The sequence below is a fragment of the Nyctibius grandis genome, chromosome Z (genome assembly GCF_013368605.1).
Source record: "Nyctibius grandis isolate bNycGra1 chromosome Z, bNycGra1.pri, whole genome shotgun sequence".
In the NCBI taxonomy this organism is placed as follows: Eukaryota; Metazoa; Chordata; class Aves; order Nyctibiiformes; family Nyctibiidae; genus Nyctibius; species Nyctibius grandis.
In genome coordinates this window covers 71,566,556-71,707,436 of record NC_090695.1, presented here as the reverse complement: position 1 = coordinate 71,707,436, position 140,881 = coordinate 71,566,556, and the positions used below count along the sequence as shown (strand labels likewise).

Here is a 140,881-nt window from a genome sequence, read left to right as displayed (position 1 = left end):
CTGTGCTTTTTTAGACTAGAGTCTAAAACAATTCCCTTTTATAACAGCGACAATGCAAAGCGACCGGGGAAGGCAGAAGAGAGATAAAAGGCCTTTAATAAGCAGCGTTCCCCTGCCCACGGTGTCCTTTTGTAAGCTTCAGGGCTTGGTTTCAAGCTGGCAACTCATTGGGCTGGGCAGCCAGCTCCACGGGGATCCCTTGATCCCTATGGGAACTCTGTCCCCTCCCAGAGCTGGCTGCCTGTCTGCTCCCCACTTCTAGTGGGACAGTGGTTAAAACTCTCCCAACAGATGGTAGATTACCATAAGATGGGTCAGCCCCACCTCTCAGGTGTTCTCCAAAGGGCACTAACACACCGTGTCATCACATCACAGCACAGCACTCACATATGGCGTCCGTTAGGTAAAGCCTGAGGGGTCACTACAGGTTTCATTTCACAGTCCTTGCCCCCAGAGAGAAGGGAGTGGGGTTTCAGTCTAGGACGTCTACACAACCACAGATGTCCTCCCTTTCACACCTGGTGCTGACACATTGAAAGACTGGAGACTGCGAAGACTTGGATACAAATATCTCCCTGTCTCTCGGGACTTTGTTCTCGTTTTGCTATCCCTTTGCTTTATGCTGCAAAGGAAGAGACATATGCAGTCTCAACAAAGTCTGGTCATCAGAGGAAGAAAAAGGCAGGCCTTTGTCTTTCAAAGGAAGGCCACAAAATTGTCCTCTGAGTCGGGATCCTTCCTTGACATGTGGTGCATGCATTTCCCCAACACATCTGTCAGACACCAATCTACACCTAGGCCATGCTGTGGGAAAGCAGCTCATCTCCCAGTTACAGTCACTGAGCCCGTGTCTCCTCAGACTTGCAAGATTTACAAAGGCATTCAGTCTGTTCTGGGCACCAGGCAGCCCCTGTGGCTGCAGCCACTTCCCTCCCTGGTGAGATTCCACCTAGCTGGTTTCAATGGCACATCTTCATGAGGACTTAACTGACACATCCTGCAACAGAACACCATTCTCCAAGTAGTGACAAATATTCAACTAATTCCTCTCCAGGTTGAATGCAAAGGCCTGCTGAAAGGAGGATATGATATCTATGGCAAAGAGCTCTTTCCCTACAAAACCGCTGCTGCTCCCACCTCTACCTCACCCCCAGGCTCTCAGAGAGGAAGAATGGTGCAGAAGACAAAAAGTGGTATTTATTCAAGGAGAGATGAGAGAGCTTCATGTCCATGAATCAGCAGGAGAGGAGCACAACAGCAAGCAAGCGGGCATAGCTAAATGGAACAAGGTTGAGCCTGCATTCGAGCACATCCCAAGGCAGGCAGCCGCTCCAGTAGCACACGCAGAATAAACTCAAACAAGCATCGGAGGGGCAAGAGCGGCTCCCTGAGCAGGCTGTTCATCCTCCCCGAAAAGTGCAGCCCTCCCTGTACTGGCTACCATCTCCGCTTTGGCTAAATGTGATGTCCTGGCTCTTGGGCTTTTCCTCCACACTGTGGCATACTTGGGATGTGGCTGCTCCCTGCGAATCAAAAGTAATCACAGATCAGCTGTCCATCATGAGAGGGCAATAGTGTCCCAGGCACAGGTCTCCAGACCAGGCTGCCTTCAGCGCCCTGGCAGGCAGGGGCACAAGCCAAAAGCCCAGTACGCTGTCTACTGTGGGTCACCACCACAGGAGGAGGTGGCTGCCACAAATACCACCACCACGAGCACAAGTCGAAAGCTGCCACTTTTCACCAGACGGCACCAGTTTGGAAGTGTATCATGAAAAAAAGTAACTGGTATCGCAGCCCCCAGACTCGGGGAACCCCTTTCTGTGGGTGGCTGAGGCTGCTCTCCCCCTCCAGCATGGGCCAGGAACAGGTATTCAGAGAACAGCTGTACGAGGCATAGCATGCACAGGTCCTTTCCCTGACCCACCACCAAAGGTCAACCCTCAAGGGACTTCCTGAACTAGAGGACCTGCATCTGAACAAACACAGCTGGTAAACCAACTCCTCTCCATAATTCCATCCTGTTTTGAACTCCTTAATTCTTCAGGGCTTGTCAGTATCCAGGGCAGTCAGCTCCACCTCTGAACTGCAGAATCGTGCAGATTTGCTGCTAACCGTCTGCTCCCTGGCCTCCAGGATCCCCATCACCACACAAGAAGAATTGCTCCTTACACTTCTTCCCCACCCTCTTCACAGTTTTATATATATTGCTCATTTGTCTTTTTTCCCAGACTAACTGAGACCTAGCCTACAAAGTCTTTCCTCACATGAAAGCAACTTCACATTTTCATTGACATACTTTAATTATCCTTTTCTGCATCTTCTAGTTCTACCATGCCTTTGACTTCTGCAAGCAGTATTTCAGATCAGAGTGGAGTATCTGAGCGGGGTATCTGAGCAGATGTTAAGAATGGAAGAATTGCTAGTAAAGACTAGCCAAGCTGAGAAGAGGTGAGAAGACCGAAGAATTAATAGTAAGCAGTGCAAGCACCTTCAGCTCGTTTTGCCAACACTTCGAGAGCTGGGTCACACCCCACATCCCACAGTCACCAACTGCCTGCTTACAGATGCGCAGCTCTGTGATAAAGACAAGTTCTTCAGCCTCAACAGATCACGGTCGAGGTGGCAGAAGTGACTCAGTCAAGAAAAACAGGGTAGTGGTTAATTTTAGAAGGGGCATCTCTGAAGAGCACCAGGGGTGAAGGAGCTGAATAAACAAAGTCTAGAAGGGCCAGGAACCGTGCTAGGTTCTTCAAGCATAGCCAGTTCACTTTCATCCTTAGCAAATGCATATTGGAGAAGTGGCATTGCAATAACACCATCAATTAACTTTTAATTAAAGGCTGAACTTTTGCCTTTCATCTATTCTGCCCTGATTCCAGAGAGCTCATAATCTCATATTGAAGTTAATCCACATTAGTGCATGCCTAATTTTTGTGAAGCAATAAACATCAGACAGCCAGCTTTTCCTTCTCATCAGATCCCTAATTCTTCAAAACCCATAAACATGGGATTTCTTTCTGAAAGGGAACTTCTTCCAGCATCAATGCTTGAAGCTTAAGAGCTTCATTGCATGATAATCGTGTCTCCATTCTTTCACAAAGGAGAAGGTAGAGCAAAAAGGACCATATTCTCCTTTGGTCACAGCTGAAGCCATGCTGCTAAAGCACCTTTCAGTTTTCACTCCCTGTACTACTAACTGCTTTTTTATTCACAATTTCTCCTAGGAGACAAACATCCGAAAAGCACAGTTCCTGATGATTATACAAGACAGGCAAATGAGATATGAAATGAAGGAAGGTGTTAAAAAACTTCAAGCAGCAATGTAAGACATATAAGTACACACAACCCGGGAATCACCTGCCAGGGCATCTGGGGCCCCCTTCCATCATTTTGCAGTTTGGGCAACAGCATTAACTGAATATCCTCTATGCGATCTAGCTCCCTAGAAAGCCCGGCTCTCCTCCAGCCTCTCAACGCGCTCACAAAAGCCAGCTTGCCTCGGCAGAGCTCACCTGGTGGATGGGAATGACAAGGAAGGCCCCACCACCCGCACACTCGGTCACCACTGCAATGAAGTGGGGGTTCACAGCGCAGAAGTGGTTGTCGTGGACGTTGCGGGTGATGGGCACACAGTCATAGCACTTCTCCTTGCTGGCGGCTTTGCCGTACACGTGGCGGAACTTGGAGCTGCGGTACTGTGGGTGCCACGACATCTGCAAGGGGAGAAACACAATGCTCCATGACATAAGGACTGGCCGTCCCAGCAAGGCTTGCAGACCCCACTCCCCTCTCCCCAGCACAGGCTCAACCTCCCCATTTGGGCTCCTCGCACCAACCCTCAGTCAGCATTTTTCTCTGCTGGTCTTCACCCCTTTGGCATGACCTGTCTCTGCACCCGTTGCACATCTCTGACGGAGAGAGGAGGCTGCAGGAGAGAAAAGACAGCTCTCTCCATCACCAGCCAGGTGGGCTGTGCATGCACCAGCAGACCCTATCACTGGGGCAGGGCCACATGGCATCAAGTTTAAGAGGAGACGAATCCCAGTAGCACAGAGCTCAGGAAGCATGAAAGATACAACATCTTGGGTGAGGAAAGCCTGAAAGATGGCGAGTGAACGAGCCAGTCTGGATGCATGCTTCGTTTAGGACCAAAAACAAGCCTAATTTTGCTCACGTGAAGGAAAAAAATAGGTTTGACAGATCACAGGCATAGTTACAGTCACCTGTTGTTTTTTTTTCCCACTGGCAATGGCATTCTGCATGTCTGGTTTATAAATTCACCACAGCCCTCTGACAGACAGCATTTTAAATGGTGTTTAAATTAGATACATACAGCATGCTAAACACAAGAATCCCTTCCCACGGAGAGCAGTGAAGCTTAATAGAACTGATGCAACTGATTTCAAATAAGAAACTACCAGTGTTGGGCAGAAAAGGCAGCTCAGACTACTAACTCCTGCACTTTCCACAAAACCTAGACAGTAAAAGGCACATTGCAGGGATGGTGAGAAGATCCTACTGCCCAAAGGAAGGAAAAGAAATGCAGATCAGGCAAGAAGGTTATGGGTGAAAGACAGCCCTACACAATCAGCTGGGAGTATGGGCAAAGACTGGGAGAGGGCTCGGTTTTGCCCTGTATCGATCTGTTTAACATGCATTTGGTGAATGGTATTATCAGTGATGCTGGATCAACGATACTTTAGTTTGAGAGGGGAACCCAAACAAGCAGCTTTTGAGTTACAGCAAGACTTAGACAGCTCACTGACACGGGTAAGCATTTGAAGGGAAGCAGGCACTCAATGGCAGGAAGCCAAGTGCATCAACACCTGACAAGAAGGGGTCTAAGCAATTCTAAACCAAAATGTCCTTGTTGCTGGCATGGTACTGCATCCTCCTGGGATAACTATTAAATGCTAAGAGTCTGTATTGCTTGATCCTGGGCACTCGAACTGGAGCTTTACAAGCACTCATCAACACAAAGATCCACGTCACACTGGAAGATTCGGGCTGTGAACAGTGCTAGGACACAAGTCCTGTCCTATTCCCTGCCGCCTCCCAATCTATTGGCAAGGCTGAGAGCCAACCACACCTTGGACAAATACACACGCCTGTAAAAAATCAGTCCTGGCAGATCACTGGTTGCTTCCACAGTCGTTTTTGTTGCTCACTTTTACCTTGGCATGTTTTACCTATGTTAACCCTGCATTTGTCCACATTCTTAGCTGATTAAATTTATTGTGCAGAAAACATTAGGTGCAAAGGATCTCTGATACACTGAGGGCTACCTATCCCAAACAAAACCAGAGAAACGCAAGTTATTTGAAAAAGCAAGCAGTGATCCTGGGAAGCTAATCTTGGAAGAAGGGATGTTCACAGGCAGAAAGAAAGCTGAAGTTATACGCAACTGGCTAGCTCCCCAAAGAGCCCCAGATGTGCAGCGTTCTCACACAACTTCATGCTCATTACAGCTTTAGTGGTTAAGCTTACTCACACCAGGGGGGGGCGGAAATCACTGTATTGTCTGGATGCAGCAGTTCCTTCTTATAGCAGGAACATTATCTTTCCAAAAGGAAATTAATTGCCTGGCTCCAAGGAACTTCTAGCTAAACTGCTCTTGAGGTGGGAGAGAATGTGTGGTCTGGAGGTTCAAGGCTCCTTGTGATATCATTCCTATGGAAAGCAGGAACACTCAGCAAGATAGTGACATCCCATGCAGACCACGTGTTAAATGTTAACGGAGAATAAGGAATAAAGAAAACAAAAGGAATTAAATGCCCAGGTTTGGATGGTGCTTAGGAAAGACAGCTGTCTCCTATTTCGATTTGTAGAATTAAAGTTCAGCTGCCACAGAAACGGACTTCAAAGCACGTACAATTCAGACAGCAGGGCAAGATATGACTGGGAATATTATAAAATTGGCAAAGACAATCCCAGCAGAACAGCGTCCCTCTTGACACAACTGCAGCCGCAGCAGAAAGCTCAGCATTAAAAGAAAATTTCTTGGATAAAATATGGTGAAAAACAGCCTGAACAGGTGCACTATCAGCAGACTGTGCCTGGTACAGTGGGAGACGCTGATCCCAAATAAAGCAGACACATGGACATTAGGAAAAACTTGTTTGGAAGGAGTGTGGAGGAGTGTTCTGCACCAGGGGTTGTCAAGTGGTGATAGGTCTCCATCCTTGGAAATCCTTTCATGACTTGATTAGGCAAAGCCATATCTTCCTTGATTTAATATTCATAATAGTCCTGCTCTGAACAGGTGGCTGAACTAGAGAAAACTAAGGGCACGGTGCCGCCAAACCACACTGAAACCTTACAATTTACAACTGAAGAAGCTCACATCTTCGCTAAGTAAAACAGGCCCCTGTGTGTACAGCCTGTCTGCTACAAGCCATGCATTAGACAAGGTGTGTTCCTCAGCAAGACACCATCTTCCAGCTGGTTGTTGTTGACTCTTTATGTTGTTTGCTCTTTATGTGAGTGAGCAGCTAGAATGTATTGAGTTCTGTCCAGGGGCGGATCAGGAGCGAGTTGAGAGTTTGTGGGTGCGAATTAAGGGGCAGGCTGGCAGGGGTGATACTGTTGTGGGTGTCTATTACAGGCCACCGGATCAGGATGAGGACGGTGATGAGGCCTTCTACAGGCAGCTGAGAGCAGTCTCTCAGTTACAGGGACTGGTTGTCATGGGGGATTTCAACTACCTGATGGGATCCCTGATGGGATGCACCCGCGGGTGCTGAGGGAGCTGGAGGAAGTCATTGCTAGGCCACTCTCCATCATCTTTGCTAAGTCGTGGGCAACGGGAGAGGTGCCTGAGGACTGGAGGAAAGCGAATGTCACTCCAGTCTTCAAAAAGGGCAAGAAGGAGGATCCGGGTAACTATAGACCGGTCAGCCTCACCTCCATCCCCGGAAAGGTGATGGAACAACTTGTTCTTGGTGCTGTCTCTAGGCACATCAAGGATAGGGGGATCATTAGGGGCACTCAGCATGGCTTCACCAAGGGGAAGTCATGCTTAACCAACTTGATAGCCTTTTATGAGGACGTAACCCGGTGGATAGATGATGGTAAAGCTGTGGATGTGGTCTATCTCGATTTCAGTAAAGCGTTTGACACGGTCTCCCACAGCATCCTCGCAGATAAACTGAGGAAGTGTGGTCTGGATGATCGGGTAGTGAGGTGGATTGTGAACTGGCTGAAGGAAAGAAGCCAGAGAGTGGTGGTCAATGGGACAGAGTCCAGTCGGAGGCCTGTGTCTAGTGGAGTCCCTCAAGGGTCGGTACTGGGACCAGTACTATTCAATATATTCATTAATGACTTGGATGAGGGATTAGAGTGCACTGTCAGCAAGTTCGCTGATGACACCAAACTGGGAGGAGTGGCTGACACACCGGAAGGCTGCGCAGCCATTCAGAGAGACCTGGACAGGCTGGAGAGTTGGGCGGGGAGAAACTTAATGAAATATAACAAGGGCAAGTGTAGAGTCCTGCATCTGGGCAAGAACAACCCCATGTATGAGTACAAGTTGGGGGCAGACCTGTTGGAGAGCAGCGTAGGGGAAAGGGACCTGGGGGTCCTAGGGGACAACAGGATGACCATGAGCCAGCAGTGTGCCCTTGTGGCCAAGAAGGCCAATGGCATCCTGGGCTGTATTAGAAGCGGTGTGGTTAGCAGGTCAAGAGAGGTTCTCCTCCCCCTCTACTCTGCCCTGGTGAGGCCGCATCTGGAATATTGTGTCCAGTTCTGGGCCCCTCAGTTCAAGAAGGACAGGGAACTGCTAGAGAGAGTCCAGCGCAGAGCCACGAAGATGATTAAGGGAGTGGAACATCTCCCTTATGAGGAGAGGCTGAGGGAGCTGGGTCTCTTTAGCTTGGAGAAGAGGAGACTGAGGGGTGACCTCATTAATGCTTATAAATATGTAAAGGGCAAGTGTCATGAGGATGGAGCCAGGCTCTTCTCAGTGACATCCCTTGACAGGACAAGGGGCAATGGGTGCAAGTTGGAACACAGGAGGTTCCACACAAATATGAGGAAAAACTTCTTTACGGTGAGGGTGACCGAACACTGGAACAGGCTGCCCAGAGAGGTTGTGGAGTCTCCTTCTCTGGAGACATTCAAAACCCGCCTGGACGCTTTCCTGTGTGATATGGTCTAGGCAATCCTGCTCCGGCAGGGGGATTGGACTAGATGATCTTTCAAGGTCCCTTCCAATCCCTAACATTCTGTGATTCTGTTAATAAGAATAGCACAGCCAGGGCTCTGACAGATCTCAGCTATTAGACAGTGCAAGCCATGGCACCTACAAGAAGATCCTTGCAGAGTAAAGAGGTCACCATTCCAAGGAGTTCTCCATCAGACCTCTCAACACATCAAATGCTGTGCTATGTACAAATGCAGGCCCAATACCGAATGCATAGGTGGGTGTATAGGTACTAAAAGGACTACAGAAACACTTATCCCCCAAGCAGGTCCCCAGTGCAGTCTGCCTTCACGCAGCTTGCCCAGATCTGCCCTTCCACTGCCATCAGGAGAATGTAAGAACCAGTCACAGGCCACTTGTAGCCCTTTTCCATCAGCAGTCCTTGCCCAGCCTCTTTCTCAGCTCCTGTGGTTGCATGGCAGGACAGGAGGGGCCTCAGTGTACAGCTACAAGTATCTATCTATCTATCTATCTATCTATCTATCTATCTATCTATCATCTCCCTTGTTTTTTTCATAAAGCAGCAGGTTTCCCAGTCACTACTTCTCCTCTTCCTCCCTCTACCTTCCTGGAAGGAAGGTGCTGGTTTATTCACTCCTCATCTGACACTTCAACCATCTTGACCACCCTCCACTCTTCATTCTTGCGCTAGATCCAATGCCACATTTGTTCCTGGGAGAGACAATCTGACTGAGTGCCATGTCCACTCTCCAGGGCTGAAGGTGGAGCAGGGGTACTGGCCAGACGGAAGAGAGGCATCTCCGCTCCTTCCTCTCAACAAGGAGAGCAGAAAGCACCACAACAAAGGCAGAGCTGAGTGAAAAATGCTCATGGCCAGGCAAGGGGAGGAAGCATGGTTTTCAGAGCACCTTCCATCCAGGGCTCAGAGAACCTGTTCTGGTGCAGCTGGCAAAAAGCTGGGCTTGCCTCCTTACACTGGTGTCAGAGAAGTCAGCTCTGCAAATGCTGCATGGGAGATGAGGGTCTCCTCAGCTTACAAGCGCAAGATGATGCCAGTTCCTGATATACCTCCTGCTCCCAGACCAGAAGGAGCTGCGGTGTGGCCCAAAGTGCCATGACAGGTCTGCAGTGCAAAAGTGCCAGATGCCACTTCCAAACACAGCTGCAGCGAGACACGTGGAGAGCCAAGCAGCAGCCCAGATAGATAGACAAGGTGGGAAGAGCTGGGCTGGGTACACCACTTCTCTACAGAGCTGTACTTGAGCAGCTCCAGAGTGCCTGTTTCAGAAGAACAACATAATGTTACCTGCCTCACTGCTGTACCAGGCAGAGATAACTGGTCTTTCCTCTTTTATTCTCCACCCCTGCAAGATTGACAGGACAAGGGGCAATGGGTGCAAGCTGGAACACAGGAGGTTCCACATAAATATGAGGAAAAACTTCTTTACAGTGAGGGTAACTGAACACTGGAACAGGCTGCCTAGAGAGGTTGTGGAGTCTCCTTCTCTGGAGACATTCAAAATCCACCTGGACGCGTTCCTGTGTGATATGATCTAGGTAATCCTGCTCCAGCAGGGGGATTGGACTAGATGATCTTTCAAGGTCCCTTCCAATCCCTAACATTCTGTGATTCTGTGATTCTGTGATTGTCAGCTACTCAAAACAGCTTCCTTGCAGAATGGAAACAGTTTTTTGGCAGTGAGCAGCAGCATTTCCCACCATTCACTCTTGGAGGTAAGCCCCCCTTGAATCCTCTCCTGTCTTGGGTGAGCCCTGCAGCAAAGCAGCGCCTACCTTCTCCAAAAGGGCCTTTGAGCTCCCAGATGAGTCCCACGGTTCACTTCAGCTAATTTCACATCAAAAACTAGTCCACCCAAGTCATTCCACGCTGACACATTTCCATACTCATCTCACCCTTTCCATGTCCCACCCTTGCCTACCACCCCGACATCAGGAGGCAGGTCCTCCCACTGCAGGGGGCACGGGGGAGTGAGGGGCTGCAGCATCGTCCAAGCTGACTCCATGGGCCACAGGGAGCTAGCTGCAAAATCCTCACTAGAGCAGGAGGCAGAGGCACCTCCACGGGATCCCCTTCTCCCCCATCCTTCAATGGCAAGCAGGAGACCCTGGTGTACGAGTCACTCTTCTCGGTTCTTCCAAAGCTGCTGAGGATCTGGCTGCACTTGCCACCTACCTTCCCCCATTCAAGGCCCCACTACACTGCAGGACCTTCTCACCAACCTCTTCCTGGCCCTGGTCACACAGGCTCCCAATTTCAGACGAAAAGGGAGCTGGATGAGGAGATCTGACAGTAGCAGAGCTACATCTGCTCCCCCTCTGCTCACAGCACCAGGCAGAGCCCTGGGCATCCACTACCTCCCCCGGTCCATCCTGGGGTGGTGGGATCTGCCAGGGGGCTATGCTCAGTGTTCTCTATAGGGTCCTTCTTTCCTATTTTTAAACATTCACTTCCCTCTTCTCTGTTTTCAGGTTTTGCCAGTCACAATTATTTGGTTTCCTTCCAGGTTTCCTCTCCTTCACCACCATCCCTAGTGCAGACAAATAGACAGGGACACCAGGCAAAAGAAGGTGATGTTACCATAAAAGCCAGTGTAAAGGAACTTTCTAAGGCTCATTTTGGAGATTTAGAAAGCACAGAATCACAGAATCACAGAATCAATCAGGTTGGAAGAGACCTCAGGGATCATCGAGTCCAACCATTGCCCTGACACCACCACGTCAAATAGACCATGGCACTAAGTGCCATGTCCAGTCTTTTCTTAAACACATCCAGAGATGGTGACTCCACCACCTCCCTGGGCAGCCCCTTCCAATGTCTAATAACCCTTTCTGAAAAGAAATGCTTCCTAATGTCCAACCTGAAGCTCCCCTGGCGAAGCTTGAGGCTATGTCCTCTTGTCCTATCACTAGTTGCCCGGGAGAAGAGGCCAACTCCCACTTCACTACAACCTCCCTTCAGGTAGTTGTAGACTGCAATAAGGTCACCTCGGAGCCTCCTCTTCTCCAGGCTAAACAACCCCAGCTCCCTCAGCCGTTCCTCGTAGGTCAGACCCTCCAGACCCTTCACCAGCTTGGTTGCCCTCCTCTGGACTCGCTCCAACACCTCAACGTCTTTCTTGAAGTGCAGGGCCCACAACTGGACACAGTATTCAAGGTGCGGCCTCACCAGTGCCGAGTACAGAGGGACGATCACTTCCCTAGACCGGCTGGCTACACTATTCCTAATAGAGGCCAGGATGCCATTGGCCTTCGTGGCCACCTGGGCACACTGCTGGCTCATGTTTAGCCGGCTGTCGATCAGCACCCTCAGGTCTCTTTCCACCGGGCCGCTTTCTAACCACTCTTCCCCCAGCCTGTAGAGCTGCACGGGGTTGTTGTGGCCAAAGTGTAAGACCCGGCACTTGTTCTTGTTGAACTTCATGCCATTGGTCTCGGCCCATCTATCTAAGCAGGCATTCTTTATTATGGTGCCAGGAACAAGTGCAATCACTCCACCCAACGTGTTCACACAAGAACAAAGAAACGGGTTCTTTTATCTAATATGATCATACATATTCATTACACTTCTTGGAAAGAGGTGGTCACTTCTGGGAACTGATCTTAATACTTGCATACTTACTACACACGCGCAAAGTTAACAAGCAGTGGTCTTAGAGTGGTCTTAGAAGGGTCTCTAGTGTTCTTTGGTGATCTTTACACTATGTCCTTTAGTTGAACTCTAGGAAAGAGCCTGCACAGTTATTGCTGGTTGCACATCTTGCCACAGTGTCTTCTTAGTTCCTTACCAGGAGATGCAGCCCCTTCTTATCTTCTTGTTCCAGTCTGTTTGTTAGAGAATGCTGATTTGGCAACAGTCCCAAGGCTGGTTTCGTGAACTTCACAAGCAATTTATCTTAGAAGGATACAAGGCTGGCTCTACACGATATCAGTGACCACTGTCCAAAGATGCAGGGTTGGGCTTTGGAAAATTAAAGCCCACCTGGAGTTGAGTCTGACAAGGGATGTGAAGGGAACAAGAAAGGTTCCTACAGGTATCACAGCAGTAAAAGGACAATTAGGGAAAACATGGGCCTACTGAGGAATAGGGTAGGAGCCCTTGTGACAAAGGACACAGAAAAGGCTGAGGCATTGAATACCTTTTTCACCTCAGCCTTTACTGCTAAGATGGTCCTTAAGGTATCCAGGTCCCTGAGACCTGTGGGAAGTCCAAGGCAAGGAAGACTTGGATGTAGTTTATCTTGTCATTAGCAAGGCTTTTGACACGGTCTCCCATAACAGCCTCATAGACAAACGGATACAGACTAGATAAGCAGACAGAGAGGTAAACTGTAAACAGGCTGAACTCCTGGGCTAAAGGCTTGTGATCAGCAGCACGAAGTCCAGCTGGAGGCCAGTCTCCAGTGGTGTGCCCCAGGAAGTAGACACTGGGGTCAATGCAGCTTAACATTTTCATTAATGATCTGGATGATGGGGCAGAGTGTAGCTTCAGGAAGTCTGCAGATAACACAAAACAGAGAGGTGTGGCTGATACACCAGAAGGTTGTGCTACCATCCAGAGAAACCTCAACAGGCTGGAGAAATGGGCCCACAGGAACCTCATGAAGTCCAAAAAGGGAAAGAGCGAAGTCATGTACCTAGGAGGAATAACTCCATGCACCACTGTATGCTGGGTGCCAACTGTCTGGAAAGCAGCTTTGCAGAAAACAACCTGTGGGTATAGGTGGACAACAAGCTGACCATGAGCCTCCAGCAACGTGCCCTTGCAGCAAAGAAAGCCAATGGCCTCCTGGGCTGCATTAGGAAGAGTGTTGCCAGCAGACTGAGGGAGGTGATCCTTCCCCTCTACTTGGCAGTGGTGAGACGCACCTGGAGTGCTGGGTCTAGTTCTGGGCTCCCCAGTACAACAGAGATATGGATATACTGGTCCAGCCAAGGTGCATGAAGACGATGAATGGAATGGGAGTATCTCTCATGTGAAAAGAGGTTGAGGGAGTTGGGACTGTTCACCTCAAGAAGAGCAGGCTCAGGAGGATCTTATCAATATGTACAAATACCTCGGTGGGGGGGAGTAAAGAAGACAGAGCCAGACTCTCCTCAGTGGTGCCCAGCAACAGGACAAGAAGAAATGGGCACAAACTGAAACACAGAAAATTCCATTTAAACACAAGGAAATGCTTTTTTTTTCTGTGAGGATAGTCAAACACTGGCACAGGTTGCTCAAATAGGTTGTGGAGTCTCCATCCTTGGAGATACCAGACATGGTCCTGGGCAACCTGCTCTAGTTGACTTTGCTTTAAGCAGGAGGGTTGGACTAGATGACCTCAAGGTATCACTTCCAACCTCATCTATTCTGTGATTTCAGGGCCTCTGGATCTTGGCCATGTGTATCTTGTACTGCCCTAAAAATGCCACTGGAAACATATCAAGATGCACACTCATATGATGTGGACTTCCAACCCAATAAACCTGAAGTTTGTCTTGGAAGCTCAGCTCTCCCATCTGTTCCTCTGACAAGGGGTAATGACAACACATTTCTTCCCCATTCCATGAAAACTGCTGTTTGGAGGGGCAACCATTTTCAAAACTGTGCAAATAGCAACTGGTATAAGGGATGGGGGGAGAAAGTGAGGGAAAATACACCAACATTTTGTCAAAAAGACAGGACTTCTTTTCATTGCAAAAACTTGTCCTATCACCTCCAAAAAAAAGGCATATTCTCGCATTTTATAGAGCCCTAAAATCAAATGTTTTGCATAGTTCCTTAACAATATGCTTTCCCTGGATGTTTTTTAGCACTGATGGGGTTAGCTTTCTCCGTACACTGGAGGGCTGGCCCCAGTGTACAGAGGCTCTCTCCTTGCACAGCCATGTCTGAGCAGGGTAAGCCAGCACGGGCAGAGCCCAAAGTCCTGAAAATCCTGGGTGAGCAGCACCAGGTTAAGGGCTGAAGCCACAGCTCAGGGATCCCCAACTCACCTCACCTGCTTGTGAGGCAGCAAGAAGCCAGGGTGCCTACAGCAGGGGCATGAAGACCATCCCTGCACACTGGGCAGTGCCCATGGACAGCATATCCCCATCTTGAGAGGTAGCTGGAGATGAGGTCTCTGTCCTCTCATCTGGCCAAGGAGGTAGAAGATCCCCCTTCACTTGCTGATCAGGGCTCTGGTGGCACTATCTCAGCACAGAGACTGATGCTGAACTGACAAAAGCATGAAAGGGACTGATGAAGGGACCATCAGCTCTCTGCCAGCATTGCAGAGAGCCCTTTGTGTCCTGGAGAAAGGACGAAGGCAGCATAGCCTTTGCAGTCCAAGAATCAGCCTCCTCCCTTCTCTCCCCATCATCCTGACCTAATTCCCAGTATCACCAGCCTCTCTGTGGAGGGTGGGGGAACTGGAATGGAGAGAGACACTGCAGATTGTACTAATGTTCGTATGTTTCTAACCATAGAGCTGATGCAAAGAATGTGTTTAGCACTATCCTCCCCTCACCCAGCTCTCAGAGACCGAGTCCTGGTACCTTGTTGTGGTTGTCACTCCCACTTCTTCCAACAAAGAATGTTCAGGAGATGTTTTTCTGAAGCTGCCAAGAGGTCCTGGAGTCAGATACAGAGATCCCTGCAAGCACTTCTCAGATCTCTCCTTACCAACTTGCAGCAGACAATCAACACAAGCTTTTTCAGGCTGGACAATGTTTGCTAGACAGCTTCTGCCCCGCGAGATGTGCAACCCTAGCACTGGGAGCACTATCTCATGGAAGAATATGCAGTGCTCTGTATGAAATAGAGTAAAATGCATCCATTTGCTTCATAGTTCCTCACTGTTGGCATAAACAGAGGAAGCAGCTCCTCTGCCTCTCTAAGCAGGATAATGCAACTGCAAGAGATACAGCAAAGACATACAGATATTTTTAAATGACTCCGTGAAGCCTGTCACAACAGGCATTTCTGGGTGTTTGGCTCTGAGCTGAAAGAAGGACGCAACATGCACTACCCTGAGAGACAGATCTGATTGTGTGGATAGCCTCAACTACAGAGCAGAGGAACCTTTGTGCAAGGTGGTCTCAAAATGTAAGAAGATCCTCATCTCTAGTCCAAGGTCCGGAATACAGGAGGAAGAGGCTGAGAAAGCCCTGCTAGACCTGCTGTTTACAAACAGAGAAGGTCTGGTGGGAAATGTGGTGGTTGGAGGCTGTCTTGGGCACAGCAACCACAAAATGATGGAGTTTTCAATTCTTGGGGAAAGAAGGACGGGGGTCAACAAAACCTCTACCTTGGACTTCCAGAGGGCGGACTTCGGCCTATTTAGGACACTGGTTCAGAGAGTCTCATGGGAAATAGTTCTTGATAACAAAGGGGTCCAGGAAAACTGGACATACTTTAAGAAAGAAATCTTAAAGGCGCAGGAGCAGGCCATCCCCATGAGCAAACAGACGAGCCGTGGGGGAAGAATTCCCGCTTGGTTGAACAGGGGGCTTTTGCAGGAACTTAAGGGAAAAAAGAAGGTTTATGATCTTTGGAAAAAGGGGCAGGCAACTCAGGAAGAGTACAAGGATGTTGTTAGGTCATGGAGAAGGAAAATTAGAACAGCAAAAGCTCGACTGGAACTCAGTCTGACCACTGCAGTAAAAGATAATAAAAAGTGTTTTTGTAAATACATAAACGACAAAAGGAGATCAAGGGAATATCTCCATTCCTTATTGGATGCGGGGGGGAACATTGTGACCAGGGATGAGAAAAAGGCTGAGGTCAGATAGGATCTGGGCAGGTCAGATAGATGGGCCAAGACCAATGGTATGAAGTTCAACAAGTACCAGGTCATACACTTTGGCCACAACAACCCCATACAGCGCTACAGGCTGGGGGAAAAGTGGTTGGAAAGCGGCCCCGTGGAAAAGGACCTGGGGGTATTGCTGGGCAGCTGGCTGAACATAAGCCAGCAGTGTGGCCAGGGGGCCAAGAAGGCCAACAGCATCCTGGCATGTATGAGGAATAGTGTGGGCAGCAGGACTAGAGAAGTGATTGTCCCCCTGTACTCGGCACTGGTGAGGCCGCACCTCAAGTACTGTGTCCAGTTCTGGGCCCCTCACTACAAGAAAGACATTGAGGTGCTGGAGCAAGTCCAGAGGAGGGCAACAAAGCTGGTGAAGGGTCTGGAGGGTATGTCCTATGAGGAGCAGCTGAGGGAATTGGGATTGTTTAACCTGGAGAAAAGAAGGCTCAGGGGAGACCTTATTGCCTTCTACAACTACCCGAAAGGAGGTTGTTGTGAGGTGGGGGTTGGCCTCTTCTCCCAGGCAACTAGCAACAGGACTAGAGGACATAGCCTCAAGCTGCACCAAGGGAGGTTCAGGTTAGACTTTAGGAAAAATTTCTTCACATAAAGGGTTATTAGGCATTGGAATGGGCTACCCAGGGGGGTGGTGGAGTCACCATCCCTGGAGGTGTTTAAGAAAAGACTGGATGTGGCACATAGTGCCATGGTCTAGTTGACACAGTGGTGTTAGGTCAAAGGTTGGACTCAATGATTCCAGAGGTCTCTTCCAACCTAGTTGATTCTGTGATTCTGTGATTCTGTGATTCTGTAAAGTGAGCTCATGGCTGCAACTTCTCCCACCTGCGAAGAACAGGGGTTTTGCTAGGATCCACGCTCTCTGATTGTGAAAACTTTGTCTGGTCCACCCCTTTGCAAGCAGTAGGGATTCGGACAGCTGACCCAGCGTAATGGAGCTCTGAGGGTAAGCAGAGAAACCTCCGGAGATGTCTTCAATGTGCAGCACAAAGTGCAGGCTTCGCTGAAAAATGGGCCTGCAACTAGACCTACTGTTTCTGTTGCATGCGCTGCTTAAGTCACAGGCACAGCAAGCACAGTCAGCAACAGCTTATGCAAGGAAGACCAGAAGGGAATAAACGTATAATTGATCTGTAAGTCTGCTGCTTGCAAGACAGGAGCAGAAGCTCCTGTTTTTTTAAGACAAAGTCATATTGTCCTTGGCTCAGCAGCTGGGTCTGATATTATAAGATAAAACAGCAAAGATGCAGCAATTCTCAGCCCAGTGCTCAGAACGGGTGGGATTCCTCTTCCCGGCACCTGAAAAGGTGCCCAGAAAACCACTGGGGTACTTTGATACTCTCAAGCACAGCCTACTCAGCACTTTCATGCTTACCAGACACGAATGTGGAAATGCTTACGTTACCTCTAAAGAACAGGCAGTTAAAGATGGAGAATCCAGGTTCACCACTTGTCTTCAGAAACATGATGCAGCAGCACCAAAGGGACTTTGCTCTGCTTTAGCTCTGACTCTTTTAGGAGAAGTTAGCTTTTCATGACCCATCCATGAAACCCAACTGCAACGGTCCTAGCTCCATGCCAAAGGTGTGAGGTCCTAAAAGGGTTGTGAAGTCTAGGGATGTCTGCAGCACTCAGAAGCTGTCTTGGGAGAGCTATGCTGTGGCATATTTACTACTCTCCAGGAAATGTCAGACAGAACAAACAGGCATATGCATGTCCAGCTGACTGAACATGTGCTTCACCATAGGCCAGTATGTTCCCTCTTGCCCTATTGCATCCCACTTACCCTAGGATTATAAATTTGCCTGCACTGTGTATGAGATTTGTGAATTCTGGATTAATTTCTCTTGCTCCTGGACAAAATAACCACATGGAAAAAGTGAAATATGTTTGAGGAAACCCAGACACCTGGTAGCCTAATCCAGACCCAAAGGACAGCGCCTTCTCCTCCAGTGCACAGTATTTTATGAAAGGGTCACAGCAGCCAGGTCAGCCCTAAGAGTCTAGAAACTCAAGACATTGGCAGCACTTTATTCTGACTTTAACCATCTTTGATATCCTTGGCATTTATAGTCCCAGGAACTGGAGGGCGTATAGACCAGGAAGTTATTTTCCTTATACCCTAAGGAAGGCTTGAAAGAAGATTGATGGGCACCTTATCTCCTGGAAATACCAGCCCTCGGGTGTGACTCCACACGCTGTTATGAGCTGACCTCTCCAGCAGACACTCCTGACCTATTTGCATTCTGGCACTTTCAGTCCCATCCATGAGCCACTTTCTCTTGCTCAAAGAGCAGAAAATTAACACGGGAAGCGAGAAAGAAAAAAAAAAAAGAAAAAGAAAAAAAACAGAGTAAGGCACTTGAGCAGAATCAGATCATAAAAAGTATCTGATGTGGGTCAAACAGAGCACAAATGGATGGGGGTCACATCACAGCTGGCAGCAGAGGGAGTTGGAGTGTCTTTGGCAGCGATGAGATCCCCTCAGCTCATCTAGGGAACCAGAGCCAGGCAGTGTGATGGTGTCACTCCAGGAAAGGAGTCTATGAAGCAGACCTTGCCTCATTTCCCTGTGAGTAGGTGTGCTCATCTCCATCAATGGCTGAATGCACATCATGGGCTGTGCTGCACCCAGCTGGAGCATCAAGGTCAGATGGGAGATGCATTTGTAAGCTGACCAAGAAGTCTGGGGTCAGGAAACCGCACTTAGCATGCCCAGTTCCTATATTGCACACTCTTCAGTGCATGCCAGCCTTCTGCTCTTTCCCAGTCCCCAGGGACCAGCAAATTCCAAAGCACGCACTATCTGCCACCCAGCATCTCCTACCATGTCATGCACACAAAATGTAACAGCAGATCCCCGCTGTGGGAGTGCAGAGGTGACACCAGAAGACGTGGGACCCAGGACCTCTATGCATCCCACTGCTGGCTGTCACGAAGGGCACCCATTTTCTAATTCCCAGGTGCACAGAGCAGAACTATCAGCTACCAGGCCCCCGCATCCGCCAAATGGACGCCAAGGGCTAAGCATGCGTGATGCTTTCTGGAGCCAAGAGTGTCCACCGCCGTCCATCCTGATTCAGCAACTGGCTCAGTGTCGGTGACAATTTTCCACAGACTTTACGCGAGGGGAAAGGCTGAGCAATACGGTCATTTACGAACCTGGATGTTCTCTGTGTACTTTCTTTCCTTCCAGGCATGTTCCCTGCTCTGAAAATACAAGCAAGGAATAAGGTAGACTGGCTCTGTGATGAAATACTTAACTGTGGCATGAGCTGTCTGTATTTCTAGAACAGAAATGACACACAAGTGTGCAGAGACGACGACACTGCCCTGAGTGCTCCTGCCCCACTCCACATGCCTGCACTGGGATTTCAGTTCAGCTTGTGTTTTGGCAACACAAACACCAGATGAAAGGCTTCAGCTCTGGGCACTGCTTTTAGGAAAGGTGACAGACAGAGAAGAATTCAGTGGAGAGTGGTATGGACCAGCAATCATCAAAGGTGTGTGACCTGCTAAGAAATCCTAAAAGCATCAGGGTGGAGATGACGGAGGGAAGTCGTGACAGTAGGCTTCAAACACAGAAAAGTTGCTACGAAGAAGATATAAATCATCTGCTTTCAAAGTCTAGGGGAGACAGTCAAAACCCATGTGTTTTAACTGCATCAGAGAAGTCTCCAATTAGGCAGCAGCAAAACTTTCTAACAGTCACAGGGCTGGGAGAGGGAAAGGCCTGAATCTCCATCAGTGGCTTTTCCCAGGCAGACTCAATAAAAGCCTAGCAATGACGACAGATTTGGACCCTTGGATAGCTGACCCTGATTTAGACAGAAGACAGACTCACAGAGCTGGAACAGAGAAATCACATAATACTGTGATTTCATGTGCAGTAAGCCTGCTGCGTCCGGAGTGTGGCAGGGCTACACCCGCTCATACTGGCTGCACTAACCCCCTCAGCAGGGCACCCAGTATCTCCATTTGAAGGAATTTTCAGTTGCAATTGCAATTCTTAACATCCAGAGCAAAACAGCTCAATCAGATATAGCTACTGCAGAACAATCTGTGTCATTATGGTACCAAGAGCTGTGCTGCAAGCCAAGCTGTGCAGCAACGGCCATCATTCCTGCCATTAACAGGTCTGAGTAGCTCCTTTGCAATGTGTCACTCTTCAGGGTCACTATTAAGAGTGGTATAATGGTAGATGAAAGCCAGAAGTTTAATTTGAGTTCATTTGTTTGATGCAGCATTTGAGCTGAAACCTTCTCTGCTGCCCTCATGAAAACAAGCAGGCCCTATTTCCCTGAGATACCTCAACAACTGTATGGGACTGCAAAAAGGATGCGTAGACAGAAGACACCATCCCATCCAGATGCAGAGCTGAAGATGGTGGTGAGCAAAAGGGGTGGGACCTTCAGAAGCAGAGATCATACGACATCATGGAAAAGGAAGGAATCCAAGGCACAAAAGCATTCAAAGCAGCACAAAATGGCATCTGGAGAACTCCCAAGAGTTAAACAAGTCCAGTGGGCACAAGAAACTTCTCCCCTGGCTAGGCGACCCGGAGCTCCTTCAGGGAAGGTGTCTGAGGTCTCTGGTTACAGAAAGTTTTTCAAGCTAACCAGTCTGGAAACTATTTCCCTGTTTGCAGAGAGCTGGCTCTCCATGCCCAGAGCTGCCCCTGGGCCATCCCAGTGCCCATCTCCTGTGGGACCAGGCTCCAGACATGAACTAAGCCCCTCTCTCCACCTTTGTGCACAGTGCATCCAGGGGCCTGGCAGCACCCAGCATGCATTCACCCAACATGCATCCATCAAGACACAAATCCTTGGCCCGTTCTGTCCTCACACCAACACATATTAACATTTCACTGACTCAAGGCTGGAGAGGGAGGAGGCTCGCTGCTGACTCCAGTGATACAAATGGGCATCCTACCCCACCAGCTACAAGATCACCTTTATTCAAAGTCTTTTTTACAAGTTTCGTCCAAACTAAGCTCGTGCAAGCACAAGATCACCGCCTGTAGAGCATCATGTTAGATGAGGCGTCTCTCACAAGACTGTATTACAATCCTGGTATGGAAGCAGGGCACATAAAGGCTGCGTGGACTGCAGAAGCAGCACTCAATTCAGCCAATGCAGAATTTCCAGGCCTTTTGTAAGCTCTAACAGAAAGCTCTCCAGCTCTGCCTGCCTTCAGGTAAGCAAGGGGAGAACAGACTGCCTGTCTCTGCCCCTGGTCTCAGGACTGTTGAAGCAATCAAAGGACAACCAGAGCTCTTTTGGAGACCAGAATCTCGGACAGCATCACCTGAAGGGCCAGACTTGCATTCCCTCTCCATCCAAACATAGACTGAGATGCTCACATTCCTCAGAACACCCTATGTCTGGGCTGAGAGCCTTCCAGTTCATCATGCACAATGTGGATGGTACATGCCCCTCGCCAAACAATTGTTCTCCGTTTTTTTGTGCTGCTCACCTCTGAGCAGGGTAGAAATTCATGACGATGAATTATAATGGTTATGTTTGCTTCATGCTCCCCCAGTTTCGCACAAGAAACCTCCCTTCTCCTTGACACCTGGCATTGGGAAACATGGACTGAAATCCAGCCACACCTCTGTAGACCTTGCCCCAGTGCACTCCTGGGGGAAGCACATAACATGACAATCTTCCAGAACACTTTTAAGTACTGTTTTCTATTGTTCATAGGCAGGTTTCCAAACTCTGCCTATACCTCACGCGCCACTCTGAAAAGCACTTCAGATGTTCAGGTGATCCAGCCTGGCAAGTTGGACTCTCTTCCTCCCCTGTCCTTATTGGACAGGAAATCAAGGGAATTTACAGTTCTGAAGGACTTTTCTGAGGTCCTAATCTCTTGGAAGTCAGTGATAATTTGAAAAGCAGAAGGACCAACAGAAAAAAATAAATTTACTCCTCATTCCTTCTCTTGCATGCAATGTCAAAAAGAGACAAAAAGGGGAGAAAGAAAGGAATGCAAATGCTAATAAGGGGGATTTTGAAAGTTACAATGAACATTTCAGTTTGAAATGCCATGAAAACTTTTCATTTCCCTTTTCATTTTCTCTTTTGGAATGCTAAACTTGTATTGTGTAGGTAATGCCTTTTCCCTTTCAATCTCATCATTTTTAGGTGATGTTTCCATGGCCAAAAAAAACATTGGGCAGCCTTCCTAATCTCTTGAGAACACTGTTTGCAAGTATCCAAGGAGAGTGTCACAAGAGATTCAAACTTTCAACTCCATGCAAATAAGCAGACTAAAACTGGCACAAGGGTACACAACTAGAAGGCTCCAGAGAAGACACACATCCTCTTAGTCCTGTATCAGCAGTCCATGAAATAAAATCTTTACATGCATTCAGCCCCAATAAAATTAAACAAAAGCAAGAATCACTGGCCTTCCTAAAGTCTGCCTAGGTCCCTAATTTTCTCTGGCCCCTTGTCTCCTACTGTCTTCAACTCAGTTTCATTCATCTTACCCTTCTCCTCTGCTGCTAAATCCTCTCTCCTCCCCTCCCTGTCCTTTTCTTCCACACAGCTGATCCTCTCAAAATTCACCTCTCGCCATCCAATAATGAATAACGTAACTTGCTGCCAAAAGACAAGAAGAGTCACTCTGGGAGACTCGAAAAGCCCTTTCAGCCATCTTGTCTCTGCCAATTGCAATTAGATAACGCTTAGGGACAGGTGACAAGGGCAAAACGTACATGAAGTCAGCTTCAACACTGCCCTACGCTGAACACCAAGCTGCACAGGGAAATAGGAGAGACATTCCCATTCCCAGTACCCCAGGACTTGTATAAAGGAAACAGTTAAATACGTTATTTGAAATAAGGCAATTAATATATCATGAAATATTGCTGGTTTTCTGCCTGAGAGACAGCTACATGCACTGCAAATTTCATGACACGACTCCATACGGAGCAGACTGTACAAGCGAGCTCCACAAAAAGTACTTCCCCTCTCCTCACTCTGCTGTCCCCACAACTGATTTATGTTGAAGCAGGAAGACATCTGCTGCCTGCTCCCATACCAAGCTTGTGCAATCTTCACATAGGCACAAGGTCTTGGTTTCAGTGTCTCCACAGAGACTGTTGGCCCCTCTTCTGATCAGAGAGAGGATTGATTCTTGCTGCATCTTCCTTCTTGCTGCATCTCAGCAGAGGAACAGCTGCGGAGCAGGCTGCTCCAAAACTTCCTGCTCTTACCTAGCCAGCATCAGGCCACAGCTGGGGAGCAGTGCAGTACATACACCAGGTCAACAAGGTCAATATTTCTCACACCTCCTGCAGAAGACATCTGTCACCTGGATGCAGTACACGAGCAAGACTCACATGCAAGCACTTTCACTGGGAAACGGCTGCTCTTAGCAGGTGACTAACCAACCAAGCCAACTAAGTCCCAGGTCCACCCAGCTAGACTAGGACAGTTTCGGCAAAGACAAATATATCACATCATTATATTTACTCTGAACAACGCTACTAATGTTTCTCCTACAGGACAAAGATCTCTCTCCCCCGAGACCCGGTACTGCAGGCCACGTACTCCAACACACCCTGCCCCTGCAGTTAAACAAGGGCATTCAAAGTGGCAGGCATTGAAAAACAAGAGTGTGCAGAGGAGCTTTGCACTTCCAGATGGCTTTAAAACTTTCCACCTCAACATCACTCCACGTGCATTTCTCAACCTTTCTTCTTGCCTTATGCAGAGAAAATGGTGTTGGCTGCAACCCTGATAGGAGCACAGTGACCACAAGACAAGCAGGCAGCGAGAAAGGTGTCTGCTTGTTGTGCTGCTCCGCAGGTGCCACCTTCTAGTTACAAGCAATCAGTGCTGGGTTTCAATTTCCCATCCCATGTGCCCTTGTTTTCCACTAGCTTTCATGGCAAAGAAAAGGGCTTCATTAGAAACAGCAGAGTGGGCAAACGTGTCCCTCTTGCTAAACCAAGCATTGTACTAAGATAGAGTTTTCTGGAAGTCGCATGCACTCATCCCGGGAGGGTTTTTAAAGACAGGACAGACTCTCTCATGCTAACACGGACCAGACTCAGGCATGAGCAGTCAGCCCGTTGGAGCACAGTCTGGTCCAGACATCATTTGTTCTACCCCACACAAATATTATTCCCAGGTGATTTCACCAAAGCAGTCAGCTCTTCACACCTTACCCTGTTCCCACCCTCCTTTTTCCCCTTTCATCAGAAGCAGCAGGAAGGGACAGTTTTTCACAGATGTTAGTGAACAATCCTCTGGCTCCAGAGCAAGGCCACGCCCAGTGACACATCAGTATGGCTGCATCTTTCTCCAGGAATACAGAGACACTGTCCAAAGATGCAGGGCTGGGCTTAGGAAAGCTAAAGCCCACCTGGAGTTGAATCTGGCAAGGCATGTGAAGGGTAACAAGAAAGGTTTCTACTGGTACATCATCAGCAAAAGGACGACTAGGGAAAATGTGGGTCTGCTCAGGAATAGGAATGAGGACTTGGTGAGAAAGGACACCGGGAAGGCTGAGGCATTGAATGCCTTCTTCACCTCAGTCTTTACTGCTAAGACCAGCCTTCAGGTATCCTGGTCTCCTGAGACCTGTGGAAAGTCCAAGGCAAGGAAGGCTTACCCTTGGTGGAGGAGGATCAGGTCAGGGAACATTTAAACAGACTGGACATGCACAAGGGCCTGGTGGGGTGCACCCACAGGAGCTGAGGAAGCTGGCCCATGTTGTTGCAATGTCATTCTTGGTTTTCTCTGACAGGTCATGGCCATCGGGGGATGTCCCTGAGGACTGGAAGAAAGCAAATGTCACCCTTATCTTCAAAAAGGGCAAGACAGAGGATCTGGGGAACCACAGGCGCTTCAGCCTGAGCTTGATCAGGTAGTCAAACGTAAGAAGAAACTTTTTTACTGTGAGGGTGGTCAAACACTGGCACAGGTTGCTGAGAGAGGCTGTGGAGTCTCCATCCTTAGAGATACTCAAAACCCAACCAGACAATGCCCTGAGCAACCTGCTGTAGGTGAACCTACTTTGAGCTACCAGTTGGACTAGATGCTCTCCAGAGGTGCCTCCACCCTCAGCCATGCTATGATCCTGTGAGATCTGCACAGTGATCTCTAGGGAGAGTATCCCGAACAGATATGGTGAAGGCAGACCAGAACTTTCTGTGTGCATTCAGCGTGAGGGACATGAGAGTAGTTCCCGTTACACAACACTGCCTGCCAGGGACTCATCAGACAGGCCATGCTCAGGGGAAGGAAAATGAGCAGCAACTCAACCAGCTGACCTCAAGCAACAAAAATAACTGGACTAGAGTGTGCACTCTCTCATTTAAATGCAACCATATGAAGAAGGCAAGAAAGCAATGTTAGAAGGTTTTCAGGGGAGGCTGGGGAAAGGAAAATGACATCAAAGAAGTAAAAAATGGAACAAAGCTATCAGATATACAGATAAAAGTGAGATGGAGAGTCAGCATAGCTTTTTTAAACCCTTGCCAGGCCTCACAAGCCAAACTGCATTAACAAAAGCCAAAACCTCTGTGACACAGTGTACTCAGTTTCCAATACTAGCACAGTTCTTCATCACAGTGATAAGGCAGCATGAGGTTAGCAAGAACATCCTCAAACGGATAAGTGGTTTGTGAAAAATGGGAAATACCTACTTTTTGAGTGCTGCAGGCTTAAGTTCAATATAGACTCTCACCACCCTATTTATACACTTACATGTCTCCCATGAGGGATAAATCTGTGGAACAGAGGCAGATCATCACAGGTCTTGGGAGTCCATCTTTTTTCCTATTCTTGTCATTCGTTTCTCTACATCCTTCCATAAGAATCTTTTTCTAAAATTCTTCAGTAATGGACAGACCATCATCTTCCTCTGAAACTTATTCCAGCACTCAGCTGCCTTTACAATTACAAAGCTTTTCCCTGCTTTCAAAATTAAATCTCCTTGTGTGCAATCAATGTCCTTTGTGTCTTACCCTGTTTAGCCAGATCACAGGAAAAAGACTATTCCCTTCTTCCTGCAGCAAGCTTTCTTCCGCAGATGACACATAGCTTTCCAGTCTTCTCCAGTTTTTACCTCATTCTTCTTCTGTCAGCCACGTTATCTCAACAGCTGATGAATTTATCCTCCTCGCTTCTGCTCTCTTTGGCTGATCTGTATTTTTCCGGAGCAGTTCCACCTAAAACTGGCATACAACTATTTTACTAACATTGATGAACAGATGCTTCCTTTATAATTTACCAGACACTCTTCTGTTCATATTTATAATTTTCTTGCTACAGCCTGTCACCAGGTCGTGCCCAGCCTGGAATAAGCTGCAGCCCCTGGACACTTTTCTGCAGAATTGCACTGGGTCCAACGGGACTGCATCATGTGAAGACCTGAACCTCTCACTAATAAAGTGCATCCTGATTTTCCCGTGCCATTTCTTCAGCTCATCAAGGCAATTTCAAACCAGAGCCCTGTCCTTCTGCAGCCTTTCTGCTCCTCCTGGTTTCCTATTTATTATTTATTCCTTTGTCCTAATTACTAACAAAAATACCAAACAGCATCAGATGGCTGCAAAACTCTTCACAATAAATCCTCGCATTTTGATAATTAACTGTCACATAAGCTCTCCTGTATAGTTCCCTCATCAGATTTACATGTACCTTACCTTACCACAGACAGGTGTATCTAGTGCATATTCCCTTATCTTAGTTGTGTGGGACAGCAATGAACATTTTCCTAAAGTCAAGATAAATGTCATCTCCTGCTTCTCCACATCAACCGGGCTCACCACCCTTTGCAAGAGGAAATCAGAGTGTGTTGACATGATTGATTGGTTTTGCCATGCTCATTCTGCCTCTTTTGTCTCATTATTTCTCCCATGTTTTTTCTGCTTTTTCTTTTTGTTCTGATATTCTCTCTCCTTATGGGGAAGCTCAAGCTTCCCTCTGTCTAGAGCTCAGGAATCTCCTCCACCGTCTGCAGGGTCCTCAAGGACAACCTGCTAATTGCTCTGAGTTAATTTTGGACAGTTCTTCATGTGTCCTGCAGCCCGCACTGACTGGGGTCCCCACACATTTGCCATGACCACTGCCTAACCTCAACTGCTCCACTGTAGCACAAACTACCACTCATCCCTTCTTGCTGTTGCAGAGGAATTTAGTCAGGTTTGGGAAGGGCTCTGCATTTGTCCCTCCAAGAAGCCAATATGGTTGGAAGCTGTGAGCCCTGCCAGCCAGGACTGTGCTGCTGGGGTGATCACAGGCATGCCAAGCCTCCTAGGTGGCAACTCCTGGCTAAGCAACCAGTATCCCAGTATCCACTGGGGTCCACAGACTGGACTGCATATGGGACAGAAAACTGCTTGTTGTTCATAATGGCCTATCGGCGTTCAAGTTCTTCAGGATTTCCAAGCTTTTGTTCTCATGGGGCTTTGGAAACAGGTTTTTCCACGAGACTGAGCTCCAAGTCCAGCACACCAAGTACTGGGTTTTGCACAACACACCAACAAATACCCCTGTGCAGACATGCTTATCTACAGGCAAGATGGGGATGGAGAGCATCTTCACCTTTTCCCCTGTAAGAAGTACCACTTTTGTATTATTTTCTGCATGCCAAGGTGGACCAGCAACACTGGTGTGATTGTATTAATATAATTACAGGCTTTAGCTTCTACCGAAAAAGTATTCCCACATAAACAGGCCTGGAAAGCCCAGTGGTAGTAACAGGATAAGTAAAGGTGTCTGTGCTTTCCAGTACATGGAAAGCAACAGCTCTAGAAATCCAGAGAGCAATCACAGCTAACACTTTACAGCTCAGCAGATAACACTATCAATCCCATTTTATTTTCTTCTTCCTTTTATTCCAGCCATAGCTCTTCAATTTCAAAACAGAAATTGTCTTTTCCTGCACAGGAAAGGGGCAGGGGATAGCTCCCAGAGAACACTTTCTTTGGAAAATTTATGCATTCCTGCCAATTTGATTCTTTTGCAAGTAATCTGTCATCCACCTCTTAGGTCCAGCATGCCTGACTGGCCCTTTGCCAGTCGTTTCCCTGCACCCAGCAGCGCAGCCAGAGCACGGGCATATGCACACAGCAGCTACGCCATATGGCCCTGCTGCTCTGCACTAAGCATTTCACTTGCCCCGGTGCGTGCATTTGCCGCAGCCATGTTACAGGCTGGCATGCTAGATCTGATCCTCATCCAGGCAACATTTTTCACTAATTCAAGGCTCTCAGGTTTACCTTTTTGAGTTTGCACTTTTTTTTTAAAAATCCACCCACATGCTTCCATACTCCAAGTTTCAAAACGTAAGACAAGTACGTCCTCAAAAAGGCAACCCTGAAGGCAAACAGAGGAATGTCAGTGTTATCTACAATTTGTAAGAAAGACACACACATATGAAACAGTCTCCTGCCTTTTACAGATGTTTTATCACAGTTTGTATTGAGCTACTGCTTCAAGACAAAATCGGAGCCCTCAGAACTTCGTCATTAGCCATCAGCCTCCTAGGTCGGGTGCCAAATAAGCACCGACCGTTTCGTCTCTGGTCCAGCTTCTCTCAAACCTGCCACACCAAATGGTTTGTGAGTCTCAGAGCTTAAGCTGGGCTTCCCTCCAAGCCATGGACGCTCTCCTAGGCACATCTGCAAAGAGTGGGTCACACACCCTTGGACGCGCCTCACTGTCCAAATTCCACTTCTGCTGTGCAATAACACTATCTAGGAGAAATTATCAGTAATCAATTCTTTTGGATCCAAAGTCAACCGGACAACATGATTATGCAGCAACCCAGAGCTTTAAATACCATCTGTACGTGTCATCTCAAACAATACTACAGGCTCAGAGGCTATAAATTTATTGTTACCAGAGTAATAAATGGTACAGGTATGGTGGTTTTCACCTCTTGGATCACAGTTTGGTTCCACCTAACACAGAGCAAACAGAGGCAGCTGCCTCTTCCACAACTGTAGACTGAGAAGCAAAATCCTGCCTACAAGTATGCCTCCTTGGAGGTGAGGTTTGTCAGTGCAGAGTCCCCGGATGGCCAACCTGACCACTGGACCATGGCCTTGACCATGTCACTTAACAGCCAGCTGCTAAAAGACAGCAAAGGGACCTACAGATAGAGACATGTTCCCACGATGGCTTTTTGTGAATTTGGTCCACAGACTAGTGCAACTACAGACACTGGCCACAACTGGGAAACAAACTCTGCCTTGCTGAGCCCAGCAAGGTCTTCTCCCCACCAGATGTGGTGCAAGCAGGAAAAGCATTTCCCACCTTTGACTCCAGGGTTTGCAGGATAATTTAAATCTGTTTCTGCAAGAAGCGCACACTGCCAGCTGCCAGCAGCTCAGAAGGGGATCTCTGGAGGCTCAGGTAGTCCAGGCACAAGCACGCATGCTGCAGTGTGCCTCTTCCCACAAAAAGAGGGTCCCGCATCCCAGAGCATGGCACCCTGAACCCTGCGTGAAGTCCTCCCACCGTGGCCAGCACGCAGAAACGCAGGAACTCTCTCCCACATCCCTGCTGCTGGTGGTGAATGTCCCAGCACCTTCGTTCAACAGCGGGAATCTTCATGGGCAAGACTACTGAGCATGCATTAATGGAGAACCCAGCGTGGGGCACTGTTACTGCAGACGCTCGCCTTCCAAACCTCGTGTTGGCACACATGCACACCGCACCTCGGACACTTCAGCCCCGTCAGGGAAGCTGTTTAAGTTGGTGCCACAGGAAAACTGAGTTACCAGTGAAGTCTCACAAACAGGACCAGTCTAGCAAGCAGTTTTGTATGAATAATACATTCCAAAAAAAATTTAAAAAAAAAAAAAGAAAAAGCTGGGAATAGTTTGTAAACAAGAAGGGAGGTGGAAAGCCACATTAGCTAAGTGATCTCGCATTCCTCAATTTGCTTTATCAATTTCAGTATTCAGAAAAAAAAGCTTAAGAGCAGTCCAGGCTCTCCAGTGAATCAACAAAACCACACAAAGGACTGTACCACTTCTCGAAGCCTCCAGGCTGTGCATTAGCTTTTAGCAAAGGTATCTATGAATAATGCAGGAGTCTTCCAGAGCATCTGTACTCCAATCAATCCACAGTAGCAAATAAAAACCTTTCAGCACACCTTTCTATCAGGCAGCAGGACCTTTTTACAGCTGCTCAGAGGCGTATCCTTGGAAAAACAACCCTATCTGCTACCAGACCTTGAAGCCTTTTAAATCGGCCAGCTGGGAACCAGCCTTCTAAATCAGCCATCCTGAGATGGGCCTTGACTTTATCAATTGCCTCTCTCTTTTGTTCCTAAAGGATCCACACCCACCGTTACGGGGCTCAGATTAAGGGAACTCAGATGAACATTTCAGTCCACTTTTGGAAACAGACACGTCCCACCCCCCAAAAGCAGCAGCTCACAGCCTGCAGCCTGCCCAGGCGCCCTCTGCTTCCCAGGAGGGACAAGGTAGCCCCACCAGCCACACAGCACGCACACTGCATCCCTCTCCTGCACTGTAAAGCAGCCTCATAATCAAAGTACCTTTCCCCAATATGGGGGTACGGGCAAAGAGCCTTCACTAAACCAAGCCTCAGTCATATGCTCAAACCTCTGTATTTTCAGAGGCAAGCCAGGTAATGGAAAGCAGTGCTTTGTCCATGTCCATCGCTAGTGCCAGTTTGAATATCAGTCCTCTGCAGAAGCACGAAGGTCCCTTCTCCTTGGCAGCCCGCTGGGAGCTGTGGGAACTGATTCTGTCACCTCATTTCAGCAGCACAACCTGCAGGCTCCTGGCTACCTGAGGGAAGATGTGCCGCTGGTGCAGATGGATTAGGATCTGCAGAGGTGGTGTGGGACAAAGTGACAACAGCAAGCAAGATCTCAAAGGAGACAATATTCTATAGATGTATTATCTTTCCTCAGAAAATCCAGCTCTAAATAACATTCCAAAATATTTGCAGTTCCCCAGCATGGCAAAGATACTTAAATATTGTGCCTGGGAAAGCTGGTTGTGAAAAAACACCTCTGCCTGTAGTATAAACTTTGCACAAATACAGAGGACATGAAGCAGGGGGTGAAGGAGTCACTCAGATGGAAATGAGTTGATTTCCCCATCCACAAAACAGCAAGGCCCAAACCTTTCTCTGAGTGGGCACAGCAGCCCCTCTTGTCCCTTGTTTTCGGTGCATGCTGGCCAGGGAGGACGTGAGCTCACATACATGTCCCTGGGAAGAAGCATGTCAGACCTTCCCCCATGCTAGCAGTAGGTCAAAGCTGATGCAGAGGGTACAAGGTGGACACAGCCCCAGGAGAGGCGAGACAGTGGCTTCTCTGCTGACACAGGCATCATCTGCTTGGACCACAAGCAGAAGGGGGTTCCAGTACTTTTGCCTCCCTCAAATATCCGCTTGGGCTGTGGAAGGCAAACATTGCATAGAGAACTGGCCTGTACTGACCAGCAAGACTCCAGCAGCCCACTGCAGCCCTGCACCCCACAAACATCGTCACCAACTGGTACCACATTGTCTCAGAGCATCTTTCTAGTGAGGGACCCCAAATCATCTCACCAAGGGCCAAGGACATACCACAGACCCAAACTTGGCAAAATGCACATTGTGCAAATTTTGTTCACGTTCAAAGATACACCAAGTGTTGTGAACCCCAAAATAATTTTAAGCATATATGTCCAGGGGCAGGCTAGGGCTGCCAGGAGTGAAACAAGACCACTCTCCACAAGGCAAGGCTGAAACAGCAAAAATCCAGTGGCCATCCTGGATGAGCTTTCTGACCACAATTGTATTCAGTCAAAGTTGAAACCACAATGCACTCCCCGAGGCAGGCAGTAATGCCCAATGGAGTCCATCATAAAAACTCCCCAATGGTGACACCTGCTCATGGTATTGGCACATCCCCACCACCTGGTATTACTCCATGGCTGTGCTCTTCTGTCACGCTGGCACAGCATGGAGATGGACAAGGGAGCAAACGTGCCTCACAAAAATAGCTCACGCAGGTTATTTTTAACTGGGTCATCCCAGCACAGCCAGAGGCAACGGCCAGGAGCAGGGAAGAAAGCAAAGAGAAAAACTGGCAGAGACCACAGCCTCAGGCAGCTCCCAAGAGGCTCAGACTCTCCTGTCACCTGACCTGACGAAGAGCCCAAGACTGTCTTTTGGGTAGGGTCCCCCAGAACATTGTAAAGTGAAGCCACGTCATGAAGTACTGGCTGAACTGCCACCCATTCTTTATTTTATTGCTGGGGTCAATTCCAAGCCTGATGCTGAATGTGTACTTGAGCCTCCCCTGGGACAAGTGGGAGAATCACACAATCACAGAATGTTAGGGATTGGAAGGGACCTCGAAAGATCATCTAGTCCAATCCTCCTGCCGGAGCAGGATTACCTAGATCATATCACACAGGAACGCATCCAGGCGGGTTTTGAATGTCTCCAGAGAAGGAGACTCCACAACCTTCCTGGGCAGCCTGTTCCAGTGTTCAGTTACCCTCACCGTAAAGAAGTTTTTCCTCATATTTATGTGGAACCTCCTGTGTTCCAGCTTGCACCCATTGCCCCTTGTCCTGTCAAGGGATGTCACTGAGAAGAGCCTGGCTCCATCCTCATGACACTTGCCCTTTACATATTTATAAACATTAATGAGGTCACCCCTCAGTCTCCTCTTCTCCAAGCTAAAGAGACCCAGCTCCCTCAGCCTCTCCTCATAAGGGAGATGTTCCACCCCCTTAACCATCTTTGTGGCTCTGCGCCAGACTCTCTCTAGCAGTTCCCTGTCCTTCTTGAACTGAGGGGCCCAGAACTGGACACAATATTCCAGATGCGGCCTCACCAGGGCAGAGTAGAGGGGGAGGAGAACCTCTCGTGACCTGCTAACCACACCACTTCTAATACACCCCAGGATGCCACTGGCCTTCTTGGCCACAAGGGCACACTGCTGGCTCATGGTCATCCTGCTGTCCACTAGGACCCCCAGGTCCCTTTCCCCTACACTGCTCTCCAACAGGTCTATCCCCAACTTGTACTCATACATGGGGTTGTTCTTGCCCAGATGCAGGACTCTACACTTGCTCTTGTTATATTTCATTAAATTTTTCCCCGCCCAACTCTCCAGCCTGTCCAGGTCTCTCTGAATGGCTGCGCAGCCTTCCGGTGTGTCAGCCACTCCTCCCAGTTTTGTGTCATCAGCGAACTTGCTGACAGTGCACTCTATTCCCTCATCCAAGTCATTAATGAATATATTGAATAGAACTGGTCCCAGTACCGACCCTTGAGGGACTCCGCTAGACACAGGCCTCCAACTGGACTCTGTCCCATTGACCACCACTCTCTGGCTTCTTTCCTTCAGCCAGTTCACAATCCACCTCACTACCCGATCATCCAGACCACACTTCCTCAGTTTAGCTGTGAGGATGCTGTGGGAGACCGTGTCAAATGCTTTACTGAAATCGAGATAGACCACATCCACAGCTTTACCATCATCTATCCACCGGGTTATGTCCTCATAAAAGGCTATCAAGTTGGTTAAGCATGACTTCCCCTTGGTGAAGCCATGCTGAGTGCCCCTAATGATCCCCCTATCCTTGATATGCCTAGATACAGCACCAAGGACAAGTTGTTCCATCACTTTTCCGGGGATGGAGGTGAGGCTGACCGGTCTATAGTTACCCGGGTCCTCCTTCTTGCCCTTTTTGAAGACTGGAGTGACATTCGCTTTCCTCCAGTCCTCAGGCACCTCTCCCGTTGCCCACAACTTAGCAAAGATGATGGAGAGTGGCCTAGCAATGACTTCCTCCAGCTCCCTCAGCACCCGCGGGTGCATCCCATCAGGGCCCATGCATTTATGGACGTCCAGGTTGCTTAATTGGTCCCTGACCCAGCCCTCATCTACCAAGACAGATTCCTCCTCTATCCTGACTTCTTCTGGGGCCTCAGGGGTCCGGGGCTCCTCAGGACAGCCTCCAGCAGTATAGACAGAGGCAAAGAAGGCATTCAGTAACTCCGCCTTCTTTTTATCCTCTGTCTCCACGGCACCCACCTCATTCATCAGTGAAGCAAAAAGAAATGAGAAGCAAAAAGAAATTACAACACTAAAGCATACAGAATCACAGGAAAAAAATAGGCACTTCTGGAAAAGGAAAAAGGAAAAAAGAATGCACTTCTGGAGGTCCCGAGTCCTATCCTCAGCCCCCAGCAAAGCTCACTACAAAGGCAGGTCATGTTGCTTGGACTGTCCTTCTGGGTTTGGTAGACCAACAAGGATGGAGATCCCACAGCCTCCCTGGGAAATCCATCTGCCTACAGTCTTGTGGAGAAGCCCAGGCTGCAGTTGGCCTGCAGGGCTTGCAGAGTTACCCAGATGACTCTGGTCAAACTTGCTGCCCACCAGGACCCTCATGGCCTTCACTAAAGAGCTGCTCTCTTGCCAGTTGGACCTAGCCTGCACCACTGCAGGGAGCTGGTGCAAATCAGGGGCAGAAGTTGACATTTATCTTTACTGAAGTTCATGAGGGGCTGTTTTTCTCCTCATGAGAGGCACAAAGCAGGCTGGGAGCCTCCAGGTTGCTTAGGAAGCCCAGGGGCTGGGTGCCCATGGAGAATCTGTTGCCAGACCTCGGACTCCCCTGCAGTGGCCAGACAAGCGTCACTCTTCCCCTGAGCAACTGAAGTGATTCACCCTGGAGCAAGGGAGCCCGAGGCACCTGTGGCACCATCACTGTCACTCTGCTGCCAAGGGCACCTGGAGCTCCACTTCCTGAAGGTTCACACCTCTCACTCAGGCACAGGGAGTGAAACACCACCTCGCTGCACATGAATTCCCCCAGGCCACAGGAGGAGTTGCTTCATGAATATTTTTAAGCCAATGACAGTCAGAAATCAAGCTGAAGAGCATGGCCCACCCTCCAACGAGTGTGAAGAAACTTGTGCTCGGTCATTGCAAAGTCAGTTTGTGCATCCCAAGAAAGACAGGGGAATTCTTCAGGGATTATCCCATACTTGGTGGCAACACCATTTTCTGGCAGTTCAACCTCCCCCTTCACCTCACGTCCCGTGTCTGCTCCATGTGGTGCTCCTACTCTGCAAGCTCTGACAGAAAGAAAGACGATGCACTGAGGACACAAATGGCTTCAGTCAACATGGCCTTTAAGAAATACAGTAGTGGGTCAGGTGAGTGTGAAAGGCTGGCAAAACCCAAAATGACCCCAAAACTCAACTCAGTTTCATAGTCATATCAGAGGTCCCAGGAAGAGCAGGAGGCAGTATGACTGAAGCAGAGGATGGGGCCACCCCAGCCTCTTTGTAGAGTGAGCCCCTCCTTTCCCTGGTTCACCTCCAGCTTTCCAAGATAGCCTGTGTACTCCGGCAGAAAGATAAAGCTGACTCGCCTGCATTCTCCAGAGACAATACCCTCTTTCACTCTGCCAGTTACCTGGGCAGCAAAGAAAATATTATTGCTTATCAACTTCCTTGTGAGTACTAATGTGCTTCTGGATTCAATGAGAGGGCAAATTCCACCTTACAGAGCTTTTCTACCCTGGCAAGATCCTGTTCTGTTACGAAAGAAAAGCAAATATAACAATCCCAGTTCAAAGAACAATAAAAACTGGAAGCCTCCTCCACCCCCTGACCCTGTAAAAACTCATTATAAAAAGGAAGTGGTGAAATGCACAAACTTTAAGAGACGTTGCCACATTTCTTGTCAGAAAGGCAGCCTTGAAAAAGTAATCATCTGACCCTCTGCCAGCTCAGCAGTTTCTCCTGAAAGCAGAACACCATGCTTTCGCTCTCCTATTTCACAGAAAGAAGCTTCCTGCTATTGAAGCCAAGCCAGCTTCTGAGTTTCAGGAACCAAAGTTCAGCTCCCCATCAAAAAGATGCAGCTGGGTCTCAGCAGCCTGCCACGTTGTTTGGGAAGACAGGGACGCTTGGTCCCACTGCTCTTTATCGTGAGGTTTAAGCATGCCTGCAGACATCTGGCAGATGGGATATCTCTGCTAAAGGCTACCATACAGAAGGCTTTCCTTGCAGCGAAACTGAGCATCACTGGTTTTGGGAGTCTGGGAATCCCAAGACCTTACTTAGTTGCCCACAGGAGTCCAAGTGGGGTCCACTGTGCTAGACAGAGTTCTTCCCAAACCTCTTATGTCTAGCTGAGGAGTTGTGGCTGCCACCAGGACACAGATACATTAGGAAATCTGAAGTGGCCAGCAGGATGGCAAGGCAGTGGAAATACATCAAGTGCAGATGTTTCTCCTGAGTTCTGTGACGGTTTGTAGGCTACGCGCTTCACTTGAACATCTGAAGATAGCATCTAACATGATCTAATGTAACCACATTGCCTCATGCCTGAAGGTTTGTGCACTAACCAGCCCACAGGCTAGAATGCTTGCAGGACGTGATGATATTCTGGCAAGCAAGACCAAGCCTGGCCTTAGGATCTCATCTCCAATGCTACCTGGGAAAACTGGGAGTCTGATCATGCAGGTGAAAATGGAAACTGCTACAGAGCTGGGGCACTAACCAGGCTCTGACTGTCTGGACAGGAAAGCACAAGCACAGATGCAAGGGCACAGTCTAGGGGACCTTGCCTCTGGTGGTCCCCAGTCCAGCCTCACAGTGAACCTCCCCATAGCTCTAAATCAGGGCAGATGTGGAGCCTTCAAAACCCCCAAGGCTGAAGGGCTCCACCTGCCTGGTGCCAGGGCTGCACAGCCCTCCTGGGGATGCAGCTTGCTCTAACGTCTGATCTACTTCCCTCCAGCTGCAGCTTGCGTCCTTTTCTCCTTGTTACACTATCTGTCACTGCCAAGAAGAAACTGGCTCTATCACTGCCCTTCCAGGAGCTGTATCCTACTGTTAGTAAATCGGTTTGGTCGCAAAAGACACAGGCACCTACTACCATGGACTAGAGAAGAACCAGCTGTGGGTTTCCCAGCCGTGAGCCAGGAGCAAAGGGAAACAGTCCCCATCCTTCTGGGAGCAACGACAGCAGGACTTTGTTCTTTAAAAAGTGGTAGGCAGCACCAGAGGTCTTCTCTGAGGCCCATAGCTGCAGAGTTCTTCCACGTCCCTTGCAGCACCATCTGCATGCAAAAAACATTTTGGGGCCCCACAGAAAAGAGAAGTGTGGGGAGCTCTCCCACATCCATGCAGCACCTGTGGAATTGCTTTATGATTCCAGTTGAGGCTTTTCCCTTTGACTGGCTGATTAAATCAGAACTGACATCTCTCTGTTCTCCAAAAAACTCCTAACACACTTTTGAGCTCTCCCCAGCAGGTCCCATTTATCTGATGCATGCCAAGCCAGCAAGAGAATGTGGCAAAGGCAGGTGTTACTGACACAAGAGCCAATGCTTTCTTCTGCCGCATCACAAGTTTTAAAATTGATTCACCATTTAGAGCAGAGATAGCAGGTTCAGTTTTGCTCTTTTTGGTTCTTAGTCTGGCTTTGATTGATGCTGACTAAGTGGAAGGACTACCCATGCTTTCCGTGCCAGGGAAATGAGATTCTGTGCCCATTCATTCACCCGCTGGGCTTGGCAAATGCACAGTCTCTGGGAAAACAGTGGCATCACTCTGAACCAAATCCATCAGTGCAAGTGCAGAAGTAGTGTTTGGTTCAGACTGGGAGCACGCTTTTGAAGCAAATCTCCTTACTGCTGCTATTTACTGCACTCCAGTTCACATTGCAAAGCCATCTTGGAGCATGCAGACAGGATTCCCTCCAGATGAAACTAAAATCATTCCAGGATCAGAACCCAGTGAACTCCATCTGCTAATGTGACCAGCTGGGTCAAACGAAAACATCCAAAATGCCTGTGGATGTGAAGTCCTGGTACCACCTCTTTCACTCCACAGGTCTACTCCTGTTGCACTGCAGATGTATAGTTAACAGAGAGGTGAGGTCAGTCACTGCACAGACACTCTTCCATAGACATCCTTCTCTGTTTGACCTTCAGTCTTGCCTGTCTTCAGATAGACTATTTTCTTTACCTCCTCTCCTCCAAGTATTGCTCTCTTATACCGGTTTTAGGTGTTCCTCCCTCTCTGATCATTTCGTTCAGCATCACTGCTCTCTTCTGTGATCAGCCCCCCTGTTCACACCTCCCATCTATCAGTGATGAAGATCAGCCTCTCCTCCCATATAGTAGTTTATATTTCCGACATACTTCATTCCTGCCAGACTCTTTGCACTTCTCATCCAGTACAAGTTTTGATTGTCTTCCAGCTCTGTCCCTCTACACTACCTCTCTCTCCAACCTTCCAGCTGGGGAGCACCCCTGGCAGAACCTCCACATCCCAGCTGAGCTCCTCACTACAGGGTCACTCTTTCTCCCTCTACCACTGCTACTTGCCATGCCAGCCTATTTCTCCAGCACAGCTGATATCCACACTGACAACCTGATCTTTTCTCTGACTTTGAGTCAGCTCTGGGCATCTGTGCCTCAGGGACTTTTTGAGCCAAAGGCTTACCTTTCTGTTTAGCCAGCCCTAATGGATTTTCCACCTGCAGATTCATCTGATGTTTTTTCTTGAACCACATCCCCAACATCCCGTGTCAATGAGTTCCACTGTTTATCTGTATCCTATAGTTCCTGGGCAGTGATAAACAGAGGAACAATCACTCCCTATCTGAACTCTCCATCCCATCATCCTACTGTATGTCAAAGGCCATATGTCATATCCCTTTTCATGCATATCTTTTCCAAGCTAAACAGTTGTCCCCCTCTGCGTTCTTTTCTGCACCACCAGGTCCTCAATGAGCTGCAGAAAGCTAGCATTGCATGAGGTATTCAAGACACAGATGCACTGTAGATGTATCCAGACAGTATTTATCTTTCTACAGTGCCAGTAGAAAGGAAAAAAAAAAAAGAAAAAGAAAGAAAAGAAAAAAAAAAAAGTAAAGGTAGCACAGCCCTTGAAGCCTGGCTGCAAATTAAAGCAGAATTTGAACTCCTGACATAATGCAGGCCAGGCAGCCTGGGACACAATTTCCATGCCTTAGGCAGCAAAACCAAAGACTGTCTGTGTGAAGAAGAGTGAGAAGAAAAGCAGTGGGCAGGACACACTGGGCCACACTGCACCTGACTGAATATGCAGTTTTCTCTGGATATCTTATATGCGTTCATGAAATTACATCTGCATCTAGGGCTTTTCAGTACCAGGTAGTGTCTTCAGGCTCCAGGAAAATTCTGCAGACTGCTCAGAGCCAGAGGAGAGTCAGTGCTGTGCTCTCAGCTCTTGCTCAGCCCGAGATGACAGCAAGTGGGAACAGTCCCACAGAGAGGTCCCTGAGCAGGCTTGAGGGCTGCAGGTGAGGGCTACTGTGGTCCCACAACACCAGGGAAATCTGGGCACAGGAAGGACAGCAGACAATGACACTGGTATATATGGAAGTAAAGAAAGGCAAGGGTTTTTAGAAAGAGCTCAAAATAAAGATCTGAATTTCCTGTGGAGGACTTGCCTCTCTGCAGAAGTTCAAGACACTTGCAGATTTCCAGACTTACAGACTAAGACACCACGCAATCATCTGCCTGTACTGCCAGTGGCCAGTGTCACTAGTGGCAGCAGAACCCCACAACAGTGAAAGGTCTGTGAAACCCTCTAGTGCCACATATGGTATCATCTGTACCATTAATCTTCCAAACCCCCACAACTGAGACTGACTGCAAGACAGGCAGGAACAAGAGTATAAACACTGTTATATTCTTTTTAGATGTAAGACACAAGCTGTCATGAAGCCACAGAAAAGTTCATGTTGCAAGTGATGCTGTCAGGGAAGGAAGAATAGGGAAGACACTGGAAAACTCTTCTGAAACACACAAAACCATACACAAGATAATGACTGGTTTCACTGGTTTCTCAAAATTGAAAGAAAGAGATGGTAGAGACATTGTCACTTCAGTTCCCTCTTTGCACATCAAACAGATCTACTCACAATGAAGCTTAAGAGGTCCTGTTCCGCTAACAGCCTACAAAGGCTGGGCACCAAAACCAAGCTCTCAACAGTAAGTGACTCCCCAAGGTAACAGCAAGAGAAGCTTTATTGAAATGTTTTTTGAAACCTCAAGGATGTCCACAATATACTCAAGGACATCCTTTGATATTTTGTCTCTGTCCAGTGGATGGACTAATAAGGCAGATATGTGTGCTGCAGCAGAAAGTTAGGGATTCTCATCACTCATCCAAGTTCAACACTCAGCATGAGCATTGGGAAAGAAGCATGGAGACAGGGACCAAGGTAGACTTTAGGCAGTGAAGTCCATCTTCACTTACAGTCAATGACCAAAGTGGCTCAGAGGACTCCTGCCTTCAAATTGTCATCCCTCCAGTGACCATAAAACAAAACTCAGGAGAGAAAGTTAGCTGTTGTGTCAGGGAACAAGAATACCACCTTGGGGCCCTAAAGGCAAAGCCCAGCAGAACATGCTGAGAGCTTGGAGAGAGGAGTGTACGCTCTCTACCATGGTGAGACAGGATGCTTTGGGTGTGACAAGCTGGGGAAAGAAATCTCTGCAGGATGCCAGGTAGCTGCTGTTCGGCTAATGGCAGGCTGAGAGATGTCACCTACTTCCAGAAAATACTGCTGTCTGCACTGAGTGACATTATTTAGAAGATCATCCTGTTCAATGCATCATCCCGGGAAGTTCTTCCCACAATTCCTCCTCTTTGCTGCTAAAAACACAACTGCCTTATTATTATTTCACTAAAAAATAACTACTTCTTCCAGCTGCTGGCTCTCATTCTGGTTTGTCAGCCAGACTGAAGAATCCATTATCTATAAAGATACAAGAAGCTTCTGATTTTTTTCAACTCCACAGGAACCAAGAGTTCACCAAAACACCACCTGGATGCCAAGAAAGACAAAAGTGTCAACTTTCCCCTTGAGCTTTTACTGATGAAATCTCAGTGAGGGGGTTGGGTTTTTCTGCTCCAGGACTTGGTTTGCCTGGCAGGGTGCATCACACCCATAGCTATTGCACGGGGCTTAATGTATAGCGGGGGGCATGAGTCTCAAATTGATGCAAGGGGCCATAAAGTCAAGCCCTTCAACCCTTATGAAGCCTTTAAATGAGTGTCATGATTTTTAAAACTGTGAGACACTGAACTCCTATTGATTTCTAAGGATGCTGTCGGATGCCAGGCTATCATTAGCAAAATCAATCTTTTCAATTAAGACTTCAGGCATCAGTTACTGACATGAAAACCTTTGCAAATTCAAAGAGAAACGTGAGCCACAGCCACGACCACAGGCAGGAGGGGTCAGAAGAGAGACTCTGATCCTCCTGACTGTAAGGAAAAGAGCCTCTATACGTAGGAGGAGCTGAATATTATAAGAGCAGGAACTTGCAGCAATGCTATTCTGATTTTGTTTTTGTTCCTCTGTGTGTGTATTTTGGTATTCAAATTAAATTAGAGAAAATGGCAGAGATAAATAATGTGAACTAATTACATTTAAGTAGATGTTAGCAAGACAATCTTTGACTTCTTCTATTTGTCTGTTGCAATTAAAGAGCTGTCTGGGTTCTCTGTGCCTATTACCCTGAAATCTTGTTGCCAGCACAGGCTCCATTTAGGGGCCAGATAGAATGGAAGAAACCAGAGGAATATTGGTCCTTCCTGGCATCATTCACATTACCATTGTTCCAAATAACATCAATGTGAGGTTCCTTAGAAAGGTGCACTGCAGCTGTGCCAGCAGTTCTGGCAAAATGGTAGCTACACTTTTCTGAGGCAGTATGTTTTATATTTTTCAAGATTTGTGTATTCTTGGTGAGGGCAAACACTGTGAAACACTGGTTTAAATAACTGGTTTTAAATAACCTCACACGTAACCATGTGGAAGGTGGCTGAGAGCTGAACGGCAGTGGCAGAGCCAAACTTTCCACAGCCTGGAAAGTAAAACTCCACAGATACCAGATGGGAGAAGAGCTACTGTGCTACAGAGGGCAGTGAAAAGCCTATCGCTGGATTCAGCACAGATCGCCAGTGTGACAAGGACACTGGGTGGCATCAGCACCACTCCAAGGGTCCTTTTGGCAGATAGGCAACTGTGCTTCAAGGAAATGCTCCCTGGCTAAACGAGGACAGGCACCTTTGGGAGAGATCCACTGCTCCCAGTCCCGCACTTGCACATGCTCCTGTTCACCTGCTGCACCTGTCCATACCCCAACCCAGCGAGAGGGCAACGTCTGAGAAGAAGGTACTTGTCTACCGAGCGCTGCCCACGTACCTTGACTGTGGTTCCCAGAAAACCTGGGATGGGATCCAGGGCTTTCCGACTCTCCCAAGGAGGATTTCAGCCCTCTGCATAGGCACCCTGCAAGGACAGTTTAAATCATGGTATCTGTAAAGCAAGGATTGCTTAATTTCTGCTCTCAGGAGTAGGCCCAGTACTTGCCTTGGCTCCTGCCTGCACCTTTTTTCTGGCTGTCCCAGCTCTACTCTACATATAAGCTGGAGCCACGAGGCTCATACTCGCTTTACTAGCATAACCCTGACCTGGAGAGCCTTGCCCAGCCACCGTTTCCTGGGAGGAGCTCTCCCCCAGCGTTGCCTCCTCTCCTGTTTAAGCAGAGCTCCCAGAGCCGCAGGAGGAAGAACAAGACAGTGTTTGGCCTCTCCTGCTTTCCTGGAAGCTATCTAATCAGTTCCCATGGACTTTGTCTCAATCTCTGTGATAAAAATATCGCAAATGCTGGGAGTTACTGCTGTTTTGTCTTCCTTATCACTTTCCTCAGTGACTTTGTCCCACAGAGAGAGAGAGGCAGTGCAGAGTCATCGGTGCAGAAGACCTCTCTGCAGGTGGGAATGTCCGTATTTCCTGGGACAGAGATAAAGAGCACAGCGACTCACCAGACTGGAAAGAAACTCTTGCATAAACCAGACCCCAGAAGGATGCTTGGAAGAGAGAGGGAGAGAGAGGCCAAACTTTGGGCACTGCTCTGGAAAATGTGAAACTGTGTGAAATAGAGCAGGGAACAGGTCAACAGGGCAAGAGAGAACAGGGCTTGGAGCTGCACACTATCATTGGTCCTACCATGGGCAGCGGCATGTCTCCAAGCTTTAGAAAGGGCTTTGCTTGGCTGAGGGTCAGAAAGCCCTATTTGTGAATTTCAAAGTGCTTTGGAAATTGTAAGCATCAGCATTACCCTAAGAGAGCCCTGCAGGGTGTATTTTCAAAATGGAGAATTGCTGGCAAGCCTGTAATACCGCAGAGGGGAAATCCCTGGAAATACTAGGCCAGTCTGGCTTCTACTTCCAAGCCAGTATAACCCTGTGAGTGTCGAACCCCCTGAGCTCATACAGCCTCCTGGATGATCTAAAGGTCTTTCCTGTTTCTCCTGCAGAGGCAGAAGGCGTGTCAGCGTAATTGCTATGTGCTGCATGCTGCTTGCCTCAATCAGCTCTCTGCAGCCAGAGCAGCTTAAGGGAAGCCAGGTAATGACTACATGTGAAACACCGTGTTATTGCTCCAGTGTCTCCTTGCCACTGGAGCAGGAGGCCAAACCGTTTGCAGCCCTCTTGTGTATCAAGAGGCAGCCAGCTCCAGCCGTTTCAAAGAGCAGTCGCTGTCCAGCCTCACCAGGGACCGGTCCGCAGGTCCCCTTGGGTCTGAGCAGGAGGTTTAGCAGCAAGGTCCTCAGCAGCAGCCCAGACATCAGCCACTGGCCAACTGTAATACTGGCTACTATTTTATTGCCAAAAAAAGGCTTCTGCTGTTTATAACTGGCCGATGGGAATACTCAGATAAGGTGGTGGAGTTTTTTTCATTGAAGCAAACACTCCAAGCAAACTTTCTTGGAGAAGGTTTATGAGTGGAGGACAGAGTCTGGCCATTAAGGATCTGAGGTTCACCACTGCTGAGGTTCCCTTGGACCAGCCGAGCGCGGCTGTTGGGGAACTGATGTGGGACAGTCTTCTTCCACCCTGTTTCCTCATAGAAGGTGTCTGTCATACCCTGTCACAATCTACTCTCCAACAGTTTCCCCACCAAAATCCCTGCTATGCAAATCAGGGCCCACCAGGGTGGGATGAAGACTTCATGCTGGGCAGCCGCTGTGGTACAAGGAATACAAAAACATCAGAGGCAGCAAACTGACCACAACATATGAGGAGCCTACAAGGCCATGTGCAAAATGTACCTCAGCTTGCCCCTGAGGCAGCTGTCTCTCACTCCAAAACATCACCTTCGCTTCTGAGGATTTGCCAAAGCCTTCAGTTCTCTCCTTAAGTCTCTGTAACACTGAAGCACTGAGATTACAGGGTTTGATTTGTTGCTATGGCCTAATGGATGGAATGAATTTGAAATACCTGTCATTGATGGAGCTATAGCTTGTCTGCAATAACACTAATTCACCAAACAATGTGCCCGGGCACCTGCAGCTCACAGCACAGGGACCTGCTCTGTACTCGAGCGTACACCCCCAAAACACAGTCCACACAGCACTCGGGCATCTGGCAGTCCAGACAGCCCACAGGCAAGGGAGAACTGCCTTTGCACAGGCACCACAAACCGGTTCCAGAGACCAGCAGCCTGCCCAGTGCCAACCCACCCAGAAAGAGACTCACAGAAACCTGCCACGAAGTCAGACAACTCAAAATCCACTCATTATCCAGCTACTAACAAATGTAGCAGACAAAGAAACACTCAAAATATTATCATTACTGGCATTTTCTGAGCAAGTAATCTGCTCAGAGGGGACAAACCAACATACTTGAGAGACAGGCAGAAATTACCCCAGGGAGGGGAAGAGAGTGAGAAACCCACCACATCTGGAGATACCCTGGGTTTGATTTGTTGCTATGGCCTAATGGATAGAGTGAATTTGAAATACCTCTCATTGATGGATATATAGCTTGTCTGCAATAACGCTAATTTACCAAACAACATAAGCACAGATGAAAACACCTCCTTTTTGCCTTGTCTCTGAGAAGCAGCCAGATCCCCCTATCCCACCTCCCAAAGCTTTGCTCTGGAGTTTCCTGAAATGCTCACACCAAAACATGAACTCCTTGCGCGTCTCCATCAGTCACTCCCTATCTCTGATCAGGCCAGGAGAGATCTGAGCTCTCCAAAGAGGGCACAGCCAGTGGGAGAACAAAGGGAACAGCAGGGCTACACAGGCTGCTCCTTTGTTAACCCACCGGGGAGCCTGTGATGGGAAGCTTAAAAGGCAACCAACACCCAACCCCCCCCCCGCAAGTGTTCTCCGAATCTTCTGCAGAAATCACTTCCCTTGAGCACCCAAGAGGCCAGAAGAGGTTAAGCCTGTCCAGAAAAATTCCCGTTACCGGGACTGCAGCAAACACGGTGCCTTCTTAGGAGGTGTAAGTGAACAGGGGGATCAGGAACAGCCAGGATGCTGCAGGGCTGCTTTTCCACACTCTAGAGCAAGACAAGGAGCGCACCACTCCCTGCAGGGTGAACAATGGATGTTCAGCAAGACACTGCACATAGCTGGCCTCCCCAGGCCACCGGGGACTTGTTTCCAAAGTGCTGTCATCATTACATATCATCATCGCAAGAGCCTGCCTTTGCCCCTGACAGAGCTGCAGCGTCAAAGCCAGACCCACGGGAAGAAGCCGTCCTCCAAAGCTGTGCTGTCTGAAAGTAAAACCCCTTCGAGGGCTTGCCCTGAAGGGGGAACTGGCACCCGGAGACCCCGCTGCCAGGGAGCATGGCCCAGATGTCGTTTATGTGGCTGTCATCGTGCTCTGCACAAGATGTGAGCTGCCCTGGTGTCAAGCACCCAAAATCCCCAGGATCCCGGCAGAAAGGGGCCAAATTCAACCACTCACAGACACGCACAGAGCCATAGATGAGCCTTCTCTCTGTGTCATAAGCAAAGTTATACAGATACAAACCGTGCCACCCGTTGCACCAGCAGGCAGGGTCGGCAGGGAGGGTGCCGGGCAGGCGGCATGATGCTGACTCCCACCCGCCTCGAGTGGGCACGAAGCCCTGTTGCTCCATGCACCAGCCGCGCACCCCGGAGCGGAGCCCGGCCCGCTGCAGACCTCCCGGGCCGGCGGGCTCCCCCCGAGGGCCGGCTCTCTCTGTGTCACGCTCCGCACAGAACCCCCCCTGCAGTTACCTGCAGGAGCAGCCCGAGGGCAGGGCGCTGCCGGGGACCGAGAATCCTGCTCGAGGAGGGAGCGGCCAGCACCGGCCGCCCCGACTGCGGCCGCCGCGGAAGCCCCGCTCCCGCTCCCGCCGCACACGCCGGGGGATGCCCGAGGCCCGCGGCACCGGGCGGCTGCCGCATCCCCGGGCCGTCGGTGTCCCCGCGGCTGCGGGTAGCGGCGGCTCCGCACAAAGCGGGGTGGGGCCGGCGGCGGCTGCGGCACCCCCGGGGCACGGCCAGAGCAGGCGCTCCCCGCTCCGCTCCCCGGCACCGCCGGGCTCCGCAGGCCCCAGGCTGTAGCAGGTGCCCCGGCCGGCCCTACCCACGCGTGTCACGACCCCACCACCACCCCCCCCCCGGCCTCATACCTTGGCGCTGGCGGCGGGGGTCCAGCAGCGTGCAGGCAGTGCTCACGGTAGCCGCGCCGCGCCGTTTCGAGCCGTGTCAGCCCAGCCCGGCCCGCCCGCCCGCGGGCCCCGCCCCTGCCCGCCCCCCACGCCGCGCCCCGCAGCCGGGAAGTGCCGGCGGGGCTCGGGGGCTGCCCGCCGCCCCCTGATGCGGCAGCCGGGGCCCGCAGAGCTCCGGAGCGCCTTCCCGGGGAGGTCTGGTCCGGTGCGGTCCGGTCCGGTGCGGTCCGGCGGCGTGGCTGTGCACAAACCCTGGGCGCGATCTGCCGTGGGAAGCGTGGGGTTTGCTCTTGCTCCTGTCGTGGGGAGAGCCGCTCCATAACCACAACAAAGTGCTCAAGCACCTCTCCTTTCCCTGAGCTCGGGAGCCACCCCGCCTCGGCCGACGTGCACAGTTCCCCGTCACCATCACCACTGCAGGTAGGTCCCCCCAGGTCTGTGACTGGAGGTAGGTACCTGGTGAGGGCTGGGTACGCTTTTCTAGGAGATCATCCTGACTGCATCAGGACTTTGCCATCATCTGCACAGAGGGTACCCGCAGGCCTTGACTGAGCTCACAGAGCTGCTGAGGACATGGCAGCATGTTCCCTTATCCTCCGTGTGACCACCAGCTACTGGGCACTGCACCCTGAACACTCCACACAACCCTGCAACACATATTAGTGTGCCAGACTTTGGAGGTAGCTGGTACCTTGGCAGCACTACAAGCCCACCTGGTACTCTGGATGAGGAACTTAGCAAGTAGACAGCAATGCCCAAGATCAAAGGGCAGAGGAGATTTCCTTGGCCAGGTCACCCACTCAGCTAACACCACCCTGGTCCGGTCTGAACAGAGCCTGAGACAGTTAGCTCATCTTCATGCTCCAGTCCCACCAGTCTGTGGGTAGCAGTGGCAGCTCTGGGCTGAGCCAGTGGGTGTGACAAGACTGTGAAACTGGGTGTCCTCCACCAGTGAGATGCTGCAGTTCAGGTGTCTCAGCTTTGATTCTGTGGCAGTGAGACGGGAGTCTGTCAGTCCCTCAGGGCAGCTGAAGTCGTTTTGGGGAAAGAAAAGCAGGCCCTTGACAAGAGCAGTCCCACTGAATCCTTTGAGGGAGTTGAGCAGAATTTCAGAAGTAACCAGCGACCCCAAGAGTGATCTCCATGCCTTGCTGCCAGGTGCCAGGCTGGGACAACGCAGGAGACTGAGGCAGTCGAGCAGATACACGGCTGTTGTCCATGGATGAAGCACAGGAAGCAATCCAGCCATGGACATGAATCGTGGCTGCTTGTGCAGCACCTGTTCTGGACCTACCCTTCAAACAGGAATTGAGATGACTTCTGGAACCCCTCAGGACTTTTCGCAGCATGTGCTCACACCTGCATCATGGAGAAGTACAAGGCAGGTCAGGTGCTGATGCACGGATGATCTCCAGTGCTTTCTTTCACACATGCTGTGTTTCAGCCCTGATTGAGCTGTAGAAGATTGCATGCAGCACTGACGGGGGGACAAAGATGTCTTTGTTTGAGGTTATTGGTGGGAAACATTTCTACTGCCTGCAGCCCTGTCCACTGCAGGCATCTAGCTATGCTAGTCGTCCGTGAGTGCCATTCCTCAGAGCTGTTTTAGGTGCTGAGAAAGTGAATGGTTTTGCTGCCCATTTCCCTTTGCAGTCTAAGACTGGGTGGCTGGGTCTGGTGTCTGTCCTGGGGTGTCCTTGGTGATTGGGGTGAACTCTACTCTCTGTCGTCTTTCCTGGGACTTTTCAACTGGTCATCCAACAGCAAGGGCCTGGCTGAGCAACTGCTGCTGACAGCCTGTGTCCACAGAGGTGGCTTGTGGCAGAGAATACCCCCACACAACACTTGTCCTGCTGTGTAAAGGGCCTCCAGCAGCCCCAAAGAAAACCCTGTTGTTAGTGCTTTCTCTTGGGATCCAACAGCAGAAGTTGGAGCAATGTGCCCTGTAACTCTCTGCCATCCCCCTGCCAGAAATCGGGCCAGAGGCAGGCTAGTGTCACCTCTTCCCAGCCTGTGCAAATTAATGAAAAGCAGAAAGCTACCACCACAGGCAGCAGAGTTCATTATGGAGGGGAGCCTGACAGCAGCACAATCAAACACTGCCACTGGCCCACTGCTAGCCAGAAACCGCGTGCAGCACTGCAACCTGCATCAAGCCACTGGGGAGAGCAGAGCCAGCACTTGTTGTGGCTGCTCTGCGTTGCAGGAGCTACATCAGCCTGGCTGCATTTGTGGTACCTGCGCAGCTACGGATAAAGCACCTCTCACCTAGCTGGGGGCGGCTCCCAGGGAACAGAGTCCTGCCTTGCAGGGAGCAGTTGCAGAAGTGGATGAGATGAGACAGAAGGAAAACAGCTTCCTGCTTGGAGATATGCCTTGCAACCCTCGGAAGGGCACAACCAGTTTGCAGATGCACCATCTTCAAGTAGATTTAGTTCAAGGCTATGTTATACCGGCACACAGAACAGTACATCTGCACTGAAGAGGTGGTGCTGCAGCCAGCACTGTACTCTGCTTCATCCCACTCCGCTGAGGACAAGGGGCCTGGCATGTTTGGATGGAGCAACATGGAGGAAGCCACTAATTAGTCACACCCAATTAGCATCACATTTAACAAGAACTTCCCCAGTTCCCACCTCTCCTGCTGTAAATATTTCTAGCCCTGCGAAGTTCAAGGTCACTGACTGTGCCACACATATGGGGGCGGGTAGTACAGAGGCGTAAGGTGAAAGCTGGGCCCATGCAACACCCACCAGCTTCGGGGACTGATTTAAAATGCCATTGTGACGGCAGGGTCAAAAATGGAAGTCTTTTCAGAGTCTGTGGCATCGGTATTCCCCCTCAATGTGCAGGAGCTTTTATCACACTGAAAAATGTTAAATTATCAGAAGATGAAGCAGAAGAAATCAGTTGGTTTTAGCTCCCTTTTGGAACTTTTCCTCCCTGCAAAATGCTGCCATAAACAATACTTCAGTACTAACAGAATAACTTCATAAAAGAAAAAATAAAGGTATAATTTTCAGCAGGGGGCTGTGATGTTGGGCTGAGTACTATTTTTTCCCAAGGGACCTTGAAATTTAATTTTACTTACCTTGGATGTTGCCTCAAGTCTCAAAGCTTCCTACCAGCTTGACACCAGAACATGCCAAAGAGGTTCTGTATTATGAAAATTAAGCTTAAAACCAGAGCAGATACTGATCCACCCGCTGGAATCTCAAAGCCAGACTTCGCACTTGGAAGGAAGCCATCAGTTAATAACCAGAAGAAACAGGGACTTTGTCTCACTGGTAGCGGACCACGCGCCTAAAGCAAACATCTGGCTGCAGCAGGAGAGGAGACCCCTTACCCCAAACGTGCTTGCCACCTCTAGTGATATCGCCTCTTCCACTGACTAACCTGCTGTGACGTTTTCCTCTCTAGAGAGCTCCTGAGGCTGAGCAGAAAGTGCTCAGGGGTATTCTCATGATTTAGGGTCTCAGCGCAGCTCTCAGCCTCTCACTGGACTCCAGGAAAGGGGTTAAATTACCTCAGAAGGCATTAAATTACATCAGCTACACCGCTGTGGCCCTGGTGTGGCAAAGTGGTTTGTCTTCTTGCACCTGGCATGTCCCTAGGCCAGACAGAGCTGATGTTCTGTAGAGGAGCTCTTAGCACTGAGAAACGGCTGGAGAAGTCCCAGCTTTGGCTCAGGCCACCAAAGTGAGCTCTTAAATGGGAAGAGAGCCAGCCCCAGGTCTCCTGTCTGTGATGGTGGCAGGAGGTTGCCCAGCCTGCGAGCTGGAAGAGAACCTCAGCTCTGTGGCGTAGCTCCTGCTACAGAGTGTTGTTTCTTCCCGCTCATGGGCAATGTCTTGTCCTGTAGCTCTCTCCTTCACCCTGAGTGAGCAGCTCGAGCTTGGGATTAAACATTAACCCAACACAGAAACAACTGCCCCGGGAATGCCTCTTTCCGGGGCAGCGTACCAGGCTACAGGAGCTGATCGAGTGTCTTTGCTGTGCACTAGCACTTTGGCATGCAGGGGCTTAGCTGCAGCATATGGAGGTAATGGTGGTTCAGACCAAAGATCCTTCCAGCCCAGTACCCCCCAGGGCCCAAAAGGGGTAACGGGAAGCCTCCAGGCCTCTACCTATTTGCAGCTCAAGGACTTACCAAGCCAGCAGTGGCTTTCTGTGTGTTTGGCCACCCTTCACCAATTTGTCCTCTCAAAACCATATAAACTCTTGGCGGCCTCAAAGTCCTGCAATAAGGTGATCTGCAGATTAATTGCACATTCGCGGGGCACGGAGGGATCGAAACCACCCTTTGTAGGGCTGAAGCTGGTATCCCAAGGTTTAGATTAATGCAGAGACAGAAGGCTTAATTTAACAAGTAATGTTATGCATGTAGCAAAGCCCAGCAAAGGCTGACTCTGGGGTGGAAAGACACCTGTTTTATCCACAGGCGCCAGCACAGGCAGAGGGAGCCTGTGGGCTGCGCAACCACAACAAACTGTCTTCCAACCCCGACCATTTGCCGTGGCAGCACAAATGATCCGTGTGCACTTCATGCAGGGATGACCACTGTTCAAAACACCCCAGCACTGAGTGACACTGCAGGTCTTGCAGAGGCCCGAGGGACTTGCGTAGGGCTAAGCTAACCTCTGGGCCCAGCTGGCATCTTCTGACACGAGTTCAGTGCTTGTCAGCAGCCCTAAGGTTTGTGGAGCAGAAAGGAAGTGGGGCCCATGAGGACATGCTAGCTTGACTCCAAGCTGCAGGTCTGTGCTGGCCTTGCAGATATTCCTGCATCCACCACGTTTTAGTGAAGAACGGCCACAAGTGACTGGTTGGCAGTATGACCAGAGGAAATGGCCGTCAGCAAATACACATGTGGAGCAAAACCAAGAGCTCGTGAAGACACAACAGAAGAGAAACTTCTAGCAACCTTGAGATGTCCTTCCCTTCTGATTGCAATTAGAAATTGTTTTCAGAATTTCCCATCACGGACAACAGCTTGGTCCTTATGTCTTCCTCAGAGAAGTTTATTTTTTAACAGGTCATTATATACCACATAGACCAATGTTTATTTATATACTGTAGACATATGTCAGGCTATGGTTTGGTCTAATAATGCATGTTTCAAATGCCTTTTTTAAAAAAACATAAGGGCAGGATGGAAGAAAAGATTTTTAAGCTGTTGCAAAAGGCTCTAGGAAAAATATAATTTTAAGTATACTTCTAGTTTCCATGGTCTTGATTTCAAAGATAATGCCTTTCAAAAGTCTGTTAACAGTAGCAAAAATCCGTATTTGTGGGCACTCATGCACATAACAGTATGAGTAAATTAGATTAGCAATATCATCTGTAAAGAAAAACCCTTCTGCCTTGAGCTTCTCTAGCTCGGTGGCATCATTTTAAAACCAGCGCGTTTTTTTGAGATACTGTGGCAAGACTCCAGTAACATTTTCTTCTCGTCCCATACTTCCAGTGTGTGTGCAGCTGTCAGTGAGATGCACCTCACTGTCATGGGATCCACCTCACACCTCACTCTTGGCCATCTATCCACTCTTCCCAAATCTCATTTCCACTTTGATTACTTCCATACTGTGTGGTTGGCCTCCACAGCTCTCTCCCAACTCAGACTTTTTTAATTCTTTGAAACTGGCTGATTTGTCCAGTTGTGCCTAAGGCAGAGCTGAGGCAGACCACGTGTCCCAGGTGAATAGAGGCTGGTGCTGTTTCCAGTGGAGTCTGTGATCTTGGCTACAGCACACCTGGCTGAGAACAGTACAGGCTACAAATGCTTCTTTTCCCTTCCTTTGCAAGCACTGCCAACTATATACCACAAGAGGTTGCAAAGGAGGCATCATCCACTGAGTGGGCTTGGGTTCAAGGTCAATCTAAAAACGTAGAGCAGAGCCACCCCTTACAGCAGGGTCTGCTGCATGCCATCAGTGCCAGCACTGTGGGCACACCTGGAATGAAGCACCACTCAGCAAGAAAGCAGGGCAGCAGGATCTGGCACCATGTTAGGGAAAAGAAGTTGTATTTATCTGAAACACTTGACTTATCCTGGGTCTGTGGAGGACCAAGCAGCACAGGCAGGGCATCCAGCCCAGGGGATGGGCGAGCCTGGGAGGCAGGGGAGAAAGAAAGCTATCAGACCTCATTCACAGAGACAGGCAGGGCATCTCCGTGTGCTAGGCCCATGGAGGCCAGCTCCTTGGTTCAGAGGAAATTAATTTTTTTTCTAAAGAATATCAAGCCATCTTGTGTGACTTAGTCCAAGTGGTTTGCAGGTTCACCCCCAGAGTGCCATATTCCACGGGTCAAACACCTTCAATATTGGAAACTCTTACAGAAAAGTCCTTCTCCTTCCCATTATGAATGGGAGTCAGAGACAGAGATATCAAACTAGAAGCCCAGCACAGGAAGACCGTAACTGTGAGGCAGAGAGAGATGGCCACACAGTCATCCTGGCCAATTGTGAGATGATCAGAAGACACAGGGGTCCCCAGTAGTCAAAGTCTCCATAACATTAGGCCCTGCCTGCATTCACGCTGTGATTGGTTTCACACTGAGACAAGAGCTCCTCTATGGAGCAAACTCAGCTCTGGAAGGCACAGTGTTGCTAGGGTCAGGCCAACCCATAGGTAGCTCTGCTCAAAGATAGCCAAAGAGGAGAGGTAGCTCCCAGCATTTCCCAGCCAGGCAGGGAGACACACCTTGTGCTCCCATGGACTTCCACAGGAACCAAAATAAACTGGAGAGGCAACTCTGCTTTCCCACAACCCATTTCACTTGTCTCAGCCTGAGTCCCATGGTAAGATGACCTCCATCTCCCAGGACTTCCTAAGGCCCAACACCATCTGGAGACAGTGTCATGACTCAGAAACTGCAATGTTAAACACACACTCTCCTGGCAGGCTAGCCACTGAAGGCACCATGCCTTCAAAGAATAGGTTTCCTTCCAGACCAATTCAGAAGCTTTAGGTACCAATGAGGGACTGCTCTCGGTTCATTATTTCCAGTGATTTTACTTGTACATAATGACCTCTTTCAAGCTTCCATCAGAAAAGGCAGAAAAGCCCTGCTTGGCCAGGCCTTTTGTACCATGTCAACTTCTGTCATGGTACCACAACTGTTTTTTCCTATGGACCTCCAGCTGTAATCCTGAACTGCCCAGGACAGGGTGGGCTGAATGGGGAGAAGTACAGAAGAGGATAAAACTCCTTTGACAACCCATTAGTCTGGCTTGGTCCCCAAATGGTCCTATACCTACAGCCTTGCTTCCTGGGGCAGATGAACTCCTGCTGTGACCACCTTTCCCACTCTGCTCCATCTCTTACAGACAGTTGCTACTGAAGACCTTCTACAAGGCAGGAGGGAAGTGATGAGGAGCTCTTGTTTTTGTTAAATCTCTTCTTCCTCTTCACTAACAACCTCCTTCAGGTCCTGAGGCCCCTGCTCTGCTCTCTCTTTTACATAGGCCGCCTTGATCTGTTCCAGCTCGCACAGCTCTGCCTCCAGCTCTTCCCTGTGCATTGACCGCCGGTTCCTCAGCAGTTTCATGGGGAAGGGGTTTAAGTCATTGAAGGCAATGTTCATCAGCTTCCTACGATGGAAAAGACAGGTCTGGTGAACTAGTTTACTGGCTGGTAACAGATGGTAACAGATAGCCAAGTACATCCTGGGGTAAGCAAAGAGTAGGGCCTCAGATTTCAGTTCTCTGAGCTCAAAAGTCACCAAGCAGCAGAGTCTTAAAGGAATCACAGGCAATTCTTCCTCACACAAACACCAACCCAAGCAACGCTTTAAAGAGCCTTACACCACACTACCTTTTAAGGTACCAGTGTGCAGCCTCCAGTCAGGAGACGGTGGATCAGATGCCAATTCTGATGGCCCCTGGGGGAGGAATATTCCGATGCTGAGCTCTTCTGATCACAGAAGTCTTCCTCTCAGGCACATGTTGCCATTAAAGATTGGGAATGGTGCTGTGTTCCCAAATACCCCAACTACAGCTGAGAGAAACCCAGCAAGTGGCAGCACAAGCTCCAGCTGCTCCAAAAAAAAGGCTGGCCCAGACTTTGTGGCCTGCTCTGCTGTAGCATATGCCTTTGTCCGAGCCAAAAAGACTTTAAGTAACATCATGAAGGGAAAGTCAAAAAGAGACAAACTGATCCATGTCCCACGGACCTGCCAAAGCGCATGCATCTCTCTTTAACAGACTGGTCACAACTCTTTTTAGGCTGACCTAACAGGCAAGCAAGTACAAATGCAGGACGGAAGGTTGTCTACAACAAACAGTCCTACCTGCCATCCACGATCATTCTCGTGAAAAAGCGTAGGTACTGGTAGATCTCCACACTGTCATGAATTCTTAGGATTTCCTCCTCGTTGTATTTAAAAATCGCAAGAGCATAGCGGAAAATGACCTGGAGGATGGAAAGGCATTTGAGTTGACAAAGTCTTAGGCATTTGAGGGACCAGGCCCTCTTGGTGTAAAATAGGGGGTGGGGCACACAGCACAGAATCACAGAATCACAGAATCACAGAATGTTAGGGATTGGAAGGGACCTCGAAAGATCATCTAGTCCAATCCCTCTGCCGGAGCAGGATTATCTAGATCATGTCACGCAGGAACGCGTCCAGGCGGGTTTTGAATGTCTCCAGAGAAGGAGACTCCACAACCTCTCTGGGCAGCCTGTTCCAGTGTTCGGTCACCCTCACCGTAAAGAAGTTTTTCCTCATATTTATGTGGAACCTCCTGTGTTCCAGCTTGCACCCATTGCCCCTTGTCCTGTCAAGGGATGTCACTGAGAAGAGCCTGGCTCCATCCTCATGACACTTGCCCTTTACATTATAAACATTAATGAGGTCACCCCTCAGTCTCCTCTTCTCCAAGCTAAAGAGACTCAGCTCCCTCGGCCTCTCCTCATAAGGGAGATGTTCCACCCCCTTAATCATCTTCGTGGCTCTGCGCTGGACTCTCTCTAGCAGTTCCCTGTCCTTCTTGAACTGAGAGGCCCAGAAATGGACACAATATTCCAGATGCGGCCTCACCAGGGCAGAGTAGAGGGGGAGGAGAACCTCTCTTGACCTGCTAACCACACCCCTTCTAATACAGCCCAGGATGCCATTGGCCTTCTTGGCCACAAGGGCACATTGCTGGCTCATGGTCATCCTGTTGTCCACTAGGACCCCCAGGTCCCTTTCCCCTACGCTGCTCTCCAACAGGTCTGTCCCCAACTTGTACTCATACATGGGGTTGTTCTTGCCCAGATGCAGGACTCTACACTTGCTCTTGTTATATTTCATTAAGTTTCTCCCCACCCAACTCTCCAGCCTGTCTAGGTCCCTCTGAATGGCTGCGCAGCCTTCCGGTGTCTCAGCCACTCCTCCCAGTTTGGTGTCATCAGCGAACTTGCTGACAGCGCACTCTAATCCCTCATCCAAGTCATTAATGAATATATTGAATAGAACTGGTCCCAGTACCAGCCCTTGAGGGACTCCGCTAGACACTGCAGTAGAGGCTGGACACTGAGCTTCTCCTGCTCTCAACAGGCTGCATTAGGGCAGGCCTAAAGAAGCATACAGCTAATCCCAGGAGAATGACCCTCTGTAAGCTAATTTACAACCCCAGAGCATACCAGGTCCTCCAAAAGGACCCCACAGGGATTTCGCAAGGGTTCTCCAGTTCTCGTTATGCACAGGGGCAATGCAAGACTCATGTTTTCAGATACTAACTCTCTGCCCATCTTCTGCTCCCTGTATCTGTCATACCCTCAGCTATGTCTGGGTCACAGATCAGAAGATGCCATGGCCTGTCAGAGAGCTGTTTCATACAGCACTACCTGCTAAAAAGTGCCTGGGATGCTGTGCACAGTATCAGGGACTAGGTCTGCCTACCAGCAGCAAGTACACAGACAACACAGAGGCTGGGAGGCATCGAGGTACCCCACCAAACAGGCAGGATATGAAAAGAGCCTCAACCCCACATCTCTTTGACACATGTGCACATCCATCGCCCTGCTATCATGTCACAGAGGTGGTGCAGATGGGAGGAAGGCCTAGACTGAGAGTTGCACCTTAGTTCCCTCATACAAGAAGGCATCCCACACTCGCAGGAGGATGTCGCTGACCAGGCTGTCCACAAAGGCCACCAGAAACCAATTGAAGGTGATGAGTGAGACATCAATCCAATACTGCTCAAAATGAGCCATGAGGCGAGGTAGCTTCTCTGACAAGAAGTCTTTGAAGACTCTCTGATCTACCTAAAGGTGACAAAAAAGAAAACAATTAAGTCCTAGACAAGAGCAGTCCTGGTGTTGGAGGATAGGAGCAGTGCAACAGGACAGTGGCCCACGCATGCCACGGTAATCACTGGTGCTGCCTTCTAGCCTAACCATACCCTAGGAAGAGCAGAGCATCCTTTGTCTCCCGACCTTTCAAAATTACTGAGCAGTATACTTGTACGCTGTACCCAGTGCAAGGTGTGGAGCTGAAACAGGGACAAGACACAAACAGAGATACATACAGTCTTCTCACTCAAAGTATCATATTTCTTCCCAACCTCAAGGTCAAGCAGGAAAATGCTGCTACATCTTCCCACGTTGGTCTTAGTGGGATTTTCTGTGATGTCATGAGCATCCAGTTGAATGACAGGGATTAAAACCTGTCCAAGTCTGAATGACTGCACATGGCCCAACAGAATAAACACCTAGAATCCCTCTGACTTCGCAAGCAGGACCTGATCTTCTCACTTAGCTTCTCTTTGTGGTCCGAATACAGTCTGTGCTCTGCTTCTGGTTGCATCAGCTGAGACACAGAAATGCAGTTGGTGAGATCCTTGACCCAGGTTTATAAAGGCTTCATCTCAGGGAAGCCGTGGTTTTATGAAGGGAAGTACAAAGGAGCAAGATCATGGTTAGGTCTTCTCCTATGCCATATCATACTACAGCCCCAGCTTAGCTGTGGCACAGTGGTACAAACCAGATGTGATATGCTTGGTCTTTAAAAACTGCAAGAGCTAAACGTTAAGTTTTCCAGCCAATTCAGAGCTTTCACTTTATCAAGCCAACGCACAAAGCAGCATCACCCTAGACCTTCCTCTTTATGTGGGTCTTGGCTAGACTTTCAGAGACCAACCATAAGGTCAGGAAGTCTTTCTAAAAAAGGATGCCTCAGCTGACAGTCTTTTCTCACCAAATGTAGGGGAGCCTCTGTGCCTTCAGTCTGCCATGTTTTCCCCGTCAATCACTATTTGTCAAGTGTGGGAATATAATGGAAGATTGGCGAGGAGGACTGTAAACATGCTCAAGTGACTTGCACCTGGGGTGTCAAAAAACACATATATCATACTAGTAACTATTGTTTAGTCTTGTGTGCTGGACAAGTAGAACATCTGCATTCAGATAACATAGGCCTGTGATAAGACTCAGAGGCACCTAATTGTTCATGCCTGAGATTCCTGCCCTGCTGTGAGAAAGATCAAAGCACAGTGGAAAACTGCCGTCTGCAAGAAACCCCTAATATACAGGCGAAAGCAGCAGGCCCGGAATCTCTCGCTGTCTCTAGCAGGAACTGAGCTCCGCGGTGCCTGCGTCACCACTTGTGTGCCCCTGCCCCAGGTGCTGCTTCGGAGATCCCCCGGTTTGCGAGGTAATGGGAATAAATTTGCTCTTTGTATTTTATCCGTGGTCTTGTGGCTGTTCCTGCGTCCTGCCTGTGTCGGCTCACACATCTAGTATTGAGTGCTGCCTATTAAATCTCACAGCTAACACTACCTGCTCCAGATAGACATTTTGCTATCTGCACAGTGATTTGGCTGCTTCCCTACTCTGTGGGTTGGCCTTTCCACCAGCAAACCACTGTCCCAGTAAACATTAGTCACAGCCAATTCAGTGGCACAATCAGTCACCTTCAGCTACTGATGCTTGTAGCCTCCTCTATTGTGGCCCCATGGATACAACCCTCTTCTCTCTGAAAGGACCACACACAATAAAGACACCAAGGTCACGGCCAGGCTCACTAAACAGGGCACTGCTGGGTGTGGGTGATATGGGCACACAATTACAATTCCATTGAACTATATGGGATTTATCTTGGCTCTGTGCCTGCCTGGGAGGACATACTATATCTGATACAAGACAACACATCCTGAAAACCTTGAAATCCAGCGACTTTGAACCAGCAGGGTATGTAACTCACAGAACAACATTTTACATCAAATGGCCAGAAGGCTTTCTGATCTGCAGGGAACCCCAAAGCCAGAACTAACACTGTATTTGATCATGAACTGAGGCAAGTACAGTGAATATAAAAATCTCAGTATTTTCTTCCATCTGCACATGGCACTCCAAAAATAGGGTGCAGTTTCCAAAGAAAGATCTGAAGGGCTGCAGAATGGTGCCTTCTTCATACTTAAGTTGTACACATGTCAGAGTTTGCTGCTTTACCTCTACTAGGCCCTCCTTAAAATAAGTAACTGTGCAATTAATGAGCACCTTTCTTCTGACTAACCTGACCTTCAAGTGATTACTCAGGAGTGGTGTGCAGTTTTCTACGGCTGGGGATCAATTTTGCTCCTATATGTGTAATGACTTTGTACTCTCAAGTCTACCACACCTCTGCAATGGAAGGGATTGCAAGGTGGTATCACTGTCCTGTGAGAAATCAAACACACTGCAAGTTGACTGCTTGCTTTTAAACCTTTACTGTAAATCACTGTACCAGAGTCCAAGCAGATGTGAGGGTGCCCAGCTTACCTGTGATGTTAGCAGTGTGTCACTGTAGTAGTCTGCTGGCATTAGGTTCTCCACAATATGGACTAGGCACCAGAAAGCACTTTCCTCATCTTCCAGGACCAGGAGGGCAACAGCTGCCAATCTGTGATGGACAAGACATGGTGAGGCAATGCAACACTGCAGGAGGAGACACAGGCCAGCACAGGAACTGGAGAATCCAAGATTCCTCTTGGCATGTCTCTAGCTCCATGAGCATCAGAAACACCAAACGTGGTAGGACAGTTCGTCAGAGAGGCAAGTAAACTGTTCTGTGGGTTTCTGAAGGAACCATGGGGCTGTGATTTTCTTTCCTGTCTGCCTCTGGCAGCAAACAGGAAGCATCAAATACAGAACTGGTGTGACAAAGCCAGACTCCCCAGCTAACGGGATGTTCTGTAGATCTGCTGATGTTACCAGTGTGCTGATTTTGTCTACATTCCTCTACAGCCCTTACCCTCTTTAGCTCTGACTTACCCCTTTCAGCCAGACTGGAAAGATGGTATCTAACATCAAGGGCTCTGTAGAGTGGAAAATGTCTTTCTGAAGACCATCCAAAGAACAACAGGAATAGGCTACACAGGCTTTCCTGATGTGAAAAGGTCCAACCAGAAATTCCCTTCTTGCAGCTAGTGTCCGGTTCCTTTTTTGCTTGGTGGCACACTTCTAAGAAGTCTGGTTTTATCTTTCTTAGAGCCTTCTTTGGGAAGTGATAGAAGCTTTTAGATTCCCTGAATCTTCTCTTCTCCAGACAGAAAAACCCCAGTTTCCTCAGTCTCTTCTCATGACATTTGCTGCAGCTCCCTCATCTCTAACACTTCCCAACATTTCCTCCAACTCTTCTCAGCAAAAAGGGGAATCACCAGGCTGTTCTGCTGAGCACATTAAGACTTAGAAATTCAGGCTCAGCATCACGCTGTTATTCTGGGACTGCCTCACTCTACCTTCTATAGTTGCTCCTTCCTATTCTGTAACTATGGAGATGCCGAACTAGTGCATCCTGCTGCTTGCTTGATCTCAGCAACAGGACATCAAATACAGAATTGTGCAGGAAAATAACTAGAGCCAGGACAGAACTCTAGAGAGGCAGGAGCCTGGGGTTACCTAGAGTATGTGTCTACACCTTCTCAGTTCTATCCCATGAAGAAGCAGCATACATGGCTCCTCACCTGTTTAGTCCCTGGCAGTATCCAATGGCAGGATTGTGCCAGGAGAATGCCAGCAACACCCTCCGGAGCTTGGGGATGAGCTGAGAGGTGGGAGAGGAAAAATGTTTGTTGTTGGTCAGTGTGCGGGGCAGGTCAAGCTCAATCTGCCGGCAGGCAGGGTGTTCGGTGCTCTTGCTCTGCCGTAACAGGCGCTGGTAGTGGTCAGGCAGATGGCTGCAGTGCCGGCTGACAATCCACCTCCAGACCCGTTGCCGATGCTCCACTGGAATGCCACTTCGGATCAGGCTCTTCAGCTCTGCAGAAGGGCTCAGCTCCCCAACGCTGTTCCACCTGTCACGGAGGGGCTTCTCCACTACTTCCTGGCTCCGCAGGTTGTTGGACTTTATCTCCAGCGCTTGGATTTTGGCCAGAAGTTTCCAGTCCTCAACTTCATAGTCAGGTACAGTCATAAACCCATACTCATCATACTCACTGGAGGGACACAAGGCAGAGGTTTGTTCAAAGGACAGTGCTGGTGCCTGCACCAAGGGCCACTCACTGCTTGGGGCCATGCCAACTACAGCCTGCTGCTAGGTTCCTGTCACCCGTGCTGGAGCACAGGTAATCCCCCTTCCCTTCTCTGGCAGCTGCATATGGGAGCCTGCCATGCCCTCTGCCCCACAGCCCTGAAGACAAATGAGAGCCTGCAGCAATGGCATACACACATGAATTCAAGTATAACTTTGCTCTGAGCTACAGCCCAACCTCATCAGATCTCTCTCACCTCGCCTGCTCCCCTGCCCCTAAGGGAGTATCTAGCTCAACCTGCATACCTTCTCCCTGCCATGTCCTAGTGCAGAGACAGTTCTGTAGCAAGGGACTGCAAACGCTTTGGGGCATCAGACCAAAGAAGAGAGATTCACAATTCCTTCTGATGCCTCCCTGTACACAATGCAAATCTCCTACTGATCGGAAAACACCAGGAGCGCTGACAGTACAGCTCACTGAGTTTGTACATCATCAGTCCACAGGCTGGGGTAGTTGTAAGATATTGTATTTTTGACAGAGAGAACAAGCCTGGCCTTGGGGTCTCCTCTCCAAAGCTACCTGGAGAACCTGCAAGTCTGACCAACCAGATGAAATGGAAACTGCTACAGAACTGGGGCACTAACTGGGCAGGAAAGCATAAAGACAAATGCAATGACCCCAGCAGTACTGGTGGCAAGGCTCTCTGGAGGCCTCCAGCCTAGCCCCCCTTCACTGCAGGATTACCCTCAGCACTAGAACAGGGCACAGGGGTTTTGTATGGCTGGGACTAGAAAATCCCAAAGGATGGAGATCCCCCACCTCCTAGCTGGCCTCCTCTCCTACAGGAGTTTATCCTCATGTCCAGTGTTTACCTCCCAGGCACACCATGGCTGTTGTCACTGCCATACTGTCCGCCACATGGGGATATTCACACCCCACATGGGGTGTGAATATCCCCATGCTCTTGCCCCTTACCTTACAGGGTTCAGGTTAAAACCGTCTTCTGCTTCTTCCTTCACATCCCACTGTAGTGCTTCCTGGATGAGGTTCCTCACCAACTCAGCATGGGAGCTGGGCAGGCCAGGCACAGCTTCCTGCAGCTTCCGCAAGACTGTCAGGTACTTGCTCTCCATCTGGCAGTTTTGTGCTTGCAGGCAGGCACACTGATGGGGAAACAAGAGGGAATGAGCTGGCTCATTAATGGTTCTTCCCACATTGCCAGTTTTCTCTAGTGGCCTGGTCTGCACATAAAGTGAAGACTCTTGAACAGCAAAGCCCCAGAAAATACATCCAGCAGTGGAACTGCAACCATAAATGAATCACCGTGGTCTATGAACAAGCACAAGCTGCAGTAGCTAGCATGCAACAGAAGTTGCTTGTTGAGTGAGAGACCTACTACAGTATCACCTGCTTTAGCTACTGCACTGCATGAGTAGATGGCCATACTGCAGCCAGCTGGGCTCAGGACACAACCAAAGAGGCACCACTGCAGCTGAGTTCTCTACTGGCTTTTTCCCTGCCCCTCAGACAAGTTCTCTACCCCACATTGAGCTGTATCCTGACAAAACACACCGTTCCTGGGATTGAACTATGATCATACCATTTTCAGGATACACAGCAGCACCACAGACAAGGTGACCACATGCCCCTCAGCAATCCCAGTCCCATGGCACTGGAGCACAACATTTCTCAAGCATAGGAAGCCCAACTGAGTTCAAACTGCAGGACAGTCCCTGACCACACTCCTGGGTGCACAAAGCAGAAAAAATGAACGATAACTGTTATCCCCATTCCACAAGTGGGGAACTGAGGCCACACAGGTGACAAGACTCACCCAATATCTCACAGGAAGCTTAATGAAGACTCCTGCTCAGTGGGAAGCAGCAGTTGAAAACAAACAAAACAGAAACCACAGAGAGAACTAGGCTGCATACAGAGGGGACAGAAAGGAGCATGGGATACTGTTGTACTACCACTTTAACCAGCATTTTGCCTCACATTGAGCATGTTGGTCTGCTACTTCCTTTCTGAAGGTTATGGCAGTTTCAGGATCAGAGAAGGGCAGTAAGTCAGGAGGTAGTAAGGGTTTCAAAGGACTAGAAAGCGAACAGATGTAAGAATGGCAATAACACTTCAGAAGCAGCTTTTTGCCCTGTTCCAGAATCCAAGACTGTGGAGACATACCTTAAAACCCATGAAAGTAAAACCCAGGGAAAACCCACAGAAAAAATGCCACCACACACCACCAGCCTGGGGAAGTGGTTCAGGACCAGAAGGTAGGATTAGACAAGTTGGAGAGTAACCAGGTCATGCACACTTACGAGGCCAGAAATAAAAACAGAGCTTAAGAAAACATAAGAACTCTGATCTAGCTGCAGGACCTGAGAGTGCTGCCACTTGGCAGTGCCAAACCTGGTACAGAAATCAAGACTAGATGGAGCCATGGCTCAGTCACTCTGCCAACTCTCAGGAAGATTTTCTGATTCCCTACACATAGTGTTGCTTTTTATTTGCATCCAAAATCATAGCTCAAATGCAGAAATCTGGGTTAAGTTTCAGCATTCCTAAGACTGAGCTTTGCAGGTATTTTACTTTCATTGACAATGAGAAAGATCATGTCTAATTTGGGAACAACACAAAGCAGGAAAAAAGGTCACACTAAAAAAACACACTGGGAAGAAAGCTTATCCCTGGTGTGTTTTGGGCCAAAATCCACTCCAGTGTCGACTTTGGAAAGAAATCAGTAACAGCTTTCACCAAGGAAAAAAAAAAGTAATTTTGCCTTACCTTCATCAGAAGGGCTTTTTCGTTCTCAGCAACGCTTGTCCACAGTCGAGTAACCTGGTGGATCTCTGAGTTGAGAAATTGGTTCTGGGTTTTGTATGCATCAATATCATCCTGCCATGAAGCAAAACAGGCACACAAGGAAAGTTCTTGAGTGGCCTGGAATCCCCTCCCAGTTCAGGGAACTCAAGTGTAGACTGTGTTAAGAACAAGAAAATATCTCAACAATTTTGTGTTCTGGGGAGAAGACAGGACTCCCCAGGACAAATATTGCCGACAAAGGAAATGAAGGCACAGCATTAAATAGAAGTGTCATGCATAAACAATACACTTGAAAATGGTAAGTGCACTGCATGTACATGCTTAGAAAACACAGAGACATCCGGGTGATATAAATCTGGAGAAGCACCTAAATAAAATGAAGAATATATGTGGTTTGTTCTGTTTTTTTAAAAACTGACACAAATCTCAGCCCCATGGCTGGCAGCAAAAACAAACACTCTCCCACAATGCAGTAAGTGGCTCTTTTGGAAATTCTCCATCCCATGCTAACTGGTCATTATAACTGTGCATATAGTGACATACTACGGGCTGGATTTGAAAAAAAAAACAAAGACGTATTGGGAAACTGTTTGCAAGAGGGAAACACAGAGGAACAAAGCTAGTGAAGGCAGTAAGTGAAACTGCAGTTGTGAAACAAAAGAAGAGCAAAGAAAACGGCAGGCATTGAATGGGGACATGAAGTCAAACAAAACAGGCTCTGAGCCGAAGCTGAAACTGACTCAGACGCTTTTGAGCACCCTATTGGGATCAAGTGAGCCCCTTCCGGCCTGCTTCTGTTTTGGAGTCAGATGGAGCAACTAGGAGAAGTATATTCTGTGCTTCCCACAAGGAACACCCTCCCACTGAACTAGAGGGCACAGAAATGGGAACCCCTAAATGACCAGTGCCATCTCACACACCTTCAGGTGTTCGATCTCCTCCTGCTGCTTATACAATGTCTCTGCAGTGATAGTGTTGGCTTCTTGCAGGGGGTCAGAGAGCTCTCGGGCCATCTGCTCCGTCAAGGCCATGATGACTTCCTGTTTGGCGTGGTTCTTCTCCATCAGAAGCTGCACGTGCTCCTTGAGTTCCTGGATGTGGCTGTCTCTCAGAGTCAGTATCTGCTCCAGTTCCTTCTTTTCTTGCTCAAGAGCTTCCAGTCGACTGGTGAGATCTGCAATTTGTCTCACTTTGTGGCGCACCAGCTCCAGCCTGTCCTTATCTTCTGCTGCAGTGAGATACATGCTAGATACTCGCTTCTCCTGCTGGGCTGCCTCCAGAGCTTTGTGGAGAAGTTTAACCAGCTCCTGAAAAGGGAATGCAAAACCATTACATCACAGTGCTGCCCAGGGCAATGGCAGCATGGACAGCACAGACCCAATCTGTAATGAGTGAACAGTGAAAGGTCCTCAGGATCTTGACTCCTTTCAGAAGCAGAACTGAATGCAGCAATCTTGAAATCGCAGTGCTTCCTCAGTAGAGCAGCTCTGCTTTCAGAGCTGGGCCTGAAAGGTCTCTGCAGCAGGCCACAGATGACTTGACTTTAGGTGGACTGCTAACAGACAAACTGCTGATCACACTGTCTGAATTCTGACTTTCTACAGTCATCCTTCTTGGGAGGCCCAGCAGAGACCAGAGAAGCTGGAAATCTGGTCAGCAGTGTGGTAAAATAGGAGGGAGATAAATAATGCAGTCTGCATCTATCTGTCTGTGCTACCAGAAGGAAGCTGCTGTATCCATTTTAACCTCCCCTCTGCCAGAGTCCTCCCTCACTCCATCCCACATGAAGGCACAAAAGCTTGCCCCAGCAACATGCTGCTGATTCAGGCTCTGCCATCTCAGACATTTAAGGAAGCAAATCAGGGATGCAACTGATTGCCCACCACGGGACCTGGCTCTCCTGCCTCTTCTGCTGGAAGAGCTGCCAGCACCATTAGTGGAGAGCCTGGCATTGCTCCATGCTTGTGAAGAACAGTACCATTCAGGAGAGACAGCCCTTGCAGTGACCCATGCACTGACTTCTACAGACAAATCACCTCTTAATGGTGGATCACTGTTCAAAAAGAATGACCTGCTGTTAACAGCATGACTCAGCCTGGCAGTTCCTGCCAGTGTCATGGAACATATTCGGGACTGTACTTCGTACATTCACTGAGCAATAGAGATGCACCAGCAAGACACCGGCAGAGCACACTTGCATTTGTTTTACACCAGAAGCAGCAGACTCTTTGCCACACTCACCTTCTGTGACTTGATTTCCTCTGTGAGTGTCAGGATCCGTTGCTGCAAGACACTCACTTTATCCATTGGGTTCCTGTCCCTGGACAGTTCTTCAGGCAAGCCTGGGAAGCCACTGTTCATCCACCTGGCTTTCCTAACCCAGTTCAGCCTGGACTCCATCCTTCCATCTTGTGGGATCCCCTCCTCAACTGAAGGGAAATAGGGTTAATTTACACAGAATTGGGTTGCTACTATGGACTCCCGGATCTTGCTATCGGGGGCACTCACAACAGCTCAGCAGAGAAGACCAACACACAGGACAAGGAAAATTGACCTGCTGGAATCCACACGGTTGAAGCACAGACAGTGGAGATCAGACACAGGTACTCACAGAATAAACAAAGCCGTGATGTTTTATGGTACTGGTTAAGCCACCTTGCACTCCACCCATCTATCCTGCACACAGCAAATGCAAGTTACCGTTGTGGAAAGGTAACATCCCAAGCATGCAGTGGAGCTGCTGAGCTTAGCCTGTGACCGTGTAGCAATTTAACTTCTACCTCAAAAAAATACCAGTATGGGCTGGCACCATGGATGGTATTTTTGCCTCTGCAGAAGGTTCCAGAGGTAGGACACAGACAGATGCAGCCTGAAGCAGAGCCAAAAGAGTCAGTCTTGTGCCAACAGCACCGGAAGGGACCTGAGACAATGTGATAGAGCTTTCATGTCCCATGGCGACTTGCCACCCTTTCCTTCCATTTCCTGCTAAGTCTGGCTCCCTGCTAGAAGGCATCATACTCAGACCAGCTCACACAGCTCAGTAACAAGCACCTGCACACCCTGCCTCCACTTCTGCCTCCTGCTCCTCATTCACGTTCTCCGGATGCTCCTGGAATTCACTGAAGGTAAAGACATTCCCACTGTTCCTCCAGAGCTGCTTTGAGCCACAAATATTGTAGACAGTGTTTCTGAAATGAGAAGAGATCAAGACAGCCTAGTGAACAGGAGAAGTCATGATCACTGCAGTCAGTGCATATTCAAACCGTTCAATGCCTCACCTCTCATCTCCCACCACTCCTCCCAAAACCTATCTCCTTGAGGTGCTGAGAAAATGAACCGTTCACGGCACTCGTAGATCTGAGGGGAGCAAGATTGTAACCAGTGTAAATCGGGGAGGTGCCACAAAATCAGGACCAGCACAGCAATGTAAATCAGCTGGAGATCTTTCCCCATGTGCTTGAGCCCTGTACACAAATGGATCAGGCTGGACAGAGGGATCAAAGGTAACAGTAGACCAACCACATCCCTTTCTTCCTCTCTTCCCTCTCTCCCTCCCTCTCCTCCTCCTCCTTCCTTCCACCTCTCCCTCCTTCCCTTTCCTTAGCTCACTACGGAAATCCCCAGGTGCCAAGAAAAGCTCAGCTATCTACAGCAGAGCCAACACTGCTACACTGATCACATCTGAAGCAGCCACAGGTCCTGTGCTCTTAACCACATTTAATAACCTTGCCACAACAAACTCAATAGACTTTGATGCAGTAAAGAGATTCAGGCATAAAATTGTAACCAGACCCAGAAACAGTTTGTTACAGCTGCTGCTATCAGATATTGACAGAAGAGCTAAGAAATTACTTTACAGCATGATGCAGAACCACAAATGCACAAGTATTTTTGGTAAAACCTATACAGGAAAGTGAGACAGTTGCCTATCTCTGTACAGGTCTTTTCCCTTCTCCTCCTGTGTTGTCCATCAACTAAAACAAAACAAGCTCCTTGTTTTGAGATCTACAAAACTGTAAATGAAGTTGGCATTTAGATATCGTTCTCCTCTTGCCTTGTTACTGTAAGGCTTCACAGCAGAAAAGCAGACATTTCTGAACTCGGGGAACATATTGGCACATAAGATCAATAGACCTTCACTCCCTGTAGTCTGCAGCTGGCACTCATCCAGTGCAGCTTTCCTACTATTCTCTACCTCATGCTGCACTTTGGTTTTCCTCTGAGACAGCAGCAGCTCAGGGATTTGATGAACTTAGCTGAAACCAGACACACTATGCTCATGGAGACCCAGCCTGATAATGCCTGAAGAAATGTTCACAGAACCAGAGGAGCAATACCATTTGATGCTGAAAAGAGGCAATTGTTATTCGAGCTAGCAAAAGCAAGGCTGGGGACGGGGAAGGAGATATGATCATATTATTTTTAATGAAAGTGGAGGAGAGAATGCATAGCCTGCAAAATAGTACAGCTGATTCTGAGCCTCTCTGGTCCCATGGGGATCTTTCTTCCTTTTGGCATCAGATTGTAGCCACAGTAGGGGTGGTAAAAAACTACAGCCAACCTCTCCAACAAACACACCTGGCAGGTGCCAGGCTACCTACCACACCTGTGGCCACTTACACATTTTCAGTTATACGCAAATAAGTTACTAGGACACACTTAAGGAAATACAGGTGAGGGTTGTCTTTGTGCATCTGTAACTGCCCAAGACTTGTAACCTGTAGCCCTGATGGAGCTACATGTTGCAACTGCAGATAGCAGCATCATTGTAGGCAGTGGGAATATTCACATACTTGAAACTCAGCAAGGAGTAGCAAGCTCTGCAGTGTCCGGCCATGTTACAGGCTCAAGTGCCGGAGTTCCTGCTTTAGAGAGTGCACTACATTCAAGGTCCTCTGAAACCACTGGAAAGTGCTAATGGGCTTCTATCACTAGACTACAGAGTACAGCTCAACCTGCACACATGCCCTTCCAAGAGTGATGTGCAGACGCATCGCAGTAGGCATGCAAACCACTACCTACACTGAAGGAAGCATAACCAAGCCCTGGGTCTGACACAAGGATCTTTGCTAAGAGAACCAGATGATGTGAAATGCATTGGAACAGGGCGACGGGAAAGACCCTCTGGCAAGAAGTTTACTTTTGCCTGGAATATCCTTCAAAAAGCTGCTTCCTGGTTCTTCCACCTAGGCAAGAGTCCCATTTCACACAATGTGTGACAGGCAAGGAAGGCACAAAGTGGCAGGTGAGCATGTCAACCACGCTGCGGCTCTCCTCGTGCACTTACTGTATCTCTGTCCAAGGGTGCTTAAGGGAGATGTTCTGCAAAGCAGTAGATGTTTGGGGTGCAGGCAAAGACGCTGCCTTTAAACCCACTGCTTCTGTTGGCGTTTTCACCGGAGGCAGAAAGTCTTCATTGTCAACAACGTCTACGTAAAAACAAACCAGGACACAGAAGCAACTGAGCAAGACAAAATTCCATTGGACTTTGGCTCCTTCATGTAACTTGACAGCTACAACATTTTACGACAGGTACATTACATGTTCAACAGACCAGGTGGAACAAGGACAGCAGAGCAGGTTTCCTTCATTTTAGGTCAAATTACAGAAGGTTTCATGTACAAATAGAGTCATCTATTCAAGGACAATCAAGTGACTTAAACTATTTGTATATGAGAATGACTAACCCTAAACAATCAAACTTGAACTGCCTAAAGGAATAAGGAAGGGAGCTGTTGTTCTTTTCCCCCATCCCAAAGAGTGTTTGATAGTTTTAACGTGCAGATAACACTCCACAAACATGGTTTGTTACCAAATTATCGCCTGATGTAGCAAAATGCCAAGGCACCAAGGTGCCAGAACATTTTAGAGCCGACACTTACTAGGGAGAGGTTATTTGTTTCAAACAAAATGCGCATCTAGTCATAACTAAATAGGTAGACACCCTGCTTGTGCCCTCCCCTGATCCACCAGCCTGTGTACTCCCACTGCTAGAAGTGCACATCTTCATCCCACCACTGATGAAAAAAAAGAACTTGCTTGCTGTAAATTTCACAGGCCTCACAAGAGGAAGGGGATATACCAAATGTGCACCCCTCACGTGCATGAGGAAAATCAGGAGGGAATTCATGATTATAAGATACCCAAGCATCTCCAACCACATGCTGTGGATTAGGAGACAGCCCATACACATTCATCCATAATAAGGCCAGAAGTTCCAAACACTGACCAAGCATTGATAATTGGCACCTGCATTTTAAAACCTGGCCAAAATCTCTGCCCACTTACAGATGAGGAGCACCATTCATCACTGGGGGGCTGAAAGCAAAAGAAAGGCTGACAAACGCGACACCTACTTGTGCTGCGAGCCAGAGGTTCATTCACAAGCTGGGAGCTGCCCACAGGAAATCCGCTCTGAGCGTTGCAAAATTCCCATCGTCTCATTTGTAGCTGTTGCAGCCAGTACATCATTGCCTGTTTGCTGATAGCCTAACACAACAAAACAGGAAGGGGAGTAATCTCATCAGCATGAGACATATCCTGAAGGGATATGTCACTCCAGTCTTCAAAAAAGGCAAGAAGGAGGACCCGGGTAACTATAGACCGGTCAGCCTCACCTCCATCCCCGGAAAGGTGATGGAACAACTTGTTCTTGGTGCTGTCTCTAGGCACATCAAGGATAGGGGGATCATTAGGGGCACTCAGCATGGCTTCACCAAGGGGAAGTCATGCTTAACCAACTTGATAGCCTTTTATGAGGATGTAACCCGGTGGATAGATGATGGTAAAGCTGTGGATGTGGTCTATCTCGATTTCAGTAAAGCATTTGACACGGTCTCCCACAGCATCCTCGCAGATAAACTGAGGAAGTGTGGTCTGGATGATCGGGTAGTGAGGTGGATTGTGAACTGGCTGAAGGAAAGAAGCCAGAGAGTGGTGGTCAACGGAACAGAGTCCAGTCGGAGGCCTGTGTCTAGCGGAGTCCCTCAAGGGTCGGTACTGGGACCAGTTCTATTCAATATATTCATTAATGACTTGGATGAGGGATTAGAGTGCACTGTCAGCAAGTTCGCTGATGACACAAAACTGGGAGGAGTGGCTGACACACCGGAAGGCTGCGCAGCCATTCAGAGAGACCTGGACAGGCTGGAGAGTTGGGCGGGGAGAAATTTAATGAAATATAACAAGGGCAAGTGTAGAGTCCTGCATCTGGGCAAGAACAACCCCATGTACCAGTACAAGTTGGGGGCAGACCTGTTGGAGAGCAGCATAGGGGAAAGGGACCTGGGGGTCCTAGGGGACAACAGGATGACCATGAGCCAGCAATGTGCCCTTGTGGCCAAGAAGGCCAATGGCATCCTGGGCTGTATTAGAAGCGGTGTGGTTAGCAGGTCAAGAGAGGTTCTCCTCCCCCTCTACTCTGCCCTGGTGAGGCCGCATCTGGAATATTGTGTCCAGTTCTGGGCCCCTCGGTTCAAGAAGGACAGGGAACTGCTAGAGAGAGTCCAGCGCAGAGCCACGAAGATGATTAAGGGAGTGGAACATCTCCCTTATGAGGAGAGGCCGAGGGAGCTGGGTCTCTTTAGCTTGGAGAAGAGGAGACTGAGGGGTGAACTCATTAATGTTTATAGATATGTAAAGGGCAAGTGTCATGAGGATGGAGCCAGGCTCTTCTCAGTGATATCCCTTGACAGGACAAGGGGCAATGGGTGCAAGCTGGAACACAGGAGGTTCCACATAAATATGAGGAAAAACTTCTTTACGGTGAGGGTGACCGAACACTGGAACAGGCTGCCCAGAGAGGTTGTGGAGTCTCCTTCTCTGGAGACATTCAAAACCCACCTGGACGCGTTCCTGCATGATATGGTCTAGGCAATCCTGCCCCGGCAGGGGGATTGGACTAGATGATCTTTCGAGGTCCCTTCCAATCCCTAACATTCTGTGATTCTGTGATTCTGTGAAGGGCTGACCACCACTTCACTGACGAAGTCAGCAGAAATAAAGGCCAGCTGTGTCAAGCCTATGCTATATCCTCTGTTCCTAACATTGATTTGGGAGGACAAATTAAATCTTCAGCATGGCCTTAGTAACAACCTCAGTGGACCGCTGACCTCATTTTAAATGTTTTTTGGTTTACTATGCTCCAAGGGTAAGCAGAAATGTCACCATTATTTTAGCCAGGAATCACCCACAGAGCTTCTTAATAGCAATTTTCACCAAGACAAAAATCTAGCAAAGGTTCCTGCTGGAGCAAACCATTTTAGACAGGGGAGCTCATTTCTGTTCATCAAATTACATGTGGACTGCAGGACTCCTCAATGATTTTAATTCAGCACTCAGTTCAGTTTTTACTCTTATTCTGTTAAACAATGGACACCTCACAGGTAATGGAGTCCCAGTCTTGCCAAAATAATGCAAGTAATTTAGGTCCAAATGGTAACAGTCCAGGCTGGGAAGACTAACGTGAAACTCAAGCTAAGAAGTATCTTAGCAGAGATGTGTTTGTCCTGATTGGGAATGTTTCATAACAGCCCCCACAAGAAGTTGCTGCCCCTTACCTTCAACGTAAAAACTCTGCTCGGTGTTCTGATCTCAAAAACCCCTTCCCCATTTTCCACCTTGCAGTCAAAGCTGGCGCTGGAGAGATCGATAGACCCCAAAGGGTTGATGTCCTGTGCAGTTCTGTAGTACAGTAAATGACATTTGTTTTCATCGTAAAAGAACCAGCGAGACTTCCAGGTCTTGATTGGCCCCTTGATGCCCAGCTTATTTAAATAGCCACAGAGTTTTTTTCTGGATGGTTCTCTGCTGGGTTTGAGCTGTATGTTTTCCAGTTCTCCAGACGAGGAAAGCATGTCTTTCTCTTTTGCTGAGGCTCCATCGCTGCTGTTATTGTTTGGATTTGATTCCACTAAACGGTCTGGAGCAGCAAGGGGACAAGCTCCGCTTTTTGGTCCTTTTTTCATCTCTTTCAGGAAATATACTCACAATCAGATTGAAACAGGAAATTCTCTAGGTAAATACGTAACAGCAGATCCTGACTACATCATCATTGTTACAGAACCTGCAGCAAATGAAAAAGGAGGAATAAGCTGAGGTCTGGCATATGACAAAAAACATTTCATAGCTTTCAAACTGCCCAGCCAAGGTCTCAGACTTCTACTTTTGGTCATTGCTGCCTGCCTTGCTCGGCTCAGATGACCTCTATATATCTGTTTTCTCCCTTTTCCATTCCTAAAGTAGCCTGGACTAGCAGCCAAGAAGCCGCACCACAATCTCTTGAGTGAAAAATAAGTACAGTCTGTGGGCCTACCAAATCAATAGCAACAACCAGGGCATTTGAAGCCACAGATAACCATGTTAAGTAACAGTTGCAGAAAACACAGCAAGATAACAAGCTCTACGAGGCACATACTCCGGTCAAGGGACTTCACATAAGTGTACCCTGGCATTTCGACTGAATGTTCAGCTAGTATTTTAAAACATGGTGTCTGGAGAAAAATCCAGCCTTACGCAGCATCGTTATAAATCATTTGTGTCGGTTGAGGATTGCTGTTAAAAAGCCTGCATGCCATGTGTTAGGTCTCCACACAGTAGGCCTCGTATGATGGATTATGCATCAGAGAAAGTAATTCTGCGATCCTTGAAATGAGACTTGGTTGCTCAGTGGCCAAAGTAACTTGCTGGGTTCCCAAGAGGAATGCAATGTGCAAGAGAAAAATAGAAAAATAAGGCTGGAAGGGATCTGTGGAGATCTCTAGCCCAACTTCCCTCTCAGAGAAGGGGCTGACTTCAAAGCCATAGCCAGCTAGTCAGGTCCACATTTAGATGAATTTTGATCATATGCAAGGATGGTGATTTTTCAAGAGCTTAACCATATAGCAGGTGTGATTTTTCACTCAGAGCTGCAGACACCCATGGCCCTTGTATAAAGAAAGCTAACAACACTCCAGAAAAATACCTCTAAGTAATTTCTTGCATTTTTTTTTCTTAAGTAAAAACATGGTTTAAAGATCAATAAACGAAAAGACTACCAGAGACTTCAATCCAGACACTAATGTATCTGAAGCAAATATGTAAGCAAATAAACTGTTGCAGTGTTAAGTTAGTGGGAATCCAACCACAGACACAAAACTTGAACATGAAGGCAGCTGTATGACAACAGGTCAATGCAGATTAACTCAATGGAGCACACAGAGATGTTGCCCAAGCTCACACTCTTAGGAAAAACTTACACTTACGACTGAAAGGCAGCTTACCCATCCTAGCACTGGCTAAGCCCCATCACATTTATTGCTGTCCCCTCCTGTTCCCACATTAGCTTTTTAGATAACTACAGATAATGTTCACTCTTTCTGGACAGTTACTGAACTTCATTTAGTTCACTCCCCTGACACCATGGATCCTGCTGCTGAACGCATTCGCAAATGCCAGAACAAGGACCCTTCAGGAAGGTGCTGCCTCAGTTAAGCTTCTGAAACACCCAAAAGTTTCATTACCAAACTAATTCTGCCTGGCACAAAGGAACCATCATCAGGAGGAAGAAGACGTCTCAACTGTCCCTAACAGACCCTGGGGCTTTTATGGTAGTACCAGCACATGGACCGCCTGAACCATCTGAAGACTCCATAACAGTTCTACCTCTTGCCACCATGGTGGTCCATGGATCCACACCCTGAACGGGATCAAGTAAGCATTTTGGGTTCAAGCACCAAGTTATAAGGAGCCATGTCAGATCTGCATTGCAAAGCACTCTAGAGGAGAAGATCTCACCTCTAACAGAAGTGGAGAGATGCCCATGGAAGTCACCATCTGCTGGTGTAGAGTTACTGCTGCAGGTACCACCAAGCAGGTAACCACAGCCTCCAAAACAAATCCAACAGCAAGAGAAGAGGGGCTTTTGCCTCAAATTTCCTTCGGTCCAGTCGCTCCCTGGGAACTGCCTGAAAGAGATATTTAGCTGAAAGCAGCTCTGACACTGGCTCACCAATGAAAAAAAGATCAGGGTGAACCCTGCACAGGCCTTTCCGGAGCTGCTGGCGTGAGCAGCCCAAGGCAGCCCCCCCTGTGCCTCCCCCAGCGCCGCAGAAGCGCCTCCCAAGCCAGCTGCCACCCAGCGAAGGCTGCCGGAGCCTGGCACAGGCCTGCGCTGCCCGGCGCCACGGCCACCGGACCCTGGCACCACTTGTACCGCCCAGTCCGGGGCGGGGGGACCTCGGCGCCGGGCTTGGGGCGGGGCGGGGGAGGTGGTGCGGGGAGCCGCAGCCCCGATCGGGGGTACCCGCTCCAGCCGCACCGGCTGCCCCGGCCGCCCCGGCCGCCGCCCGCGCTGTCTGCCGAGCCGGGCCGGCGGCGGGGCCCGGCAGGGCGGGGCGCGGGCAGGGACGAGGGAGCGGAGCAGGAGGGGTGCGAGGCGGGGGAAGCCGGTTGCAGCCGAGGGAAAAATAATCAAAAAAAGGGCATTTCAGCCGGGTATCGGGAAGAAGGTGATTGGCAGGGGCGATGCGGCGCAGGGAGAGCGGGACGGGTCACGGCTGGAGGGGACCCGCAGGTCCCATCTGCTCGGAGGGATGTGCCCCTCACCTGCACAACCGCCGGGGCGGCGGCTGCAGACCCGCTGCTCACCGGCCCCACAGCGCGGGAGCCACGGCCGTGCAGCCAGCGGGGGCAAATCGGGTACGGCAAACCAGTGTCACGCGGTAAAAACGGTGGGTGGTACCTGGTGCCACAAGAGATCCGGGGCTGGTAGGATCAAGCTGGGCCAAAGGGTCTAGGCCGACTCCTGAAGAAGCCTCTGAAAGAGGCAGTGCAGGAAACTGGGGTGTGAGAGACTGCCCTAACCCAGCGGCGCAGGTCCCAGGGAGCACAGGGGGACGGGGCACACAGCACGGCCAGGCTCGCACACTCTCTGGCAGCTGCCTCTCCTCCAGCCAGTGCTGCCGGGCCCGGCGGGGCCGGGCGGACGCTGGGCTGGCCTGGGGAGGCACTTCTTACGCCCTGTCCCCAGGACAAGGAGTCTGTGCGGCTTTGACTTTCTCTGCATGCAGCAACAGATGGACCTTGATGATATGACTCATTTCCCTTGTTCTGAAGAAACCCCTCTCTGAGTTTAGCCGGTTTTACCGAGTTTTATCACCAGCTTCAACCAAGTTTAGTACCTAAGGAGCAAGAGGCAAAACTGTACAGATGTCCAGTGGCCCATCCTTCCACTGGGCTAACCTCCCAAACTCTAGCATGCATGAAGCTGCTTAGAGCATGCAAACTCTACCCATTTCCACAGTCAAAACTGATTTGACCCAAATTCGCTTGCACAGCGGTTGGCCATTAGACTGGATCTAGCTCCACTAGGCAAAAGGGTAAAATGTGAAGGCTATCCCTGCAGTTTTTTGAAGCCCTTCTCCCCTCTGAAGCCTGAGCTTCCTTTTCCTCCCCCTCGGCTGCAGCTGGAGGGAGAAGACAGAATGTGCCAAAAAGGGTGTTAACAGGGCAGCACTGGCCTGTCTACCTGTAGGCTGCCCTGGAAGTGCCTTAGAAGTCTCATCTGGAGTTCCTCAACTGGTTAGTACCAGCATGGCTGCAAAATAACCATCCTGCTCCCAGTGTTACCTTATACCCTATCACTGACACAGGCATATGCAACCACACAGGGAACTAAGCTGGTGAAAAGACAAAGCACTGGTTTTGTTGTCTAAACCACAACCCCACGCCACTTCCAGACCCAGCATGCGCTGCCTGACTCACAAAAGGTAGGTGGTTGTAGGACCAGCAGCAAAGGCAGTGCAGGAGGAGCAGGGCGGGGCTGCCACTACAGACCCGTCTGCTCTGCAAGGGTCCCAGTCTGACAGGGGAAAAAAGCGCCAGCCCTTCACCCTGCACAGCCACCTGTGCCACAGCAGGCCAGGGGAGATGCGCAGGGAGGGGCTCAGCAAGAGACCTTGATACCAGATGGTTTAGTAAAAGTAGGCCTCAAAGTAGGCCCTAAAAGGCCCGCTTTGTGTAACTTTTGAACAGAACCAATCTTCTTTTTAGTAATTTTCCTTTCAGCTAAAATAACTGCACTTTCTGAAGCTAACTGCATGTTTTGCAGACAGTGTCCGCTTCTAGGACTGATAACACTCGAAGTTAATAGTTATCACTGAGGTATTGGTGGGAATGGTATGCAGAAAGGCTTCTTGTTTACAAGTGCAGGCGACCTCAAGGAGAAGATATTGTTCTGGTTCTCACTGAACTTATCTCTCCTCTGGCGCCAGAGTTTGTGAATCAAGTTAATTTAGACATCACAAAGTTGTTTTTCACAGTCCCGTTTGTCTTTGTCCCTTCTTTATAATTAGCAAGGAATTTAACAGAGACCTTGGATTTTCTAAGACTAAGCGCCAGCAAGAATCATTGACGACTATAACACTGTTATCAGTCCCATAAGCAGACTCTATCTAGAAAACATGCAGTTTGCTTCAGAAGATACTGTTATTCTCTGTCATTCTAGCTGAAAGGAAAATTACTGACAGGAAGGTTGATTCTGTGTAAAGGTAACACAGAGCAGGCCTTTTAGAGCCTACTCTGAGGCCTACTCTTGCTAAACCGTTGCTACACGGTCTGGTATCAATAACAGTATCTTTTATTTGGAGCCACCTGCATATGTCAACGTAAAGGCGTCAACCACACTTGCACAGAAGCAGAGTCATACAGCAGACAGCATCACTATGGAGGGATTACAATCACCAGAGACCCTTCCCCAATTTAGGACACATGTGCAAAGGGTTACATAATGTATTAGCATATACATAAGGTTTCTTAGAATAGGCCGGCTTTTCTCGGGACTTGTATGAATATTCCTTTTTCTATAATGTACATAATGAGTGTGCTTTTGTCTCTAGGTGGACGTTAGGTGGAGTGATCCCCCGTGTCCCTCGGCCGAATAGAGTAATGCCTGCTCGTTAATGCTAAAACCCGGTGTTAAGGAGTTTTATTCCCGATTTCGGTGACAACCTGACAGGAGCAGCATGTGACAGTAAGCGATCTGCACCGAACACAGGCGACACGGCCAGCTCGGCCTGGCGCTGGCAGCATTACCCTGCACGGCATCTTCCGGTAGCAGTCCCCCCCAGCCCGCGCCAGGGAGGCTCTGATGCCTCCAGGAACCCTTGGGAAGGGTTTGGTGCTAGGCCGCGATGCAGACCTACAGATGCCGGCGCCCGGGCCTAGAGGGGTCTGCGCTCCCGCCTCTGTAAGGAACCAGCCACGCCGGACCGCGCCTGCGCAAGCGGCCTGCACGTGCGCTCTCGGCGTACTGCGCCTGCGTCGGGCTGCGCATGCGCTCCCTGAGCTGTACGCGGACTGCGCCTGCGCTTGCGGTCAGCGCATGCGCCGTTGCCTCCGCCCGCGGAGGAAATGGCGGTGCCGTGAGCAGCGCGGCACTGCCGGGCATCCCTCCGCCATGAGGAACCTGCGGCTACTGCGGACCGGCGGGCGCCGCTCCGCCGCCGCCCCGGGCACCCCGCAGTGCTTCTGCGTCAGCGCCGAGCCCGGCACGGTCTTCGTGGGCTCCCAGCACGGCCTTCTGGAGCTGGGCCCCGACGGGGACTCGGTGAGAGCCGCCACCGGGCGCACCGGGAGCCGCACCCTCTTGTCGCTGTCAGGCTCGGGACAGGGCTGTGGCTTCGGGGCAGGGTGCCGGTGCCTGTCGGCTCTCGCGCATCGCTGCGGACGTGTTGTTAGGGGTGGCTCTGGTCCGCCGGTGGCAAGGCTGGAATAAAGAGTTTGGGCCTCCGTCAGCGGGAGCGCGTCGGTGCCTGCCGGGAGCTCGGCTCTGGGCGGGTCGCGGCTGCCCTCTGACAGGGCTCGCTCTTTGTAGCGGCGTTTGCGGGGTCTTAGAGCCTCCTGCTGCTCCCGGCCACCGCTTGATGCTGCCTCGTGGTGCCTGGGCAGTTGGCTGTGAGGCTGCGCTGTGACCTTAGTGATTTGCTGTGCTTTTGAAATGATAGTCTGCCACCAGGAGGGTGGTTGTATTTGACAGGAGTCCTTCCTCTGGTTTAGTCTTAAGCATGATCCATCGAACAGTTGCGTCAGAGACGCAGCTTGCAAAACAAGCAAACAAGAAAAGGGATAGTGAAGAATACATGAGGAAGCTTTTGAAACCATGGAGGGGGGGTGGAAAAACCCCAACATATAGTTAAAGAAAAAAAATGCTGCTGGGCCATGAATTCCTGTTAGGGCTGGGTTGCTGTTTTAGCTACAACTTCTTTGGTTTGCTGTACCTGAATGCACATCCAAATGGTTTTCCTTTGAATTTTTTTTATGGTGTGTCTGTAAAGTCTGAATAAGCCATTAAAAGTATTGGGAAACTTTAAGCAGCTACCCATTTGCCTCTTAATGTTGACACTATGTGGAGAAGTGTGAAAAGGAGGTTGAAAGATCATTAGCAAGAAAAATTGAAAGTTGTAGTATTGCCATTTATTATTTGCTTCCTTGTGTGAGTTTTCTCATTGTCTGTCTAGCACTTTTAACATAGAGGACCTTCACAGTTTCTTATGGATGAGTAAAGTACTTGCACATTGACTGTTTCCCGGTGCCATTCACATACTCACTTCTGCTGTATAACGTTCTGTGTAATTGCAGTAGGGTGAAACATACCCATGGGTGTTATTATGTCATTTCTGCAAAAATCCCAGTGAGGTGATGTGTAGTTAATAAGCCATTGGCCTCTCTATGTCAAGGTGACAAGAGAAGTTTCCTTGACTGCAGAGGGTTTCATGCCCGAGGATGGAAGTGGCTGCATCGTGGGTATCGAAGATCTTCCAGAGATGGAGTGTGTGTGCGTTGCTACAGCATCTGGAGACATCCTACTGTGCAATCTCAGCATGAAGCAGGTAACATGGCAGGAAAGACAACAAACTGAGGGATTTCAAAGGAAAGGATGACACTGTTTTAATTTCTTCAGGGGGCAGTTGTATGTTTATTACATACTGAACTGTGGTTAGTCTCCCTTTTCTGGGCAGATGAGCTGATTTTTGTGTGAGCCTTGAGTAGGACTAAGGACAGAATATACACTCCATAGAAGAACTGGAACTGAAACGGTGGCTTGCCTGTCCGCAGCCCCAGTCTTGTATGTTTGCTCAGGGGGCTGTTGGCACACACACAGCAGCACAGGATCCCCTGGACAGTCTTACACAAATAGGATATTGCTAAGACTAGGTACAGAATAAAGTAATCTATTCATAACTCACAGTGTAGCTACCTTTTTATTATTATCAGTTAATACAGATCATGCTGATGTGACTTAACTGAAGAGGGAAGAAAGTGTTGTGTGTTGTGATTTGAAAAACATTTGGAATAAAAAAGCCCTAGAAAACACTAAAGTGAAACCAAAATATCTTAGCTGAGTAAATACGGCAGGAACTGAGATACTCAGTCCTGTTCCTTCCTCAGCGTCAGATTTGTACAATATTCAGCAAGACACTTAAACACCACAGCAGCACTCTGAAATCTGCATCAGCTTCCACAACAGCAGCCCAACTGTGCAGATGTAGGTCAGCATGAGATGACAGTGGTCTGTCTGGGTTAGCAGTCAGATTGTGTGTATTTACAGCTCACCTGTTTTGATTCTTGTTTGGGTGTGATTTGCAGTTACCACTTAAATATACAGACAACTATATCTGAAAAGTGTGTCCCATATTGCGACTTAAAACATGTCATAAGGGAACAGACAAAAGATGTGGTACATGAGACTTATTGCACTGATATGTGGGTCAGAGTTGAGGTTTAGCTTCAGATCCTTTATTTAACGGCTTTTTGGCTTACTTTCTCAGTTTTAAAGTTGTGTTCTTTTGGTGCAGTCTGAGCACCAACAATGAAGTCTTGAAGGTTACTCTGCTTGTTCTGAAACCTCTTGCATGTGGGTGATTGTTACTCTGCCCACCAGTGCCCAGTCCCACTTTGTTAACCTGAAAAGATTGTGACACCCAAGCTTAATTCCTTGAGTGGCATCGTCTTGCTGTTTATCACAATTGTCTGTTCCATGCCTTTTGCAAATCAGGTAACAGTGTATGACAGAAGTTCTCTGCCCACTGCTGTTGCTTATACACTCATGATGGCCCAATTTTTCATAAACTTTGATGTTAGTGCAGCTATATACAAAAGTATCACTTAACTGTATGTTGGAATTCTCTAGGTAAGAACCATTATGTCTGCTTTTTGTGACTTCAGTATGTTTACTGATCTAACCACAGACCCGATCAGGCAATACTAGTATTAACACTATACATGCTGACATAAGACTGAGAGTTGCAGAATAAAGCTCTTATTAAAACTGTGTATGGTAGAAAATGCTAATCTCTGGATTATCTGGGCTCTCATAATAAACATTCTGGAACCATCTTTGGCTAGAAATGTTTCTTTTGTTTCATTCAACACAAAAGGTAAAGTAAGACTTGTGTCTTCTGTGAGTAGGAAAGGATTTCCCTGCCTTTGTGACTGATGGCTTCTGTGCTGTGATGGTGCTGTGCGGGTGTTCCTGCACTTGTGTGATCTTATTTTGGTTTTGCAGGTGGATTGTGTTGGAAGTGTGGACAGCGGTCTGAGTACCATGAGCTGGAGTCCTGACCAAGAGCTTGTTTTGCTTGCAACAGGTATCCATAACAGACTGTAAGCTTCCCGCCTTTAGGAGTGAAACTCACTATGGCCAAAATGTAAAACACAGTTAAGTTTAAGACAGAAGCAGCAAAATACAAAGTTATTAAATTGGGACTAAGACTTAAAGAGAGAAAAAAAGCCCCACCTGATCCTGTATGTGAGATTTCATTTCATGATCCATGAGGCACTTTGGTGATCCAAGCAGAAGCTGTTCAGGCCCAGATCTGCAGATCACCTATTCCAACCCCCTTGCTCAAAGCAGGTTATCTGGCGCAAGTTGCTGGGAACCGTGCTCAGTCAGGTTTTGGATATCTCCAAGGATGGAGACCCCACAACCTCTGTGGGCACCCTGATCCTGTCTGTGACCACCCTCACAGTAAAAAAAAATTGTTTTCTTATGTTATAATGGAATTTGCTGTATTTTAGTTTGTGCCCATTGCCTCTTGTGCTGTCACTGGGCACCACTAACAGTCTGGCTCTGTCTTCTTTACTGTACCCCACTTCCCGCATAAAATATTTATACCCACTGATGAGAGTCCGCCTGAGCCTTCTCTCCAGGACAGTCTGACTTCTCTCAGCCTCCCCTCCTGTGACAGATTCTCCAAACCTTTATTCAGCTGTGTGACCCTTTGCTGGACTCATTCCAGTATATCCTTGTCTGTCTTGTACTGGGGAGCTCAAATCTGGAGCCAGCATTCCACATGTGTCACACCAGCACTGAGTAAAGGACAAGGATCATGTCCCTCAACCTGTTGGCAACACTTCTAATGCAGCCCAGGATGCTGTTGACCACCTATGCAGCAGGGGCATACTGCTGGCTCATGTTCATCTTGGTGTACCCCAGGAAACGCAGGTCATTTTTTGCCAAGCTGCTCTCCAGCCACTCAGCTCCCAGACTGTCCTAGTGCCTGAGGTTATTATTTTCCAAGTGCAGGACATGGCTTTTTCCCTTGTGGAGCTTTATGAGGTTCTTGACAGCCCGTCTAGCCTACATGACAAGGTCCTTGTGGACAGCAGCACAACTTTCTGGTGTACCTGGTACTGCTCCCAGTTCTATGTCATCTACAAACTTGCTGAGGATCCCATCCTCCAGGTCATTAATGAAGACATTAAACATTGGCCCTGGTGTCCAGGGGCAAGCCACTGGTGACTGACCTCAAGCTGGGCTTTTTGCAACTGATAGCAAGCTTTTGAGCTTGGCAGTTCAGCTGGTTTTCAGTGCACTTCACTGTCCTTTTAACTGTCCCATCCTTCATGAGTTTGTCTATGATGATGTTATGGGAGACAGTGTTAAAAGCTTTATTGGAATCAAGATAAATGACAACCACTGGTCTCTCCATATCCACAAGTTAGTCATCTCATTGTAGAAGGCTATCACAGAATCACAGAATGTTAGGCATTGGAAGGGACCTCGAAAGACCATCTAGTCCAATCCCCCTACCAGAGCACGATTACCTAGATCATGTCACACAGGAACACGTCCAGGTGGGTTTTGAATATCTCCAGAGAAGGAGACTCCACAACCTCTCTGGGCAGCCTGTTCCAGTGTTCAGTTGCCCTCACTGTAAAGAAGTTTTTCCTCATATTTATGTGGAACCTCCTGTGTTCCAGCTTGCACCCCTTGCCCCTTGTCCTGTCAGTGGATGTCACTGAGAAGAGCCTGACTCCATCCTCGTGACACTTGCCCTTTACATATTTATAAACATTAATGAGTTCACCCCTCAGTCTCCTCTTCTCCAAGCTAAAGAGACCCAGCTCCCTCAGCCTCTCCTCATAAGGGAGATGTTCCACTCCCTTAATCATCTTCGTGGCTCTGCGCTGGACTCTCTCTAGCAGTTCCCTGCCCTTCTTGAACTGGGAAGCCCAGAACTGGACACAATATTCCAGATGCGGCCTCACCAGGGCAGAGTAGAGGGGGAGGAGAACCTCTCTTGACCTGCTAACCACACCGCTTCTAATACAGCCCAGGATGCCATTGGCCTTCTTGGCCACAAGGGCACACTGCTGGCTCATGGTCATCCTGTTGTCCACTAGGACCCCCAGGTCCCTTTCGCTTACGCTGCTCTCCAACAGCTCAGTCCCCAACTTGTACTGGTACATGGGGTTGTTCTTGCCCAGATGCAGGACTCTACACTTGCCCTTGTTATATTTCATTAAATTTCTCCCCGCCCAACTCTCCAGCCTGTCCAGGTCTCTCTGAATGGCTGCGCAGCCTTCCGGTGTGTCAGCCACTCCTCCCAGTTTTGTGTCATCAGCGAACTTGCTGACAGTGCACTCTAATCCCTCATCCAAGTCATTAATGAATATATTGAATAGAACTGGTCCCAGTACCGACCCTTGAGGGACTCCGCTAGACACAGGCCTCCGACTGGACTCTGTTCCGTTGACCACCACTCTCTGGCTTCTTTCCTTCAGCCAGTTCACAATCCACCTCACTACCCGATCATCCAGACCACACTTCCTCAGTTTATCTGCGAGGATGCTGTGGGAGACCGTGTCAAATGCTTTACTGAAATCGAGATAGACCACATCCACAGCTTTACCATCATCTATCCACCGGGTTATGTCCTCATAAAAGGCTCTCAGGACGGTCAAGCATGATTTCCCCTTCATAAATCCATGCCGACTGCTCCCAATCACCTTCTTGTCCTTCATATCTCAAGAGAAAATGTTTGAGTGCCAGGTACTTATTTTGAACTTTTTAAGGTTAGGCCAGGAAGCATGTTTTTGAAGACAGAGTCTAGAATGTGTAGAGGACAACTTCCTCATGCAAGTGGTAAATGAGCCCACTAGAGGAGGGGCCCTGCTTGACCTGTTGTTCGAGAACAGAGAAGGACTAGTGGGAGATGTGAGGGTCGGTGGCCGTCTTGGGAATAGTGACCATGAAATGTTAGAGTTCTCGATAGTGGGGCAAGTAAGGAGGGGCAAGAGCAGAACTTCTGCCTTAGATTTCTGGCGGGCAGACTTTAGCCTGTTTAAGTGGCTGGTGGACCGAGTCCCTTGGGAGTCGGTCCTGAACGGCAAAGGAGTCCAGGAAGGCTGGACATGCTTCAAAAGGGAATTGCTAAATATTCAGGAGCAGGCTGTCCCGGTGTGTAGGAAGGCAAGCCGTCAGGGAAAAAAACTGGCCTGGTTAAACAGAGAACTTAGGCTAGAACTTAAGAAAAAAAAAGAGAGCCTACTTGCTCTGGAAGAAGGGTCGGGTAACTTGGGAGGTCTATAGGGACGTGGCCAGGTCATGTAGGGAGAAGATTAGAAAGGCCAAAGCTCAATTAGAGCTTGATTTGGCTGCTATGGTCAAAGATAACAAAAAAAGCTTCTACAAATACATCAAAAGCAAAAGGAGGGCTAAGGAGAGCCTCCACCACTTGCTGAATGAGGAGGGTAGTGTAGTGTCAGGGGATGAGGAAAAGGCAGAGGTGCTCAATGCCTTCTTTGCCTCGGTCTTTAATGTCAAGACCGGTTGTCCTCAGGAGACTCAGCCCCCAGAGCCTGAAGTTAGGGACGGGGGGCTGTGTGAACCTCCCATGATCCAGGAGGAGACGGCTAGTGACCTGCTGTGCCAGTTGGACACCCACAAGGCTATGGGCCCGGGTGGGATTCACCCCAGAGTAATGAAGGAACTGGCAAATGAACTTGCCAAACCACTCTCGATTATCTACCAGCAGTCCTGGTTAACTGGAGAAGTTCCAGCTGACTGGAAATTAGCAAACGTAACGCCCATCTACAAGAAGGGTTGGAAGGACGATCCAGGGAACTATAGGCCTGTCAGCCTGACCTCGGTGCCAGGCAAGGTGATGGAACAGATCATCCTGAGTGCCATTACACGGCACATGCAGGACAATCGGGGCATCGGGGCCAGCCAGCATGGATTCATGAAAGGCAGGTCCTGCTTGACCAGCCTGATCTCCTTCTATGACAAAGTGACCAGCTTAGTAGATGAGGGCAGGGCTGTGGATGTAGTCTATCTAGACTTCAGTAAGGCATTCAACACTGTCTCCCACAGCATCCTCCTAGACAAACTGGCTGCCCGGGGCTTGGATGGGTGGACTCTTTGATGGGTTAAAACTGGCTGGATGGCCGAGCCCAGAGAGTGGTGGTGAATGGGGCAAAGTCCAACTGGCAGCCGGTCACTAGCAGTGTTCCCCAGGGCTCAGTTCTGGGGCCAGTGCTGTTCAATATCTTTATAGATGATCTAGACGTAGGGATTGAGTGCACCCTCAGTAAATTTGCAGATGACACGAAGCTGGGTGGGAGTGTCTATCTGCTGGAGGGTAGGAAGGCCCTGCAGAGGGATATGGACAGGTTGGATAGATGGGCCGAGACCAACGGCATGAGGTTCAACAAGAACAAGTGCCGGGTCTTACACTTTGGCCACAACAACCCCATGCAGCGCTACAGGCTGGGGGAAGAGTGGTTAGAAAGCGGCCCGGCAGAAAGAGACGTGGGGGTGCTGATCGACAGCCGGCTAAACATGAGCCAGCAGTGTGCCCAGGTGGCCAAGAAGGCCAATGGCATCCTGGTCTCTATTAGGAATAGTGTAGCCAGCCAGTCTAGGGAAGTGATCGTCCCTCTTTACTCGGCACTGGTGAGGCCGCACCTTGAGTACTGTGTCCAGTTGTGGGCCCCGCACTTCAAGAAAGATGTTGAGGTGTTGGAGCGAGTCCAGAGGAGGGCGACCAAGCTGGTGAAGGGTCTGGAGGGTCTGACCTACGAGGAACGGCTGAGGGAGCTGGGGTTGTTTAGCCTGGAGAAGAGGAGGCTCAGAGGTGACCTTATTGCAGTCTACAACTGCCTGAAGGGAGGTTGTAGTGAAGTGGGAGTCGGCCTCTTCTCCCAGGCAACTAGCAATAGGACAAGAGGACACAGCCTCAAGCTTCGCCAGGGGAGGTTCAGGTTGGACATTAGGAAGCATTTCTTCTCAGAAGGGGTCATTAGACGTTGGAAGGGGCTGCCCAGGGAGGTGGTGGAGTCACCATCTCTGGATGAGTTTAAGAAAAGACTGGATGTGGCACTTAGTGCCATGGTCTAGTTGACATGGTGGTTTCAGGTCAAAGGTTGGACTTGATGATTCCAGAGGTCTCTTCAAACCTAGTTGATTCTGTGACAACACAGGAGAACATTGAGTTTTTATTTGCTGGAGATACCATTACCAATACTGTATTTAATGTCTACCCTGCAGGTCAGCAAACACTCATCATGATGACAAGGGATTTTGAACCAATTACTGAGAAGCAAATCCACCAAGATGAGTTTGGGGAAGGTGAGAGGTACACTGAAATGAAGTTGTTCAGCTGATGTCATTGGTGTGTTCTAAGCATGTAGAAAGTAAAGAAATGGAGCTGAGCACTTACTGGGCCCCAGGAGATGTTTTAGACTGTAATGCTGCTGGGCAGCTGAAGGTGAACAGCAGTATTTTACTTGTCAGCATAAATTCAAGTAAGTTCCCTGTATGAGAGGACTTTCTGGGCTATGTAAATTTCCTGCAGGTTTTCAGCATTAAACTTGGATGGAAGGTGTGAGTGGCTTGGAGCTGTGGTTGTGTTTACCACATTGTGCACAGTAGCGCTGTAAATCTTCAACTACAATGATTATTTCTTCTTCAGGAAAGTTTGTTGCTCTTGGCTGGGGTAAAAAGGAGACACAGTTCCATGGATCAGAGGGAAAACAGGCAGCGCATCGCAAACAGACGGTATTATACTAGTTCTCTTATGTTGGACCCATGCTGTCTCTGGAAAAACATGTATAAAAAGAGTTTCTGTTATTCCTGTAGTGCTGGTTTGCCGTTGCCTTTCTGGTAGTTGTCTTCATAGGCTGCTTCTGTTTGTTCCTGTAATCTGAAATCCAGCATTTTTATCTTCCTTCTAATTCAAGACAGCAGCTAGGAGTACTTAGGACTGTTCATACAGAGCTCAAAGCAAGATTTGCAAGCACTAGTGCTTGCAGAGGTCAAGCCACCCTTAAATCAGCATGACGGATTTTGCTGAATGTGTGTAATATACTGAAGTGTTCATATGACCAAGAGAAACAGCATGTAGTTTGGCTGAGAGGAGCAGAAATAACAGTAGTTTGAGCTCCCAGAAGACAAGAGTAGAAGGATTTGGGCTGCTGAGCATCACCAGTCATGTGAGGCGGCTCCACATTCCTGCATGTTTTAGCTTTTTGCTCCTTTGTCTGACACTTCCTTGTTTTCTCTTGTTTTCTCTACTTTTTATTTGGTGGAATGTCAGGTAGCTAAAAACACTCCACTGCTAGATTTTTCTTCTTGGGTTGAAGTTTCAAAATTTTAAAGTTGAAATTTTAAAGCTGTCCTGCTGAAACCTGGCAGGCTAGAGTGCCTGCCATGAAATGTGTCCTGTTCCAGCTTCACTGTTAGGAGGGACAGGATGAGGCTTGTCTGTATCTAGGAAAGTATGCCTAGTTTGACAAAGTTAAACTTTTGAACAGCTACCTCCTTATGTGTATTCTGTTGAGATTTTTTTTTCCTGTGTTATTCTGCGAAGAACCTGTTTGCCTCGAAGAACACTAGTTCTCATCCCAGCTCCTGCCTGCCGTACGGACTGCCTGGATGGCATATCTTTCCTGCCTTTCACCTTCCAAGGGGTTGTGACTCCTGGCATCAGTCGTGAACAAACCCTGATTCAGCCTTGTGTCCAGCTGATGCACAGCTGGTCTGTAAGCAGAGACCCTGGTGGAGGGGAAGGATAGCATGTGATCATGTGAATAGACTGTTCTATGCACTTGCAGGAGGAGCAGCTTGCGTTTACAGACAGTTTTCATTCTAGTATTCCCTAAAATAACATTCTGAGTAATGAATTTTTAACTTTGTAGCCTTAAGATTTTTTAATTGATTGATTTCAATGCCAAGGCTCTTGAAAGAGCTGGCTTAGCAATGCAGTCTGTTTTAGACAAAGACAGCAGTTGCCTTCCCAAGCTTTGATGCAGCTTTCTTTTGTGTGACTCCAGGAAGTGTCACCTACTTCATCCTGGGATGACGGCCGGCCTCGGGTGACGTGGAGAGGGGATGGGCAGTTTTTTGCAGTGAGTGCTGTCTGTCCAGAGACAGGTATGGGAGCAAACTTCTTTGAAGTACCAACATGTGTAAGAGACTTCTTAAGCAGAAACTAGGCAAGGCAAGAACTGGCTGGTGTTTGTAGTCTCTTGGCCGCTTAAAGCAAGGGTGAGTTGAGATAGTTAATTGATCTTTTCTCTGTTTTGATGTTCTCAGAAGCATTTTATAGACATGATCTTTTGAACGTTTTCTTTGCCATTTGGTTTTCAGTCCACTGAGAAGCCAGGAGAGATTACTACTGAGTAGTTACTGTCTGTACTGCTGCTTTCACCACTGTCAAACCACTGCTCAAGCTGTAAGCAATCTCTGGAGGGCTCCCAGCACCAACTAAATTAATCTGTTTGGGTTGCCATACTCACTGTCCCTCATACTAGCATTTGGCCTTGCATACTTTTGTTTAAATACTGGCAATGCTTTTCCCCAGGTTTTGCCCTAAAGCCAAAGAGGTGATAAGCACATACATTTCTTGTAAGGCTGTAATTGATGTCTTCCATGATAAATATTAGTAAGCAGTTTAAATGTATTGGTGAACATGTTGAACTACACCAAACTGCACTGCTCTTTCACTAGTTTGGGTTTTTACCTTCAGTACTTCAGATTAGGGAGGATCTTGCATTTATAGGAAGATTTTAGCATTTCTGTGGTGAAAGTTGGAGAGGGAAACGGCTATGACTGAGCTACATCAGACTTAAATTCCTACTCGGTTCCTTTAGAGTCACTCAGTTACCATGGGAGAACTGGATGAGACAGAATAATTTCTTACCCCTTAAGGTGTACAAGAGAAATCTCCCTGTTATTCATGTGTATCAAAATTTTCTCTCCTACCCTCATAAAATTAGAAAACTCTTTTCCCGGTGCTTTCTTACACCTTTGTCTCATTGCTTTCTCAACCTGTAGGTGCTCGGAAGGTCCGGGTATGGAACAGAGAGCTTGTGCTGCAGTCAACAAGTGAGCCTATCTCAGGATTAGAACAAGCACTGTCCTGGAAGTGAGTAGCAAAGCAGTTTGCATGCTGGCGGCAGAGTGTTGCTTTTTATTGCTTGGTCAGTGTCTTTGATCAGCATCAATTTCATTCTCCTGCGTTTGTTTATTTTTCCCAAAACTTGAAGAAAGCTTCCTTCTGATCCAGCATGAGGAAGAGTTGCCCTTTAAGACCTGAAAAGCCTAATACTTGTGTTATATGTGGGAAGAAGGGGTAGATTCTCTTCACAGTCTCAATGTCAAGTGGTTTTGGATTCAGCTGTATAAATAGGAATATTCCAGGTCCCTCTGCCAGTGCAGACATGTACATGCTCACCTGAGGATGTCATGAGCCCTGGAAAATGTCAGTGCTGGACCTATGACTTCTGTCTAAACAGTGCTGAGGAAAACACATCCTCTGCTGCCCTTTTCTTCATGTCTGGAGAAAATGCGAGATGATTGGTGTTTAAAATGACAGCTAGTGGTTATGTGAGCAACGACTTTTCATTTGGCTCTTTTTTAAGGCCTTCTGGAAATCTGATAGCATCCACGCAAGAAAAACCCAACAGACACGATGTGGTTTTCTTGGAGAAGAATGGACTTCTTCATGGGGAATTCGCCCTCCCGTTCCAGAAAGGGCAGGTCAAAGTAAGTGCTGTGTCTGGGCTTTTTTCATTAGAGTGTAATGGAGAGGAGGACTAGATCTTTTCCAGATTCTAGGAGGAAGTTTTTAATTTAACACTTAGTGCTGGTCCTAATAGAAAAAGTGACCTGAAAAGAGAACAATGAAGAAGCCTATGGAGAAGATGCAATGCCCTCTGCAGGCTCGTAGTACAGAGATAAGTACAGGGAGATTGTAGCCCTGGAGTGCTTCTGGCCCCTGTATACTTTCTACCAGGCAAATGCTTCAAAAATGCTGTTCAGCATGATGTCAGCTGTTGCAAGAGTGAGGTGAAATACATTATCCCAAATAAGAGAAGTGAGAAGCTACTGCTAGGATGTTACTTCAGCTTCTGCCTTTGGATGCTGAGAGGTCTTTTGGTGGATGCTTCCTCAGTACCAAGGAAAGCAAAGAGACCACTGCTGTCATGTTTGTGGTCATATCGCCTCTTCAGCTGTGTGGAACCGCTGTGACAGGTTTTGCTTCAGGATACTTTGCTCCAGCTGTCGGGAGCTTTGCAGTACATGAGGGCTGTGTTAGTATATTAACCCATGCACCTTACATTGGTGAAAATAAGGAGCAACTCATGATCTTGCAAACCAATTGGGAGTATACTCACCCTGCACAGAAGCAGCAGTATCAGTAAGAGCCATGTTTGTTTCTGCAGGTTAATGAACTGCTTTGGAATGCAGATTCTACGATCCTGGCTATATGGCTGGAAGACCTGAAGGTGGAAAGCTCCAACCCAAACAGTTACGGTGAGAACACTATTGTGAGGCTCTGGCTCTTACACTTGCCTGCAGATGTGGTTAGCAGTGGGTATTTCTCTGCAAGTGAGGAGACACTGGGGAGGCTTACATATGGCTTTGAGACCCCTGTGGAGGTCAAGAAGAACTGGTAGTTCAGCCTCAGCTCAAAGCATCTTCCAGGCTTCTGTAACTGGAAGCGGTATTAATGGAATGCTAAAGCTCTGAGCCCTTCATAAAACATGGGTACCTTCTCGCAAGGGCAGCTCAAAGAATTCTAGGATTGACTCATTTGCACGAAGTCTGTTGTTAAGGTTTTTTGTGCTGGGTGTTGTATGACACAGCCCATAGGCTGAAGGCTAGAACTGTTATTTTCATTGCACTTAACCCACCCCTAGAAGAGCAGTGGTGGTGGGGAGGGTTTGTAGTGGGTCTCAAGTAGTAGTCTGTAGTAACCATTTGTTTTTCTATAGTTCAGCTGTGGACCACAGGGAACTATCACTGGTACCTGAAGCAAAGTCTACATTTTGGTAGCTTGGAGGAAAATCAGTTGGTGTCACTGCTGTGGGACCGAGAGAACCCGTATAGACTGCATATACTCTGCCAGGGTTGGCATTACCTCTCCTACGACTGGCATTGGACCACAGACCGTGGGATCGGGGAGAACAGCCAGCATGTGGCAAATGTGGCTGTCATAGATGGAGGTGAGCAGTGGGACTGCTTTGCAGCTCTAGGGTCAGAAGAGGTGGCATAGCCTTTTGGATGCAGGGTGGACGGGATTATGGTAGTTCTTCTGTTAGCTGCTGTTTCTACAAAGCTGTTAGTGAGGGGGACCATGTAATTGATGAATGCTTCAGAGGTGGTTCAATGGAGTTAACTGCTAAGGGCACAGCAACTGCATTTTCCTGTAATGTTGTTCCTACTTTCAGTAAAGAACCTAACAAGAGCCTCAGTAACATTTGGACTGGGTTACAGCTTGGGGTTTTTTCTCTTTTTTTATCACAGATAAAGTGCTTGTCACAGCATTCCAGTATGCTGTGGTACCTCCACCCATGTGTACCTATGAGCTCCAGCTCCAACAGGCGGTTAATCAGGTTGCATTTCACACAGATCCCAGACATAGTGGAGACATGGCTATCCTGGATGCTGATAACAAGATCTCTGTGTACAGATATGGTGAGAGCATGTGGCACTGTCTTGTTAAAGGAAACCCTCTGTCCCTGAAAGCAGTACCCTGGGGGACTAGTAGGGTAATGGTCACTCAAGCCTTCAGTACTTGGGAGTGAGATATATCTGGTTCAGCTGTGGGTTCAAGCTCAGTTCTCTTATCTCCAGTAGTCTGGGTGGCACAGGAGCATTTTGATGGTGCGTTGGCTTTGTGAGAAGGCAGCATTCAGCACTTGGCTATGTGCTTATGCTGGTAATATCCCCCTGCCTAGCTTTGGCTTGAGTAGGGTGCAGCAAGTGGTATCTTGTGTAATCTGTTCTGATGGCATGTTGCTGATTGGCTCTGGAAATGTCTGGGAATAGCTGCCTAAGGTCTGTCTGAGGCACCCAGCACTTCTCAAAGCAGCCCTATATACAGTGTAATAATCAGTGTGCTGTGAGACGAGACTGTTGCTGCTGTGTCTGAGTTTTGTACTGTGACATTACAAGGTAACTGTTCCTCAGCCTAAGTGTTAATGAGGATTAGATGTTGGCTGTACCTATAGGGATGGATCTTCTGACTTTTATGACAGTTTCGGGTAGCATCTACTTTTTGATAAGAATGAAGATGGAAGGGGCTCTGTGGCAGGATCTCTAAACTCTTTTTTGTTCTTTGTTGGCTAGGACATAGCACAATGAATGACCCCACTGTCAGGTTTGGAGCTGTGGGTGGAAATGGATTTAAAGCAGCTGTGGAAACACCGTACCTGGATAAAACCTACAGGTAATACAGAACTAGTACAGCTGTAGTGGGGAGAAAAGGGTAGTGCCTGGCTGGAAGTTTTAGAGGTCACAGCTCTGACCACCTGTCTCATGATTTTGAAGAGGTTGTCAGGTAACACGGTTTCATTGTGCTGACGCCTTGGCTGCAACTAAGGCTAAGGATTGGGCAACACAGTGGGCAGTTTATCCTGAGAAGTGCCCTTGACTGAGGTCTTGATCTAGTGGGAGCAGTGACTGTCAGTGACGGCACTGAGATAGCCTTCCCTGTGCCTGGTGCTCTTGGCATTGTGGTGCTGCACTTTTTGCTCCTGCTCCCAGCGGCAAAGGAATCGCTGTGCAATGCCCAGGCCCATCATCACGGCATACTGAGCAACAGAGCTGCTTGCATGGCAGGGACAATGACAAGGTAAAAAAAACCACCCTGCTCTACATTTGTTCTTATACACAGTTGGCATGGGAGCAGTACAGCCTAGGGAAAACGTGGGGCTCCCTGGGTCTTGTCCTTCAACGCCAGCCCAGCCTGTGGCAGGATTCATGCTTTGGGTGACTGTGTTTGTGCAGTAGAGCCCTCCTAGCTATGCTGTGTGTCTGAACAGCCAGGCTGTGCCTAGGAAGACCTTCACCTTTCCAGTGAGGCGGCCTACTGAAATCAGGTTCTATTTGCTTCCCAGTCTCTCTTATTTTGTGACAGAGTTGATGTGGGCAGCGACAACAGTGAAATGATGAATCCGCTGGGGCTCCGATTTCTCACCTGGCTGCCAGATGACAGCTTCCTGGTGGTTGGTCAGGGTCAGCATGCTGCTCAGTCTGTCCTTCACCATCTGACTGCAGTGCCTCATGTGGCTGGAGCTGAAGAACAGCACCTGATTTTACGGTATGAGAGATCTGTCAGTTGTGCATGAAGTCCAAGAGCACCTCTGGACAGTGCGTAGAAGGAATTAAGTCTCTCAGTAGACATGCAGCCTGGAGGCTGTGGGTTGGGGAATTTGGCTCTCTTCCTGCAGGAGAACAGAACAGCTCATGAAGCTGCCTACTGGTCAGCACTTGTCGGTAGCCCTAGTGCCTACACTGAGCCCAACAAGAGGGTGTATGCTAGCATGCCTGTGTCAGTACAGGATCGCTCTGTTCCTTTGTCTGAATCCCAGGCCCTCATGAGAATTCCTTCATTATACCCTTTGCCCACCATTACCAAGGTCCAGAAGAGGACTGGTAGCCCCTGTTACTCCTGTCCTCCTCCTTCTCACTTGCTGGGCTTTGTGGGGTCAGTTGAACTAAAACCAGATCACAAATGGAAGCTACCTGGGGTACAGAAAAGTGCTTCCCAAAGGGATCCTGAGAGTTGCTTTCTGCAGCACTCACACAGCAAAGGCAGGCAGATTTGCATATGAACTGTAGATTAGGACAAAAGGAGTGTGGGCTCTACAGAGTACTGTAAGTATGCAGACAGTGACTAGCACAGTTAGGCAAATGCCTGTTGGCTGGAGTTGCTGGTGCTCTGTGGTGCCAATGTCAGCTGACATAGGTGTGAAAAGACTGACGAAGATCCTTATATGAACAAGGTATCTGCCCGTGCTGGAGATGTGCATGCTTCCATCTGGCCACAAGAAATGCAGGATCTAGGTGTTAAATATATCTCTTATGACTGATGTTCTGTGTCTTGCTCCAGGTTCTCTGTGCCTGTAGATGGAGAAGTGATCAGCCTGTGCTGCAGCCCGGAGACCAAAACGGTAGCTCTGCAGCTGGCTGATAGGCAGATCCTGAAATACCTCTGGGGTAAGCTGGGCCCTATTAAAGTACCTGGGCTGGGGTGTAGTTATTGCAGATCTCTCAAAAGCTTTAATGAGATGAATTCACTTTCAGGGACATGGGTGACTTTTGCTGGTAGTTGGTCCTGCCTTTCATGCTCCCTCTGCTCCCAGAAATGGGCCAGAATTAGTGATTTGTGTCAGAAAGCAGTTAATGTTGAGAATGATAGTTCAGACTTTATGATTTGAAAAGATGATGACTGGTTTAGTGATGTCAGAAGTGCTGACTGCCGCTTCCTTGGCACTTCTCTCTTGTTCCACAGTGGAATAAAGGTGCTACTGAGCCCCTAGAAGTTACCACCTTCTTGTCTGCTGTGTCCTGGACTTCTGTGTCAGCATTCCTCCTCTCTGTCAGACAATGTAGCTTATTCCCAGCTCTGTTTTTCTTGAGATACACATCATGTGGTTGTAATGTCTGAATCCTTGATTGCCTGAAAAACAGTTTGATCCTCTTTGCTTTTTAGAGGCTTCTACTCCGGTCCTTGAGCCTTGGCAGTCTAGCAGTGGCTCTGCTGTTCAGTTCCCCTACCCCTGCGTGCAGACTTCTATCACGAGGATCAGTGGTGAAGTAAGTAAGACTGTTAGCAGATTAAATTCCCTGCTTAGCTGTTCTCTATGTCAAATGTGCACCATGATCCTCCGCCCAGGGTCCAATGATAACGGCCTTCTTCATAAGGCCCTGTGCAGAGCTGAGAGCATATCTTTCCTTGTCTTCTAGAGCATTTCTCATGGCTTGCAGTTAATACCCGATCTCCCCGTTCTATGAATACAATGAATAATGTCATAGAAGAGCGAGAAATTTTAGATTTTAAATTGCCAGCAGTCACTGCCCTGCTCTTTTTGAAAACAGCATTTTGCTTTGTTTTATCTGAACTTATCCTATTAGCAAATATGGCTGACTTGAGTTAGTGCACATCTCCTGCTACTGGTGTTTCCTATTGGTGATTGTTTCTTGATAGTTAGAACAGCTTAAGGAATGACTAGCTATTTTGCTGGTAGTTTCAGGGTTTCTTTCCTTCAGCACGCATCCAGGTGAATGCCGTATGGAGTTGTTTTGCTCTGCTCTGTACTAGTGCTTTTCCTCTGGTATTTTGGACCAAAATGCTGCTGAATAAAAAATTGAATTATCTGGCATGGTTTCTGCTTCTATTTTGTTGCTGTGCAGTCTCTGTTATAGGGTAGACCAAGCTGGGATTCCAGCCAGAAGTGTTTAAAGACACTTAAGTAAGCCCTCCTTGTGTAGAGGTTGCATGACTTCCTGTCCAGCTTCTCTAAGTAATTCACATGAGGTACTCAGTACCTAACTGTAAGGTACTTCAATCCAGTGCTAGTCAGTGTTGTGAAACACTGGAGGTTGTGACACTGATAGCTTATACTTGTCGTCCTTTTTATTTACAGGAGATGATCTTGGGCCTTACAGATCGATGCCGGTTTTTTGTTAATGATATTGAGGTACCAAAGTTTTTGCCCCTCATTGCATCCCCTTTACCTCTGCCAAAGGCAGCTTTCCTGTTCTGCTCTATACAGCGATAACCTTCATAATTTTTCTACAGGTCACTTCCAACATCACCTCATTTGCAACATACAATGAGTTTTTGTTGGTGACAACCAACTCCCACACCTGTCACTGCTTCTGCTTGAAGAACCTGTCAGTGAAAGGTAAATGCTAGCTCTGGCTGCTTGCTGCTGGCAGCTCATGACCACTGTCTTGAAACCACAAGATGTCCCCATTTTTCACATCCAAACCTGTTACATTTGGGTCAATCAGAGCAACTGCTTAAGAGACAGAGGAAGAGAGCTGCTTTCAAAAACCTACGAGAGAGCAAGCAGCACAGGGAACTGACTTTCTATATCACATGCTCCTCCCAGGGAGCAGGATTTGTCCTGTAGTTGTTGAAAAGAGTGTCCCTTCACTCTTTTCAACAGCTTAGCCCTGCATTCTCTCCCTTCCCTCCACGTCCAAGAAAAGAAAGGGCTGTGTGCTATTTGAGGGTGTGTGGTAGAGAAAGGATCCCAGTAGAAAGAGTTCTGGTGGCATCTGGCTGTGAGAGGTATGAGGACCCTGGGAAAGGCAGGATGGCAACTTACTGGTCCTTTACATCTTTCAGTGCTCCTCTCATCTGGTCTGTTGAGCTTTGTGATTCTGTTGTATAGACAACATATCTCTACTTTGTGTAGACCAGTGCTTAGCACTAAGAGGTCCTCTTCTTATCTGGAACCCGATGATCACTGGTGTATTGTTGACTCAGTTGGTCCACAGGGCCATGTAGGAAAGCCTGACTGGGTCACTGTGCTGCGGTGTGCCATGTGTGCTGATAAATAATGCTGTCTTCAGCCCTTCAGGCTGGCCTGAGCAGTGCTGCTGCACCCAACAACGAGATCCTGCGCAAGGTGGAGCGAGGTTCGCATATCATCACCGTTGTGCCCCAGGACACAAAGGTTGTGCTGCAGGTCAGTGCTCTTCCCGTGTCTGCTGACGTCTGCTGTCGGGGGGTGTAGGGGGGCCGCCTCAGTGGGCAGCTGGCCAACCTGCACACAGTGTGTGCAGTGCTACAAGGCTACTGCCCCGTACTACTGCAGCATAGCGCCTCACAAATCTCCAGCTGCCTGGCTGGATGCGGAGGGATTTTAAGCATGCCTGTGGGAGTTAAGTTCAGCAAGAGACAGCTGGGTATGTACAGAACTGGGAAGGGCCATTCAGATTCCTAATGGCTGAGGTAGCATAGTGCTACATATTGTGGCCTCTCAGACTCACATCTTAGTACTTGCTGTGTTTGCTAGCAGCCCTCCATTAGCCTTGGCACTAAGTTTGTCTGAGGTGCTGAGCTCACTCTTCAGAACCAACAGAGCTTCACAGGATGGACAAGGATGTCATTTGAAAGGCACCTCTGGAGGTGTGTAGCCCCACATCCTCCTCAATGGAGGGCTAACCTGCAGGGCTAACCTGAAAGCTTGATCAGGTTGCTCTGGGTCTTGCCTGGTTGAGTGGAGTCCAGCCTCCTGAGGAAGGAATGTTTCTGAGCTGAAAGAATTTTCAGATATTTTTCCACAGTCGTTGAAATTGCACGTGCTTTGAAGTGAGCAAACAGGCCCATGCACCTGCAAGTAGCAGATGGGCTTAGAAAACTGCCCAGTCCTCACTTTGCCTTCAATGTAGGCAGAGTAACTACAAATACATAATCATGTGGATCTTGTGTTATAGATGCCAAGAGGAAATCTGGAGACTGTTCACCACCGAGCTCTGGTTCTTGCCCAGATTCGCAAGTGGCTAGACAGGTAAATGTCACTGGTGTATTCTGGTCTTCCCTCCCCCAGTCTGAGCTGTTAGAGGCTGGCTGGACTGGTTTTGTTGTGCTGGAGAAGGGAGGGAGGCTAAACTCAAAGGAATTGACTTTGTTAGCGGAATTTAAACTGTTTCTGGAGCTACCAGCTAGAAGTCCAGCTTTCAGTAGTCCCAGGTGCCTCTCACTTCACCACTGAAGGGCTGAGACTGTGTGGGTTGGAGAAATCTTTGTCTGCTTCATTCTCCAGCCATCTCAATCACTTTGTGATGAAGCTTGCTGTTTTTCATGGTTTATTTGTTTAATTGATTTACATTGAAGTTTTCTGAAACAGAAGTTTGTCCATTAGATTAAAATGTAGTTCTCTGCTTTAAGAGAGGAAAAAAAAATGCAAGGCCTGTATTGCTTCCACAACCTGGCGTGCTGGTCTGTCCCAGTGCAGAGGCTGGCAATGAACAGGATTGATCTTGCACATTTTTTTTCTGGAAGACAATCTACACAACTTATTGCCTAGGCTATTCCCTTCCCAGGGGGTCTGTGCATACCTCCAGTCAGTTGCCTTTATTTGCAGATATTGCACCTATCCACTATGTAAACTATCCCATTTGACTAATTTCTCCAGGCTTATGTTCAGGGAAGCATTTCAGTGTATGAGGAAGCTGCGAATCAACCTCAATCTTCTCTATGACCACAATCCCAAGGCAAGTATGCCCAGTTCTGTTGTGTTGTTTTCCATATCCATCTAGCCTGAAATCCATTGACATTGAACAGTGGGCTCAAAAGAGCAGGTGGTCCTGTCAGTTCTGCTTTCAGCAGAGATCGCTGCTGTGTACTGCTGCATCCTCATGCGGGCAGATGGATTTAGCATTTCCTTCATCTTGTACATTCAGAGAAGGTCCTTGAATTTGTTCTTGTACTTACTTGTTCAGAACAACAGTAGTAATACTCTTGTTCATTTCAGGTATTTCTGGAAAACGCAGAAACCTTTATCAGGCAAATAGATTCTGTGAACTATATCAACTTGTTTTTCACAGAACTGAAGTGAGTATAATTCTGCAAATGGAAGCATGCATGTAATCAGTGGTGGAACATTATTTTGTCTAAATATTGGCAGCTCTTTGGTGTGAGTTCAAGGAGTCAGTCAGCTGGCATCTTGTGTCATAAAGACTCAAGTAAGTTCAGTAGTTTCAGGGACATTCAGCGTGTCTTGCTGGGAATTCCAGCTTACAGGCAGCCATTAGATTTTTCCAGCAAGGGATCAGTACATCATCTGACTGCTTTGACTTGTCTTCTGGTTTGCTGTAAAGGGGTAAATGTGAACAGAGGAAGTTGTTTTCCCATATAAAGAGGAGCAAGACAGCACTGCTTATCTTGAAGCCTGAGACCAAGATACTTGCTTAGATTCCCAAATTTGGTCCCCTGACTTCTTTTTCAAATGTTGAGTGGCAAGAGGCTTTAGGGCATTGGTGGCTCCAGGACTTCTCAAGCTTGCTGAAATAAATAATAGTTTAGGAGCTGGAGCTCTCTCTTAGCCATTTTGTTTTATTTTCAGTTTTGTCCTGACATTAAATCTTTATCTAGAAATAAAAGCAAATGGCTTATTTTTCAGAAGTGTTCTCTCCTCAGCATCTCCGTAGTGGATTTAGTAGAAGACAGCTGTATCTTGAAAAACTTGCCTTCTGATTTTTTGATGCAACTAAAGTAGTTGTTCTGACCAGGTTTTTTTCAATGCCTCTCTTGTCTGAGAATCAGTTGGGATGGATGAGAGATGCTGGAGAGCTTTCTGCTAGTGTGACAGGTTGTGTGTCAGTACTGAATGACATCTGAGGTATTTTATTGAGTAGTTATTTTCTGTATGCATTTGTGTTTCTTAATGTTCTTGTCTTTGTGCTGGGCTATGTGATGCATTGTCCTGGTATTCATGGTATCTGTTTCTATTTAGAGAAGAAGATTTCACAAAGAGTATGTACCCATCTCTGAATGGTAGCAGTAATGCTCAACCACGCCAGCAACCTGATCAGAAAAAAGTAAACCTCATATGTGATGTGATGAGAGTTGCCATGGAACACATTGACCCTCAAAAGTGAGCATTTTCTTATTGTCAGTGAAGGAACCAGTAGAGAGATTTCTAGTAAGTCATTTGCAGAAAGTGAAGCTGTCCTTAATGTCAGTTATTTTGCTTCAGATCCCCTGAGGTGAGCCTGTGCTCCATAAAACTTATGTAGCCATACCTTCCATCTGCTGAGGATGCTGTCCTGAAAACCACAACATAACAATTCCACAGATAGCAAAACAACTTTTTACTGCAAGAATTAAAGCAATAGATGCAGGATGCTTATAAGGGTTTAGGAAATACGTTCAATTTAAGAACAGTCTGTGTGGCATAGGGGACAGAGAGACATGAGCAAGATTGTTATCTCAGGGAGATGCTGGCTTTTTGGAGCAGCTGGCCTTTCAGGAAGATCTCGGCTGTTCCATTTGTGACTGAATTACTTTTGTAAATCTTCAGCTGCATATTTCTGAATGAGTACCTTTTTAGTAACCATCCTTGGATGAATCAACACTAGACAAGGATAAAGGGTGGGAAAATAGGATAATAACAGTTGTTAGTAAGCAGTGTTAAACCATTGGCAGCTTATATGTGAAATAGTGGATAGAGGAGCAAGAGATCATGGGTTGCTGCTGAACCCTGAAAATCTAGATGCTTTTTAGCAAATGTTTTCGGAAAACAAAGCACCCCCTTAGCTGAGAAATCAGTTCTGAAATAGTACGTGTGAAATGTATGAAAGTGGAAATAACCTCCTAGAAAGCTTTCCTTTTGTAAAAAAAAAGACCATTTTCATGCCAAATTTGATTTGGAAAACTGCGTCCAGCTATCTGAGCTTTCAGAGAGAAGTGTTCTCTCTCCATTATGCTGGCTGGCATGGTAAGGAAGCTCACTGTACTCAAAACACACCTCCAGTCTGTGACATGTTTGGGGAGAAATGCTGAGTAGAAAAGTCTTTCTGGTATATTCTGTTCTCTTCCCATTTTCCCTGCCTTCCTTTAAAAAGACTAAAATACCTGCGTTTTTTTTTTTTTTTACTAAAAAGTAAACTAGCACTCGCACAAACTGTGCTAAAATAGGAATAAGCAGTGTTTCTCTCATTTTGCTTTTTCATTTACTGCTTCTGTTTTCTTCAGATACTGCCTATCGATACTGACAGCACATGTAAAGAAAAGTCCTCCAGAACTGGAAATTGCTCTCCAGAAGGTTCATGATCTTCGAGGTGTTGTATCAAGAACTCAAAAGTTTTGAAAATGGGTGGTTTGCAGGAGCTTTCATTGTTAGCGTAGTTCACCCTGAAAATTATTTTAAGGTGGTTGTTCATGTGGTCCGCCAGAAAACAGAAATGTACTTGAAACTAGCTGCGTGTTAACGGAACAGCAGCTTATCAGCTAAGAGATGCCACTGTACATGCCTTCAGCTCATCCTTTTATCTAGGTATGTCAGCAGATAGCCCAGAGTTGGAGTTGTTTTCTCTTTGCAGTCAGAACTCTGGTTTTCCCAGCATGGAATAGGAGGTTCCCATTCCGGGTCCTGGTATCTCAAACAGGCAAACTTTGCTTTTATTCTGTGCTGATACTTCTGACTTGTCACTGTTGCACACTTAGCAAGTTACTGTGCTTGGGCTGGTGCTTGAAGTTGCCCAGGAGAGGCAAAGTAACCCCTCCTGCAAGACACGGACGAGCCATTAGTTTGATGGTCCCTATCTGGTATCAAGGATGTGCCTGATAATGCGTCCCTACCTCAGAGCGGCGTTCCACCGCTGATGGTGTAACTGATCGTATGCTTCTGCTTCTTGTTACAGAAAGCATTACTCCAGATGTCAAAGCTGTGAGTGCAGAAGAAGCACTGAAGTACCTGCTTTTCCTTGTGGATGTCAACGAATTGTATGATTATTCCTTGGGGACGTATGACTTTGATTTAGTCATCATGGTGGCAGAAAAGTCTCAAAAGGTCTTGGCTTATAGTTCCAGCCAAGGAACTATTTTTCTGCTTTCACAAAGTTTCTTTGTAGTCTGTGGATCAGCCCCCATGTTTTGTTAGTCATAGCTCTCTACCCAGGCAGGATTCCAGTTGCTCAGTCACACACATCCCTGTGTGTGCTTGGGATGATGCTGGGAAGGTGGCATGTCTCTGTATCCCTTAGTACTTCTTGAGCACAGATTTGGTAACTTGCTTGTGCTCAAGGTGAAATAGGGCTTTTCTAGAGTATCATGGCAAGAGGAGCTTTGGGGAAGGGAAGGACTGCGGTCTGAAGTGTTGTGACTGCATGCCTGACGTTCCCAGTTCTGTACTCTTTTGATGCTTACTTATTTGGCAGTGGCCACAGTAATAGTGTGTATCTTCCAGCACGTTTAATTTGAAATCTCTAAATGGAAATACCCATCAGGATCTTCAGAGTTTCCTAATGTTACAGCAGAGCCTGCTGTCCATCAATTGAAACACCCTGTACACGTTAACAGGTTTTATGGCATTTGATCTGAGGGAAATTGATCAGCTTGACAGCTTCAAATTTATACATGGTAATAGCTAATAGAAAACAATATTTGATATGATACATAGCCTTGAATTTTAAATGTCACCAGCCTTTAGATACTGCTGAAGTCCATGTGGGAGCCTGCTAATTTAAGTTAGTCATTCCTGGCAAGAGTACATACACAGAATTGAGTCTTTAAGATGGCTTAACATTTAAAAAAAAAAAAAAAGCCTTTTTAGTATATTATCGTACAATTTCAAATATGGGACTGTCTGTTGGTGAAGATGGGGGCAAATAAGGATCTTACCAGATTAGCTCAACTGCAGTTTTTATTATTCTTTGCAGGACCCAAAAGAATACTTGCCCTTCTTAAATACCCTCCGGAAAATGGAAACCAATTATCAGAGATATACAATAGACAGACACTTGAAGAGATACACAAAAGCACTTGGGCATCTCAGCAAATGTGGTAGGTGTCCTGCACATGCAACATCTCTAAAGAGAAACTCTGCAGTGGAACGTTTCAGTTTTGGAGAGCTTTTGGGAGAAATAGCTGAAGAAAGAGAAGGTTTGCACAAGGTCATCTTACCTCCTGGTAGTACATGGTTAACTTACTTCTGCTACATGTTTTTTGTAGTGGAGCTTGGCGCAGGGAGAAAGGGGTGAGAATGTTTACTGCTTTGTGATCATGAAGTATAAGTCTTGTTTTGTTCCTGTTGTCGGTGACTTATCCCCAGTTAATATTGCTGGCAAAAGTGGAGCAAACCTCAAGGAAGTGAACACCTTGATTTTACGGTAGTAGAATAGGTGCTTTTGTGCTTTTCCACCCAAGTACCTCTAATTGCTTTTTAATGCAATGAACCCAGACTGGCTGGGAGCCATGAGGACCATGTGCTTTCTTTTTTATTGCTACAAAAAATAAATTATTTCTGCAGGTCCTGAACACTTCTCTGAATTTCTGAACTTGGTGAAGGATCAGAATCAGTATTGTGAAGCCTTGAAGCTGTACCCCTCTAGCACTCAGGAGTACAAGGTGTGTAAGCACATGACACTGCAGTGTGCAAGCTTTTTATTCTCTTACGCATGTGTTTGCACATCCTCCGCACCTTGAGTGAGGGCAGTGAGACAGCAGCTGCTTGCGTTGAAGTTCTGCAGGTCATTACTATTCCTGTGTTGTCTGAGACCGTCCTCTGAGATAATAGCTGGAATGACTCTCAGCACTGACCCTGCGATGTCTGGTCATCGAAGGAGTGGCTGTTACTTCATTGGTCCCGTGACCAGGAGAGCACCTGGGAGTCCAGTTTCTGCTGCACTACCTTGTGGTGTGCTGGAGAGCTCCTGTTACCACAGAAAGACTTTTCTTCCTGTCTTGACATTTGTCATACCAGCTTTCTATCTGGCACTTGCAGGTTGTGTGGGGACACTTTGTTATCCTTAAACTATTCTGAAGAGTGCTAGAGAGCTTGGGGCACTTGTAGATGTGCTGTTTCCTAGCATGTAGTGTCCCTTGTTGGTTTCAGTATTACTGAAGAACTTCAGCCTGCCCAAGGCTGAGATAAAATGTAAATGAATGCATTTAATATAATTTAATTTAGATATTGTAAATACAGAACATACAAGCCTTTGTAAAAGAAGTAGATGAAGAAGTAAGAAGGGAAATAAAGAAACTCAGTCTGTTTGCAACATGATGAGAGCAGAGAGAACTTTTTCCGCATGAGGGAGGTCTGTTCCTAACTCTGGCTCCTTGGGAGTCTGTCTTTATTCTTTCTGTATTCTTTCAGTCAAATCCACCTGCCCCTTCTTGGTGGAGATTGTGAGCTTTGAATAGCATAGTGAAGCTCAGGATATTGATTCACAGCAGCCTGTACCTATAGAGTTGCAGTGCTTGCATCCTTCCTTGTGCCAGTGTTTGACTCCTGGATTAAGTTGTTTCAGGGAGACATTCTAACAAAAACTGCTCATGTGAGTGGGGAAGAAGGGGCTGGTTTCCTGCAGTATGTAGTTTACCCAGCCTTTGGCTTGGAGAGTTAAGTACCTCCCGTTGTCTCTTTGTTTTAGCTCTGAAATGTCTCCATGTGCTAATCATCAGCCCTTGGCTTGATATAAAGTTCGAAATGGGGTAGGAACATCGTACCTGGAGGTTCCTTGGGGGAGGGGGAAATAAGCTTCTGTTGATGGGCACTTGATTTTTACTAATGGAGGACTGCTGCTGACTCTACAGCTGATTTCTTATTTCTCTTTTGTCCCTGTCTTGCAGGATATCAGCAATGTGTATGGGGAGTACTTGATTCAGAAGCAGCTATATGAACAGGCTGCATTGATATTTGCTCGTGCTGGCATCTTTGCAAAAGCACTTGATGCTTTTCAGAACAGTGGCAGCTGGCAGCAAGCCCTGTGCATGGCGTCACAGCTTGGTTACACAACGGATAAACTGTCCAGCCTGGCACAGAGCATGGCAGGTAGGCCTTGAGGAGATGGAAGTGTGCAGAGCAAAACTGGCTGCTGTTATTTTTGGTTCATTTTGATTTTTCCTAAAATTTAGTGGAAGCCTCAGTCTTCAGCAGCGTCTTTCGTAAAGAGAGAACAAAGATCCCATGTTTCCCAAGGGTTTGTGTGATGCATATCACCTTTGTTTCTCAATGGAACCAAAAGATGTTGGAGCTGAGTTGGTAGGCACCCAGGAGTTGCCAAGCTAGCTGTGGCCTTGGCTGCCCCACGCTGACTTGCTTCTTGCACGTTTTCCTTGCAACCAGTTGCTGAACTGCTATTCCAAATTGCCTCCTTGGTTAACCTCAGGGAATGGAGATTCTTTGAAGTGTCTGACATGACTGAGGCCTCTAGACATCATTGACATAAGTACTGTGCCTAGTCACAGATCTTAAAGGTTATCGGATAATCCAGAGCTGCATCTTCATGTTTTCTCCTTAAAGCCTGCTAACAGCTGGGACCAACTGGTACCTGTAAAGCTATCTGCTGTCCTACTGCAAGAGAAAAAGGTAGCTGGTCTCAGAATTTCTGCTCACTAGGACATGTCTGCCTGCATGCGTGAGATGTATTGTGGACCTGGCATGTCTTTCAGCCAGAGAAATGGAGCACCGTCCTGACTTCTGCTTTATTCAGAGGCAGAGTTTACGAAGGGCTCACTTAGTGGGAATATGGCTCCTGGGAGTGTAGTCTTCCAGAGTTGTATATTCCAGTATTTTCTTTTTCTGACACTTAATGCAATTTGGATCTTTCATGCCTTGCCTTTAATACTTTTTCTAGTGCCCCTCTTAAATCACAACTGTAGTTTGGTGAAATGAGCAGACACAAGCTGTCTTGGATGAGATTGCTTTGCTTGGGTAATTTTTTTTTTTTTTTTCTGGTGTTCTGTATCACTTGCCCTCTAACATGGCATCCTAGCGTATGAACCCATGCCAAAGCTGGTTCTGACTTTTAGGGGACTAGAAGCTCTGAATCCCACAAGCTTCATGGTTGCTGTCCATAGCACGGAGAGCAGGTGGCAAAGTGCTCCCTGCAAGATAGCAAGGCTGCGATACACTGAAGCTTTCAAGAGAGATTTCCTTTTTACATCCTGGCCCCCTCCACTTAAGTGACTCTTCACTATTTCTGTCTCAGACTGGAGGGGAAAGGGTTTTCCAGCTGGCCCTGAGGGATGTGCATCAGCAATTTCACAAGCAACTAGCTGCTTATGTTGCAAGTTAATGAATTCTTGGCATCAGGCAGCCCTTCTTTTTACCAGGCAGATTGAGTAAGTGTGTGAGCAGCTAGAAAGTGCCTCAGTGAGTGGGATTTTCCTCTACTTTGTTGTTTGTGGCACAAAATCCAGCTGCTTCTGAAAAGCTGAACTCTACACCTTTTCTTGTAGGAAAACTAGTTGAACAGAGAAAGCATGCAGAGGCAGCCATACTTCTGGAGCAGTACACTCGGGTAACGTAATCACCCTCCTGTCTGTGCCCCAGTAATATCCTCTGTCAGAGAGACACACCATCTGTTTTCTCTGTTCTGGGCCACATGTGACTCCATGCATGCTGACAGGAAAACAGTCTGTGCTGTGGGCTCTCTTGGGGAGGGCAAAGCAGGCCCAGGTGATGCCGTGAGCAGGGTGGAGATGAATGCTGCCTCCCTGAGTTTTTCCACTGATGAAGCTGTCTCTGCTTTGGTACAAAAAGCTTTTGTCTTGGAGAGCTGAAGCATGAGGGCTGGAGTAAAGAAGACAGTTCTAGAAGGATTTCCCCTCAGCATGTGAGAAGTAACATAGTTTGTGGGGTTTTTTTATGTCAGCACTCCAAACTACTTGGCACAATAGTGTTTTCCTGTCCTGACTGTGATACTGCTGTGTAGAAATGTGCTGTGTAGAAATGTGCATCTGAATAAGTGCTAGATGAATGTCTATTACTAGCATCAGTAGCAGGACATGGTTGCTCTTTCCTTCTAGGACTATGAAGAGGCTGTTCTCCTGCTCTTAGAAGGGGCTCTTTGGGAAGAGGCTTTAAGACTGGTGAGACATTTCAGAGCACAATAACCAGAGTGGAAATACTACTTTAGAGTGCAAGAACAGAGGGATGGGATAGGCTAGATCCTTAAATAATACTCTGTTTCCTTTCCCTGATCCAGATTCACAAGTATGGTAGACTGGATATCTTGGAGACCAACTTCAAACCTGCTATTCTGGAAGGTGAATCTGTGCAAGAATCTGAGACTTCTCTGTGCTATAGAGGCTGAAGAAGGTCTTCACTGGGTCTGTGGGAAGTCACAGCACTCCAGTACTGGAAGCTGTATGGAATGATGCTGTGATTCTGCCTAACTGATGCTGCCCCGTTAGCTGCATTTGGCTCTACTCAGTGCAGCTTGAAGCCCTATGCGTCGTGGGCTTTTTTTAGCTTAGTCACGCTCCTTTTGAGCTTTTCCAGACCTCACAGTCATAAACTGCAAAGGGGTGTGTGTCTGCATGTCCATGAACAAGCGGGACAGTCCTTGTTCCAGAGCACATGTGGCAGCAGAGCTATGGACTAAGAAAATGGCTGGCTGTGCTATAAGCTTTTATGAGTAGTTTTTTAAAAATATGATTTGATAGCTGTATTCTTCCTTTCATCCAGGAAGGATGGTTAGTTACTATTGGTAGTTTTTCCTTTTCATGCTATGGGCAGAAGGCTTTATGAGTTGAGAGATTTTTTTTCTTTAATCTGAACCTAATTAATGCAAAGAGATTTGGCCACAGAGCTTTCAGCTCTTCCTGTATCAGAAACAGACTCTTATTTTACAAAATACTTGTCTAGCACGTTAATTCACTCCACATCCAGGTGCATCTTGTTTGGTGGGCTGCTGTATTATAAGCTTTGAATTTCCTTCCACTTGAGTCCTTTTGTGTGCTTTGCATCTGACTTCTGAGCTTGTTTGAAGGACTGTGCTCCTTCAGACTTCTTGTGTAAAAAATGCTTTTCTGGTTCTTCTGCACAACTGTTCATGTTCTGATTTTCTTATTGAGCAGCTCAGAAAAGTCAGCTGATCTTTCTAGATACTCAGAAAACAGCATTTCTTCGCCATAAGAGTCGCCTGCAAGTGGTCCGTGAGCTGAAGGAGAAGGCCTGTGAGAGCCTGCAGGGTTGGTATTGAAATGCATGAGACTTTCTCGTGCATAAGTAACTGATCATCTTTTTCTTTGTGGTTTCCATTTGCCCTGGTGGAGCTGTGCTCTCTTCTAGCTCCAGTGGTACCTACAACAGTAGCACTGCATTCTTCTCACACCACACTTGGACTGTGATTGTTTGCCCTTGCTCATTCTGTAAAGACAGCTTTATTTTCAGTGCTATCTGTGTCACAGCTTTCATGGGATCGAAAAGCACCTGAAAGCCCTTGAAAATGACACAGCATAGTCTCCACAGTGCCAGCTTGTCTGGGTCAGACAGTGCTCAGCATGTCCTTTGTGCTGAGTACCTGCTAGCCATATTCACCTGCAAGCACACATAGACTCAGGGAAGTTTTCTGAAAGCAGGACGCTTTGTCCTGGTCCAGATCTGCTGCACTGATATTGTCATCCCTCTGATTGTGCTGTTTAATATCACAATGCCCACCAGGGTAGAGGAGCAGTGTTCTTCTCACAATTTCTGTTTCTTCTGTGCTGGCTGAGTGGGGTTGAGAGGTGTAAGGCTCCAAAACACCAGCAGGTAGAATGAATCTGCCCAAGCTGCTTCTCCAACAAGCTACATAGATTACCCAGAGAGAAAGCTTGGAATAACTGTGACCTTTTTCTATACTGTGACAGTTGTTAACATGTTTTGCAGATTATGAAATGGCAAATTGCCCAGAATTGGATCTTTTCTCTGAAACCAGCAGTGTTGTGACAGCCAGTGACATGAACAGCAAATATTCACACAGCAATTCAAGAATATCAGCGTAGGTATCTGCCTCCAAATTAGGTAGTGGCTGCCCTGGCATCCACATTTGGGAGGGCAGCTTGCTCATGCTTGGCATGCTCATCCTCGCAGCTGTGCGTGCCTTGAAGCTGCTTTAATTAAAGGCATTTCGTGGCTATTTTAACTCTTATTGGGAGGGAGACAGCATAAAATAGTAGCCAGAAGCTACTAGTGCAACAGGAACTGAGTGCCCAGCAGAGGAGCTGTGAACACAGACACTGGGCAGCAGCTGGCTCTGTGGTTGTCCGGCATGATGCCAGAATAGCTGGCTGTAGGAGGCTTGATATAGAATATGGGCAGAGCTCTTCAAATATTAACACCTTGTGCGCATGGCTTGTGCTCTTTGTCCTAGGTTTTGCACTTGATGGGTGGCGGTTTCTACTAAACCTCACACCAATGTCTTCCCACAGTGGGCGTCCGAGTTGCTTTTGAGTGCTTTTAAGAATGTGAGCTGCAGCGTGGCGTGTGCCGGGGTGTATAGTCTGTGGGACCGCTTCTGAATTAGCTGTAGCTGAAATGTGGAAAAACACAGCTGTGGGAAAAATGTGGACTTTTTAGGGCACTTTCTGTGGCCTAGACGAAAAGAGGAAGAGACAGCAAGCTTAGTATTCAGCATACCTCTGGTCAGAGTGTGCTGATCATTTGGGGATGTTATGCAACTAATACTGGCCTACAGTTAGAAGTTGCTTTCCTGTGATAATGGGCAGGAGCTGAGCTGTATTAGTGCACAGCTTGTGGAGGTAGCAGAAATGAAAATATGCACAGGCAAGCATAGACCCTGGCACCAAATTGTTTTAAGTGGAGCCCAGCTTTGCCTAATAGTGACTACTGCCAAACAATTTACCCTACTTTGTGCTTAGAGCAATGCTTTAACCTTGCTGGAACACAGAGCAGTCCTTTTTGTAGTAGAGAAACAGCCCAGGTACTGACTTGTGTTTCATACCTAAAAGGATATTGGTTGAGTAGCATTGAAAACATTGACACAAAGATACATAAGCTTATATGCAGTCCCCTCTTGCTGGAGAGAGTAAGGACTTGAGTAACAAGTGTCGCGCACACTGTTGATGTTCCTTCGGACTTACCCTGTTACAGCTAATCCTGTTGTGCACACTATAATTAAGCATCCTTCTTTTCAGGCGATCCTCAAAGAACCGGCGCAAGGCTGAGCGCAAGAGATACAGCTTGAAGGAGGGGAGTCCTTTTGAAGATATGGCCCTTCTGGAAGTCCTAGGAGAAAATGTTCGTGCTGTTGAGACTGTGAAGGGTAGGACACTTGATGATCTTAATCCACTCCGCAACTTGTGAGGACAGCTGAGGCAGAGTGCTTCCTCTTATTCTTAATGGGTATGCTGGGGAGAGAAGCTGCCTGGTCCATAAGACCATCTGTGTTGGACCTTGATTTAGTTCATCTGCCTCTGTACTTGGAAGAACATGTAATAGTGTGAGCTCTCCACATTTGAAGTTTGGGAGCAGAGAAGCAAGGCCTTGTCAGTGCTGTGACAGATTTGTCTCACATTTGTACTCAGACACTGTAGGTGCTGTGTAAGGACACAACCAGTTGTGATTTGCTGCTCCCCTTCCTGTCCCCTGATACCAGAGAAATACAGCTGTTCATTTAGCATACTTGTGTTAATTGCTGTTGCTTGTGCTTCTGTTCCCTCCTGCAGGAGACATACACATCCTTCTGAAGCAGCTTGTGCTGTTTGGTTATGATGAGCAAGCTGGGGCACTGCAGCAAGTCCTGGAAAAGGTTTTGCAGTTGATGGAGACCTCAATCACAGAAATCTGGACTCCAGACCTGCAGCAGAGCTCTGTCAACCCGGTCAGTGCTCATCTGCAATACTCATCACGCCTGCTATACAATACCAAGTATTTAGCAGTATTTTTCATTCTTCAGCAAAGAGTCCATAATCCTTCCCTGGCTTTCCAGATCTGCTTTTCTTCTGTAGAGGTCAAATAGATATTCTGTGCAGTACCTGCCAAGTCAGTACACTCTAGATGTGTTCAAAAGGCATAGCCTGCTGTGTCCCTTGCACTGAATGCCACATTGGGCATGATGAGGTCTCATAAGGCTTGTGTTGCCTTTTTCTAGTGATGGCTTCATTTCGTAAGCTCTATCTTAAGCAATTTTTTTAGGCCTGATGGTTGAAGTGTTAGCATAGCTTTTATGTACTGGAGTAGTGGTTGTCTGACCTGGTGTTCTGAAGTGAAAAGCTACCAGAGCGGTCAATTTAGTCTGAACCAGTCTATCATAAGGAGTATATTGCAAAAAGGAGGGTTGTGTCAGGCTTCTTAAACTTCAGCTTAACACAGAATAAGGAAATCACGAGGACTGCACGTAGTTCCCTTCTGAAATGAAAGTCTGGGTGAGGGTATCGAGTGTGCCCTCAGTAAATTCACGGAAGACACTAAGTTGGGTGGGAGTGTTGATTTTCCTGAGGGTAGGAAGGCCCTGCAGAGGGATCTGGACAGGTTGGATAGATGGGCCGAGACCAATGGCATGAGGTTCAACAAGGCCAAGTGCAGGGTCCTACACTTTGGCCACAACAACCCCATGCAGCGCTACAGGCTGGGGGAAGAGTGGTTGGAAAGCGGCCCAATGGAAAAGGACCTGGGGGTACTGGTGGACAGCCAGCTGAACATGAGCCAGCACTGTGCCCAGGTGGCCAAGAAGGCCAACAGCATCCTGGCTTGTAGCCAGCAGGACTAGGGCATTAATTGTCCCTCTGTACTCGGCACTGGTGAGGCCACACCTCGAGTACTGTATCCAGTTCTGGGATCCTCACTTCAAGAAAGACATTGAGGTGCTGGAGTGAGCCCAGAGAGCAGCGAAGCTGGTGAAGGGTCTGGAGGGTCTGACCTATGAGGAATGGCTGGGAGAACTGGGGTTGTTTAGCCTGGAGAAAAGGAGGCTGAGTGGAGACCTTATTGCTCTCTACAACTACCTGAAAGGAGGTTGTAGCGAGGTGGGGGTCGGCCTCTTCTCCCAGGCAACTAGGGAGAAGTGCAACAAGGCCAAGTGCAAGGTCCTGCATGTGGGTCAGGGCAGTCCCAAGCACAAATACAGGCTGGGTGGAGAATGGACTGAGTGCACCCTGAGGAGAAGGACTTGGGGGTGATGGTTGACAAGAAGCTCAACGTGAGCCATCAATGTGCTCTGGCAGCCCAGAAGGCCAACCGTATCCTGGGCTGCATCAAAAGCAGTGTGGCCAGCAGGTCGAGGGAGGGGATTCTGCCCCTTTACTCCGCTCTCATGGGACCCCACCTCGAGTACTGCATTCAGCTCTGGGGCCCCCAACATAAGAAGGACATGGACCTGTTGGAGCAAGTCCAGAGGAGGGCCATGAAGATGATCAGAGGGCTGGAGCACCTCTCCTATGAAGACAGGCTGACAAGAGTTGAGGCTGTTCAGCCTGGAGAAGAGAAGGTTCCGGGGAGACCTTCTAGCAGCCTTCCAGTACCTGAAGGGGGCCTACAGGAAAGCGGGAGAGGGGCTTTTTACAAGGGCATGTAGTGTCAGGATGAGGGGTAACAATTTTAAACTGAAAGAGGGTAGATTTAGATTAGATATTAGGAAGAAATTCTCTACTGTGAGGGTAGTGAGACACTGGAACAGGTTGCCCAGAGAAGCTGTGGATGCCCCCTCCCTGGCAGTGTTCAAGGCCGGGTTGGATGGGGCTTTGAGCAACCTGGTCTAGTGGAAAGGTGTCCCTGCCTGTGGCAGGGGGGTTGGAACTAGATGATCTTTAAGGTCCCTTCCAACCGAAACCATTCTATGATTCTATAACTAGCAACAGGACAAGAGGACATAGTCTCAAGCTGCGCCAGGGGAGGTTCAGGTTAGATATTAGGAAAAATTTATTCACAGAAAGGGTTGATAGGCATCAGAATGGGCTACCCAGGGGGGTGGTGGAGTCACCATCCCTGGAGGTGTTTAAGAAAAGACTGGATGTGGCACTTAGTGCCATGATTTAAGAGTGGTGTTAGGTCAAAGGTTGGACTCGATGATTCCAGTGGTCTCTTCCAAACTAGTTGATTCTGTGATTCTTTACTTCTAATAAGTAGTTTCTGAGCGTTCATGATGAACATAAGATACTCCCCAGTATCTTCTCCCTAGCTACTGATTAGCAAGACTCTAAGGACAGGTTAAAACTGTTCTATGTGACAGGGAACTGAGACTCTCAAGTGAACTTTAAATATTGCTGGCACTGTAATGAAAGTAGTCCTTCCAAGTCATGTCACTTAGAGTGCTGTGAAGTAGGGATAAGGGTTCTGTGTCCTGAGCAGGTGTCTGAAAGCAGTTCTCTCTTTCTGCCTCTGTGTTTACTGGGCTTTGATCACATATTCCTGGTCAGTATACTGTGAGGTCTCCTGCAGGCAGCTGCTTCTGCTTTTGGAGAGTAACAGCAGAGTTTTCTTTGTAGGTATCCCTGCTCTTAGCCTTGCTTTGTGCAGGTTGGAACATGGGTATTGCTTCTTCATACAGGTCCTGGGACCCAATTCAACTGCAAACAGCATTATGGCTGCCTATCAGCAGAAGAGGATGATGACTCCTGTTGTGCAAGGTTAGTTGAGGCTCTGAGTTAGGTATGGGTGTGAAATGTCAGTGACGTCCGTGGGCTTTGAGGCTCTCCAAGCATTGCTACCTGTCAGCGGTTGTAGCATTTATTCAGTTGTAGGAGTTTCTTCCTTTCCTTTATGGTGTACCCTCCCACCTCGTGGCAAGTGAGCAGCCTCCTTAACAAGGTTTTATTTGCTCTGAAGTCCTGTGCTAAAACTACTGTCTGAATTGTGCTTCTGGCTTCCTGTGTGTGTAGCATCTGTCTATTGTAAGGGAATGGGAAGCCTGATGTCTTAGGGAATGTGTTAGATAATTCTGCTCATAACTTACCTGCTGAATTTTTCTGTCTGGCTTTGCCAGCCAGGCCAGGCTCTTGACCAGGCTGGGCTACAGTCTGTCATGGTGCTTTGCCATCGTGAAGTCCTTGCAGCTAATGCAGACTGAGAGACCTAGCAAGGCTGGTCCCATCTCCCCTCTCTCTTCCCTCTTCCCCACTAGTCCTGCAGTCTCTTCCCCTGCTAGTCCTGGAATGGCCTGGAGAAATCCTCTGATAAACCTCTAGATGTGACCTGCCTATTGCCACTTGCCAGGGCTGGCTCCAGAGAAAACCTTGTGCCTCTTATTCACACTTAGCAGAGCCAGCTGGCCGTTGTGGGTGATATCCCAGCTATTGGTGAATGAACAGATTTCTGCTTTCTGCTGTTGATAGTTGCCTCATTGTTCTGAACACTAACACTTAATGGAGAGGGGACTTGATTTGCCCCGGAGATTTATTTCTGTAAGCAGTTCTTGTGGGGGCACTCTTCCGCATGGTGATCAGTCTCTAAAGGGAAATGCTATGTGTCAGAGACTTCTCAGTGTCCTTTGATGTAAAGAAAAGCAAACTAAGTAGTTGGCAGCTCCTGAAGAAACCATATTGCTGTTACCCTCTATTCTGACACTTGTCCTGTTTGCCTTTCAGATCCAGAATTACTTATTCCACCAAAACTCAATAAAAATCTACAGTGGAAACTGCATCTTCTCCAATAACTAAAAGCCAAGGAATCCCCAGTGGACTCTGAACCGTAACTTTTCATGTAATTTCATTACATCTCTACAGAAACTGTTGTTGTCCTGGCATTTCTGATACACTGTTCTTAGAGCTGTGCAAGTGATGAAGGGTCTCTCCACCTGATGCAACTGTGACTGTGACCTGTATGGCATCATGCTAATAGGGACAGCCACGCACATCCCACTGCAGAGGCGGTTTATGAGGTTGGGTGGAAACAGAGTGTGCAGTTCAGAACAGTGCTGGTTGAATCCAACATCTCCCACCACTGTTCCCTCCCTTCTGGAAGAAGCAACCCCACCAGTGTTGGATGGGCTACTTTCTCTGCCATCACTCCCTCCTGTGGATGGTACCTGCAATGGTGACAGGTCACACTTCAAGCTGTTCAGTCTGGTTTAGAGATCTCACCAGGAAGTCTGTACCAATAGCAAATTGTTGTAGTTGCTGAACAAATGAGTTCTGTTTTCTCTTTTGAAGCTGGATGTTTGTAATACCAGATTTTCATCAGAATTGCTTTGTTCCATCAGAGTGAACCCTGCAGTACCAACAGCTGTTACTGTCCTGAAAGGGTGCCCATTTGCACCAGGGAGATGTTGGGTGGTGGAAAACATGAATAAAAGTGGGAGGGAGGGGTGAGGTGGGGTGTGTCAGTGTCACACACTGCTGGGTAATACTATCCTAATTATCTGAGTTTAAAGATCAGCTGATGCTGCTGTATGGCACTGGCAGATCAGCAGCTGTACCCTGATCATGTTATGTGCTATTGCAGAACTGTTTCAGCTGGAAACTCATCTAACCTCATACCTGAGAACTAGGTTTTACCCCAGAATACGTACTGTGATCTGACTGGAGAAGTAACAACAGCAGTCCTGGGAGCAGAGGAAGGGGACAAGCTCTGGAGGCGAGGCTGAAAACCCTTTCAGGGGTAGCAGCCCCCCTCTACCTCTCTTAATTTTGGCCTGGCAGCTGCTGTGTTCAATGCAAGCCATTTCACTTAGGTGCTGTGGAAAAAGGCCAATGCAAACAAGGCTCTTCCTGTGTGTTGGTGGTATCTAATGACACAGCAATGAGCTGTGTTCTTACTACACAGCACTCTCATCTGTCTAGTGCTGCAGATCATTGTTTTTGTGATGCAAGAACTCCATCATATGGGGATGGCCATGTGGGCTTGCAGTGTATGTGCTGTGCTGGCTTGGGGTTGTTGGAGTGGAGCGGTAAAACAATCCTGTGTCAGTGTTGCCTGAAGCATTGAAGAGGTCTTATTTCCAGCTGTTCTGAGTTAACATGGCATATTCTGGGTGGTGTGGGGATGCTTTAAGCCTGTTGTCAAGTACTGAGACTACACTGGAAAGAGATTCTCCAAGAGTAAAGCCTTGAGATGGCAAAACACCGGAAAGGCTGCACAGGGTAGGAGTGTTTTTCTGGGTCTTCAAAATGGTAGCGGAACATAGTCCCAAGATGAAACACAGAAGCCATTTTTCACATGTGGAGAAAAGAGTGATGAGGGAGTCTGCGGTCCTCACCAGGGTAGGGAGGGCTCTGGCCCTGCAACTGAAATGTGACACTGACACCGCTAATTCCTGACATTCCTAAATCTGATGCCAGGAAACGCTGAGGTCTTGCGAAGCCTGATCCATTGTCTAGAAAGAGATTCCCTCTTTAAAGAACCCAGGAAAAGGTAAAACTACTGCCAGCTTACTGAGGATTCATGCTTGTGCCTAAACACAGCAGTTCCTTTAATGCATCTATATGGGTTCTGCTTTTCCATTGTGGTGATGGTCAAAGCTGAAGACACTCTGGTCTTAGACATGTTTTCCTGTTCTCCCATCAAGGCAAAACCACTTTAAATCTGCCGTCCAGGTGGAAAACCAGTTGTCCAAATGACTCGTATGGTAATTCATCCCTGAACTCCATTGTCTTCCCCTACCTCCCTCGCTCCTGAGTGAACTTTGACTAAGGAGCAGTAGAGCTGGAAGCAGCACCTCCTGTCCATGAGCCTTCGCAGGGAATGTCCTGGCTCCTGCAGTTGCTGAACCTTAGCTGCTCTTCAGCAGCAGCCCAGAGTCTGCTTTCCCTGATTTCCACTAGGATGCTCTTTTGCTTTCTTAGTGATGCGTGTCATCTTGAAATATATTCTGCCTTAGCTGCTGTCTTTACAGACATGTTGAATTTGCTCTTCTGAGTTCTGCGGAAGCTTTTACAAACAGATACAGTTATCAGGAATTGAAGGAGGCCATTAATGCAGAAATAGGGAGGGAGTTTAAGAAATGTCCCAATTTCTGAGCAAACTTGGCTATATGGAAGCCTGATTCTCTCCTGAGAGTAGAAGTTTGTCACCTGTCTGTTTCATTATGTCTAGCTTCATTAAATCGAAAACACAAAATAAACCTGTTTCAGGCACACAATATCACAAAAATGATACAGCTTCAGCAGAAATCTCTTTAATTACAGCAAGGGGTGGAAGGGAGGTGCTCTTGAATTGGTTCAGGTACCCTTTGTCAACACTGGTCTTTCTAAGGCACCCAATGTCTTCCTCAGAAGCACTTCTTAAAAATGCAAGAAGGACCACATTCTTCATATTCACTCCTGTAAACCCAGAGCTCCTGGAAAGAGTGGAGTGAGGCCAGAATAGACCCGCCAATCCAGACAGAAGAATTTCTTTGAGGGGACGCGGCTGTGATGAGGTTGTCACCAGGGCACATCCTGGCCAGTTCCATCTGGAAGCGGTTGGCAAAGCCTTCCATCATCGTGCTGCCCCCACACAGCAGGATGTTCCCCACTATTTTTTTGTTGACAGCAGCATCACAGTTCTTGAGACAGCTGAGCGTCAGCTGCAAAAGACCTGGCTGCTGTGAGCCAAGTAAGGCTGGTTTGAAGAGTGCTTCGGCACAAAGGAATCTCTCCTTGCCTACAGTGATGAGGTGTCCATCCGGCAGCTCATAATCCATTTGTTGTTTCTGAACAGGCAAACTCAAGTCCTGTGTAAGGTTCAGAGAAGTGTAACAACACTTCTCTTTGAGATCTTGTATAATGTTTAGCTGGTGTTCTGTGAACACATTCCCAGACTCATTTAGTAACTTCATGAGGTAACGTGTGATGTCCAAGCCAGCATAATCTACTCTCCCAGTGATGCTACGTATAACATAACCTTCATAGATGGGAACCACATGCGAAGCACCATGGCCACTTTCCACCACAAGAGCTGAAGTTTTTCCATAAGAGTACATGGATAAATGGGACTGGTAGGCAATGTGGATGGCAGGCATGTGAAATCCTTCAAACATCATCTCAGCATATCTCTCCTTGTCAGTGACGGAACACAGGGGAGGCACTGACGCCAGAACAGCGTGGTCCTCTGGCTGAATCTTCATCTCCGTCTGGAAAATACACTCCAAAGTATCTTGGACACAATTCCAGTCTACCACTATGCCATGTCTTATTGGGTTGATGAGTGTTAAGGGTACATTGCTGTTCTGAAGCTGTCTTCCAACAAAACTTTCTTTTTGATTGCTCCCCGACTCTCGTATGGGCTTACCAACTGTTGATGAAACAACGGAAGAAGGCCATGGGTCCCCTGCAAAGCCACACCTGAAGTAACCTGTGCCAATGTCTATGACTACTGCTTTAGTTCTCTTCATGGCCTTGAAGCTACTGTTGATTGTGGATACGTAGCTGTCCCTTACAGGCTTCAAACGGCTTGCATCCGCTGCTGCTATTCGTGAAGACCCTTCCTATACAGCTGTGACTTCATACAGCGAGCGCTGGACGTGCTTCTCAGTAGCGTTGCCCTGCCAACACTCCACCTGAGGTCAGCACAAGCAGCAGCGCATGCCTGGAGCCCTGGTGACAGTGGTTCTACTGATGCCACTGGCTTATGACATCAGACATAGACTTGACCCTCAGAAACCAGAGCTCTGCATGCAAGTGACAATCGTCACTTGGACAGCTGCACACTGTTTTTATGTAGGTGCATTGCAGGTGTTTGTGCTTCACTTTGACCTGCTCTGAGAGGTAATAAAAAACATGACACCCACTCAGATGTGATGTGCGTTCAGCTGTGAAGCAGTGCAGCTTTCCTTTCTGGCCTGCATCTGCCATGTGAGGAAGACCACAGCTCTCCAGCATTTGCAACTGCACTTGGTCCAGCATAGTTCCTGTTGCGAAGCATTAGCACTACTTCACCTCTGGGCGGAGTGAAGCCCTAGTTTGACTGTGTCAAGAGTAAATCCCTAGACTGGCTGTGCTTTTGTCATTTTTTCTCTCTTTTTTTAAAGTTTTGCTTTCTAAATTAAGGCATAATATTATTGTCAGCAAAAACTAAAGCGTGACTGGTGTTTGAAATTCGGCCACAGCCATCCCCTCACCCTTACTGTCCCCTGTTCCACTACAGAACATCCTTGTTCTTTTCCAGCAGCAACAGATCACTGTTTGCCCCATCAGGGTGTGCAATAACATGCTGCTGCATGGGGGCACGGAAGAAGAGGATGCCCTCTTCCCACAGAACACATTATCAAGAGTTACACACAGCATTTTCCTGGTATAACAAAAGCTCTGTACTCTCTTACTGAAAGCCATTTTACCCAGAGGGCATCTTACTTAACAAGTCAAAGCTGGGCTTAGAGTGAAATTGAACCCTATACACCAGTTCTGGATCCAGAAACAGATTTTTATTACTACTGCTGTGCCGCCTATCTGGGAGTTCACCTCTTGACAATAATCAAATGACAGAGGCTCACCAAAATCCCAATGTGAAGAAACAGGGCAGCATTAAACCATAGAATTTCTGGTCCAACCTCAACATACGCAGCCAAGCAACTGCAAACCTTGATAGTTCATTACTCTGGGGAGCAGTAAAGCTGGTCATTGCATATGATACATGTATTGTTGTATGCAAATTAGTAAATACATCCTTGTACATGAAAGAGAGAGTCTGCCCCTCTTAGAGCCTGAGCAGTGACTACCCCGGCACCCTGGTGAGCGGCAATGCCTGCTCCATAGCTAAGGGGAAGTTCATCAGCACTGAAATCTTCAAGCCGTGCTGTGGCACAGCGACGTGGGGATGCCGTAGCTGATGCTCCTTCCCATACACTCGTACATTCCTTCGATAGTTTTGCTGTCAGCCACACCAGCCTCTGCAACATTATCACTTACAAGAACCTTCAGTGATAGGCAGAAGACACCAACAGAAAGATCTCTAAATCATCGTTTCTTTCCTTTCTCACTAGAAACCTAGATCTGGGCTCAACGCCTCAGCTTCTGAACTAAAACAAATCCTTTCCTCATCCAAACACAACACTTCTTCCACACTTCAGTTCACACAGATTAGTGTGGCAGTACCACAACACAGCTGCAAACACACCTTCAATTTCAGAAGTCGCTTTATTTCATAGTTGGTTTTTTTTTGTCTAAGCTATTACAAAGTTAGTCTACTGCTGTTTTCAGGCTACTTTTCCCCGTATCACATCTGTCATTCCAGTTAACAAAAAACATACATGTCCACTAACATTTCAAGGTCTTTGTTTTAGCCTGAAATCTGAAGACAGGCTGTAAGATTTTTGCAAAGTCATTTTGGCCAATGTTTCCTGAGATGTTCCTTTAACTGTGGAATAGTGGACAGCTGCTGTTTGCAACGATGGCATCTGAGGGGCAATTTGAGAAGTTCAGAGACATGATCTTTCACCATCACTTTCCCTTTGCTTCTTACCATCTCTATCACATCTGAAAAAGAATAAGAGACCAGAGGTATTGGGACCACGTAGTGTCATAAAAACACATGACACTACAGAATCTCTGCGCACTGCTTCGCATGCACAGCATGTCATCACTGCATTCTAACTTAAACCAGTCACAAAATTCGGTTGACTTTTACTTAGTGCTATTCCCCAATATCTGAAATTACACAGACCCTTTCACTTATTACAATGGAATTTATGGCTTACACATTTGTTTGGAAGAAAAGCCCGAAGCCAGAACCCACAAGCACGATTATGGGTTATGAAATATCTTTTCTAATCATTACCTTGAGAGTTTACGAAGTAGTCCGTAGTAAAAGAGTTCCAATGCTTTTTGGTTTTCAGTACTGGAGAATCAAAATCCTGGCTGATTACATGCAAATGTAGCTGGCTGAAACATATTATGTAGGTAAGAGAGAAGAATAATGTTAATGCTCGAAGTTCTTTTGCAGTACTATCAGTTGCAAACATGAGTCAGCAGAGTCAGACTGCCAGCCTCATGGGTCGGTCTTACCATGTCTGACCAACAGTCCTGCGACAGAAGAAAGCCAGTCTGTTCTGGAAGCACTGTTCATGTCAAGCGTCTCACTTGAACAGTCAGGGTCACTAGTCTGCGTATTCCACTGGCCCCTAACTACTGTCTGTATTCCTGCTAGTTTCAAAAAAGGCAGACAGTGGTTTTAATAAACCAAAGGTTTAAACTTTATAGAGCAGCTGAATGGGACTTGATCAGTGACTCAAAGCTTCATCCAAGAACTGGAGAAGAGTTTAGGAACACCAACTGCCATACCCACAGGCATTTGGACACTGTAAGATCTGGACTTACTTACACACAAGACTCAAAACCTTGCTCAGTATCAGGCAGGACTTGATAGACTTAAGCCACTCTCTGATCCTAGGTGGGTGCCCTGGGAGGGGGGATGCCCCAGCACATGGCCATTGGCAGTGCCACCTCTGTCGCTGGGACTGGCCCACAGGCATACCATAACCACAGCTACAGACCTCTGCTAGGGAAACCCAACAGGCATTTCCGACCAGATCCACGACACCTGTGTAGCACGTAGGCACGTACGCAGCAGCGTGTGCACAGCTGCATCCAAAGGACCTGGACACCAAAATGTTTGTAGTGTTTAGGAGCATTAGTTGATCTTTAGCAATGCCAGATCAAGTTACAGATTTAGCCCCCAGTCTGTACAACCGGAAGAACAGGGTCTCCACCTGCTGACTCATCTAGGTCTTACCTCATACTGGGGATAGCATGGTAGCCCAGTCTGAACTCCAGACTCTCTCTGTCAGGGCACTGTTCGATCATTTTTCGCCCAACTGCATGCATATGTTCCAGGAGTTCAAGATGGTCCCTGGTGACTGACTTCAAGCTTGAAATGGGGTCCCACGGTAAGATAAGCCAGTGGTAACGTGCTTTGGGATATTTATCCTTGATGACTACAGTCTTTTCATCTTTGTAAACCTTGCAAAACAAATAACTAGATTATTGACTGATTGAAAGTTAAATATCTTATTCCTATAAGCACTATATTTAGTGGATTTTGAGATGTTCTCCATCTGCGCATCCCGTTGTAGTTGCAGAAGTCCCTAAGCACACATATGTGTTGCTAGCACAACTGGGACTGCCAGAAAAATAGCCAGGGAAAATTACTAGATGGCAAGAAATATCAAGCAGCAGAGCATTCCACTTCAAGGAGGACTTTTGCTAGAACCAAGTTGGTCCAGGATATGCGCTGTCTGCCATACCATGCACCAGGCAGCTACAGAGAGATGTTTCAGCATCCCTCTTTATATACATTCTGTGATTCTGTGATTCTGCGTAAATCACAAACAGTTGTGTTCTAACGTTCAAAGAACAGTTTTAAAACCAGCTTATCTTTTGGGTCAAGAAAGCACTGTCTTGGTAAGTGCTACACAAAATTCAGCTTAAGGGATGAAGATTAAGCCTCATGTTTAAAATGTAAGCACGTATTTCAATAGCTTTATCATTCCCCATAGAAAGACTCATTTGAAACTGCTGCCATTTCCCCTACAACTCTACGCAGTTCAACACTTCAGACTGGAATTAAAAAAAAAAGTCAATCAATCAAGAAATAGGGACCTTCTGATTAGTTATCAAGGAAATTATTTTCAGCCTGAGGCAATCATCACCTGAAATGGCCCAGTGAGGCTGTGGGATCTTTGCCCTTGGAGATCATCTCAACTCAAATGGACAAAGGCTGGGGCAATCACACCGAGTGCAAGTGGTCAGACTGGGTGACCTCCAAAGGTCTTTTCCAACTGAAATTATTCAGTGATTTCGAGAACCAAGTACCACAGGTGTCTGTGATATCCATCCTCCTGAACACATACTCTTGCTGAGAAGCACAAAGGGAAAAACACATCCCTAATGTTAGATGGCCATGCAGCAGTCAGCCAGCCAAAACCCAAGCTACATGGACCTAAGCTTCAGGCCTTACTCTGCCAGTCAGTGGAATATTGATGCAGAGCATTCTCCCTATTCTGGAGTTGAGCTAAAAAGCTTAGTTTTGAGGAGTTGTCTATGTATTTGCCATAACTTAAAAATAAAATGAAACTAGGCTCTATACCTGGATAGGGAAGATTCTCTCAGGCCTCTCTCAGAATACAGTAACAAAAAAGTGTGTATACACTGCAGCCACAAAAGACATTTGTCATAGTTCTGCGTCTTGAGTCTGACCTTCCCAAAAGCAGGCAGCAGACAACAAAAGCAAGAGCTCAAGGAAAATCATTATGCAGCCGCAGGGAAGCAGAGGGAGGGATGTGGTCCTGGAGCATCTGCAGAAGGTTAAAAGAAACCACCTAGGAAATTCCTGTTGGCACAAGAAAGCAGGCAGAGGAGGAACAAGGGCTTACATCCTGTCAGCACAGAGGTGTTGCAGTTCAGAGTTTGCTGGAAACCAGGAAACTGCTCTATGCTTGGAAACAAGGCACTGCTGACTGCCGGAAAACAGGGACCTCCATTACTTCCTCAGCTTCAGACTACACCCCCAGACTACACCAACCATTTTAGTTGGTTTCCCTGAGGAAACAAAGCAACTGCACTGCTCACCTGCTCTACCAACCACCTTTTTGAAATCTGTTGGCCAAATTTGACAGTGTAAAGAGTTCGAAGATAATTAAGATAATGACATTCTGCAAAATCAGTATAGTAGAGGCTCCCAAATTAATGCTACTACAGAGAGAGATGCAAGTACAATTCAGCCCTTGTGCAGTACTCCAGTGGTTAATCAGACCATTAAAGTGAACTGCAGAAGGAAGAAAGAAAGCTCATTTAACTTTGTTAGACAGGAACTACTGTAAAGTACAATTGTACAGCTCTCACCTGCATTTTTGGATCTTGCATGGAGCTCTTTAGACCCTGACTCCAGTGTCCTAAATGTTCCTAAAGCACCGAAGGAAAAAAATAATTTATAAGAGAATTAAGAATCCAATTATATGTTTTAAAGCAGTTAAGTACTTTCATTAGTATACAACAGTAAAATAACAGCTGATTGACAGCTGAATTACTTCCTTTCTATAAATGCCAACACACCTGCTCCAACTGCCCCTCACAAAGCTACTTTTGAAAACTTTTAACAAGATACTGCTAAGATTCAAATTTAAGTCTTTCCAATGTTGGAAATTTAACAACAGGAAGCTCTAGATCTGTTTGAATTTAATAATTTGCAGGCACGTGTTACGGTACAGTCCTTGATTACTATTGATGACATTATTTTACTAAAAGACCCTCTGCTTCATGGATCACAAGGGCCAAAGGAAGTACAAGGATCTCCATTAACTGTCCTATCACATGCTGCTCTGCACAGAACAAAGTGGTTGCGGTGTGTAGCCCTACTCTTAGATATATTTATTTTTTGATATTGTGCAAGGAGTGGCTTGTACAGAAAACAAGAAAGGCACAGGAAGATCAAGCCAACACTAGCAGATATCTCTTAAATTATAGTTAACTATATACCTAATAGAAGGTGCCCCAAGTGCACTTTTTGCAAAACAGAAAACGTTTTATCTGTTCAGATCACTTTACAGGCATTATCAACGATGATGATCATCATATTCTTATAGAGATGTTCAAACATTATTATAGTGCTGACAGAGAAACAGCGTGAATCATTGTGTCTCCCTGCTCATACCACCACAAATCTGGCCCTAATATAACTAGCCTGAGTTCACGAATGAAGCAAATGGTCAACCCACCACAACCTGCAACTGAAATTTTGTCCTGAAGGATTTCATTTCTGTGCCTTCTCCTCCAGCAACTGCACTGTTAATAGTTCCAGATGCACTAAGCAGTCTTTTATTTTGTCCATGTCAGCAGGGCTAAAGACTCCCTTTCAAAAGGTTTTGGCTGCTAACATTCATTAATGTAAACATGGTTCTACCATAAGGAAAGACTAAAGCAGGAAGCCGGGGGAAGCAATGGGATTAAAAAAAAAAAAAAAAAAAAGAGGATCAAGTTGTTCCATTCTCTGTGCATAAGCTTTTAGATAACCACTGCTCTATTTGTAACACAGATTTCACCTCAAGAGCCAGCACAGTATCCTTGTGTGACTCCAGCTAAACTGAGCTCATGCGGACTGTCCTTCTAGCAGAAACTGCAGCATGAACCAGAGATTAAATCCTCACTTGCTACAAGCAAGCCCCTTCCCACACACACACCCCCCAGCTCAGGTTAGAATGGGTCCCACGTAACTTTCTCAGGACCTGGGTGATGTCAGGAGCAGAGTCTTTGCCTCAGCACGTATCAGCTGACATGCTCTGAATACTCGGGAGGATCTATGTTCAGCTGAGACACTTCCCCATCAGTATTACCCACAAAAGACCAAAGCCCTGATGGAGGAGACAAGCCCAGGAGAAAGAGCACAAGTACTAATACCAATACACCTGCCTTTTTGCTCGCAGTTCCTTCATGTGGAGACACACTGGTATTGCTTAGCTTGGGATTTGCAGAACTCCCATGTGTATCCACCACGTCCATCTTCATTGTTTTTCTGGGCACAAGCTCTACATCATCATTCTTGGAGTCCTCACACGGCACCTCGTCGGTTTGTATTTTCTCTTCTGCTTCTGTAACAGTTTTCCCTGACTCTTCAGCAAATTGCACCGTGTAGGGGTAAAGTTTATTCACAATATGCAGAACTTGACCTGGCTTCATTTTCACCTCTTCATCCTTGCCAATATTCACAAGATCAACACTAGCTGGGTTGACTCCTATCTTTGGTAGGGAGACAAAGGAAAAAAAATAGCAAATGATGTAACTGGAATCACCAGCTCTGCTCCATTGTCCTGGAATATCACCATCCTGGAAAGCAAATGCATTTTGTATTCACTGCACTCCCTCCTCACACTGACCCGCTCTAGAGGATCAGGGAAGTCCAACGCTGGAGACACCTCTCTGTGGCCCAGTCTTGCAGTCACAGCTAGTCAGCACACAAGCCATGGTGTCACAGGGACCCAACAGTTCTGTAGCAGCCGGCTACAGAGTTACAGCAAGACCTATGCTGCACTTTGCTCAAAGAAATTAAAAACCTATTAAACAATTGTTAAAATAATAACAGCCTCAGTAACAATAATTTCTGAAGAGTAACAGTAGTTTTAACAAATTATTTCAGTCCAATAATCCCCAGAAAGTTTCCTGTTTTCAAATTATTTTCTTTCTTCTCCTTTTTACTACATTTTGTTTTCTGTTTCTACCAAATCCTGTCCTATCAACACATTTGCCTTCAAATACACAAGCACTCTCTCTGGCTCATGTCAAGAGAGAAAGGAGTTCAGGCTCACCAAGCACAGCCCACTGCTAACACTTGCAACACACTCCCTCCTGCATAGGCAAAAAAAAAAAAAAAAAAAAAAGAAAAATTCAGGAAAAAAACTCTCTCTGAGCCTCTAGAAGAGTCCACTACACAGGAATTAGCTCCTTGCTCCTTTTTTTTTTTTTCCCCAAGCCTAACATGAAAACCCTTCTCAAGCCTACAGAAGACTGTGTTCAAACACAGTGACACTTGCCTGTTCCTTCAAGAGGCTAAACCTCTCTGTCCACCTCAGCTTGTGCAAAGTATGTATCAGCCTATCTGTATTTTAATGCTTTTATTTTCATTTTGCATCTTACACTTTCACAAAACCAACACTGTTATTTATTCTGTGCTAGCAGAAAATGAGGACAGCAAGATCAAATTTTTACCTGCCTCTCTCACTGCATCAGTTTACAGCTCTGTGCAACTCTAAAATAATATTCCCCTCAAAACAGCGTTTTAAAGACTGAGAAGTTACCTGGAGTTTAGCTGATAATTGAAAAGTAATAGATTTTCCTCTGTCTCGGGCATAACTGATAACAAAAAGTGGCGTGACAACCTACAGTGACTGCTTGATAGATGGATTTTGCCTGATCATGAGGGTGACCCTAGGGAAATTAGGAGTCTCCGACTTCAGCAAAATGCTTTTGGTTAATGTTTAGGCATGAAACAAGCTTTAGGAAACCAGCTCTTCCCTGTGACTGATAAACACTGTCACAGAATGTTTCTTTAGCTCTGCCACTGCAATACCTGCCTGCCTCACAAGATGGTACTGTGCCTCTCATTTGGTATTCATTGCGATGAAGGACCTGCCTGATTCCAGCCAGGATTTCTTCAGTCTGCAGTTCTGCAGCTTCACTCAATTCAAGTACACTTCACATCCTCCAGGGAAATACGTGATCAAACAACTGATCACTGCACACAAGCCACCTGGGAAGCAACTCTAGAGCATGCAGCGAAGACATGCTAGCACCCACCACCAGAAAGTATTCCCAGCCCTGGGATTCCAGTAACACGGTATCCAAATTGTGGCTAAGGCTGACTTCTGTGAAAAAATGTCTCAGATATCTTTGCCAGATTCACCAGATACTGGTGGGACCCCTGTGCTTACTGAGCTCTGGAGGCATTTTGACAGAAAACATTACTCCTCAGTAGGCAGAACATGTTGATGTGTTGTCCACACATGCTGATGTTGCAGGCTCACAGACATGCCCCAGCACCTGCAGCCAGAGAATTTTCCCTTCATATCATCTCAGGGATACTAGCCCTCCTAAGTATGAGAGAGTATGCCTACATCCATCCAATTAGTAACACGAGAATGCCTTCAGTGCTGTCTCACATCCCATGCCTTCCCAGAGATGACCACACCTTTGGCTCTATCAGCCATCAAAACAAAAACCTTCCACAGCTGCCCAGGCTCATTAACACAAGAACCAATTTGACCTTAAATGAAGGACTGCCTCAGCTTTAGAAGTTTAAGGCTCAGGAGGCAGATCAGCAATTTTAGGGAAGAACTCCAAAATCTCCCAAACATAGCGCCTGGAAGAACAGGTTGAGGATTCACAGCATTGTTCCCTGATGCTGTAAGTCTGGCTGTCTGAGACTGAAGCGTTCCTGGAAGGAATAGTACAGCCTTCACACTGAGGTACACAAAAAAATAGGACAGATCCCTTCCGAGGACCACTCACTGTGCTCTCCTTGGTCATAAAACAGCTTCAGGCCCTTCAGACCCAGCGATCAGAATCATCACTTGCAGCATTTGTGCAATTTAAGTAAAACAACCATCCCAGTATCAGAAATATTATCCACCCATTTAAAAACATACCTGCTTAACTGTGACATACCCCTTGTTACAGTCTGCTTTTAACTGAACTGGAAAAAAAGAAAGAAAGAACAAAGTGTCACAAAACAGTGTAAATAAAAAGGCCAGAATTCTGCTGAACCACCCCTTGCAGAAAACACTCCTGTATTTTAAGATTGCTACCTTCTGAAGCTGATCTCTGTGAATGTACACGAAGAAAGCTTCTGCCTCATCCTCTGTTTTCAGGACCACAGCTAAAATGGAACCAACCCATACACTGAGTCACACTAGAGTATTTCACATCATGGATCAGCAAAATTACTTCAGACTAAAGGTGAAATCTGTGGAAGTCTTCTACGCATCTTGCTATTCTCAGCAGCCCTCTGTGACAAGGCATGGAGCAGGACTGTGCCCAGAGGGAAGAAAGATAAGGCAGGGAAGATGTGAAGGGGATATTTTATAGATCACAGATATTTTTATATATTTCCCCAGCGCATCTATAAAATAACAAGTCATACTAAAAATCAGTTGGTGTAAGATGGGACATGAAGTGGCACTCACAAAGTAAGAGTGCAGGCAGTGGAACATGACTGCAGCCCTGGGGACTCATGTTAAGGTTCAATACCTTAGTTTATGCAGGTGAACTTACTGTTATTAGGTGTCTCCTCTGATTTTTTCGGACTCGAGAGATCTCCATAAGTGCTTACAAAAAAAGCTGGATGACTTCAAGAATCAGGCAACACAATGGACCGTGCAGAGAAAGGAGACCACAGCCACTGACTGCAGAAGCAAGCCTAAGGAAAGCCTGCTTAGGTTTCAAGGAAAAAACTGTGATTTCCCATTTAGACCCTGCTCAAAGCGGGCTTATGAGTTAGGCCAAAACATCAGTCCATTAGCTTCACTGTCATTTAGCCAAGCAGAAGAATGATGTTTATTGATAAACATGAGTGCTGCGCTTGTATCTCACACTCTTCACAAGTTTGGTCACTGCTGCACGTAGCAAGTGGGATTTGAGCTAAACCTTACCTTGCTGCCGTGAACACTTCTTATCCTTTATCCCAGTCTCTGGGCCACGCCCAATTACCACTACTTCCAAGTGTGGCAGTTTCATTCGCTGACTGCATTTCTCTTTCCCCACGAGCCAGCACACAAGCATCACTGTGCTACAGAGCAAAACAAACACTATGTTACTAACATGCAGCTTCCCAGTGGGTCACCTTCCTGTGGAACAGGGTCCAGGAATTCTGCTGCCAGCCCATTCATTAGCTGAGCCACTTCTGCTAACTGGGTTCACCTTTCTGAAATTCAAGGCAAAGCACAGCATTAACACTAGCACAATCCAAGAGCAAGTTGCTGTTGATATGGCAATCCTATTTTCTTTCCTTCTACATTACCACACATTCTCACATCCGTGGATCATATATAGGAAAAATCAAATGGATCAACAGTTCCACCTGACAGCAAAGCCTAACCACAAGAAAAGTGATTTGTTTCCCACGGAATCAGAGTTGATCTAAGAGATTAACTTACCCACCAAAACAAAGAAAGTGGCAGAAGACAGAGAGGGCGAGACAGAGAGGGATAGCTTCATCCAGGAATAGTCTGTAGATGGACCATGCTATGAAACCGGACCCTCAAGTTTACACTAATTTCACGCTGGACAGCAGAGATCCCGCACCTTCCCCCCTGCCCGGTGCTTGGTGCTAAACGCTCCTCCTCCCAACCCTGCGGTGAGGGAAAGCAACCCTCTGTCCCCAGGGCAACACCAGCACCGTCACACACTCAAAAACGGCGACGTGCGCTTAGGCCCACCCAGCTGCACCTCCCGGCCGGCCCGCTGGTCAGGCGGGCCCCCTCTGCCGCTCACTACACACCCTCTGGGCGCCGCCCTTACCCTCGATACCCTACCACCCGGGCGGGGGCCTGCCACATGGCAACGGCCGCCAGCACTACGCAGCCAATGCAGACGCGAGGCAGCCCCCGCGGCCGGCCGGGAACACCCCGGCCCCGCCGGACCCCTGCCCGCTACCGCCGCGCGCCTGCCGCGGCGCCAGGCCCCGCTCTCACCGCGCGCGCGGGCCGCCCGCTCCGCGGCCAACCCAGCCAATCGACTGCTGTAGCGCAGCCCCCACGTGACCAGGAAGGCAGGCGTGGAGCGCGGCCCGCAGCAGGCGCCCTGAGCCCGCGCGCGCGCGCCGGGGCTCGGCGCAGGCGCAGTGGTGTGGCGGGGGGCGGTGAGCCGGGCCGCCCACAGGCCTGCGCGGTAACCCCGCCCCGGCGGTGCGAGACCCCCGGGGAGGGGAGGAGCGGAGCCGGGAAGGCGGCGGAGGGCGTGCCGCTGCGTACCCGTCTGCACCTCGGTGCCTCCCCGCGAGAAACGGCCCGCGCCGCAGTACTGGGCCTCCTCCCGTCACACGCGTAACTACTCCCCGTCACGCAGCGGGCACCCGGCGCCCCAGGGCCTACCCAGCGCCTCGGCGCGGCGCGCAGAGCAGGGCGGGAGGCACCGCCCGCACGAAGCATGCGCAGTGCTGTGCGCTGCCGGTGTACGCCGGGAGTGGCGGCGGAGGGGCGGACTGGGCCGCCGAGGGGCGACGGTGATTGGCCAGCCGCCTTCCGCTTCACACCCCTATTGGCTGCCCGCCTTCCCAGGCCCGGCGCCCCGCGGGGCGGGACTTCCGGGGCGGGGCGCTGCCGGCTCAAAAGCGCCCGGATGCGGGACCGGCTCGGAACTTTCCAGAAAAGTCAGCATCGGCCCTGGGCGAGGAGCCGCTGGGGGCTGCGGGACCGCCCGCCGCTCAGGGGCCGCCCTCCGCCATGGTGAAGGAGACCACCTACTACGATGTGCTGGGCGTAAAGCCCAACGCCTCCGCCGAGGAGCTGAAGAAGGCCTACCGAAAACTAGCGCTCAAGTACCACCCTGACAAGAACCCCAATGAAGGCGAGAAGGTCGGCGGCGGGACGGGAGGGGGCCGCGGGGCCGGGCTGCCCCGGGGTTGCTGACGGGAGGGGGCCGCGGGGCCGGGCTGCCCCGGGGTTGCTGACGGGAGGGGGCCGCGGGGCCGGGCTGCCCCGGGGTTGCTGACGGGAGGGGGCCGCGGGGCCGGGCTGCCCCGGGGTTGCTGACGGGAGGGCGCCGGCTGGGGAGGGCTTGGCGGGAGCGGGAGGGTGGCCGGGGGCGGGGATCGCGGCGAGGTGCTGTTTGGGGTTTCAACGCCCGGGTGTCTGAGGCACGATGTATGTTTCTCACAGTTTAAGCAGATTTCCCAAGCTTACGAAGTACTGTCGGACCCAAAAAAGAGGGACCTGTATGACAAAGGAGGGGAGCAGGCCATCAAAGAGGGTGGCTCTGGTGGTGGCTTCGGATCACCCATGGATATATTCGATATGTTTTTTGGCGGCGGTGGGAGGATGCAGAGAGAGAGACGAGGTAATGTGCCATCTTCCAACACTCCCAGACTTTACAGAGTGGTCGCTGTGGTAGGCAGGATCAGAGTCTCTGAGGAGAATGCCATAGATGTAAGGCTTTAAATAGTGTTAAAAGGAAGTTATAGGCTTGATCTCAAAATCGGAGAAAACATCCTCTGTAGCCCTTAACACCTGAAATGAGCCAGGGAGGGCGTTTGGTTCATATGGTGGTAGTTTGGTCTCTTCTGTATTGTCTCATGTTAACAGCTAACCAGATTCCGTCTTTGCAAAGCCTTTAGCTGAGCGTAAGCCCAGCTGCTCATAGGCTGAATAGGAAATGGAACAGTAACATACCTTAAAATGATTTTTTAACTAAGCTACCATAAGTGTTGTGTTAAATGTGAATTTGGTCTTCAATTGCAAGTAACTATAATTAAATAAGGTAGCCAGATCAAATTTAGTGTGTAATACCTTTTTATTTTCCTGTGCTGTTCGGGGGAATTGAGTTGAAGCTGGAGTAAAATGCTGCTCAGAAATTAAAGTCCAGATTAATCTCACTGGGAAGGACTCCAGTGTTAATTGAACTGCTTAAGAGTAGTGCTGACTGCATCACTTCTTAGTGTAGAGCTGATGACAAAGGGAAGAAAAAAGGCTTTGTATCAAAATGTTACAGTATTGAACCAAAGTATTCCTAGTAAGCCAAAACTTGGTATCCTTCTCAGAATTAAGCCTGCAGTAGCTAAAGTCCTAATTAATTCCTGAGTATAAAAATTTACTTACTCAATTCAGTTTCCAGAAAGTCCCCTGGTGAGAGGAAGAAAGTATTTTGCTGACTTGAGACAAAAAACTCTCCTACTTACTTGTAGGAGACACCTTCAGTAACTTTGTTAAAACTGAAGTCCTGCATTATAAAACCTAAATATCTAAGGTTTACATATTTTGTTTCTGTTACTGTTTTTGCTTTCACAGAAGAGTCTCTGACTTATTCTAACAGAGAAGTGTTTCTGACAAAGCCATTAGAATTGTTACCTAATTTGAGATCATATAGGAAGGGGCTATTGACTAGTACCAGCAAAACAAGATAAAGCTATATTAAAACAGGATGTTAAAGCTCATAGACTTGGTTTATTGTGACTTGAGCATAGTGACATGGGAAGTTTACTGTTACTTGGAGACCAAGCTTTCAAACTTAAGTAAATACCCATTTTCTTTTACAGGCAAAAATGTGGTCCATCAGTTGTCAGTGAGTTTAGAAGATATGTACAATGGTGCAACAAGGAAACTTGCGCTGCAGAAGAATGTTATCTGTGACAAATGTGAAGGTAACTGTGAAACTGAAACTAAACACAAGTCACTTCTGAAGCTTTTGGTTTTTTCTTTTTTTTTCTGGCAGCATGTAACCATCCATCTCCAATTTTCATTCTCCTCAGGTCGTGGTGGTAAGAAAGGTGCAGTAGAATGCTGTCCTAATTGCAGAGGAACAGGCATGCAGATCAGAATTCACCAGATTGGGCCAGGAATGGTGCAGCAAATCCAGTCCGTGTGTATGGAGTGTCAGGGGCACGGGGAGCGTATCAGCCCCAAGGACCGGTGTAAGAGCTGCACTGGCAGAAAAATTATTAGAGAGAAGAAGATACTAGAAGTTCATATTGACAAAGGTGAGGTATCTTACTAAGATGAAATATTGAACTTGGATGTACTGACTGACTGTGCTGCATTTAAACAGAAGCTTTAGCAAATGCATGGTGTTGATTTGGTGAGTAACATTGCTGAATGCATATACAGTAAAATGGCCTGTTGCTCCCTTTAAAAAGTTGGAGGCTTGTTTTTAGGGAAGGTGGATTACTTCTGTGTTCGCGTCTAGTACCTGTGCACATAACTAAGAATGAATTCTGAAACCTGCAGTATTGTAAGTGGTGAATTATTTTTGAGCAACCTCATAAGGGCAAGTCTTGATCAGGTAGCTGGACCGATAAGAGTAAAACTCGTCACTTATTGGCTCAGCTTCCCTGATGAGTTTTCACTGCTTGTAGGAAAACCCTGCAGACTCCGATCACTTCAACTGTGTTTCAGTGTGAAGGGGAACCAGGTCTGCTATAGTAATAGGGTGCAGAGACAGTGCTAAGCCTCTCATGCTTAGAACTCTTTGCTACGCAACCCTGACAGTGATGCCCAGTGCAGGTACTGTTTGCCTGGTAAAATGCAACTTGATACACAAACTCTTATAGTGATGGGAGAGTGCGACAGTGTCGAGTGACAAATGCATCTCTGCTGAGGAGGCTACTCAAAAACTGGTGAGAGAAGTCTCTGGAGTAGTGCAGCTTGTAAGACAGAGCAAGCTGACAAGCACGTGGCTTCTACAGACTTGCACCTGGTTGTCACCTGCAAGTGTTGTATGTGTAAGCATACCTTATGCAATGCTGGATTTGTTTTTAACAGGGAAAATCCTACAGTAACATTAAATATGAGGGCTAGTAGGGATATATTGCTGACATTTTAAAAGAGGGAAATCACTGGGAGGAGTTTCCTTTCTGTATAGAAAAACAGACTGTGACCTAGCACGAGGCAGCTAGAATTTCTGCTAGAGAGACTTGTGTGGGTGAAATGGGTTTCCTATGTGACAGTTACAGTCCTAGGGAGAGTGCTTCTTGCACTTGGCAGGCACTGAGATCATGTTTCATAAGTAGCTCTGCCACATATATTTATAAAACTGAAGAAGCTGATTGGTCGCCTGCTGTCAAAATACGTTTTGTATGCAGTGTTTTCTTTTTAGTACTTGTGCAGATAACAAAAGCTGTTTTGATAAGTTTCCCTTAAGGACTTTATCTTGGCAGGTGGCTGTTTTGCACTACAATTAAGCTTAATGATCTTGAGATGTAGTTCAAGCTGGCACCACTAAAATCTGTTGGACATGTGCGCAGATTAAAAAAAGAATGACGAACGGTTCAAGGGAAGGTCCTGATGTTCTAATTTAAAGATCCAGAGATCTCCTAGTACCAGCTTGTGCCTATAAAAATACTTCTTACTGCTGCTTTTCACTTAAAAAGATGAAAAATGTTTGTTTGTTTTCTGCAATAGGAATGAAGGATGGTCAGAAAATAACATTCCATGGTGAAGGGGACCAAGAACCAGGACTAGAGCCAGGGGACATTATTATTGTCTTGGATCAAAAAGACCACTCTGTATTTACAAGGTAAAAACTCGAAGTCCTTTGTGTTAACTCCTGAGATGCTTGTCCACATGCTTCCTTGGTTACCACTCACCTATCTACTGGAAATAATCAGTAGATAAGATCATGTGGCTAGAACTCACTTGTGAGTTTGTTTGGGTGGCCAAAGGAGCACTGACGTGTGCAGGAATCCTGGTACAACTAGTCACAGCCACTTACATTCTAGTAGCATGAGATACTCTTACGTGAGGTTTGGCAGTAGGAGGAGATGGAAGGCAAACAAAGCCAGTTACAGTTATTAAGAGTTTACAAATATTGAATTTTAAGAACTCTTAAAATATTGAGATTTTGTTTAATAGATGTGAATATTTGTGATTATTTCCTTGCTCTTTCTAGGATAGCATTTGATCGCTTGCCTCAGAACATCACCATTTAGTGTAGGCAGCTGTTCATTGCCCACTTGGCTTCAAGGCACAGAAAGCTGCTAGTGTGTTCACTTTTGCTCAGGGATCTTACTTACGACAAACTTGCTGAATATAGCATGCACCCTTCTGACCAAAGGTGGTTTCCCACGCTTCATTTCCTGGCTGAGTGCACCGGACAGGGTAATCAGTCCTGTCTTGTTTCTTGCAAAAGCAGAAGTGACTCAAGCAGCACTGATCACGTCTCAAGTATTTCGTGTTACTGGACAGCACTGCTTGGTTTGCAAACCTCCTTGTTTCAAGTTACTGTTCGTGGAATGAATCTGTCCAGTACATTTTGGTCCGATTAAAAGCAACAGTGGTCGTCTCGCAGAAATGTGTTGCACTTGGTGTTCCACTGCTTCTGTTCAGAGCAGTAACAAGGGAACCAGTGGATTTAGAGAAAGCATTTGTCTCAACACTGACCAGTGACATTGCACTTGCAAATAGGAATGGTGAGTCAAAGGTTCTTGGGAAACCTGCAGCTGGTCTGCCTGACTGTCCTGTATGGTGCTGAGCTCTGGAGGCTGGTGCAAGAGCTCTATGCCAAAGAACACTGAGCTCACAGGTTAAGAATCTGTTCTGTTTACTTTGGATAAGCTTACTCAGCTGATTTTTCTTAACTTCCAGTGAAACCAGATACTGAATCAGCTATGCCAAAGGGACGGTCTGGGCCAAACTGTGTGCACAGTCAACCCAGGACTTGAAGTCACAACTCTGCTGGCTTTTTTTGTCCGTCTTTCTGCACACTGCCTTCAGTTCTAGTGTCCTTAGATAACCGTTGATATTACTGGTCTTGGGTTCTGCTGAGGTCATGCTGCTCTGGGACAAGTGGAATGTTCCCCTTCTCCCATCAGAGTCTAAAATTAACTTTTCAGGCAAGTCTCTTTCCAGAGACCTTTAAAAGAGGGTGAGTGAAATAGCTAAGTTCTTTGAATAGGCTGGAGGATTTTGTAGCCCTTGAACATGCAGTGCATGCAGATGTGACTAGCACTGCCATACTGAAGTCAGACCAGGCAACTGAAACAACTACAATCTCTTTCAGATGCTTCTTGGTGCTTTCTAGAAGGTACTTTCATCATAACTTATGGTGGCCATCACCTGTTCAAACTTCCCTAGTACCAGATCTTCAGAAAGCAAGTGTAACAGGATAACGTAGAGCTAGCTGATGTACTTAAAGTGTTAATCTACATAAAGAAAAGGATTAATTGTCCCAGTTGCAATGTGTAGGAGGCTGAGAGATAACTTCTCCTAGAATTGGGAAGGAGCAGTGAAGTGAAACTGGATGCAAGTGAGCCTTGCTGTATTTATTTCTTTTCAATAAACACTTCTACACTTTGGATAGCTAGACTTGATCAGTAATGGCTGTCAGTGTGGGTATCATTCCTGGAATTGCTGGCTTGAGGTGCTGCATCAATATTCAGTATTCTTTATTTAATTGCCCAGGCTTCTATTAAAATTACAGCTTTATTGTCCTTGCCAAGTTAAATACTGAAGTTGGGTATGATCCTCTTACTGCTTCTCCCTCTCTGTGACTGTTTTTTCATTGGTTCTGCCTTAGACGAGATGAAGACCTTCTTCTGTCTATGGATATTCAACTGGTTGAAGCACTATGTGGCTTTCAAAAGCCTATCACAACGCTGGATAATAGGACTATTATTATTACCTCCCATCCTGGTAAGTGTTGGTTTGCGTCCTGGTACAAGTCCCAAGCATACAGTGAATGTAAGCTGGAAATTTAAAGGAACAGAAACATCTTGATGTACAAGGGATGTGTGCTGGTATCAAGCGGTTTTCTTTCCTAGTCTTTGCAGTACAAATCTTTAAACAAAAAAGGATTTTTGGATAGCAGTCAGCAGTAATTTTCTCTTTGCGTGATATAGTAACAGACCTTACCTCATGGACATACTTGTATCCTGAGGATACCTCATGAGAATTGAAGGCCGTGGGTCTCTGAAAACCACTTTTTCAGCCTTGGAACTGATGAAGCACTTAATAAATTTGTAAGTATGCTTCCTTTGGGAAGCATAACAAGGTTACAAGAATGTAATGTAGACATCAACCTGCTTTCCTACTCAGAAGTTACCAGGCAGTAAGTCCCTGTTAGACTGTACTGGTGTAGCTGTCTAACCACAGTGTAGAAGGTTACATAAATATTGAAGGGAGTTAAAACTAAAGGTGCTTCAGTTGCCTCCATTTTTGGGTTGGTTTGCTTTTTTTTTTTTTTAGGCCAGGTTGTCAAGCATGGGGCTATTAAGTGTGTGTTGAATGAAGGTATGCCAATTTATCGCAGACCATATGAAAAAGGACGTCTGATCATAGAATTCAGGGTAAGTGGATCAGCTTACTTCCATGACGCAGTTCAACACTGAATATCCATCCACAATTTAACCTCTAAGCATTACATCAATCAAGAAGAGATACCAGTTATCAGATGTCCTGGTTTGATATTTGTTTTGTTAATGGTGAGAACATGTCATCCATGAAACAGAATTACAGTTCAGAACAAAGAAAAAATTTCTGAACACTGCTGAAAGTACATTAAGTACCAGAAGAATTCTTCGAACACTTTGTGGGTTTCCATTTGCTTGGCATGTTCATTAGTGTCTATCATCCTGTAGAAAGGATGGATCAGTAAATTCCCATGTGCTGGAGCAAAGGAGTAAGTTGGAATATGCGGTTTTCTTCTCTGGAGAGAAGCTAATGCTGGGAGCTCTGGCAGCAGGCTCTGCTATGGTTCTAGAGGAGAGTCAACCATCTCTCTGATGTTGATATATCCTGTACTTTGCTTCTAGGGTAATTCCGGAGGGCAGTGTGAGGCAGAAGAAATGTTGGATAAGACTTGGTTAAGTTGCCAGTTAGAAGTTAACTTCTTGCAGGCATTAAAAAAATAGCCTAGTGACTTAAACATTTTTTTAAGCACTAAGTTTTAAGTCACCTGTGATGGTAAAGCTGACTTTGGCAGATACTTGACCTGTAGTGGGATGGAAAAAGACTGATTCAGGCAGACTTGAATAATGCCAGTTATTGATGATTCCAGGTGAACTTCCCAGAGAGTGGCTTCCTCTCCCCAGATAAGCTGTCTTTACTTGAAAAACTGCTACCTACAAGGCAGGAAATAGAAGAAAATGAGGAAATGGAACAAGTGGATTTAGTGGACTTTGATCCATCTCAAAAAAGAAAACACCACTATAATGGAGAAGTCTATGAAGATGACGAGCATCACCCTAGAGGCGGTGTTCAATGTCAGACATCGTAAATGGGCCAGTGAATAACTTGTGATGCTTGTTTTGTATGCATTAGTGGATGAGTGAAGGACTACAAGCAGTTTGGCCTCACTTCCCGCTGTTTGTTGTTCTGTCCAGCCATATTTGTTTCTAAAAGCATAAAGAAATAAACCAAGTAATTAAACTGACTTTGCAATTTGTATAAAGCTCCAGGATGCAAGCTCAAATGAAGTTGATTGCACTTCACCCCTGCCTCTTGGTTAAGAAAACACCCTTACCTGCTTGTCTTTTATTCCAAGCCTTGTCATTCCTGTGTGTGTGCAATTGCCCAGGCTTAGACTAAGATTCTGTGGTGTTCTTTTTAGGAATTCTAGATCTTATACTCTGTTAATAAAGTATGCACAAGTACTTATAATTCATGGTAAGATAATAGTTAAGTTTTGTACCAGTTAGGATAACATGTTAATGTTTTGGGCTTGTACTGGTGTTTGTTAAATAGGGGCTGGCTCTAATGCAACCACCTAATAGGTGAAGCTGACAAGGATGTGGTCAATCTTCACAGGCCCATTAAAGTCATGCGATCCACAAGCCCTCTGAAGCTACTGCACTTGAGGTCAAATAGTCCCTTCCTCTGCCAGCTTTGGTCCTGACCCTGGAGCTAGATGTGAAGCTTGCTTTGGTTCATCACTAGTTACTGTTTGGCTGCTGTTCTGCACCATACCGCCTATAGAGCCAGTGGTTGCTTGGCTGCTGCAGGAGCTTCCTTCACTACTGCACATAGGTAAAAACCTCCAGGCTTTATCAGCACACACGTGGTTTGGAATTTGTCAGCCTGCTGGCATGTGAAGCTTGACTTCCACCTTGGTTACTGAAAGCAGATACCCCTCACTGGTGTGTCATGGAAAGCAGCACCAGCCCTGTTGGTGGGCATATGTGAACCTGCAGAGGAGAGAAACTTAACTGTCCGTGAATACAACCAACTGATGCAGCGAGGATTTTCTGAAATTAATGTATTGTGTGCATTATTTCAAGCTGACTCCTGAAAAATTCTGTTATGAATGTTCTAATTATTGTAGATGAAGCATTTCCAATATAATTACAAAATTGTTCATTGCCTCTTTTCTTAGACCAGATGTTGATTTAAAGACACCACCCCCTTCTTTTTAGACAGCTATTCACAGAAAAATCTTAGCAAAAAAAAATTCTTTCAGAAATATGCTGAGAAGACAGGTCCCGATTTAACCTCTAGTGTGGTAGTTAGTCTTGTTACACCATCTGGCTTGGGACAGAGCTTACATGCTTTTCATACTGCTCTGAAGCAAAAGTGTCATGAAGAGAACTCTCTTTTTCTTCCTGGAAATAGCTGCTATGTGACAGTACACATGATGTGGAAACTGTTAGTCTAGAAAACATCTCTGGGTCTAGTAAATGTTACAGATTTCATTTTATAAAGGCAGCTGATACTATGGTTTTTGTACCTCAAATGTATCTCCCTGTCAGGTACCTACAGAATAGCAATCCCCTGTGTATTTCACCTAGAGCTTTTTTTTTTTTTTGTCTTTCTTTGTCTCAGCAGGAATAAAATTCTGTAGGCAAAGTGTTTTTTCCAAATTCTGCTTGAATGAGCTCATCAGAGAGCTGTACAAATGTGGCCAGCAGGAGCCATACTGTAGGATGGTTTGGCTGAGTCAAGGGTAGGAACAGAAAGTAACCCTACGTGGGGCTAGGGCTGAGATTGCTGCGCAGCTGTCTTGAGACTGAACAGCACTGTAATATGCTACTTGTTTTCAGTTCAGTAAGCACCCTTGTTTCTGACCACTGGATCAAAACAGCTAGGGCAAACCACACTCAGTGCAGTGCCTTGAGGATGACAACAGGATATTATTTTGCTTTGGATGACTCTGTTATATAAAAAAAACATTCCTGTAGCCTTTTTTTCTCGGGGATGCTTCATTTTTCCTTTCACCACACCCATAGCTGCATCAACAGTGAGGTAATGTTTCTGTTCTTGACTTACTCTCAAGACCACCGTGGCCAATTCTGCTTCATGCTTGATGACACCACAGCTAGTCTACAAGGATGGGCCAGGTCTAGCTTCCAGGAGGGTGGCTGTCCAGAAGCCTTGGCAGGACAGCCAAGGCTGTCCTGGAGCAGTCCAGGGAAAGATGTGACTACTAATGCAGGAAGGCCAGCAGACCACTTTAGCATCCTGCTTTGAAATGAGCTAGTGACTGACACAAAAGCTATGTCACAGAGAAATACACTGGCTGCAGTAGAGTAAGCCTTCAGCAAAAAGCACTAGCAAATGAAGGCAAGAGCTACAAGAAGGAAGACCCAGCCCGTAGACCTTCCAGCACAATATTGAGAACAATGTGTGGTCTCTTCCAAGCTCCTTAGTTCTCCTGTGATATTCTGGGTATCATACAGGCACAGCAAGCCGCAAAACATGTTCTGTGCCTCTGAGAAATGAAATACAACGGTTCTCTGACTTCTTGTTGCTTTATGTGGGATACAGTTTCCCATTTCAGGGAATGAACTGAATGGACAGCTGTAGAAGTTAAGGATACAGTAGCACAAAATAGCTGCTTCCATAACTACCAGCATAGTAATCCAACCTGTCGTGAGCTGAGTTGATGTTTGCAATTACTTTAGTAATTCAGCTTCAACAACACCAAATTCATATCATCAAGCTTATAGTCTAGTCTATTACAATGATTCTTTCCACGGTGCACCAGGCATGTAGGACTTGTTTTTTTCCCCAGAAATCTATCAGCTCTGCTATTCCACAGGTTTGCTGTGAAAAAGGACGCCCACTGCAGACTCATTTAAGAGCCTGCTCTCATTTTTGCTTCTGCCTGC

General features: G+C 47.5%; 6 protein-coding genes across 17 annotated transcripts in view; 2 read left to right on the top strand and 4 right to left on the bottom strand.

Moving 5' to 3' along the window:
- The window catches only part of CORO2A (coronin 2A), a 19,698-nt gene extending 15,985 nt beyond the window's left edge, over positions 1-3,713 (bottom strand). Inside the window, exon 1 of the mRNA XM_068422597.1 lies at positions 3,513-3,713. Coding sequence (XP_068278698.1) covers positions 3,513-3,713 — 201 coding nt within the window. The remainder of the gene's footprint in view (positions 1-3,512) is intronic.
- A 49,802-nt stretch (positions 3,714-53,515) lies between these two features.
- Positions 53,516-72,744, bottom strand: TBC1D2 (TBC1 domain family member 2). The gene is made up of 13 exons (XM_068422695.1): positions 72,337-72,744; positions 70,135-70,267; positions 69,066-69,207; positions 66,830-66,966; positions 66,020-66,207; positions 64,699-65,085; positions 63,740-63,850; positions 61,928-62,115; positions 60,446-60,916; positions 59,262-59,382; positions 56,583-56,768; positions 54,808-54,929; positions 53,516-54,109 (listed from the first exon to the last, which is right to left on the bottom strand). Exons 1-13 carry the CDS (start codon positions 72,742-72,744, stop codon positions 53,908-53,910), a joined length of 2,796 nt encoding a protein of 931 aa, XP_068278796.1. The 3' UTR covers positions 53,516-53,907.
- A 5,421-nt stretch (positions 72,745-78,165) lies between these two features.
- On the top strand, positions 78,166-114,861 carry ELP1 (elongator acetyltransferase complex subunit 1). Its single transcript, XM_068422816.1, has 36 exons — positions 78,166-78,362; positions 79,492-79,644; positions 81,321-81,402; positions 86,589-86,669; positions 87,013-87,098; positions 88,373-88,472; positions 89,376-89,466; positions 89,963-90,086; positions 90,767-90,857; positions 91,319-91,549; positions 91,851-92,021; positions 92,676-92,775; positions 93,466-93,648; positions 94,441-94,547; positions 95,044-95,147; positions 95,978-96,031; positions 96,133-96,238; positions 96,915-97,030; positions 97,782-97,855; positions 98,483-98,561; positions 98,822-98,901; positions 99,803-99,943; positions 101,044-101,129; positions 101,712-101,860; positions 102,729-102,852; positions 103,319-103,416; positions 104,641-104,842; positions 106,252-106,313; positions 106,822-106,884; positions 107,001-107,061; positions 107,875-107,988; positions 108,668-108,779; positions 109,936-110,063; positions 110,467-110,621; positions 113,286-113,364; positions 114,322-114,861. Exons 1-36 carry the CDS (start codon positions 78,213-78,215, stop codon positions 114,387-114,389), a joined length of 4,005 nt encoding a protein of 1,334 aa, XP_068278917.1. The 5' UTR covers positions 78,166-78,212; the 3' UTR covers positions 114,390-114,861.
- A 2,081-nt stretch (positions 114,862-116,942) lies between these two features.
- Positions 116,943-118,046, bottom strand: LOC137676423 (actin-like protein 7A). The gene has a single exon (XM_068423234.1). It carries the CDS (start codon positions 118,044-118,046, stop codon positions 116,943-116,945), a length of 1,104 nt encoding a protein of 367 aa, XP_068279335.1.
- Positions 118,047-119,768: 1,722 nt separating this feature from the next.
- APTX (aprataxin) lies at positions 119,769-130,291 on the bottom strand. Of its 12 annotated transcripts, XM_068422081.1 has the most exons (9): positions 129,652-129,803; positions 129,288-129,359; positions 128,784-128,920; positions 127,782-127,828; positions 125,053-125,379; positions 123,490-123,549; positions 121,382-121,608; positions 120,428-120,531; positions 119,769-120,126 (listed from the first exon to the last, which is right to left on the bottom strand). In XM_068422081.1, exons 1-9 carry the CDS (start codon positions 129,687-129,689, stop codon positions 119,972-119,974), a joined length of 1,167 nt encoding a protein of 388 aa, XP_068278182.1. In that variant the 5' UTR covers positions 129,690-129,803; the 3' UTR covers positions 119,769-119,971. The 12 variants fall into 12 exon arrangements, with proteins under 12 accessions (XP_068278182.1, XP_068278190.1, XP_068278194.1 ...); XM_068422089.1 differs by lacking the exons at positions 128,784-128,920; positions 129,288-129,359; positions 129,652-129,803 and adding exons at positions 128,953-129,055; positions 130,224-130,291; XM_068422093.1 differs by lacking the exons at positions 128,784-128,920; positions 129,288-129,359; positions 129,652-129,803 and adding exons at positions 128,975-129,055; positions 130,224-130,291.
- Positions 130,292-130,441: 150 nt separating this feature from the next.
- Positions 130,442-138,210, top strand: DNAJA1 (DnaJ heat shock protein family (Hsp40) member A1). The gene is made up of 8 exons (XM_068422080.1): positions 130,442-130,706; positions 131,010-131,187; positions 132,383-132,487; positions 132,596-132,823; positions 134,244-134,358; positions 136,357-136,472; positions 137,025-137,125; positions 137,836-138,210. The coding sequence occupies exons 1-8, from the start codon at positions 130,575-130,577 to the stop codon at positions 138,052-138,054; spliced, it is 1,194 nt and encodes a 397-aa protein (XP_068278181.1). The 5' UTR covers positions 130,442-130,574; the 3' UTR covers positions 138,055-138,210.
- Positions 138,211-140,881: the final 2,671 nt, after the last annotated feature.

Excerpts from the sequence above, each read along its gene's own strand:
- TBC1D2 (XM_068422695.1), bottom strand. The coding sequence starts at position 72,744 with ATGAAAAAAGGACCAAAAAGCGGAGCTTGTCCCCTTGCTGCTCCAGAC. Across the intron at positions 62,116-63,739 it reads AAAAAGCCCTTCTGATGAAG|TGTGCCTGCCTGCAAGCACA; the intron begins GTAAGGCAAAAT and ends TTTCCCCATCAG. Across the intron at positions 54,110-54,807 it reads AGAATGATCGTGGATGGCAG|GAAGCTGATGAACATTGCCT; the intron begins GTAGGACTGTTT and ends TTTCCATCGTAG.
- ELP1 (XM_068422816.1), top strand. The coding sequence starts at position 78,213 with ATGAGGAACCTGCGGCTACTGCGGACCGGCGGGCGCCGCTCCGCCGCC. Across the intron at positions 81,403-86,588 it reads GCTTGTTTTGCTTGCAACAG|GTCAGCAAACACTCATCATG; the intron begins GTATCCATAACA and ends TCTACCCTGCAG. Across the intron at positions 110,622-113,285 it reads AGCAGAGCTCTGTCAACCCG|GTCCTGGGACCCAATTCAAC; the intron begins GTCAGTGCTCAT and ends TTCTTCATACAG.
- LOC137676423 (XM_068423234.1), bottom strand. The coding sequence starts at position 118,046 with ATGAAGAGAACTAAAGCAGTAGTCATAGACATTGGCACAGGTTACTTC.
- APTX (XM_068422081.1), bottom strand. The coding sequence starts at position 129,689 with ATGTGGCAGGCCCCCGCCCGGGTGGTAGGGTATCGAGG. Across the intron at positions 127,829-128,783 it reads GAAGTGTTCACGGCAGCAAG|TTCAGTTAAAAGCAGACTGT; the intron begins GTAAGGTTTAGC and ends CTTTTTTTCCAG. Across the intron at positions 120,532-121,381 it reads CATGCTATCCCCAGTATGAG|CCAGCTACATTTGCATGTAA; the intron begins GTAAGACCTAGA and ends AATATGTTTCAG.
- DNAJA1 (XM_068422080.1), top strand. The coding sequence starts at position 130,575 with ATGGTGAAGGAGACCACCTACTACGATGTGCTGGGCGTAAAGCCCAAC. Across the intron at positions 131,188-132,382 it reads GATGCAGAGAGAGAGACGAG|GCAAAAATGTGGTCCATCAG; the intron begins GTAATGTGCCAT and ends TTTCTTTTACAG. Across the intron at positions 137,126-137,835 it reads GTCTGATCATAGAATTCAGG|GTGAACTTCCCAGAGAGTGG; the intron begins GTAAGTGGATCA and ends TGATGATTCCAG.